At 39.8% G+C, this 144,179-nt stretch overlaps 4 protein-coding genes and 1 pseudogene across 4 annotated transcripts; 1 reads left to right on the top strand and 4 right to left on the bottom strand.

The window, feature by feature from the left end:
• The first annotated feature begins 47,779 nt into the window (after window positions 1–47,779).
• LOC133757666 (mitogen-activated protein kinase 6-like) lies at window positions 47,780–51,094 on the top strand (annotated as a pseudogene).
• Window positions 51,095–59,576: 8,482 nt separating this feature from the next.
• PMP2 (peripheral myelin protein 2) lies at window positions 59,577–63,739 on the bottom strand. Its single transcript, XM_062189527.1, has 4 exons — window positions 63,667–63,739; window positions 61,514–61,686; window positions 61,213–61,314; window positions 59,577–59,627 (listed from the first exon to the last, which is right to left on the bottom strand). The coding sequence occupies exons 1-4, from the start codon at window positions 63,737–63,739 to the stop codon at window positions 59,577–59,579; spliced, it is 399 nt and encodes a 132-aa protein (XP_062045511.1).
• A 7,657-nt stretch (window positions 63,740–71,396) lies between these two features.
• Window positions 71,397–75,722, bottom strand: FABP9 (fatty acid binding protein 9). Its single transcript, XM_062189526.1, has 4 exons — window positions 75,650–75,722; window positions 72,639–72,811; window positions 71,618–71,719; window positions 71,397–71,447 (listed from the first exon to the last, which is right to left on the bottom strand). Exons 1-4 carry the CDS (start codon window positions 75,720–75,722, stop codon window positions 71,397–71,399), a joined length of 399 nt encoding a protein of 132 aa, XP_062045510.1.
• A 5,931-nt stretch (window positions 75,723–81,653) lies between these two features.
• On the bottom strand, window positions 81,654–88,576 carry LOC133758690 (adenosine deaminase domain-containing protein 1-like). Its single transcript, XM_062189872.1, has 2 exons — window positions 88,564–88,576; window positions 81,654–82,279 (listed from the first exon to the last, which is right to left on the bottom strand). The coding sequence occupies exons 1-2, from the start codon at window positions 88,574–88,576 to the stop codon at window positions 81,654–81,656; spliced, it is 639 nt and encodes a 212-aa protein (XP_062045856.1).
• Window positions 88,577–96,818: 8,242 nt separating this feature from the next.
• FABP4 (fatty acid binding protein 4) lies at window positions 96,819–101,543 on the bottom strand. The gene is made up of 4 exons (XM_062189525.1): window positions 101,415–101,543; window positions 98,134–98,306; window positions 97,523–97,624; window positions 96,819–97,038 (listed from the first exon to the last, which is right to left on the bottom strand). Exons 1-4 carry the CDS (start codon window positions 101,485–101,487, stop codon window positions 96,988–96,990), a joined length of 399 nt encoding a protein of 132 aa, XP_062045509.1. The 5' UTR covers window positions 101,488–101,543; the 3' UTR covers window positions 96,819–96,987.
• Between the last annotated feature and the right edge of the window lie 42,636 nt (window positions 101,544–144,179).

The raw sequence follows: 144,179 nt of genomic DNA, 5'->3' as shown, positions 1-144,179 counted from the left end.
CGTGCAGTGGGTTAAACTGGCCTGCAGGACTGGCATCCCATATGGGCACCAATTCAAGTCCTGGCTGCTTGTTTCCTATGCAGCTCCTTGGGAACACAGCAGAGGATAGCCCAAGTGCTTAGGCCCCTGCACCCATGTGGAAGACAGGGATGAAGCTTCTGACTCCTTGGCTTTGGCCTTGCCCAGCCCTGGCTGTTATGGCCATTTGGGAAGTGAACCAATGGATGGACGAACCCTCTGTCTCTCCCTCCCTCTCTCTCTCTCTTTCTCTCTCTCTCTCTCTCTCTCATCTCTCCCAGCTTCTTCCTCCCTCTCTGTAACTCCTCCTTTCGAATAAATAAATAAATGTTAAAAAAAGGAAAAAGGCCTAGAGGCTTGATGGTACATTTCAGAACCGTAAGTGAATAGTGTATGCAGGGTTTAAGCTATTTGTGAAATTAGGCATGACAGAAAGAAGCTTAAAAAGCATTTATAGTCCCGGTCGGGACGCCAGATTCTGTCCCAGTTGCCCCTCTTCCAGGCCAGCTCTCTGCTGTGGCCCGGGAGTACAGTGGAGGATGGCCCAAGTGCTTGGGCCCTGCACCCCATGGGAGACCAGGAGAAGCACCTGGCTCCTGCCTTCAGATCAGCGCGGTACGCTGGCCACAGCGCGCCGGCTGCAGCGGCCATTGGAGGGTGAACCGATGGCAAAGGAAGACCTTTCTCTCTGTCTCTCTCTCTCTCACTGTCCACTCTGCCTGTCAAAAATTTTAAAAAAAATAAAATAAAATAAAAAAAATAAAGCATTGAAGAGTCTGAACTTTATCCAGGACTGGGGAGTCGTTTAGAATTTTTGCCATGGCATAATGACTTGAAGTGTATAAACTACCAACAAGCACCAACATGGAGCAAAGATACCCAGTTTGGCTGGTATGGTGCAGGAGGGCACCGAGGGAGAAGGTCTGAATGAAAGACAGCTGGCAGAGTAGGATGGGGGAGGTCCATGGTGGGCCCTGGGGTAGAGCTAGAGATAACAGGATTGAACCATTCACTGAAGGAAATGATTCAATGATTTCTCTCCAGTGTGATCATATCTAAGGAGACAGGAGACAGGAGAACAGGAACAGCTTCTAGGAAATGATGAATTCCGTTTAGAAGATTTGTATCAATCATTCCAGTCTTGATAGTGAACGGCAAACAGCTGGAATGTGGGCTTGGAGCTCAGAAGAAAGGTCAGCACACAGTCAAGAATAATTTTCTTTAGAAGTTGTGGTTTAAGTCTTGGATGAGTTCACCAACACAGAACATGCCATATATAAGAGCAAGAAGACTTATGACTGAATTATGGCAAATGTCTCTATTTAAGGGAGATTGGAGAAAGAGTGAAGAAGATACCATTAGGAAAATGGACAGTAGGCAGTAATAGAAGAAACCAAAAAAGGTCGTTTCGTAAAGGAGGGGAAATCAACAGTGTCAAATGCTGAAGAAGCATGCACATTTAGTGGGATGCCTTGTGTATTCACAAAGTCAAGGGCGGGTATTGTGGCACAGCAGGCTAAGCCAGTGCTTGCAATGTCTACATTCCGTATCTGAATACCTGTTTCAGTCCCAGCTGTTTCACTTCTGACCCAGCCCCCTGCTAATGCATCCTAGGAGGCAGTAGATGATGGCATAACGGCTTCTGCAGTGCCACCACTTGAAAGACCCAGATGGAGTTCCAGGCTTCAACCTAGTCCAGCCCTGGCTGTGTGGAAAAACGGGGACTCCCTAGTGCGTGTGTGTGTGTGTGTGTGTGTGTGACTCTATCTTTAAAGTGGATGGAAATGAATTTAAAATAAACATTTTTTACAAAAATAAAAATTGATTGAGGGTTTTGGAAAGTATAATTAACCAGTGACTGTGGAATTCAAATTACAGGGCCTTAAACAGCAACTATGCGGGAAGGAAGGAGGTAGAGAGCATTGTGGCTACTCCATGAAGATACTAGCAGTGAAGGCACAGGACAACCCACTGAGAGATGAAGGAGGCAGCAATAGCTGGACAGATTTTTATTAAGATCAGAGAGAAACGTAGTCCAGAAAAAGTGGTCATTGGAGAGAAAAGGTCTAAAGAGTCCAGAAAGAAAACACTATTCATGGAACAATCCAGAAGGAAAGAAGAAAGTGGAATTTATTGCTTGGGTTTTAAAATGATTACATTCATTTTCCACTGTGTCAGATGACAGAAGTTATGAGTTCTCCAAGGTCTAGAATCAGTAGAGCTCTCTAGAGAATCTTTGATTAAAGATATAAAATAATCATGCTTTTTAAGGATTTTTTTTTTCTCTAGGGCTGAGATTTCAGGATTGGTTGGAATACAATGTCAGTCTGAATTGATCTGAGAAGGTGGCAGCCAAGACTCTAATCTGTATGTTGGCAGAATGGGTTCCACTGTTCTAGCTGTTTCTCCTTGGCCAATAGCACAGGCACTCCATTTGTGGGACTAAAGAGAGTAATTATGTGTAATGCACTCCATTCAATTTGGATCTACTTTAGAAGAAAGATAATTCTTGTTTTAAGGTGGTTGTAAAATCTTTACTCCTGTGAAATAGACAGACTGTGGGCTGAGCGATTAAAAAATACTGAACACAAGTGCTGCTGACATGGCAACCTGGTAGCATGAATGAAAATTGAGACGGAAGGTTAACCGATAACTGGTAAATGCACCCAACCAGCAGGCAGGTGGTGTTGAAGCATAGGACCTTTTCCTTCCCACCATTTTTCCTAGGAAAAGAGGAAAATAGAAATTGATGACATTTGCATTGGATTAATGTGTTTGGTTGTAGAGAGCCTGTGAACTGAAGATGCTAATAGCTTTGGCAATAATCAGATTGGGTGTGAATGGTATTATTTGATCGGCTATCACATAATCTTCACAGAGGATTAAGCTTTGTTTTCAGAGCAACCGTTGATTTCTCACGATGTGGAGAGTATTTCATGTTGCCTCTCTAAATGGGGCTCTATAGAATCTAATGACTTTCAGCAATTAAAATACCTGATGGATATCAAAACTGTCAAGGCAGTAACTTGTACAAACAAAACCGAGGAGCCTGAGAAAGTACAAGTCTTTCCACTTCTAAGCCAAAGGGGGAGTTTTAGATTTATAAGAGCTAAACCCCCGGCTGTTTGAACAAGTTTGGTGTTGCCGAAGTTGCTAAGTGAAGAATCTTCAAAGGGAGAAGTAGAAGGAAAGAATAGTTTGCTAAGTCAGATATTTTGAATTTGTTTAAAATGAGGGTCGAGTATTTCTCAAGGAGTAAATAAATAGGTATTAAATCAGTACAGAATTCTTAGGAGTTCTTGAGTTTTCTGCAGTACATGACATACATTGCTGGCCTCTAGTTTCGTACTGTGTTGGACATGGCTTGTTAGCTATAGTGAGGTAGGCCACACTGTAAGGAAATTAGACCTTCATCTACAGAGGTAGGCAGAGATGCTCAGGAACGACCAAAGAGCTAAGCTGAAAGACAAAGCAGAGTGCTAAGGCAACAGAAGTCCCAGATATTTGAGAGCCATGTCCTTTTCATCTTTTTGTCCTGGTGATACTTCACAATCGCTAGTATGTGGAAGTCACTTACAAATTATTTGTTGGAGCCAACATTGTGGTGTCGCATGTTAGAGCCACAGCCTGTGATACACACATCCCATATGAGTGCTGCCTCCCCAGCTCCTCTACTCCTGATCGAGCTCCTTGCTTGTGGCTTGGGAAAAGCAGTGGAAGATGGTCCATCTGATGGCCACCTGAGGAGTGAACCAGTAGATAGAAGCTCGCTCTCTCTCTCTCTGTGTCTCTCCCTTGCTCTCTGTAACTTTGACCTCCAAATAAATCAATTAATCTTAAAAAACATTATTTGTTGACTAAATGAAGAACAGGTGATGAAGGATCCTATAGCACCAATGATGGGGATATCTAGAAATTCAGGCAATGGGCACCAGGGCAAAGTGTTTTAGGAGACAACGGGAGACAAGCCTAGCTAGAGGTTCAGGGTCAAGCATCTGTGGCCCAAGAGAACAGGAGTGGATTAGTTCTCGAGATGTTGATAATGAAAGAAAGGTGCCAAAGAAAAAATCAGGCTAGTGAATAAGACAGGTGCTTATTTGTCTGGTCTGCATGAATAAATCATTCATTCATTCAACAATTGATTATTGAATGCTTCCTCTGAGCTGGATACAATGAGAGACACCAAGAATAAAGCAAAAAAAAAGATAAAGATCCCTGTTCTCATATTATAGCCAGTTGTAAGAGGAGACAGCAGATAAAGAAAAAAAAAATAAGTAAAATACATAGTTTGCTGGATGGCACTGTACACTTTGAAGAAAATTAAGGCTAAGAAAGCATTGCAAGTAGTGGTGATTTTAAATCGGATAGTGAAGAACAGTTGAATAAAAACCAAAAGAACAAAAAAAAGTAGTGGAGTGATTCACACAGTTGTCTGGAGAGGAATGGCCCAGGGAAAGGGTGCAAATAAACAGCAAGTGCAAAGGTCCTGAGGCTCTGGGGCTGGAGTGATGAGAAGTTCTTTAGAAAGCAGAGGGCTTATGTGGCTTACAGGAAGCGATCAAAGAGGCAAGCAGTAGAAGATGAGATCAGAGAGGCAAGGAGAGGGGTAGATCATGTACAACTTTGTGGGTCGGGCTAGAGATATTGAAATCTCGCCTCTTTAAGATCAGAACTATTCCTCTAAGGTCAGGTGGACCTATTGGGATTAGTCCAATGAACAGCCTGGCTCTGAAGGCTGAGGAGGTTGGGGATTAGGTGGATCCTATCAGCTCATCCTCGGGGAAGCAAGAGGTATCATTAGGACCTTGTGCTTCTGGGGAATCTTTCCCAGTCTACCGTGTCCAGTCTCAAAGGAGCATATTTTGTGCCCTATTCCTATAGAAAACTGAAACTAAGCCATTAGCTTCTCTGGTTCAATAGCAACCAATGTATGTATAAATCATGATTAGGACAGGCTGAACAGTCCATAGTATCTAAGAGAACACAGTGATGAGAATGAGGGACACTGGAGATGGCATGCTGGAATCGGGTCTGGTTGCTTTAAGCTGCTTCACCACTGGCAGCTCCTTCCTCGTGTGAGCAAGGATGTCTAGACAAAGCTCTCATGTATTTCAAAACTTGTTTTATATCTTTAAAAATGTTTATATTTGAGGGGCAGAGAGACAGGGTGTTCCCATCCTCTGTTTCATTCTCTAAATACCTGCAACAGCCAGAGCCAGGAATGCAGTCTGGGTCTCCCACAGGGGTGGCAGGAACCCAGTAATTTGAGCCCACATGGCTACCTCCCAGGGTTTTCATTGGCCAGACACTGGAGTTAGGAGCCAGACTTGAGTCAAACCTGGGCACCAGTGGGGGAAGAGGGTATCTTAATCATTAGGCTAAATGCCTGTACCCAGCTCTAATTCCTATAGTTTCTCTTTCCTCTTTCTCTCTCTCTCTCCCTCTCTCTCTCTCTCTCTCTTTCTTCCCCTCCCCCCATCTTCTATCTTGGTATATGTAGTTGACTATATACATAGTTAACTGTTGTTATAAGTTTATAATGTAATTTAGCCTTCAGATAAAGATAATAAAAACAAAATGAAGTCCAAATTAAAGAAACCTAAGTGAATAAGGAATCTCAAACATTCTAATTCTGGGTCATCCACTCCTCTGCCTTATCCATTTACTAAATCAGTTGTAAGGCAACAGCTGATCCTTACAGAATTTCAGGAGAAAGGACAAAAGGAATTGGCAAAAAATGCAGCCCTGGTGCAGACATTTAGAGAGCAGCTATTCGAACAAAATTACTGGGCTGCTTCATTTCTAAATGTTTTCAAATGCTGACCAACTTCTCTTCCAGCAGGAATACATGCCTGGTTCTTCACCTATGTCAGTAGCAGCAAGGGAGTGGTTTAGATGGCATGTATTGTTTTTCCCATTTTTTTTTTTTTTTTTTTTTTGCTTCTGGAAAACAGGACCTCTTGGTTGGGGAATGACTCAGAACTCTCTAGGAATTAAGTTCTATTCTATTCCATATTCGTCATCAGCCAGGCCTAGGTTTCCATGGGTCTAAATTCAGTTGTTCAGCTGATGCTTAGCACAGCTAGTCTATCAAACAGGCCATTGTGGAGTCTAAATAGACACAAAAAGCTTTTTGATTTGGGCAGTTCTCATGAGAGCTCATTGAATTTATTGTGATATTTTTCTTTATACAGAAAAGAACCAGATTAGTGTCCGATAAAAGATCAGCACATTTATAAATGCTGACTGCTGAGTTGTGGGCAACATGTGATTGGGTACAGAATTCGTAATTATCTTGCTTTATTGTGTTTGCTGCAAGAACAGGGAAGGGTAATGAGGTTCTGATCTCTTCTGCTGGGGCCTGGAACAGCTCTCAGGCAGGTGGAGATGAGCCAGTCCCTGGGGCCCACGCCAGACCCACATGGGGCTGATTCCAGCAGTTGCTGAGAGACCACATGATAGGCGTCAGCACTAACTGTGGATTCAGAGCGGAAGGCGGAGGCTGGAGGACGCAGGTGTGCTGCTGGGTTAATCTGTGCTTGAGCTGACAGGTGCTCTTATTACCCCTGGGGCAAGGTATCAATATGGGGGTGGTGGTGAAGATGAAATCATAGCTGGAGAGAAAGAAGAGCAGTGGGCATTATTCATGAGACAACTAGTATTTCCCGAAATGGCCAGGTTGAAAATCAGGGGCACTTAAGCGATGATGAGACAAGATCTAGTCACTCAGAAGCAAGGGGTGGTTTGCTTCCCTGGAGGTGAATTGGGCCAGCCAGCTGTGTAAAGCAATATTGTTCGTTTGCTGTGGAAACAAAACAAGACGCATAGAGACACACTGAAGCACAATATATGTGCAGAAATGTGTGAACCGCATAAGTATATAGTGTTAGGAATATTTAAAAACCGAGTTACTCTTGTAACCAACACCCAGGCCAAGACAATACTATCCACCGGGACACTCACTTGGATGCTCTTCCAATCATTACAAGTCCCAAGGGAAACCACTATTCCAGCAACTAATAGTAGCTGTTAATTACGCTTGGGTGGGTATTTTATTGCCAGTGGTACCAAACATGCTTCGCAGTTTCACTCAACATTAGCTTGCTAGGAATCATCCATGGTGTTGCCTGTCATTTATTCACACTGCTATACGTAGTCATCAAATGAATATCCCACTTTTTATATCCATTTTTCTCTTTATGGACATTTGGACAGTTTTTAGTGCTTATTAATAGTGCTTCCATAAGCACTCTAGTACATTCTTTAGGTGAATATACTTATTCTTATGTTGGTTAAATATGTGGAACTAGAATCACTTTAATAAGGACTATGAGGCATCTTGAAAGAGTTAATGGAAAATTCACATTTTTCCATAAACTTTTTGAAGCCCTCTCATATATCCAGCTTGGTAGGTAGCACCAGTTTTCCAAAAATTTGTCAATTTTTGTGTGCCTCTACTTCTTGTAAAATGTTAGTGGCACAAAAATTTCCACTTAACTCTTGCCTGAAGTCCTTCCTTTATTTTTGTCTTAAAGTGTCTATGCTTCGGGTAACAAAAGGACTTTATGCCAAGTCCCAAGAAGTTAGAGCTATAGAAAAAGAAAATGAGAGGGGAGGATTGGAGAGTAGGCATGAACATTTGAAATATTTTCCAAGTGAGCTAACATTAGGATTCAGCTTGGCTTCCCTCTCCCGAGAGAAGCCACCATGCTGGAGTTGAGGTAGGGGGGACCTGGGCAACACTTTCCTTCTTGTTTTCTTCAATGTGACTTTTCTTATGGTTATAAAAAGAGAAGGCACAGTGGTCTCGCACCTTGCTCCCGTGGCTCATGTGAAGGTGAGTGGGTGTGTGTAGATCTATTCACACTGCTGTCTCTGGGGAGGTGTCGCCAGAGCAGCTTACTCAGCTACCACCTTGCTTCTGCCTCAACACCACCTTCTTTCATGAGAGCTCCTATAGCTTGTTTTCAAGTCTGACCATTCAGGTTTTTATGAAATTGGCCCTCACTAGACAGATAGCTTTTAGCAGGCCACTAATTTTTTTTTGTGGTTTTTAATTACTTGAAATCAAGAACACTGAATTTTGATGTCTAAATACAAAGGGTTCCCTTTTTATTATCTCTGTGGATACCGAGTACTGAAAAAGTCACTTACTGGAATTGCTTTACTTCTAGGAGTAAGGTTAGATTACAGACAACCCTAAAAGTCTCAATAACCAGTATGTTGTTATCCTGACTGTAGGATCAACTCAGTCACCTAAGTATTGCCTTGAGAGAACATGACAAGAGGGACAAACTCTGGGTGCTACGGATCCCATAGCAAATGTACTGAAAGCTCTGAGATCCCTCTTCTGTGACTTGGCTTTGCACGGGAAGTAGAGGGTGGGAGGTGCGAGGAAAGTAAGAACTAGGGTCAAACCTTAAGTAGGGCCCAAGAGTTAACTAAGGGCTGCTATTTGGATAGGGAACAAGAGCTAAAGAAACTTGGGGGCCCAGTCTTGTAAGACAGCCTCATGCAATTTAAAAAATTTAGTTGGGCTGAGTCCACGGTCCCTAGCCCCAGGCCCTAATCTGTGGAGTTCTTATATTTGGAGCTTCCACAGCCAGGCTGCTTCTGCCACCACTCCCCCAGCTGTCAGCAGGAACTGAAACTCCAGCCTCATGGAGAGGTCAGGAGTAGGATTTTAGGACCATGCCTTGGAACTCATAACTGGGCCTATTGCACAAAGACCTGGCATCTGATGAAGTCCAAAGATCCTTACCACGCTGTCAGTGCTCATAAACTGAGCCTGTAGACCTGCCCAGCACTAGGCAGACAACTGTGCTGTGGTGTGTCAGGCTCATTTTGGTGTGTGTCACTGCCAGACCTGGTTGGGCTTGAAGGACACCCTGGGGAAATTGTGGGTCCTAGGGACTGTGAGAGCCAGGTGTGACCAGCCGGGGACCAACTGGATGGCCAAAAGGCTGCCTTTGTCACCTTCCTCCCAACTTGAGCAGATAGCCAGGAATCAAAGAACTGTGTCTTGGAAATATTAATTAAAAACAAAATGTAAACAAATTGTGTGAGAATTTATTTTCTTCAAAAATATTATTTTTAAGCAAGGAGAGACTAGAAGAGGTGTAACTTAACTCAGAGTGTTGATATACTCTGGGTAGTCCTAATCAGTCTGACAATTTGGAACACAACAAAATTGCCCCATGTCACCACTTTTGTTCAACATGATACTGAAGTCCCCAGGCAGAACAATTAGAAAAGATAAAGAAATAAGGGCATCCAAACTGGAAAGGAGGAATTCAGTACATCACTCCTAGCTTTGGCCTGGCTCAACCCTGGCCGTGGCAGGCTTTGATAAATGAATCAACGGGTGGGAGCTTTGTTGTCTCTCCATCTCTCTGTCTCATAAATAAATGAATAGATAGACAAATAAATAAATGTAAATCTCAAAACAAAAATAACCTCTGGGTTTTTTTCTTAATTTTTAGACAATGGACATAATTCATACTTCTGCAGATAAACATTTCCTTGATGGTTGTTAAATTTAAATTAAGGGGATTTCAGAATAGATTGTGTAATGACTTCATGACAAGTTTGCACAGATATTTTTATGAGCAAGTTCTCTTAACCAGCTTTTTAAGTGAACATTCTACTCTTCCTCATAAATTTCAAGGCCTCAGGTGAAAGTATTTTGTGTTTTTAGTTAACTGTAACTCTGTTTATGTGAAATTTTCTTCTTTAACATGGTGAAACTCTACTTGAATCAATGGCAAAATATGCCCTTTTTAAGAATAGAATATTTATTTGAAAGAGTTAGAGAAAGAGAGAGAGAGAGCGAGAGAGAGAGAGAGAGCGCGCAAAAAAGATCTTCCATCTGCTGGTTCACTTCCCAGATGGCCACAGCCCTGAGTGAAGCCAAGAGCCAGGCATCTGAGTCTCAAGTATTGGGCCATTTTCTGCTTCTTTTCTCAGGCTAGGAGCAGGGAACTGGATCAGAAGTGGAGCATCCAGCACTCAAACTGGCCCTGATACAGGATGCTGATACCACAGGTGGCAGCTTTACCCACTATACCACAAAGCCAGCTCCTAAAGATCAGCCATGGAGCTCTCACTATGGACATGGGTGTAAGGAAAGAACCAGAGAAGAAATTCTTTGTTCTTTGTCATAAGGAGCTAGTTGGTGTATGTTTGTCATTGGAGCTCTAGTTTGAATGACAGAAACCCAATCTACACACAGGCAAGGAAGATAGAGAATTGATTGTTCAGCTCCCTACCAATATCTTTTCTGCTTGTTAACATTTCCATTCTCACTGGTCTTGCTGCTCATTTCCTGCACTCTTTGCTTGTGAGTTCTTTCTGGGCTTGTGTAGGAGAGAGTGGAAGTACTCTAGAATGAACCTTTAGGAAAGTTCATCAACCATTGACTGGAGTTACTGAACAAACATCCAAGCCCTCTCTTTTCTCAGGCATGTACCTACACTAAGTCCAGGAGTTCCCTAACAAGATCAAGCTCCACTCACCCAAAATGACATTTTGCTTGATATTGCACCCTTTATTAGATTTTGTTCTGTTCCTATCTCATTTTCTTATTCTCCTACTAGTATTTTCTGGCCTTAATTCTTAAATAAACTACTTGTACTATAAGTCTTGTATCAAGGACTACTTCTTGATGGGCTTAAAAGCAATTGTTTTTTCTAAGTGAGCAGTTTAAAGATAAATCTCAACTACTGCTAGATGTAATGGTTTAAATAACAGCACTGAAATGATGAAGAACCTTGTTTGGCTCTTCAGTCCTTTATCCTAGTTTCATTATCTTCCACCGGGTTCCATTAGAGGGGGAAGGTGGTTGACAATGACCTAGCTGTAGATCCTATTCTCCCAGAATACCAACATCAAAAGAACATTCTTCCCAAGTTTTTATGATTGAAAGAAGCTGACTCCATTGACCTTAATTAGTCCATGTCCACCATTAGTCCAATCACTGTGAGAAGTATGGACTACACTGGCTGGAATATACCTAGTCAAGTGTCTAATCCTGGGGCTGGGGTTAAGTCAGCTTCATTCATACCAAGTTCTCTGTAGATGAAGGAAGTGTGGATTTTCCAAGGAATAGTTATGTTATGTGCACAGAAAAAAAAAAGACAGAGGATTCTAGAAAGGTAAAAACTATAAAGAGGCAAGATATTTATGTAGAAAAAAGTACAAGGCAAGCGTAGGCATCAAATAGGTGTCGAGGGCATTTGTGATATAGGTAAGACTATCGCCCAGGATTTGAGAATGGTACAAGGCATAGGAAAAGGAGAGATTCAATTCTTGTGAATCCATCATTGAACTCCATCTGTGAATCATGACCAACGTTATTCTGAAACATGAGACTACCATCAGTAGAAGTGAGGCACAGAAAAACTCCACTGTGGTTGGCCAATGGCTTGCTGTAGTCTCGTATAAAGGTACCCAAAAATACATATTGCATTGGTCAGAGAAATCATCAAATAGCCTACTACATACTTTAATTATTATTTGATAATCAGTAAACTTATGTACTTACTTATTTGGTAAGAACCCATTGATCATAATTAATGCAGTATTTAGAATAATTTTTAAAGTAGCACTCATGTGATAGAGATAGCAAAATCTACAAGACACTTTGACCTACTTCTTACCTCTTGTCATATACTGCAAGATGATGGGACTGTGTCTTCTGTGTTTCGTTTGCTTGTTCTTCATCAGTCTATGCAATTTATATTTTATCTTTTTTGTTATCTTCTTGCATTATTACTGAGTACTGATTCCAATTGTTTACAACCCATATACACTCACTGTCATATGATTTATTGCTTGATGACTTTCCAAAGTTGAAGAAATAGCTGTCATTTGGCTATTGTTATGAGGTTTTTGAGAAAGGCATGAATAACACCAAAACACTAGCATCAAGAAGCTTTCCTATTAGGGAAAAAAGTAATTTAGACCAAATATTATAGATACCCAATGGTCTACCTAGATATAAAGGGAGAAATTAGGCAGCAAATTGGATAGAGAGCACTGTTCATAGTCTTCCTTAAGTACAATTCAGTGCCCTTTTATACATATAGATCCTCATTTTTAAAAGCATGAAATAGCTTTTAGGAGATAAAAATCTCCAGTTGCAATCCAGATAATTTGTCAATATTTCTATATAATTTCTCTGTGTACAGTGAAGACACAAAGAGTATTGAAAGAGGAAAGGATTTGGAATTGGCCAGATTTGATCCACATTCTGGCCTTGTCATGTATGAACTTAAGATCTGTAACATTTTTCAGGCCTCTGAGCCTCAGTCTCCTCTTCTTTTTGTTTTTAAGGATTTATTTATTTATTTGAAGGAAGAGTGACATACAGAGAGAGATCTTCCATCTGTTTTTTTCATTCCCCAAGTGGTTACAATAGCCAAGCTGGGCTTCGCTGAAGTCAGGATCCAGGAACTCCATCCAGGTATCTCAGATGGGTGGTAGTGACCCAAGTACTTGGGTCATCCTTCTGCCTTTCCAGGTACATTTACAGGGAGTTGGAACAGTAGTGGAGTAGCTGAGACACCAACTGGCACTCTGATAAGGGGTACTGGTATTATAAGCAGTGGCTTGACCCGCTGTGCCATAATGCCAGCCCATTTCCTTTTCTTTCCTGAGTTGCCATGATCATAAGAATGATTGGACAACATCTGTCTCACAAATCTGTGAAGATTGAAGAGATAATAAATTCATCTATGGGGGACTTAAAAAATTGTGGAAACATGGAAATAATAGAAAAACTCATTTTGTTGCAAAATAACTTTGAAATCTACATAAGTTTTCAATAATAAGCATTTTCCATGAAAATTTTGAGAGACTCTTTGGATGCATTTATTTAAAAATTTTTTCAACAAAATAAACATCTTTTTAAATTTCATTTTCTACTAATGTTTTGCAGTACCCTAGTACTAGCACTTGTGTTAGTGTACAAACATGTTTACAAATATTTTTAAATTTACTTATGAAGAGAGAGAGTGGGCTATCATTCACTGGTTCACTCCACAGGTGCTTGCAAAGAGTAGGGCTGTGTCAGGACCAAAGCCAGGGACTTCAAACTCAATCCAGGCCTCCCATGTGGGTAGCAGGAACCCAATTACTTGAGGTTTGCCTTGGCAGAAAGCTCAGGAGTCAGAGCTAGGAACTGAACCAAGAAACTCCATCTAGGATGCAGATGTCTTAACTGTTGTCTTTGCTGCTAGGCTGAATATCCACTCCTATAACTATAAATGAATAACTGAAGATGTTCTCAGTAGAATAGATTATAATGGTGGCATCATAAAGTGACAACTTTAAGGGGAGAATATTGGCTATAGGACAGTAACAGGTAAAGAATAGTAATTAAAGACACAATGTAAACAAATTGTGTGCATATTTATTTTCTTCAAGAATATTATTTTTAAGCGAGGAGAGACTAGAGAGGCGTAACTTAACTCAGAGTGTTGTTATATTCTCAATAGTCCTAATAATCTGACAATTCATTTTCTGTTTTGTTATAATTAAAAGAAGATAGAATGATTATTGTTCAAACAGGAATAAACATACAACCATGAAGAGAATTCTCTCCATATTTCTTTCTGGGAAAATCATATAACCCTTTGCTTCTCTGTCTCTCTTGGGCATAAGAAATATGTTTTGGGTGGCACTGGGCCATTTTGCTTTATTCCTTATAAGGAAGAAAGCTATAATGGAAATTTCCTCTAGAATTCTAGCTGTCCTTTTCATAGCTAAAACATATTTGTGGTTTATTTTTTCTCAAATATCTGTTACATAGCCTAGGCGAGTCCTTTGCCTTAAGAAGAGATTGACCCATCTAAATTCAGAGTAAATGAATTTAGCAAGAAAATAGAGGGAATTTTATAGGGATAAATAATATGATTCACAATGAAAAACATCTTTTTGTCTATAAACATAGCATCACATAAGTCATACAGTTAAAAACCATACTATACTACAAGGAAAAATAGACAGAAATACAGTAATAGTAGGTTGTTGCTGTGCATGATTGACAAATCATAAAACAATGAATAAGGTTATGGAAACCAAAGAGCCCATGAAACAATTATAAAGATTGTCAGCAATCTTAATACAAATAAAATCATGATAGATTCCTAAAGGCAGTAAGAACACAGACAACATACTCTGATGAGATTGCAATGAAACAAGAAATTGACCACAAAATGAAAATACCTGACAATAATCCTCATTGTCTAAACATTAATATAAAAGTCTCAGATCAAAGAGGAAATCAAATCTCATATTGATGAATCTTATCTACAAAGCATTATTAATAAAAGCCTGCAATATGAAGCTATAGGATTATTCAAAATATTTAGGGAAAATTATTGTCTTAAAAATTTAAGTTGACAAATAAGAATAAATGACAACGAAGTAATGAATGGCATAACCAATCTCAACAATATAAAGGAGTGAAACAAACTCAAGACAAACAGAAGGAAATGACTACTAATAAAGGAGCAATGAAAAGATTGAGGAAACAAATGAAAGCTATGGTTATTATAAATACAATCAATTATTAGCCAATAATTTCAAGGAACAATGATTAAAATGAAGAAAATAAGAAATGAAGATGGCAATACCACATACACAAAATAAATAAGTAGTTATTACCAGATCCTTTTGCTTCATTTTATGAAAATAAATTTAATAAACTGAATTAAATGGGTAAATAAAGTATAAGCCACTAAAAATGATCTCTCTAAAGAAACAGAAAGTCCAAAAGACTGGTTAGATAAAACAGAGAAACTTGTTCAAAATTATATTCTATTTTGTACACTTCCGACACACAAAATATTACTGAATCCAACACTTTAGAGAACACAAATCCCCAAAGATATGGAAACTGTTTTTGGAATATAGAAAAAGATGGGAAAGCTTCAGAATATTTATGTGGAGTCAGCATAATTATTTTAACATGACAAAGAATAATCTAAATAATATAATATAATTATATATCATAATTTATATTATATTATAATATATAATACAAATTATATATAATATAATAATGATTAAAGAAATATAAGTAGCATTTAGAAATCTTCCATAAATTTCACTATTAAAAAAAATCTGTCTTAACTAATTCTACTGGCAGGTTCTATCAACCATTTAAGAAACACTCATATGATTAAAAAAAAGCATTTGTAGAAAATAGAGGAAATGGGACTATTTCCTCCTTTACACAAAATCCTTAAGTAGCACAGGAGACAAGCATTATAAATCAGTCTCATTCATGAATTCAAATGTGTCATCCTAAATAGTTAGCAATCTAAATCCAGTAATGAAAGTGAACATTTATGTATACATGTATGTACTATGTAATAATGGCATTGTTATATGCACGTTTTTAAAGTATCATTGCCGTATTGGATTCATCCAAAAAGATGCAAAGCTGATTTAATACTATAAGTTGATTTAGTTCATACTTTATAGAAGATCACATCATTATATGCAAACAAAATTTGTTAAAATTTAATACTCAGTCATGAAATAAAACTCTCAGTAAACCAGGAAAGGGAAGAAAACTTTCTGACAAAATGCCCCCAGAAACACGTACAGGTGACACCCTAATTCATGGTGACATGTTGAAAACACTCTTTAAACTCAGGAATGAAGCAAGAATGCCCTCTGTCACCACCCTTTCACTGGTTGTCATAAGTAATACAGAATAAGAAAAAGAGCCAATTTGCAGATTAGAAAGGATAAGGTGTCAGTCTGATAGTCTCCAAGGTCCTGCACCGTCCCTGCCTTCATTTCTTCGTGTTCTGCCCAGCCTCGCTTCCTCTTGCTGTTCCTCCAAGAAACGAGTCAAGGTCTTGTGTTCCACAGCACACTGGGGGGACTGTAGTCCACAGCAATGTACTACTCGCTATGTAGAGCACTGGATGAGAGGGGCTGGTAGGCTCCAGACAGATAAAAGGAAATGGAAAGATTAGTCATCTGGCTTCGATCAGTTTACTGTGTGTGTATGTTTTGAGATATTGCACTGTATCTCATAAAAATGCACATTTAACGTGTGAATAAAAAATTAAATAAAATAATAATAACAAAGAGGAACAGCATTTGGCACAGTGTTAAGTTGCTACCTGGGATTCCCTCATCCTATATTGGAGTGCCTGGGTTCAAGTCTCATCTCTGTTCCTGATTCCAGCTTCCTACTACAGTGTACCCTGGGGGGTAGCAGATGATGGCTCAACGTGGGAGACCTGGATGGAGCTGCTGGCAAAGCCCTGGCTATTGTGGGCATCTAGGGAATGAATTAGCAGATGTGAAATCTCTGTGTCTCTGTCTCTCTTTGTCTTTCAAACAAAATAAATATCAGGAAAAAAAATTTAAAAGTGAACTCATCAAGCACCTACCTAGAGCCTCTGTGCTTGCTCTTCCTGCTGCCTGCAACTGTAACCTGAGGTTTCTTTCACCACGCACCCCTTCAGATCCTTGCGAAAATCTCTTTCTCCATGTGGTCTTTGACTGCCCTATTTAAAAAATCAATCATTCTCTCCTCCTCTGCTTTCTAACACTCATCTTTCCCTGTCCTGTTCTATTTTCTCCAAAGGATTTCTGGCCATCTAACATTCTGTATATTTACTTCAGAGGTGTATCTCTTCCTCTGAGAATATAAACTCCACTAGGGCAGGGCTGGCTTGCCCTTCCTCCCTTCCTTCCTCCCTCCTTCTCTCCTTCCCTTCTTCCCTCCCTCCCCCCTCCTCCTTCCCACACTCCTTCCTACACTCCCTCCCACACTCCCTCCCTCCTTCCTCCCTCCCTCCCTCCCTCCCTCCTTCCTCCCTCCCTCCCTTCCCTCCTTCCTCCCTCCCTTCCTTCCTCCCTCCCTCCCTTCTTCCCTCACTCCCTCCCTCTCTCCTCCCTCCCTTCCTTTCTCCCTCCCTCCCTTCCTTCTTTCTTTCCTTCCCTCCCTCCTCTTTCCCCATCCCCTCTCCTCATCTCTTCTCCTTTGCTTCCCAAATTCATTACTGAATTCCCTAGACCTTGATGGTACCTAGAACAGAGAAAGCATCTAATTAATGTTTATTAAATAAAGGAAGATCTATTTAGAAAATCCAAAAGATTCTAAGAATGAATAAGAGTTTTGAAAGATTTCTTTAAGTGAAATCTATATAGAATGTTATTTGACTTTATACCCCAAGTCAACTAGAAAAAAATTTGAAAAACATTTTTCTTACAAAAGAACAACAATTTAAAGTACTTAGGACTTTCAAGGTAAAAACCGTAGATTCTTTTAAAAGGTATAAAAGCAAACTGAAATAAGTGGATAAATACACCACATTCTTGGATAGAAATTAAACACAAAAATTTCACCTTTATTCAAATTGGCCTCCAGATTTGAAGCAATTCAATATAAGTTCCAACAGGGTTACTTTTGTGGAATGGATTTTTTAAGATTTAAAAGGGTAACCGAAATATTCCTAAAGAAGGAAAACAAGACTGAGAGATTTTCCTTATCAGAAATCACTATAAATTCATTGGAATTTAAAAATATGCTATTGACATAGGGATAGAGAAGTAGATAAATGGAACTGAGGACAGATCCCATACAAACCCACACATATATGAAATGTGGATTTACCACAGATCAGTGAGTCAAAATCATTTTATTTTGATGTAGTTGAATTTATTAGTATTTTCCTGGTAATGTTTGTGCTTCCTATGTCTTGATAAAGAAATCTCTTAAGATTCTTCAATAATCAAGGTATTCTCCTAAGTTATTTTCTTAAAGTTGTATAACTTTTCCTTATATTTATGTCTTCAATCCAGTTGAAACTCAAATTCCATGCAGAACATGAGGTGAGGTTCCATTTTGAGTTATTTATTTCCCCACAGGTGGAATCAATAGTTAAGGCCATCTTTGCCTCCCTCATTTGCAATGCTCATATTGTCATAAATCAGGTCTCTGCACATATGTGGGTCTGTTTCCTGTGCTTTCCATGCTGGCATATATAAATATGAAAAGATGTCCAACCTCGTTAGTCACAGAAAGGCAAATTAAAACGTTTCATAGGCATCAAGTTGGCAAAATGCTACTTTTTGGAGCCAGATAAAATCAGATATGAAACAGTAGAGACATTCATTTATCCCTCGTGAGAAGGCATGGTCATCATACCATTTTAGAAAAGCTTGGCATTACTTAGTAAATTTGAACTTCTCTGACCCAGCAATTCAATTCCTAGGCATATCCTCCAAAAGAACTCTGGCACAAGTCCACCAGGAAGGATACAGAAAAATAACAACGGTACAATCTGTAAACTAAAAACCTGAAGTAAGTTAACCATTTTCACCAATAGGCCAGGTAAATGATTTACGTCATGTTTCTATTCATACAATGGAATAGATAGGAATGAAACAGAATTACCTTCAGTTACACATATCAACAGAGGGAGATTTGAAAAATATACCACAGGGGCTGGTGTTGTGGCACTGCTTGCAATGGTACAAGCATTCCTTTTCAGAGTGCAGGTTAGTGTCCTGGCTGTTCTGTTTCCAATCCAGCTCCATGCTAATGTGCCTGGGAAAGCAATGGATGATGGCACAGGTGCTTGGATCCCTGGCACCTATGTAGGAGACCCCGATAGGTTTGAAGGTTCCTGGCTGTGGCTTGGCCCGTTCCTTGGTGGTGTGGCCATTTGGAGAGTGAGCCAGCAGATGGATAATTTCTCTTTCCTGGGTGTTCCCTCTCCCTCTCTGTCTCTATGCCTTGCAAATAAACAAATAAATCTTCAAAACTAAAATACCAGAAGTGAAAGAAAGTAGTCACAGAATAATACATGAAATATGAACATTAGTTGAGTGGGGACATACACAGAAATAGTAAATCTGTAAAGAAAAGCAGGGGAATGATTTATGTAAAAATTCAGAATTATGGTTACTTTTGAAGTGGGTTGAGATTAGAGTGCACTGCATTCTAGGGGTTGCTAAATGTATAGTGGGGACATTATAAAATTATTTTTAAGCTAAACCTATGAATATATGTCATCTTTCATAGCTATCTTTTATATAATAATATTTTTAAAGAAAATTACAATACACTAACTAAGAATCATTTTTAAAAGAGTTGTAGATGAAGATTAGAATAATTAAACAGTTACTAAAGAAGAAAATCCAGGTATACAGTAGGTGTGATAAGCCAGGAACCAGGCCAATAGGACTTGGCTGGCTTTGGGTCCGGGCCAGGACACTGAGAGACCAAGTGGACAAAACTCCTAGGACAAGAAACTGGACGGTGGCGACAAATGATGCCTTAGTAGTGCTAGTGATGCACTGACAAATTTGTGACCCAATTCATGTGTGTTTGTGGTCTTCATGAGGAGGAAAACTCGCACTTTCTGAGAGCATTGATTACTGAATACCACTCTATCCATCCCGCGTTCTCAGGATCATTTGCATTGATTGCAATTTTGATTGATTTCTTTATGAAAGCCATCTTTTAATTTTCCATAATATTTCTTCAAGTTATAACCTAAAGTTTGTTATTTTTAATATTTTCTAGAAATAGTCATATCAAGCTGTGAAGACTCTTGTTTGAACATATGAACGAAAGTTACATTCTCACTATTTCTTTTTTTTTTTAAAGATTTATTTGTTTACTTGAAAGGCAAAGTTACAGAGAGGTAGAGGCAGAGAGAGAGAGAGAGAGAGAGAGAGAGAGGTCTTCCATCTACTGGTTCACTCCCCAGATGGCTGCAACAGTTGAAGCTGCACTGATCCAAAGCCAGGAGCCAGAAGCCTCCTCCAGATCTCCCACATAGGTGCAGGGGCCCAAGGACCTGGGCCATCTTCTACTGCTTTCCTAGGCCATAGCAGAGAATTGGATCAGAAATGGAGCAGCTAGGACTCGAACCAGCACCTATATGGGATGCTGGCACTGGAGGCGTGGGGCTACAGCAAGCCCCTTCCTAGCAAGACGCCAGGAAAAAAGAGCAGGGCTGGGCATACTGTGCCCCAGGCTTTTAACCCACTCCAAAGGGGAGTGGTCAATTAACCTGATTGGCTGGTGGGCACCCCGGTACGGCCAGGTAGGGGAATGAAGCCACACAAGGGCATGGCAAAGGCATCAGGTAGGAGCATGAGGTCACACAGGGGCATGGTCTTCCAGTTCGGGCCATGTGCTCTAGGCTTCCTGGACTAGATGCTCTTCCACTTGGCTGGTTCCTGGTGCTCGGTATGAACCCCATTCGCTTCTCTCTCTTAAATAAAGCTCTTACTTTCCTATGCATCTTTCTTACTGAATAAAAGCTTAAAACGTACCATGCTGCCTCGTTTATCTGTGCCGGTATTTAGGATTATTCTCTAAATATTAGGCAAGAACCCTCTTGGGCTTATTAATATCGGGGATTTAGTAATAAGCCCGTGGTGAAATCATAAGGCACCCCAAATTCTGGTAGTACATGTGGCACCCCAGCTAGCATTTCTATGGAACTTTAAGGGGCCACATTTTAGTGTGAATTTTAGGGGGTCTTGTCTGATTTCAGTTTCTCTCCAAAGACAAGCAAAGTTATAGCTGTATTGAATTGAGTTTTTGAAAATAATTTTTGTGTTTCAACACCATAAATGAAGAAATATGTCTTTCAATGCTGTTACTACTCCATGTGTTCAACTTCTCCAGAGTTCTGCAGTCCAGCTCCCCAAGAAGGAGGAAGCAGAATGGTACATCTGTCCCTCCCTCTCCTGCTGTCCTGACACTAACTCAAAACACTCGAGTCCAGGTTGCAGATCTTACTTAACTTAACTTCCACCCATTCTCTGTGGAAATAGGCCAATTGGTTTAAACTCAATTTTTGAGCTATGAAAGTTCCAAAGATCCTGGAAATCACCCTGGCGGTTCATTCATCCTGGGCAACTGTTGCCCTCTCCATTTCATTCAGAAGCAGGACACAAATGCCCGGTATGCTCATGGCCAGCTCCTTAGACCTTTTTCTGAATTCACTCAGTCTTGGCCACTTAGTTTTCCTGGAACTCTTTTGGGATACAATGGGCAGAGTAAACAACAAGGAATGAAACCAAGCCCACATTCAGATTCTGAGAAAACCCCTCCCCTAGCAAGAAATCAAGCATGGGGGATGGGGAGGGGAGGAGAAAGAAAGGAGTAAACTCTTCAACCAGTTCTCTGTGATGCTGAAGGAAATGACTTCAGCTATTGGCAGAAATTGAGAAATCTTTATCACCTTGGGTCCACACGTAGATACTTCCTTCGCAGTGTAAGATTCAGGCCATGTCAGTCTGATTTATTTACCACGTCTCAAGAATCCATACTCAGCCAACTTGCAACTGGCCCAGTAACATAGACATCATTGCTCTCAGGGAAAAATCTGAAAGAGAAGCTTGAATTTGTGAAGTGAAAGAATCTGCTCTGAAAAATGACAGCTCATCACTGTCAAAAGGAAAAGTACAGCACATGTGAAGTTTTAATTGGCTTTATTTGAGAATCAAGCAACAAACTCATTCCATAATACAGACTGGGTGTTCTCATGAACCAAGCAGAGGAGATTGTTTTTAGATACTGAAAGGGTTGAGGAAAGTAGAAACAGAGAAAAAAAAAAAAAAAACAAGTTGCTTAAAGTTACTTTTATTTTAAAGGTCAAAGCAGTCCTACCATGCTAGAGTAAACCAGCGACTTGAAGGCAATTTCTCTCTGGAATCTTAGGAAGCTCAGGTAAACAACTTAGTTTCAGTTTGGAGACAAACTTGAGTTTGAGTGACTCCGTTTTGTTTGGTATGTTGGACCCTGTGCAAGGGATCAGTTCAAAGCAGTAATTTTTTTATACATTTTATTTAGCAGCATAAATTCCTTCATTTGCTGCTGAAAGCAGAAATAGGGATTTTAGTCTTTGGGGCTATTCAGAAATGCCCTGTGTCCATAACATTCAAGGAACAATCTGTTTGTAGCAGGAGGCACACGATGCTGAAACTGGAGCTGATTTTATCAGGCTCCAGTTTCCCTCCCTGAGTTTTCATTTTCTTTGTGTCTGCTGCAAAGATTATAAGTCAACCTCATCTAAAGATTAACTCATGAAATTCACAAGGCTTAGGCTTGTCCTGCAGGACTTCAATAACAAGGCTGAGAACTCAATGACTATCAATGATAGACTGTTTTTTGAGATCCTTTCTGGTAGGTGCTATCAATCGACCTATGGATTTCAGAAGGGCCAGAGCCCACTTCACCATCATAGTATTTTCAGAGCACCTTGACCTCCTAGTGTTGATCAATCCAAGGAGGACCATGAGCTTAGGGGACCAGAGACCCACACACAGGCAGACCTCAACTTCGTCAGATTCACCACCCTGAATCCCTGAGGGAGTTTGGGAATTGATGGATAGCTACCCGTACTCCTTGCTCTGTGCATTACAAAATACACTCCTGCTATCTTCCACCACCCCTTACCTAATTGAAAAGGAAGTGCCAGTGTTTGGCTTGTTGTGTATCAGGCAAGTGAACCCAGGGTTTTTGGTTCTATAGCAGTGCTGCTGGTAGAAATCACTCAAAAGAAACAGATGTCTGTCATAATACACTAGGAGTGCTATCACAAGTGATTATAACTGTGATGGAAAAATGTTAGCTAGACATGAAAAATAAATTTATTGAATTTTCAGGTCATATAATAAATCTGGAGAAGCCTAAGGAAAAACAGGCCATAGCAATGAAAAATTATAAAATTTATTCAGTTTATGAGAAGTAGGCTGTCAACTTCCCAGAAACAAAGCTTGGAATCTGAAAGCCAATGTTTTCATTTTCTTTAATTTTGGGGACTGTTGAAATCATCCAGTAAATCAGTTTTATTAACTTGTACTCTCTTTTAAATAATAAACAAAATTGTCAATTGATTTTAGATGAACAAAATCAATGGCATGGGGCCGACAGTGTGGATAAGCCAGTTAAGCTTTCACCTGCAACGCCAGCATCCCATATCGGAGCACCAGTTTGAATCCTGGCGGCTCTGCATCTGATTCAGATCCCTGTGAATGTGCCTGGGAAAGCAGAGGAGGATGGCCCAAGTACATGGCTGTGCCACCATGGGAAACCAGGATGAAGTTCTGGGCTCCTGGATTCAGCTCGGCCCAGCCCAAGCCATTGAGGCCATTTGGAGAGTGAACCAGTTAATGAAGACTTCTTTCTCTGTCTTACCTTTATCTCTGTCATTTTGTCTTTCAAATAAATAATCTTAAACAACAACAACAAAAAAACCCAATACCACTTTTGTTACCATATGCTAGTATATTCCAGATTATTATACAAAGATTCCTTTAAGTGCTTTTTTTAAAGATTTATTTATTTGAAAGTCAGTGTTATACAGAGAGTGAAAGAGAAGCAGACAGAGAGAGAGGTCTTCCATCCGATGGTTCACTCCCCAATTGGCAGCAACGGCAGGAGCTGCGCCGATCCAAAGCCAGGAGCCAGGTGCTTTCTCCCGGTCTCCCATACGGGTGCAGGGACCCAAGGACTTGGGACATATTGTACTGCTTTCCCAGGCCATAGCAGAGAGCTGGATTGGAATTGGAGCATCCGGGTCTCAAACCGGCACCCATATGGGATGCTGGCACTGCAGGTCAGGGTATTTACCCACTGCGTCATAGCGTCAGCCCCTAAAGTGTTTTTAATTCCCTTTTCATTTAGCTTTTCTTGAAAGTTTGTATTTGAAGTGATAGATAAGTAGGAGGCACTTAGGAAATATTGAGAGAGTTGCACTTATGATCTGTTCACATAAAATAATTCACAGAACTCTTAGTTTCTCTGGCTTAATTAGACATTGAGGCTAAAACATAGGGAGCAGTGAAAGAGGCTGGGTGTGCTTCGAAAAGAGAAAAGCGATGGTACTTGTGAGCAAATTCATGGATGGGTTATCAATTTTGAAGCTTATTTAAAACATAGAAAGTTGTGTTATTTAAGAACTCATAGGGTCTCCCACACAGTTATTCATAGTTCCTTCCCAAACTTCCCTTCTCCCTTCATAAATTATGCTGTGCACAGCCTTTAAAAATTTTTACTATTTTTAAACAATAACAAAACACTAGGGGTGTGTTTTGGTTCTGCAGCTGCAAGGGGAGTTATTGTTCTTGTCCACTTGAAGGGATGAGATTCTGAGAGTTCAACTGCAAAGAGGTTATTGACTTCTGGCAAGTGGCTTTGCAGAGACCTCTGGGGTTTGCGTGACACAGGACATGCATTTCCGAGCAAAGGGAAACAAGGCAAGATTTGGCTACCTCACCTTTTGAAAAATGGCCTGTAGAGGATACAGCGATGGGAGCTATCAGAATGACTGTGTATTGAGACAGCTATGAGCCATTCACTCAGCAGAGGAATGGAGGAGTCATCAGAGGAAATGATACTGTAAAGAAGGAGGAGGAGGATGGGGAGGAGGAGAAAAAGGAGGAGAAGGAGGAGACGGAATGCAAGTACAGCTGTTCTTATAAGAGTATTCAGGTGACTCTCCCACATCCTACTGGAACCACTGTTCCCTTCCTACACTGGTGTTGTGTTCACTCAGGGCCTGCACCCAGCACAGGGCTTGATAATGTCTTACTCTCTCCCAGAAAGGATCCTGTAACAATCTGGATTGAGAATCAAAGTGATCTTAGAGACCAGGTGCCTGTCTAACTTTGGGGATTTACTTTTGGTGAAGAAGAATTTGGGGGTGATGGAATTTCTGGCATCTTAAAATACAATTGTTAAATGAACAACAGGAGTCACTGTGCACTTACTCCCCATGTAGGACCTCTGGCCTTAATGTGTTGTACTATGAGAATTAATGATAAAACTAGTATTCAAACAGTACTTTATACTTTGTGTGTCTGTGTGGGTGCAATCTGTTGAAATCTTTACATAGTATATACCAAGTTGATCTTCTGTATATAAAGATAATTAAAAATAAATCTTAATCAAAATGGGATGGGAGAGGGAGTAGGAGATGGGATGGTTTGTGGGTGGGAGGGAGGTTATGGGGGAAAAACTGCTATAATCCAAAAGTTGTACTTTCGAAATTTACATTTATTAAATAAAATTTTCTAAGAAAGAAAAAAAAGAAATAAAAAAAATACATTTGGCAGCCCCACATGTGAAGTGATCTCTTGCTCCTGCCAAGTCCACCTGGAGGATCCCAGTTCAAAAGGGAAGGGATTTTTCTACTTCCAAGCCAATGCCAAGAATGAATATAAGATAGGTGGAAGAAGTGTAGAGTTTTTCATTTCCTACTAGTTTAAGACAATAGATGTGTTGCCTTCTCAAATACAGAGATGCTTTCAATTGTTGCACCTTATCAAGTATTTTTAGGATTTCTTTCATCTATGTCATTGCTCAAGGGTACTTTAAAAAGTGTGAAAAAATAACTTCAAAGATTAATTTATTTTGGTGCAAAAATTTTGAAATCTATGCAAAGTTTTTTCAGAATATGCATTTTCTATTACCTTTGTGAAAATAACTCTAATAAATAAATAAGTCTTAAAAAAAAAGAAAAAAGTAACTCATATGTTAATATATGCTCATACTACCATTCAGCACCTCCATGGAAACTCGTGCTTTAGTTCCATTTCAGATACCCATGTTGTGCCTAAGGAGAAACCATGTAAATGCTTCTACTCACTTGTTTTCTTTGTATTCTTTTTGTGTAACTAAACCACTTGAACAGAACATCAGGGTGGTGTCTGCACTGACAACATGCAGGAAGAAAGCTGTCATTTCTGGAATTTTTTCGTGACCTGGAGGAGTTGTTATAGAACCAAGCAATTGGCTCTTGGTCAATTTTTATCTGAACAGAACTGCAAGCTTGGCAGTGCTTTTTCAGGGGATAAAACAATTCTGTCAAATTTCTCTACTGTCCCATCCTAACAGCCTCCAGATGTATTTCACAAGAACAGATGTTGATGAGACATTTCCCCCTTTAAGACTGGAGTCATAGAGAATGCCCAAATTGACCCTCACTGAAGAGTAATGAGGAACCTCTGAAAATGGATGCTCCACCAAAGACAGGAACTCTGCAAAAACAGTTCTTGTAGTATGTTTGCCTTTTCTCTGAGAAACAGTTCATACTTTTCATTGGCTTCACAAATAAAAGCCTGACCCAAGAAATGCTAAATCACAGGAGACTTAAAGCTTTGAGAGAAGGACTGTGCTCTGAGGGAAAAGGACTCCAAAGGTGCAATTGATTGATGATGAACCATTTGACCATTTGGTAATGTCATCTGGTGCGACACCACATAAAACAGACACAAGATGTACAATGATAATTGGCTTGATTCATTTGGCGAATATGCACACTCACTTAGCTTCCACTTGGTACACAGAAATCCACATAGATGGAATTTGTCCTATTTCAGGCATTAAGGGGAATGGAAACTGACCTGATACCTTTCTGAAGCTTACTTCCCAGCCAGAGTTAGGGGTATTCTCAAAGATGGCGGGGCATGAGTGGTATAACCTAAGGGAAGGCCTCTTGATAGAGTTTAAATTTCCACCCTTCCTTTATGTTAGCTTGAGTGGTTGCTTTTCTAACACCTAACACTAAAATGTGAATGAGTCAGAGACATTCTTAGATCTTTAACTCCTACCAGGCTTCTTTATTTATGCTAGTTCTGATGGCTAAAAGAGAGCTGGTATGATTTTAATGAAGGAGGAAAGGAGGACACTGGCTAAATCCTAAACACACATTTAGCTATATATCTTATCATACTCCCATTTTTCCCCTGGTGGGATAGCATTTAATATTTCAATATAGCAACATTTCATGATTGTTTTACCCTTTAGCAGATGTGAAATGGGAAATTAATGTGAAGAGAGGTATGAAACCACTTATTGTTTATATTGGTAAAACCTCTTAGCAGAAAACATCAGTGGTTTATTATTTTCATTTAAAGGATTTTTAAAAAACTGGAGACTGAACAACTATTTATCAGACAACTAATTTATCAGAATTAAATATTTCCTTTTTTTATTTAGTGAATATAAATTTCCAAAGTACAGTTTATGGATTACAGTGGCTCCCCCTGCCCCATAATTTCCCTCCCACTCGCAGCCCCCCATCTCCCGCTCCCTCTTCCATTCCATTCACATCAAGATTCATTTGCAGGCCGGCGCCGTGGCTCAACAGGCTAATCCTCTGCCTTGCGGTGCCGGCACACCGGGTTCTAGTCCCGGTTGGGGCGCCGGATTCTGTCCTGGCTGCCCCTCTTCCAGGCCAGCTCTCTGCTATGGCCCGGGAAGGCAGTGGAGGATGGCCCAAGTGCTTGGGCCCTGAACCCACATGGGAGACCAAGAGAAGCACCTGGCTCCTGCCTTTGGATCAGCGTGATGCGCTGGCCGCAGTGCGCCAGCCGCAACTGTCATTGGGGGGGTGAACCAACGGCAAAAAAGGAAGACCTTTCTCTCTGTCTCTCTCTCTCACTATCCACTCTGCCTGTCAAAAAAAAAAAAAAAAAAAGATTCATTTTTCAATTATCTTTATATACAGAAGATCGATTTAGTATATATTAAATAAAGATTTCAGAATTATATATTTCGAATACATTATTCTATATATGGAAAATTAAATGCATATTATGTGCATTTCATGAATATTAGAACTTCACTTTAAAATCATGTAAAAAAAAATCTTATCCAGGAAAATCAGCTTAACATATTGGATTTTGTTGACTAATTTGATAAAGAAGCTAAAGGAATCAAAAACAACATCTGAAATGCATTTGTAGAATAATGGTATTGCTTTTGCTTCCTCCTACCTTATTGAGGAATAACTGACAAATAAAAGTTGCCAATTATTTAAGACATACAACATAATATTTTGATACACTTAAACATTATGAAAACACACATAGTCTATCTGCATTCTTTTGTGGCTCACTGAGCTCCTTTAATAAGAATATTTTGAATTATTTGTCAGGCATGGTCATTTACTAGTTCTTTGTTTTGTTCCTCTAATAGTGACATGTTTCCCTATTTATTCATGAGCCTTGTGGTGTTGCATTGGTATCCACACATTTGAGGATGTATGTAGTTACCTATTCCAGTCTTTACAGACCAGCTTTGATAGGGAAAACTTTGATAGGGAAATCCACCCACAGAATCTGGGTGGTCCAGCTTCCAGAGTCCATGTGTAGGCTAGCTTCAGACATTTTCAGACTGGCTAGCCTAGTGCCTGAGTCAATGACTCAGTGAACCCACTTCCAAGTTTCACAAGGGGCCTGCCTTCTGCCAGGGGTCGTGAGGGGAGACCTCAGGCCAACAAAGAGCAACCTGAAGCCTAAGTGCATGAAGGCTGTTGTTGTGTTGAGCTGGACCTGGAGCCTGGGACCCCAGGAGCAAGCTTGGCACCAAAATTCACAGGGGTGGGCCTGGTGCTGGGTGATGTGGTAAAGCTGATTACTTACTTTGCTCTCCTCCTATGTGGAAGGTATTTCTTTCTGTACTGTGCCTTGCAGACTTTGAGAAAGGGTGGCCATGTGTTAGATGAAACTTTCCTTCCTATACTCTTCAATATATGTTTTCATATTTCTGTGTTCCATCCAGGTGCTGTAATCTCTCACCTCCATTCCTTGGCTCCTATGTAGCTCTTTTCATGTGGATAGTTATTCAGATTGATGTCTCCCTGAGAAGATGGGTATTGGCATCTACTCTTTCAACTGACTACCTAATTGATGTTACACCATTTCCGATCCAATAATCAATGGCATATTATTGCAAACAATAGTTTCTTATAAGTATTTATTTATCAGAAGACTTGATTTTGTACCAACTCTTCTTATGAAAAACTTATAAAAGTTAGCTGTTAATCCTTTTAACAGATAATCCAAACTATTAATTCTTAGATAAAAGTGCTTACTCAGCAACTATTGCATGTGAGGGTGCAAACCAGGGTTAACTTGTGCCAGGCCATAGCTGCTGATTTTTCCCAAGATAATGACACTGTACGAATCATTTTTCTATCAAAGAAATCCATACTTCAGCCTACTGAGAGCTAAGAAACAAATTACAACCAATATCGTCACTGAGTTTGGCTCTTAGGTCTACCCGCAGGGTGGGTAGAGTGAAGTCATTGAAACAAATGCTAAATAAGTAAGATATTATTAAAGAAGAGGGATTGCCTAGCTGAAGCAACATCAAGATAAAGGAAAAAACTGAAAGAGGGGAAACACGCATGGCCCTCTCATGTAGTGAGAGGCAGCAGGAGTTTGAAAGTTCTCGTAAGCTTTGTCAGATCTGGGTCAGAACAAAGACAAATGTCCTACAAACTTGTGTCTTGAAAGTACATGAATAAAAAGTGATTTTTATGCAGTGGTTTAAATTGTCCAGAGTACTTTCCAGCAAGTATATTTAATGCTCAACAACAAATCTAAGGACCTTTCAGGACTGGGTCTGTATTTTTTTGACTTTTCTACCCCTGTGGTTTTTGCTGTGCCTAGAATGTAATAGATACACAGTAAAATGTTAATCAATGAATTAAATAAATTAATATGAGTTAGTCAAAACCACTAGTGTATAGAGAAACTTGAGTTCAGTCTTGGTCTTCTGTTTCCAAATCCCTTTTTCCTTTTATCAGTTTAGCTTTAATCTTTGCTGTGGAGAAAAAGCCAAATCTTTGGGGTATATCTTTTCCTTTCTTTCCTGATTTCAAAACAAAGGCTTGAGAGTTCTGAAGTACTTATATTTTATTATATTACTTTTAAACAGTGAAGCTAGCTGTTTTAAAATTAGGTGCTGGATGGGGCTGGTGTTGTGGCATAGTGGGTTAAGCCGCTACCTACCATATGGGTGTTAGTTTGACTCCTGGCTGCTCCACTTCTGATCCAGCTCCTTGTTAATGCTAAAAATCTAAGTGCTTGGGTCCCTGACACCCATGTGGGAAACGCAGATGAAGCTCCTGACTCCTGGCTTCAGCCTGGCCCAGCTCTGATCATTGCAGCCAGTTGGGGAGTGATCCAGCAGATGGAGGATCTCTCTCCCTCTCCCTCTGTCTCTGTAATTCTGCCTTTGAAATAACTAAAATAACTCTTAAAATAAAATTAGGTGTTGGCAAATTTTTTTCTATAAAGGAGCATGTAGTAGATATTTAGGGATTTTAGGCTATAAGTCTCTGTTGCAACTCCTGAACTGTACCATTTTAGTGCAAAAGCAATCATAGAAAACATGTAAACAAATGGGCGTGCCTGTGTTCCAGTAAAACTCTGTGAGTACTACTATTCTAATTTCAACTAATTTTCTTGTGCTACAAAATATTATTCTTTTAATTTTGTAAAACCACTTAAAAGGATAAAAGCAATTTTCAGCTCATAGACCCAACAAAATCAGGCAGATGGTTAGGTTTGGTTTACAAATCTTAGTTTGTCAATTCCTTGTTTAAATATTGAAATAATAAAAATGAGAACTCAACTTCCCTGTATGGCTAGTTGAGCAAAATCAGCAAGTCATTCTAGTGATGAATTCTGGTTGTCAGATAAAGGATATTTATTTGAGTTTTCTCAATGGCTTCTTTTTATTTTACTTTTTAAAATAATTCTTTAAGATTTACTTATTTATTTGAAAGTCAAAGTTACACAGAGAGGAAGAGACAGAGAGAGAAAGGGAGAAAGAAATTTTCCATTCACTGTCTCACTCCTTAAATGGCTGCAACAGCTGGAGCTGGGCCCATCTGAAGCCAGGAGCCAGGAGCTTCTTCCTGGTTTCCCATGTAGGTGCAGGGGTCCAAGGACGCGGGCCATCTTCTGCTGCTTTTCCAGGCGCATTAGCAGAGTGCTGGGTTGGAAGTGGAGCAGACAGGACTCAAACCGGCACCCATATGGGATGCTGGCACTGCAGGCTGCACCACAGTGCAGGCCCCACAGTGGCTTCTTTTTAAAGCTGCCCAAAGGGGAGCAAGTGGTAAGTGGACAAAACTGTTGGTGGTAGGGCATTATGTCATTTTGGGAAAACTGAGTGAGAAATATGGACAGAGAAATCATAGAGAAGAGAAGGAATTTCCCAAAGCACCTTTCTGTCTTTCTACAATTTGGTAATTTGAAGTCAGTTCAGAATCCTGTCCATGTTGAATCTCTCCAGGACTTCAGGAAAGGAAATGCTAAGACTAACAAAAAGAAAGACTTCCTAACTGCAAATACAAAGCATGCTATTTATTTTAAAACAAGATGACTTTTGTTTGAGAACCGGCATTTCGAGGCTGGTGCATTGATAATCAACCACCAGAACATCTCTCAAATACTTACATAAGACAGAGGCATCAAGCCTGGTTTCCACAGAGAAATGGAAAATAAATTCAGAGAGGGAAAAAAACCAGAAGTGCTGCTGGTGGGAAGGAGGAGTGATGAAAGAAGACATATCCAAAGGTAAAGCAACACTGAGGTGGCGCTCGGCTGATGCAGACAGGAGCTGGCTGTCTCTGTGTGTATTTGTCCACTTCCTGTGGCTTTAGCAACCTACCTGAGGCTGGGTGATACATAAAGAAAAGCAGTTCATTTAGCTCCCAGTTCTGGAGGGTCAAGAGCACGGCTTCTGCTTTTCTCTGCTGAAAGCTTTATGGCAGGTGGCATCCAATGGGGAAGCATGAGTAAGAGAGATAGCATAGTGAGATACAAGGCTGGGGATCAGAGAGGGGTCAGTCTTGCTCTTTCCATAACAACCCACTCTCTCTCGAGTAATCTGGGTTCCCATGAGAACTGCGTTAACCACCTGAGGGCAGTGCTCTCAATGACCTAATTACCCTCCACTAGACCCTACCCCTTAAAGGTTCCATTACAGTGGGGACCAGGCTTCCAACACATGAAACACGAACCCTTGGGGGCAAATGACACCAAACCATAACCCTGAATTCAGCTCTGTGTTGCATGAGTACTGTTACAAGTGGTTATTATAATGTCAAATTTCAGCGAGAGCATGACTTTAAAATAATCTCTCATGTTTCATGAGAAATTGCACGAAAAAATGCAATGTTGGGAAAATAATGCCTTCTCTGATTTTATTCACTCACAGCTTTCTTGCGATCAGAGAGGAAATGATGAGCTAGTGAAGGTGTTGAAGTCACAATCAGTTCTTCCGTGGAGCTCCTTTTTTTGGTCATGAATGTAAAATGTGTTCCTGGTGGCACTAGTTTCTCTCATTTTGGACAGGGAAAGAGAAATCTGCAAAACGAAAACTGAACTTCCCACTTAGTTTCTGATAATTTTCCTGATTCTGGTAGGAATGTGTGCTTGGTTTACCTAACTGGCCATTCTGTGGCGGAGCAGATGAAGACTTCGTCTACACATGGAATGAGAGGCTCATGTTGCTGTGAGGACTTTGCTAAACATTCTCATGGGAAACATACATTTTATGTGAAAACCAGTAGACATCTCCTCAAAACACTCCTTTCATCTCATGGGGGAAAAATGCCTTCATTTCAATCCACCATTCTGGGTGGACCAAATGGTAGCAAAGATTCTTTCTCATTTGACCCCACGTTTTTTTCATGATTTTCCCCAGCAGGAGGTAATACAAAGAAGCATGAAGAGACACACAAGTTCTTTGGAAAGACGCCACAGCATCTGAGATGCAAGTATAAGGTTTACATGCTATATTTGAAAGTTTTTTAATTTCTTGTATACAACATTTCCACCCTTGAGTGTTGACTTGGGGAGTCACAGAAACATTTCAGCTGTCTCCTTTGCTGTTTTTGGGTGCTCGTTTCAGAGTAATTCTTGAGTGTATGTTCCCACTGTGTATAGTAGTTTTTGTTTCATTTTCCTTCTCCTTGAACTGGAACATTAGCCTATAACCTCCTGTCCTTGTCTTCCTGGGCAAGTCCTGCTTCTTTTCAGGAAAGTCTTTATGGGCCAAAGGACATTTCCTCCATTTATGCACAAATTATGACAGAAGTTAAAGGAATAAGATCTCCCTATTTGGAGCGTGTCATGTTTGATGACTAAAAAGATACACATTGGGTCATGGTAAAATATATGACTGGTTTGTGTCAGCTCTACCTTAAATAACTTTGAAACATTGGGAAATCCATCAAATGTCTTTCAACTTTTTCATTTGTAAAATGAGGCTAACTGAACCACATTTCAGTCAGTATAGGTTTTGCTGTGTTGTCACAACACACACACACATACTCAAAATTTCAGTTGTATAAAAAACAAAGGTTTCCATATGTCCATCATGGATTGGAAGATCTCTGACACTGATAATTATTTTGGGCCTCAGACTCAGTACCTGATGAAATGTATTCCAAAGCAATTAACACATCATCCTAGTACACAGTTTCTTTTTTTAAAAAGGAAAAAGATTATTTTTTTTATTTGAAAAGCAGAGTTGGGGGGGGTTGAGAGAGATAAAGATCTTTCATCGTCTGGTTTATTCCCCAAATGGCCACAATGTTATAAGCTGAGCGAATCCGAAACCAGGAGCCAGGAGCATCTTCTGGGTCTCCCAAGGGGATATAGGGGCCCAAGCACTTGGATCATCTTCCACTGCTTTTCCAGGCACATTAGCAGGAAGCTGGATCAGCAATGGAGCAGCCAAGACTTGAACCAGTGCCCATATGGAATGAGGGCACCGCAAGCTGTGGCTTTATTTTTTTTTTTAAAGATTTATTTATTTGTTTGAAAGTCAGAGTTACACAGAGAGAGGAGAGGCAGAGAGAGAGAGAGGTCTTCCATTTTCCATTTGATGGTTCACCACCCAATTGGCCACAATTGCCGGAGCTGCGCCAATCTGAAGCCAGGAGTTTCTTCTGGGTCTCTCACATGAGTGTAGGGGCCCAAGGACTTGCACCATCTTCTACTGCTTTCTAGGCCATAGCAGAGAGCTGGATCGGAAGTGGAGCAGCCGCGTCTCAAACCGGCGCCCATACGGGATGCCAGCACTTCAGGCCAGAGCATTAACCCGCTGCGCCACAGTGCCAGCCCCAGGCAGTGGCTTTACCCGCTATGCCACAGTACCAGTCCCAAGTACACAATTTCAAGTGTCTTCTCCAAACTTAAGTTCATTGAGTGTAATGTACACAGGTTCATAAAACAGCTCATGTAAAATATGTATTATTAAAAATATTATATAGGAATTTCAAATTCTTTGCACCATTATAAACTTATCTTTTAGTTTCATTCATCCATAGCTTATTTTGAGGTACCCTTGTATGCTTCCAGTTATTTCAGCTAAGGACTTTCTACATGTTCTGCCATTGAAAACTACAGGCTGCCATCCTTTATACCTTCAAGGAACAGTTTCATCAGCAGCCACTGCACTACTTGGTCCCTGAGCCAATGCCACACACTTTAGTTTGGTGCAGCACATACTAATTTTTTTATCCACCAACTCAGTGTGGGTTATGCTGTGATGGCAACTATGTCCATAAAAGTTAAGGACTTAAAAGTATAAAACATATTTCTCATCAAAGACACTTTTCATTCAGTGTGGAGTAGGTATTTACTCATTTCAATCTTGCAAGGACCCAAACTCTAAGAAGTGTCACCCCATGCCAAACCTTGCTGGTTGCCATATCCAAGAGTCAAGAGAACAGCAGGGTTCTCACAGCAGCAATTAAATACAAGCCTAGGAACATATGTCCCTTCTACACAGAACTCCATGGTAAGAAAAAGTCACAAATCCCCTTACTCAATAGACTTGGTGCCTACAGAGATGTGGAGTCTTCAAAAACTTTATGAAAAACCACTGATGACTGTCACAAGTTAGATAAACTGTCCCTTACAGCCATAAAATTGCTCAATGACATTATTCTTACTGCAGTCTGAAGAGATCATTGGGTGACAACTCTGGGCCACAGAAAGATAATCATTATGCAGGCATAGGACAGTTCAATCTTTAAAGAAACGTCTCCGGGTCTGGAAGGACTGCATATTTCAGGGCCTATGAGTGAATCACTGTAACTCCAGTAGCAAGTACATTAGCTCTGTTTGCATTCACTCACACCTCCTTTTTTTGTGCTATGATTTCTAGGGGACAAATGTAGTCATTTCCAGCAAAGCCTGAAGTCAGGGTTGGGGAAGGACACAGCACTCCGAGCTGGTTCCTGTCCAGTGTATTGGCCAGCAGTGCCGGCAGAGGATTTGTCAGCAGCCAATTTTCCACTTCCTTCCATTTCCCAGCAGTTCTGAGAGAGTTGCTGAGGCAGCAGTCACAAACAGAGCATCCTTGTTTGGTGATGGTGGATGGTGTTTAGGCACAGTGGTTGATATTCAACAGGAGACCACTGTAGCTCATTTGCCTGAATGTTACTAAGCTACATATTCATGCAAAAGATGGCTAGTACATAGGCACCCAGGAAAACTCTTCAATTCTGTCATTTCTCTGTCTTAGCCTCACAGGAAATGGGAGAACATAAATGTCACACTGAAGTTAATGTGCACATGGTTACAGTTCCAGCGACTTGACTAGGTAAACAAGCAAACAGAACATTCCATGATAGGCATGAGGCCAAGAAGTTAAGACACCACTTGGGATGCCTGAATCCCATAACCAAATACCCTGGGTTCCAGCTTCCTGCTAATGTGTACTCTGGGTGGTGGTGTGGGGAGGGGGGTGCAACAGCTGGTATCTCAAGTAGTTGAATCCCTATCATCCACCTGGAAAACTGGGTTGAGTTCCAGCCTCCTGGTCTTGGCATTTGTCTGGTCCTGTTTGTTGCAGGCATCTGGGAAGTGAACTAAGAGATGGGAGATCTCTGTCTGTCTCTCTCCATCTCTCTACATTTGCAAATAAATAAGTAATTTTTAAAAACAATTTTCCCATCATGTGGCCCACAGCCTGCAGGCAGTAACATGGGTAATCACTTTGTAAAGGTCAAAGCACAGGCTAAGAGTCGGGGTGAAGAGTGACTGACTGGGCTTTGATAGAAGAGCGTGTGATGTCCCTGTGACTATTAGCCGTGAAATTTAACAAGTTCCTGACTTAAGATTGTATCTTGTGGAAATTTAGTCTTATAGACTAGAAGTTCTAGAATAATTTTTGGTAGCCTATCTCTCGGGTCTTTCAACTGTAGGACCGTGGGTAATTATTAATCTCTACTCTACTTTCCTCACAAGTAGCTATGTTACTCTATGCAAAGCCCTAAGGCCATGGTAAACCCATAAACCATGCTCTTCAGCAGTTCAGAAATCATTAGCTTCTGGGAATATGGTAAAAACCACCACAATATTTCATCAAACTTGTGAATAGAAGCGAGATCCTCTAAGTGCTTTATCAAAGAGTTCTCCGAATAGAGAAAATACAGATGTTTACCCCTCTTCTTCCAGGACTTTCTGCAAAGGTTTTGGTTCAAAAATCTTGATAGGTCCCTGTATTTGAAACTCAAAAAAAGAATCTGTTCACTAAGACACGAGTTCAGATTTCTCTGTATCCCAATGTATTCTCAAACATGAAAGTTGTGTTTCAAATATGTCTCAAACTATCCTTCGCATCCCTCTTTGAGAGGACAGAACTTTCTGTTAACTAAAGAGTTGCCTTCAACATCAATGCAACTTTTCATAATGAAGCATGATCTGACTTAGAACATTATCTTAGACTGTTTCTGGCGCTTACAGGGTCACTCCGTGACTATGTTAGAGATAGCGCTCATTCCAAAGTGTAATGAGTTTTCATATATCCTGGAAATGACCACAGAATTCCAAAGAGAAGACAAGACTAGAAAGAAGAGCAATTAGAACTTGAGACCAAGTAAATTGTTTTAGTCAGAATTTTGGGAAAGATGTATGAGTCATCTATGTAGTCATATTATGTAGGAAGTAGATTTGGGAACTGTAAAAACAGGAGGAAAAACATGATAGAGGCTCACTTTACTCTTTTTTTTTAAGAAATATTTTATTTAATTGAAAGGCAGAGTTCCAGAGTGGTGGAGACAGAGAGAGAGAGAGGTCCTCCATCTGCTGGTTCACTCCCCAGAAGACCACAACATACGGAACTGAGCCGATCAGAAGCCAGGAGCCTGAGCTTCTTTCAGGTCCCCAACAAGGGTGCAGGGCCCCACGGATCCAGGCCATCTTTTGCTATTTTCCTAGGCACATTAGCAGGGAGCTGGATCAGAAGTGGAGCAGCCAAAACTGGAACCGGTGCCCATATGGGATACTGGCACTGCAGGCTTTACCCGCTATGCCACCGCTCCTGCCCCCACTTCATTCTTGTGTTCAAGTCTAAATTATAGAGTAGTCTCCTTCCATCAAGTCAGCAGCACACCAGCCCCTTTATCTCCCAGCTCCTCTGTCCCTTATCTCTGTGTCACAAAGCAGCTCACCACCAAGTCCACATTCCCAGACAGCAATTATTAAAGTGTAGGGACAAAACATACTGGAACATGATTAATTTTGAGCTTATTTAGGAAATCCAGGATGTCGCCAGATTTTAATTGAGTTTTCCTAAGATCTCTCTTAAACTGTGGACACATTGTCTCTCTTGCATTTAGCTGGGGATGTGGTTACTTTATTGTTGGAAGAATTACCCATCCCTACTGCTGCTGGATTTAAAACAGGATTGTTTTCTCCATCTCTTGTATAGGGCTCTCCTCCAACTCTGGTCCCCAGGGAGTGGTGCACGTCTATATCTGGAAATCCCATCTTGCTCAGTGCATTGCTGTGGTGTCAGCCCTTCCGTGTTTTCAATGCATCCCCTTACTAACAGAACAGATGCTCTCAATGCAGCTTGGAATACTCATCACGCCTTTTGTATGCTGATCCTGTCTTCAAACCTTGAGGAAAGCATTTTGAAAATTACATCAAGAGGGTCTGCATCTCCGAACATACTCAGAAACTCCCCAAATTGCCAGATCACCTTTCACTTGGAAACTTTGGAGAGAAAAAAACTTATAGAGATTTGATGATGAACTTTGTTCATTTTTATTTTATTTTTTTCAGAGAGTCTAACTCTTTGGTTCTTCAATGATGACCTGCCAAAGCTTGCATATAGTTTGGAAATGGAATCCCTGAGTGCAGAGACTATGCCCCGTGCAGAAGCATTTGATGTTTTCACCGGTGTGGTAAACAGCTCCCTAGGTGGTGGAATGTAAGATCAGTGACAAGGCCTGGCCACGGTCTGGGCAGACAAATGTCTCAGGAAAATGTGCCTATGTTTTCCTAATAAGGAAATCTCAAAAAGTGAAGCTGAAAGTTGTCTGTTGTGGAAGAGTAACAAATAAGCTTTGGAGAAAATCAGATAAATGCAAAAATCATCATAAAGCAAATATGACTTTTGCCTAGAGGGAGATGCGGCCGGAGCATGGTGGTTGTATCACAGCTGATGGACTGAGGTACAGGTGTCAGAAGTTTCCCACAGCCATTATGCTGGGCCGTGGCTTGATGCCTCGCCACCCACCTGGTTCCTCACTAAACTTGGAGCCAGTAAACGGATTGTATGTGTGTGATTTATGGCATATTGTTTAATCCCAGCAATTATAATATCCTAGTCTATAAAATAAGAATTGTAATATATACCTACCTCTCAAGGATGCTGTGAGCAGCAAGTTGATATGATTATGAAAGTATTTTGTAAAGTGTGTAGTGTTAAACAAATGTTGGTTGTTACTTATTTGTGTTAACAGAGTACATTCTAAAAAAATAAAACCTCATGGAAAATAGAATTAAAACAAGTTTATTTTAGTGCAAAAAATCTGAAATCCATGCATGATTTTTTTCCTGATACCCATTTTTCATGAACATCTTGAAGACTTTTATCATTTTGACTTAAAGCATGAAGACTGATTCTAGATTGTGAGTTTCTTGGATGATAGTGGAGATGTAAAAACAAAACTACTAAAAAGAATCAGTGGTCCAAGCTTCTATAATTGTTGACTGGACAAAATATATCTCTAAGAGGATATTCTATATACTTTGATTGTATATGAATAATTTTGGAGGATTTTTGTTAAAATGAAAATTCTAATTTAGTAGATGTGGGAGGGCACTGAGACTCTGCATTGCTGAAAGTTGCCAGGTCATGTTCACTGCTGGTACACAGATTCCACACTGAGTTGCAATAGATGAAAGAGAAGAAGGTAAAGGGAAAAGACAACAGGGGTGGAAAGTGATGAAGAAGGAGATTTCCTGACCACTATCCCTGACCCTAGGACAACAGTAACTTGTAAAGATCTTCCCACCATTAATGTATCTGGGCAGTGTGTTGTTCTTAACTGAGCATCTTTGCTGGGTATTAAATACAGTGCAAGAGACATTTTGAAGAAAATTGTGAGCTACCTTGAAGCAAAGTAGCCCTGCCTCCATGTAGGAAGCTAGGGAAATAGAGTTTGTAAAAGAAGCAGTCTATATTCTGCCAACTGGGAAGTGATCCAGCAGTGATAAAATCATTAGCTTCTGTGACCTTAGCTGTATTTAAAGTTTATTCCCTTGGGACCCTTAGTATACCATGTCTTGATTGGACATTGTGAACTAACATCCTTGTCATTCACATTTAGAACCAAATGACTTCCTTCTGGCATTTTCACAGAGATTTGGTAGTTTGCCATGATATTATGCATTGTTCAGAATAATTTTCCATGTAACTGAGGTCAATTTTCCTAATTTATAGCTATTTGTACAAGCTGACTCTCAGTGGGAGTGGAGAAGTCAGCAGAAAATAACTTTATAATAAACTATTCCAAACATAGAGCAGGTGGTGAAATTCTTAAAATGCTGTTGTAACTCTATATAGGTACACAGGCTCATGACACATAATACCTCTTGCTATTATGTGCACAACTGTTAATGCATTTGTGTGTGTGTGTGTGTGTGTGTAAGAGAGAGACAGAGAGGTGTTAGCCAAGACAAATAACCACCCTTGAAAATGTGCTGTGATTTGTAACAAAGTTAAGCCGGTACAAAGTTCATGGAGGCACTGTTCTCTAAGATTTGCTGCATACCAAGTCACTCCACTTGTATTACCAGAGTCTTGATTAAAATGATCCATAGGGATATAGATTTAGATATAGTGAAATATCTAATTACTACATTGACTGATGGAAATCTTTAGCTCAATATTTTCAGCTAAAGTAGGAAAATAAAAAAAGAAATCACTTTTTTTGAGGGAATCCACAACTTCATAAAATAAACTCTATCTTGGTCTATTTTTTGTTTATTATAGAGTTTTAAAATCATTACTATAGAGCATATAAGACAAAGGAAATGATCATTTGGTTCAATCAGTGCTTACCCACATCCTTTCGAAGGAATTCCTGAAGCACTCAGCTGAGCGTGACTGACAGGCAGCTCAATGTCCATTGGTAGTTGTTGCTGGCATGCAAATCTGTGTCACCTTCTACGTCAGTCTTCACTGCCTGCAATGATCCCTTCCATGTCGAGGACTTTTAAAAAATTGTCACAAATTCTTAGTTTCTTAGTTTGTTTTTTAAAATTTTTATTTATTTATATTTTAAATTTTTATTTAAGGTATGCAAATTTCATATATTCAGTTTTAGGAGCATAGTGATGCTTCCCACCCTACCCTCTCTCCTGGCCATGCTCCCTGGCTTCTTCCTCCTCTCTGTCCTATTCTCGCTCTTAATTTTTACAAAGATCTATTTTCAGCTTACTTTGTACTCATAAGATTAACCTTACACTAAGTAACGAGTTCAACAATAACAACAACAACAAATAGTAGTAATAATAATAATAATAATAATAATAATAATAATGTTCCTCAACAGTAGAGACAAGGGCTGTAAACAATCATCGAATCCCAAAATCAAAAGGCTAGGGCTAAGCCTTCACAGAGTACATTTCTCTGGCTTCAGCTACATCTGTTCTTGACTGTGCAGAACTCCTGAGGGTGTCCTATGCTCCAAAACACTCTGCGGAATGTCTGTCCACAACAGTTCACCAGCTGGGAACGGCCACTCCCTTGCACTGCTGTATCTGACCCCAGGTGCCAGTGACTTTGACACACTCTGCTTGCGGTAGAAGGAGCCACTTGCAAATTGACTACAAAGTTTAAAGGCCTCTTTTAGTCCACTATAACATAAGCATTTCTGGATACATCTTTCCCTTGACCCATGTAAAAATTGTTGCTTTCAAGAAGAGCCAGTTCACTTTGACCAATTGTTTCTTCTAAAGGTCATTTGGTAAATGGTTGGTATTGGTGAATATTTTTGTGTGATTTGTGTCACATAAGCATATTAGACAGCAAAAAGCTTTTTTTTCTAAAAATAAATGTATAAAAGTATCTTTCTGACATGTAATTAATATTTATTTGGGGAAAATTTTAAATATAAAAAATTATTTTTCAGTGATGTTCCAAAACCCTGTCATCTAGAGACAATTGTAGTTAGCATTCTTTTTTTGTGGCCACTCTCTTAAGATAATTGCTTTTCACATTTCTTGTGTAAGTTATTCAGTCTTTTGCTGTGTAATCATCTTTTCCCTCTTCCATATAATGGAAGTAAAAATAGTAGCTATCATCTAGGATTGTTTAGAGTTTTAGGTAAATTAATACATAAAAATGTATAACAGTGACTGCTAATACTTAGTTAATCAGAATTTATTAATATTAGAATCCCTGCATGTACCTGTTTATAACTACTGGGCATATTATTTCCAAAAAATGGAATAAAACTACATGCTACTTTGTAGCTTTTCTTCACTGAGCCAGAAATTGAAGTCATCTTTCTATGTTAGTAAATATAAGGTTATATCATTATTTTAACTTGCTATATAATATTCTATTAATGCACATTTCTCTAAGCTCCTAAAAGTGCATTCACTGGTTAAACAGTTCAACATATTTAAAAGTAAGTGTCTTTAATAGCTCAGTTTAGGAATGACCTAAAAAATAATATTCAGTAATCATATTTGATGGCAGTTAAGAAGATCTGGCATTTGGCTGTATCTGTAAACAGTTAGGAGCATCAGTTTTGAGGGACCTTACCTGATTGAAGCTCAAGATCCACCACTTACTGCTGTGTGACCTTGAACAAGTTCTTCATCACTCTTGACTGAATGCCCCTATCTATAAAATAGGAAGTTTTCTAAAGGACTTACTTGATAGGTTATTATGATAATTAAATAAAATTATGGAAACAATGTGCCAGGAGTGGTGCCTAGCTCATAGAAAAAGCTCAATAAATGTTCTTCAAGGGTTTTCTTACATAGGCAAAGTTAAATAGAAAACAATTGTCTACTGAAATTGATCTTACGTAACTTAGGAAAAGTGATAAAAATCTTCACACTTTTGTCCTATGAACTATTTGGAATCATGTCAGTCCACTTGAAACTGTTTTTTTCCATCTCCTTTGGACCATACGTGCTGATAGAGAGCTCACTGGAGGAAGTGCTGTGACTGACTGGCAGTGGAAGACCACATTCTCTGAGCTCAGCAGGGTCAAGAGCGGCTGTCTCCATTGCTGTGGAATTTGTCAAGCTGTTTGCACTCAAATTGCTGTGAATGCTAAGGAACTAACAGAAACCTTTCCTTTGCTTCATCCATGTTTGATATTAATGCACACAAGAAAATAATATTTTGAAAACACTGAAATGTACTCACTGAGACAACTTATTTCATATAGAAATTGATTTCTTTCATTTCCAAAACTTTTCCTATCATGGTTCCAAAGAAGGTACTTATGATAAGGTACAGATGTACATAGGTGTTCATTAAGTTCTTTTTAAAATCTTAAAATACAACTTGATATTTTATTCAGATTTTTTTTAGACTCTCAGTTAATGTCTTTCATTAATTTAGAAAAGAAAAAGCAGAATTGGAGCTTTGTACTTAGGTGGCTTGGTATGAAATTGTGTAATAACAAGATCCATTCTGAGTGTTCTAAGTGTTTCTGTTTACCAACAGATAAACTGATATCTTTTTTTTTTTTTTGATAGGCAGAGTTAGACAGTGAGAGAGAGAGAGACAGAAAGAAAGGTCTTCCTTCCATTGGCTCACCCCCCAAATGGCCGCTATGGCCAGCATGCTGCGCCGATTCAAAGCCAGGAGCCAGGTGCTTCCTCCTGGTCTCCCATGTGGGTGCAGGGCCCAAGGAATTGGTCCATGCTCCACTGCCCTCCCGGGCCACAGCAGACAGCTGGATTGGAAGAGGAGCAACCAGAACAAAACTGGCACCCCAACCGGGACTAGAACCTGGAATGCTGGCGCCGCAGGCAGAGGATTAGCCTAGTGAGCCACAGCGCAGGCCCCAACAGATATCTTACTTTAACTTAGGAAGATTTTCCTTAAGTATTTCTACAGCTCTGATCTTGCCATACCTGGTCATGATTGGCAATTGGATGACCAGAGCAGCAGGCCAGACTTAATGGTGAGTCCCTGGGGCAGTGAGTTGGCAACCGCAGGGCAGGTCATTTGCATGGCACATAAGGCACAGCCTAGCCAGACAGTCGTTGCCAGGGTTTATGTAGCTGATGCGGTGCTGTGGCTGCAGAGGCAGTAGAGTTATCCGTGTTGCTGCCTCTAAGGAGCCTTCTTTCACCCTTCAAGTAGAATTCTTTTTTTTTTTTTTTTCAATTGTAAAAAATTTGCATTGCATTTATTTAACTGGGTGCGAAAGGGATAATTAGAATTTGGCTCAAATTCATGGTTGATTTTTTTTTCCCTCTTTCCCGCTCCCTCTCCCCTTCCATTCACATCAAGATTCATTTTCAATTCTCTTTATATACAGAAGATCAGTTCAGTATATATTAAGCAAAGATTTCAACAGTTTGCCCCCACATAGCAACACAAAGTGAAAAATACTGTTGGAGTACTAGTTATAGCATTAAATAACAGTGTACAGCACATTAAAGACAGAGATCCTACATGATATTTTTTAAAAATTAATCTTCTATGCAATTTCCAATTTAACACCAGGTTTTTTTTTTTTCATTTTCAATTATCTTTATATGCAGAAGATCAATTCAGTATATACTAAGTAAAGATTTCATCAGTTTGCACCCACACAGAAACACAAAGTGTAAAAATACTGTTTTAGTACTAGTTATAGCATCACTTCACATTAGACAACACATTAAGGACAGATCCCACATAAGATGTAAGTACACAGTGACTCCTGTTGTTGACTTAACAATTTGACACTCTTGTTTATGGCGTCAGTAATCTCCCTAGGCTCTAGTAATGAGTTGCCAAGGCTATGGAAGGCTTTAGGGTTCGCTGACTTCGATCTTATTCTGATAGGGTCATAGTCAAAGTGGAAGTTCTCTCCTCCCTTCAGAGAAAGGTACCTCCTTCTTTGATGGCCCCGTTCTTTCCACTGGGAACTCACTCACAGAGATCTTTCATTTAGGTCGTCTTCTTTTTTTTTTTTTTTTCTTTTCCAGGGTGTCTTGGCTTTCCATGCCTACTATACTCTCATGGGCTCTTCAGCCAGATCCGAATGCCTTAAGGGCTGATTCTGAGGCCAGAGTGCTATTTAGGACATCTGCCATTCTATGAGTCTGCTGTGTATCCCGCTTCCCATGTTGGATCCTTCTCTCCCTTTTTGATTCTATCAGTTAGTATTAGCAGACACTAGTCTTGTTTGTGTGATACTTTATCAAGTAGAATTCTTAATGAAGGAGAGCAGAGGGAAGGATAGACCCAGGACCACATCACGTCTGTCCCTGATCATACCGTGTGCCTTCCTTAAGCCCCACCTCAGAGAATGATATGAACCCCGTTATAATTTCTCTTTTGTTCTCAACCTCCTACAGCATGGTTCCTGTTTCCCACCTCTCTTCCTGTCCCCAGTTTGAAGGCAGGCTTTTTCTCCATCTTTCTTTCTCAGCAGTATTTGTCGAAGAATGACTCTGCCCATTGAATCGAGGCTGTGTGTTTCCAAGCAGGGCACTTGTTTAAGGTGGTGCCCAACATGTTGTTGTTAACAATTACTGTGTAGAAATAACATGCTCTTGCTCCATTCATTGGGAAAGAGAAAGTGGGGTGGGGAGCACTACTTGGTATTCCTTTGTGGTAATACCAATTCCTTGGTATTACATTCTGGAGTAAATGCCAAGAATAGTGGTTGCTTTAATTTAATATTTGATGGTATTGTTTTCTTCCTGCATTCTCCAAGGAGGAGAGTGTCCTGTGAGGTTAGAATTATGTTCCTTTCTGTTCACTCGCTTCTTGGTCAGCTTTTCTTCACTATAGCCAAAATACCTGAGAGAAGCTACCTACGAAGGGGAAAGGCTTATTTCAGCTCATGGTTTTAGAGGTTCACAGCCCAAGATTGGCCCAAGATTCTGGGGTCTGATGAGGGTGGAGGCTGGCAGTGGCAGAGTGTGTGTGGAGGAAGGATCACACAGCAAGCCAGGAACCCAAGAGACAGGGAGCAAGCTTGTCATCTACCCTCTGTGTGGGCTCTTCTTACAATGCCATCAAGATTCCATCAGAGGCTCCACCCTAACCACCTAATCCAATGCAATCACTGTCTGAGGCCCCACCTTCAGATACTTTATTGCATTAAGCTTCATTCTTAATCTATTAACATAAAACTCTGGAAATCAAGTCTTAAACACCAGGGCCTTTAGGGAACAATAACCAAACCATAACAAGTTGGGAGTTATTTCAATGTCTACTTGGGAGTTATTTCAAATACCTTCTCTCTGTTTCTCACCAACTGATGACCAAATTGTTTTGACAGAAAGCAGACAAAGTTGCTTTAATGGAGTCATATATTGACTGTAGAATGGTCTAACAATGATCTCAGACGTTCACCAGCTGAATCAGCAGCGTGGATGTAAATCAATGGGAAGGCTTTGCAGGTCTCTTTTGAACCCCACAAGGATTCTGGATTCCATGAGCTATGAAGGCAGTTCATAAAAACACAGAGAACTGAGAGAAGTTTCCTTCTGTGCTTTTCTGATCATTCCCTGTGTCCTTCCCACCCAAATGCTTTTGCCCTCACATTAATATTTCAAAAATCTAAAAGCAACATGAATTATATGCAAGATAATTACAGAGTATGTGGTAGGAAATGGTCTCAGAACTGACCCAGTCTATGCTTCTTACCAGAACAGAAAGAAATCTTATCATATCACTAATTCATGGACTCAATCTCTTGTCTTTCATGATTTTTAAGTATGAAAATCCTCTCTAGGCTTTCCTGTAGAACCACTTCAGGTGTAATCTCACAGTTATGCATGCAATTTATCAGGAAAACGATGCAGCAGACAGATTTCCTGTTTATTAGTTTCGCGTACACCTCTAACCATTGCAAAGGGAAAGAAAGGAAAGCTACACGTGACAGCACATTGTAATGGGATTTGATTGTTCTATGTGGTCTGTGAAATTCCAAGGAAAAGAAATACTTTGAGATACTTGTCCATCAAACTTGGTGTAGATGGGACCTTCTAGGTGCAGGATACAGTGGTTGGAAGTGAAGAGGTGCTCATTTGTGCTTAATTTGTTTTAAAAGATTTATTTATTTGAAAGTGAGAGTCACACACACACACACAGAGAGAGAGAGAGAGAGAGAGAGAGAAAGAGAGGGGTCTTCCATCCGCTGGTTCACTCCCCAATTGGCCGCAATGGCCGGAGCTGCGCTGATCCAAAGCCAGGAGCCAGGAGCTTCTTCCGGATCTCCCACACAGGTGTAGGGCCCAAGGATCTGGGCCATCTTCTACTGCTTTCCCAGGCCTCAGCAGACAGCTGGATCAGAAGTGGAGCAGCTGGAACTGGAAGTGGTGCCCATACGGGATGGCAGTGCTGCAGGCGGCGGCTTTAGCCAATACACCACAGCGCCAGCCCCATTCATGCTTAATTTATCCAGCAAATATTTCAAAAGTCCTTTCTATAAATCAAACACATAGGCTGTAAATTTTAAAATTAAAAAAAATTAAATTTATTCAATGTAGCTTTCAGCCTGGAATTAGAGCTACAATTCAACCATTAAGTTGCAGGGGTAGCACAGGGGAAAGCGTTAGTGAATACGCCCCCTCAAGGCATGTCAGAGAAATCAATGTGAAAGCCTTATCCCTTGGAGGATGATGAGGAATCTATTGGCTGGAGAACAGGGAGGAGTGTGGAAGGGAAAAATATAGAATTCATATCTCTGTGCCCATGGAACTTCCGTAATGCGGGAAAGTACGCAGCTATTAAGGCTGAGAAGCTCACAACCATAAGCTTATTTCTGTAGTAAGTGGCTAATGATATTAGACATAACAATATAAAATCTAGACTGATTAGGATTTAGAGTCATTGAAATCAGCTCAGAGCCTCTGTCCATGCCTTTTTAAGGTGGAGAAATCGAGGCTGTGCACTGGTGAATGACCCACACTAGGGTGGCCTGGGGTTGAGAGGACCAGTGGCCCAGCCCATGACTCCAGGTGCTGAACAGTGCTCTATTTAACAGTATCTTGTAACTCTGTCCCCCACTAGTAGTGGAATGAATCAAGACTGCATAACTTATTTGACTTCATTTAATCTATTTTCCAGATCTGGGCATTCAGAAAAGGCCCTGTATACTTCTACAGTCATTATTTGGAGCACTCTTATACCAAAACAAGTGAAACAAACAGGAGGCCCCAAAACAAAAACAAACAAAAAACAAAATAAAACAAATCTAGATGCTAAATATAAGGATTCATACTTACCTATGTCTAGAAACATAGCCATAATAATAGCAACAATATTTTATGTGTGAAAAATACTTTTCACTTTACAAAGTGCTGTCATATGCAACGTATCTTTTTTATTTCCTCTATACAACATTGTGTGGAACAGCTTATAAGAAAATTGGAAATTCCGCTCTCTCGCGGGTCGGGGTTACATGGCGGCGACTGCGGCAAAGCGAGAGCCTCCTGAGATGCCGCTGCTGCCAGCACAGCCGGAGACCTGAGCCGACCCTGGGGGCTGTCCGCGAGCCCCGCACTCCCTCGATGAGTCGGAGAAGTCCCGTTGTATCGGAGTAAGATGGACGGTAGTTTTGATTGTGATTGTGGTGAGCTGGAGCCACCTGATCACTAACAAAAGACATCTGTTAACCAACAGCCACGAGGGCTTCCTGTTGAAATATATAGCAACAAAGGAAGAAAAGAAGCAAAACGGAAATAGTGCTTACCAGCACCTTAGAATGATGCTGCTCAGGACCAGTCCAACACTGAATGTATCTGCACTGTGAGGAGAATGTTCATAGAAGCCTGTTGTGTGCATATTTATTCACATTTTTGTTAAATGTTAAATCGTTTAGCACAGTAAATCTGAGTGCATAGTATGTCATTTCATTCCGTTTGAGTTTCTTGAGTGTTTTCTTTAGATGTCTGCAGATTTGCTGCCCCTTTCTTGAACTATGAGTACTGCAATCTTTTTAATTCTCAGTATGAGTAGAGTTTTTTGAGCTTTAAATCTAAGGGGAACTCAACAGGCCCGGTTGCCATATGCAATGAACACCAAGAAACCATCTTGCTATGGAAGCATAATTATTTTTCTTCTCCCTTTTTGAAAGATCTTTCCTTTTGATGCCAGTTTTCTTCCTTGTTACACAAGTTCAACAATTTGAAAGGAAAAGGCAATAGTAAGGGTTTCAAAATGGCAGAGAAATTTGAAAGTCTTATGAACATCCATGGTTTTGATCTGGGCTCTAGGTATACGGACTTAAAACCATTGGGTTGTGGAGGCAACGGCTTGGTTTTTTCTGCTGTAGACAATGACTGTGACAAGAGAGTAGCCATCAAGAAAATTGTCCTTACTGATCCCCAGAGTGTTAAACATGCTCTACGTGAAGTCAAAATTATTAGAAGACTTGACCATGATAACATTGTGAAAGTGTTTGAAATTCTTGGTCCCAGTGGAAGCCAGTTAACAGACGATGTGGGCTCTCTTACGGAACTGAACAGTGTTTACATTGTTCAGGAGTACATGGAGACAGACTTGGCCAATGTGCTGGAGCAGGGCCCTTTACTGGAAGAGCATGCCAGGCTTTTCATGTATCAGCTGCTACGTGGGCTCAAGTATATTCATTCTGCAAATGTACTGCACAGAGATCTCAAACCAGCTAATCTTTTCACTAATACTGAAGACTTGGTGCTGAAGATAGGTGACTTTGGTCTTGCACGGATCATGGATCCTCATTATTCCCATAAGGGTCATCTTTCTGAAGGATTGGTTACTAAATGGTACAGATCTCCACGTCTTTTACTTTCTCCTAATAGTTATACTAAAGCCATTGACATGTGGGCTGCAGGCTGCATCTTTGCTGAAATGCTGACTGGGAAAACCCTCTTTGCAGGTGCACATGAACTTGAACAGATGCAACTGATTTTGGAATCTATTCCTGTTGTACATGAGGAAGATCGTCAGGAGCTTCTCGGCGTAATTCCAGTTTACATTAGAAATGACATGACTGAGCCACACAAACCTTTAACTCAGCTGCTTCCGGGAATTAGTCGAGAAGCACTGGATTTCCTGGAACAAATTCTGACATTGAGCCCCATGGACCGGCTGACTGCAGAAGAAGCGCTCTCCCATCCTTACATGAGCATCTATTCGTTTCCAATGGATGAGCCAATTTCAAGTCATCCTTTTCATATTGAAGACGAAGTTGATGACATTTTGCTTATGGATAAGACTCATAGTCACATTTATAACTGGGAAAGGTACCATGATTGTCAGTTTTCAGAGCATGATTGGCCTATGCGTAACAACTTTGATATTGATGAAGTTCAGCTTGACCCGAAGGCTCTGTCTGATGTCATGGACGAAGAAGTACAAGTTGACCCGCAAAAATATTTGGATGGAGATCAGGAAAAGTATCTGGAGGATCCAGCTTTCGATACCAATTACTCTACTGAGCCTTGTTGGCAGTACCCAGATCATCATGAAAACAAATATTGTGACCTGGAGTGTAGCCATACTTGTAACTAAAAAACGAGGTCATCATCATATTTAGATAACTTAGTTTGGAGGGAGAGTGAAGTTAATCATTACCATGAACCCAAACTTATTATAGATCTTTCCAATTGGAAAGAGCAGAGCAAAGAAAAATCTGACAAGAAAGGCAAGTCAAAATGGGAAAGGAATGGATTAGTGAAAGCCCAGATAGCTCTAGAAGAAGCGTCACAGCAACTGGCTGAAAAGGAAAGGGAAAAGAATCAGGGATTTGATTTTGACTCCTTCATTGCAGGAACTATTCAGCTTAGTTCACAACACGAGCCTACTGCTGTTGTTGATAAATTAAACGACTTGAATAGCTCAGTGTCCCAACTAGAATTGAAAAGTTTGATCTCAAAGTCAGTAAGCCAAGAAAAACAGGAAAAGGGAATGGCAAATTTGGCTCAGCTCGAAGCCTTGTACCAGTCTTCGTGGGACAGCCAGTTTGTGAGTGGCGGGGAGGACTGTTTTCTCATCAATCAGTTTTGTTGTGAGGTGAGGAAGGATGAACAAGTTGAGAAGGAGAACACTTACACCAGTTACTTGGATAAGTTCTTTAGCAGGAAGGAAGATACTGAAATGCTAGAAACTGAGCCAGCAGAGGAGGGGAAGCTTGGGGAGAGAGCAAGTGAGGAAGGATTTCTGAGCAACAGTGGTGAGCTCCTGTTTAACAAACAGCTTGAATCCATAGGCATCCCACAGTTTCACAGCCCGGTTGGGTCACCACTAAAGTCCATACAGGCCACATTGACCCCTTCTGCCATGAAATCTTCCCCTCAGATTCCTCATAAAACCTACAGCAGCATTCTGAAACATCTCAACTAAAACACTCAGCAGACATATCTCTGTATTCTTCATGAAATGTGTTTTGTCTTTTTTTATTACTAGTGTTTAAGTCATTTTTTTACTTGAGTCAGATGGTGTCATTTAGTAAGGATTTTTATTAGTTCTTGGTTTTTAAAATCCAGACTTTTTTTCTACATGTGAGATAGCTTTCATTTTAACTGGCATGTCGTTTGCACACAAAATAAAGAATAGAGCAAAATAATGCAATGCAGGAGGAGACAAAAGAAATGCACTAAGACAAGTAAAAAACATTCTCATAGAACAATGATCTGTTTTACAGGAAACAAATCTTGCCTTGAAATTTACACAGTGAGACTGTACATAATTGCATGAAAATATCTATTTTTTTCCTAAAACATTTTTCATTCATGAGTATTTTCAAGTTTTTCATACTGTACACATTTCTTAAACACATGATACCAGCAGCAAAATGAATGCCGAATTTGGTACACATGTGTTATCTACCTCAAGGTAACAAGAGTATGTGGCAAAGCATACACCCCTCCCCCTAGTGCTTCACAGTCTGCACTTCTGTTTAGCCAGCGTTAGTGTAGTCAGCTTTTCTAGTGAGACTCATTCACCGTTCCGTAACGTTCTGGGATTCATTCAAGTGTTAATACATCACATCTTATTTATTTTAGCAAATCATATTTCTGTATTTAATTATAAAAGTTAACAGTTTTAAAAAATTTATTTGCAAATCCACTTTTTCCATTGGCACTATGGTTTGTTGCCTACCTAGGTGAATACATGTCAGCTTGGCCTATGGCTGTCCACGTACTTAATTTACTTAACTGTTCGTTTTAATTAAAGTGCTCACTGTGTATAGGAATTTGTATTTTGGAGGTGCTTGATCTATCTACAAAGAAAAATTAGGAATTACTTTATTATAAAATGCTCCTAGAAGTCTTAATTGTGTTTATTTTTAAAAAAGAAACTGTAATGTTAGACTTGTGTGCATGGAAGTAATTAAGGTACATCATTATTGTAGTTTAAAAGTTGTACATGGTAAGACATTTTGTTTTTACTGTGTGTTTTTACTGAATGATTTATTCCCCATCCAAGGCAAGCATGAATAAAATTAGGTTAAATGTAGCATGTAGCATCCCAGTCTCTTAGAATTTGTTTCATCTATTTTATTTTATTGAATACTGTCTGTATCTTTGGTTTTCCTGTTTGAAGAAAAAGGACAAATAAAACATGGCCAGCAAAAAAAAAAAAAAAAGAAAGAAAGAAAAAAAAAGAAAATTGGAAATTCCAAGTTAGACTTTGTGACTTAATGCCACGCAAGTAATAAGTGACAAAGCCAGGACTCAAATCTGTGTTTTCTCACTGCACCTGGGGAATTGTTGCTGGAATACTCCTGTTGCCTCTCTAAGGTATGAACTGAACATTAGATGCCTTGCACCTTCCTGTCTCCAGCTAGTGTTTACTGAATTCTTTCCTGGGAGATTTCATTGACATAAAGCAGTCTCAGTAGCTGTGGTCCTACCTTCAACAGTGCACAATCTTGCTGAGGGAAACAGGGCTGAAACGAGTGAAATGGGGCATCCACAAGAGAGCTTTAAACAAAAATCTACATTGTTCCAGCTTTGAGGACAATAAAGTATTCTCTAGATTCCAAGTCACATTAGGAAATAAAAATCTAGTGATGATTTCTTTGGAAACTCTGAAACTGAAATTCATCACCAATATACACTACATTATTTAATTTATCTAATGCAATTTCCATGCACCAATGATGCATTAATTACCTAAAAAAGTATAATTATCAAAGATAAAGAATAACATATAATTATATTATGCCAAATGCCACTTTGTGTAAAAAAACATCCATTTTAAATTCCAACAAGAGAATGGTATTATTTGGTTTTCTTAATGGATATGAAACAGCCTTGTGACATAGCTAGTTTTCAATATGCTTTCACAATGCAGGCATTAAATCTTTGGTACTACTAGGATAGTCATTCTAGTCTCCCAAACCAATGAAAATTGCTGCATTTTTAAAGGCAAATACAAAGATCCCCCATCCTCTGGTTCACTTTCCAAATGCTTGCAAAAGCTAGGACCAAGCAGGTGAAAGCCAAGAGCATGGAATTTAATCTGAGCCTCCCATGCAAGTAACACAGCCCCAACTACTTGAGCAATCACCAGCTGCCTCTGAGAGTGGGCATTGGCAGGAAGCTGGAATTGGGAGTGGAACTGAGACCCAAACCCAGGTACTCTGATACGGCATTCAGGCCTCCCAAGGGTTGTCTTCCTACATGGATTTTTTTTTTTAAATAAGAAGTAATACATGGAAATGCTATTTCAAGAACTAGTTCTATACTACATTTTTCTTTTTATGGCAATTTGACCTTACTTTTGAAGTTCTGCTGAGAAATGAATAATTATTTGCAAATGTTTAGCGTTATTTTATAGCTTTTCTTTCCCTGTTGGTGCACATTTGCTGTTTTAAAGCCTTCACTTTCCCATATGCTTTGTTATGAATAATAGCAATCGTGTTGTCTCCAGTGGAAATAACAAAGAGCTAAGCAGTTGGCTCCCCAACAAAGAACTTGATAATACTGAATTGCTTTTAAGGTAGTGCTTTTATTACTGCCTACTCCTACTTAATTTCACATTGGAAACCCTTGCTACTCCTGACTTTGGTGACCTTTCACTACACTGAATTGATAGCAGCCTGATAGTAGACTATATTAAATTTCTCACTTTGGAAGACTTTGGCATAATGGTAGTTAAACTGGCCAGATTTTAAAATCACCTGAGGAATTAAACAAACAACAACAACAACAACAACAACAACAAACAGTGTTAAAAATGTAACAGGGAAGCCATCAGGCTGAGATAGCTCTGGTGTTCTGGGTTCCTCCAAAGCAAACTAAAATATAACTCAATGTAAACTGTAAAATTTGAACTTAACCCATGCAGAAATAACCAATTAATGTTAACTAGTGAATTCACAAAACCACCAAATGACTTATTTTTTTAAATTTATTTGGCAGATAGAGTTAGACAGTGAGAGACAGAGAGACAGAGAAAAAGGTCTTCCTTCCGTTGGCTCACCCCACCCCACCCCAAATGGCCACTATGGCAGGAGCTACGCTGATCCAAAGCCAGGAGCCAGGTGCTTCCTCCTGGTCTCCCATGCGAGTGCAGGTGCCGATCCCCCAACTGACTTCTAACTAGAGACTTTCCAGACAGAAACTTCCTCTGACTAAAGATTTAATCAGAAACTGCCAAATAACATCTAAGTAGGGACTTATATAAATAGTGTTCCTAGTAAATTCAGTCACTTGGTGTACAAACCTCTTAAAACACCAACACCTCTAAGACCTTCCCTTTATTTTGAAGTGTAAAAGAATGACCCATTTGAACATCACATACATTATCAGATAAGTAATAATGACAGAAGCTACTTCTACAATACTTACCCTGTGCCAAGAACTGCTCTAATCACTTTACATATTAACATATTCCTTATAACTCAGTGAGATATGTTGTGTTATTATCCCTATTTTAATGGACAAAAGAGTTGTGGGCAAGAAAGGTTAAGTGACTTGCCAAATGACACACAGTCAGTAACTAGAATTTCAACTGGGCAGTCTATGCTCTGAACCACCTTATTATTTAAAAAAGAACTAGACAAGCAAAATTATGCTTTGAGGTAATTTTTTTAATATTCTAAAATGCCCAGGCTATAGTCTGAACGTGTTTGCCCCTCTGAAACTCATATGTTGAAATCCTAGCCCTCAAGGTGATGGCATGCGGGGTGGCGAGGTCATCATTAGTAAGCCCTCAAGAGTGGTTGGGACACCTGCTGAATGGGAGTAGTAGAACCCTTATAAAAAGGGCCCAGAGGCCGGCGCCGTGGCTTAACAGGCTAATCCTCCACCTTGCGGCGCCGGCACACCAGGTTCTAGTCCCAGTTGGGGCGCCAGATTCTATCCCGGTTGCCCCTCTTTCAGGCCAGCTCTCTGCTGTGGCGCGGGAAGGCAGTGGAGGATGGCCCAAGTGCTTGGGCCCTGCACCCACATGGGAGACCAGGAGAAGCGCCTGGCTCCTGGCTTCGGATCAGCACGATACGCCGGCCGCAGCGGCCATTGGAGGGTGAACCAACGGCAAAAAGGAAGACCTTTCTCTTTGTCTCTCTCTCACTATCCACTCTGCCTGTCAAAAAAAAAGGGGGGGGGGGCAGAGAAGCTTGTGTATCCCTTCCCACCATGCAAACCAGGAAAGAGACCCTCATCAGATACCAATTCTGTCAGCACCTGCCCAGCCTGTGGGAAGGATGAGAAATTGATTTCTGTTGTTTATAAGTCCATCCGTTTTATGGTGTTATAGCAGCCGGAATGGACTAAGACACAAAGTCTTTGGTGTGGTTTTTTTCTTTTTAAACCCTCTCTTCTAGTAGATTGAAAACCTTTTGAAATCTAGCAGCAGGTACCATCTGCTGAAATGATTATACTATTTTGCTCATATCAGCATAATCCCACTTTTCCTGTTGTGAAAGTAAAAAGTACGCATGATCCTTTATATAATAGAGCAATTCTGTTTATTGAAGAATACAGTTTATGGCAGTAATATTACCACCAACCTGTAAAAATAGCAACACTTTTTAAAAATTCTCCTTTTTTAATGGATTTATCTGGAAGGAGACAAAAAAACAAAACAAAACAATGCCAAAAACCACATGTTAGTGCTGCTGCCCAGGCTCTTATTGAAAGAAAATCAAGAAGCAGAAAAAGGCTTGCCAAGCTCTGTGCTTTTTTTTCCCCAAGGAATATGACTTTATTTTCTAAAATTCAACTTCACAACTCTCATAAGCTCCACTTCCCACAAACTCTTAATCACAGTCAATTTAGAATTCTCTCCGTCGCTCTTAAAGCTGAATCAAAATCCTGAGAGCTTATGCAAAACCAGGTTGAGGGGTCCATTAGTTTCAGGTCATCTCTCTGAGGAGGTCACTGTCCCAATTAATCCCAAATCGTGAATTCACACTAGGTGTGTAGCTGTATCTTGTTCCAGCATACCTGGTCTAATAGCCTGCATGCTATTTCTAGGCCACGCTCTGGACACAGAATAACTCAAGAGCTTTTGCCTGACTTCTGAACTAGATACTTGGTGATTATTGATTCACTTCTTTCCACCTGGTCTATTTGGAACATGAGGAACTCAGCAACTGAAGAAGAACCTATGTGGACTGCATGCAAGGGAGGCAACAAGGCTCTTGCAGATTGGGCAAAATCTCGTTCAATTTGTGTGCTCCTAGACCCAGCATCATTATCTCTCAGGTGGTTGGTCCCTCATAAGGAAGCTGAGCTCTTGTTGTGGTTCTCCAAGAGGTATGTGTCCATTGCAGGCTTTACTGAGTGGGTTTTGGATGTTGGCAGCCTAAGACCCAGTGGAAACCATTGGTTCAGGTTCTGGTGAAGAAGTTCTTGCTAGCAGAGACCTGAGGTGGCACAGAGCATCACATGGCAAGAAGGAACAGGATTTATATTTTTAAAATCTTGTCTGAAAATAAATTCCAAATTATAGAAAAATTGTAAGAATAATGCTAGTTCAATTGGGACCAGCACTGTGGCATATCAATTTAAGCTGCCACCTGCAACACCGGCATCCTATATGAGGCCTGATTCAAATCTGATTGCTTCACTTCCAATCCAGCTCCCTGCAAATGCACCTGGGAAAGCAGCAGAAGCTGAACCAAGTCCCTGAGCCCCTGCACCCATATGAGAGACTAGAATGAAATTCCTGGCTCCTGGCTAATGGCTTCAGCATGCCCAGCCCCAGCCATTGTGGCCATTTGGGGCATGAACCAGCAGATGAAGATCTTTTGTCTCTCTCTTTGTCTCTCCGTGTTTATTTCTGTAACTCTCCTTTTCAGCTAATAAATAAGTATTTGTTTAAAAAGAAAAAATACCTTTTATTCAGATTCCTGTCAAATTTAACTCCATTTATCAGCTCTTCTTTCTATATCCATGTATTTTTTCTGAAAGTTTTGAGAGTAAGTTGCATATATTGTTTCCCATCACCCCAAAATACTTCAGTGTGTATTTCCCAAGAATAATGTTACTCTTTTATTTGATCTCAGTGTACTTTTAATCTGATTTGCCATTTGAATGATACTATCTTTTGGAGCATTTATTTTATCTGCAGTACAAGATCCAGTCAAGGATCATTCACCGCATTGAATTGTCATTTATTTTTAGTATCATTTAATCTGGAACATTTCCACAGTGTTTCTTTGTCTTCTATGACATTTTCAAAAAATTTAGGCAATACTTCCTCCTTTTAAAAAAAGTAGGACATTCCTCACTTAGAATTTGTCTGATGTTTCCTGATGATTAAATTCAGGTATGGCTTCCAGGCCAGACTCCTACATAAGTGCTATTGCTTCCTTCGCAGGCTATCACATTTGAAGGCACATGTTGCTCATCCGCCCTTTGTTGGTGAGGTTAATTTTGATAATCAAGTCAAAGGTTGTCCAATTTTTCCACTGTCCAGCTCCTATTTTGCCCTTGTAACTAATAAACAATTTGTGATGAGATGCATTCAGGCAAAATTAATGCCTTGCTCCTAATTCAAATGCCCCCTCCGTCAGTTTTAGCACCCATTGACATTGCTTGACTGAGCCAATATTTGCTCTAATGGTTGGAAAATTATGTTTTTATGATTCCAGAACTCATTCTGCATTTACCAGTTGGTACATTGAATTCTGTGGTAAAGAAGACACATTTTCATATTTCTATCTATTATTCGTATGAATTCATGGGTTTCTATTTTTTCCTGGTCATTTATAGCTTATTATTTTTCTCACTAATTATGCACTCAAACTGCCCCAGATTTGCCAGTGGAAGCCCCTTCATATTTTGATGGCATGCCTGAATTTTTTTTATTATCTCTTTATTTTCCAGTGAAATGTTTCAGGCTCTTCTTAAACCTGCCCTGCTCTTGCTTTGGATTCAGCAGTTTCTCCAAGGCTCTCATTCTTTTTAATGGGAAATGATATTAGACACCACATCTGAGTGCCAGATATTATCATTCCTTCTGAGGTGTCTTTGCTTCTAAGTTCTTTTGGCACATAAAGGTAGAAAATGTATACTTATACACATATATGTATACATACACATAAATGCATGAATACCTTACACACATGCATATATATATGCAAACTGTGCTTGAAATTATACATACGTATGAACACATTTGCATAGCTTACAAAGCATGAATTTGTATTGATTCTATTCCATCCCTACATGTTTCTTTCATGCTTGACCTTAATCTGTATTTGTAAGTCCCTTCTTTTATGTAAATACCATGATTCCCATCAACATCAACATAGTTTCTCAATTATATAATACATCTGAAGTAGTTCTGTTACTTCAGATGTATTATATAATTGAGAAACTATGTTGATTTGAACATGGTGGCCTCCCATTCCTGCCTGTGAAAAATTATTGGACCCAGTAAATCGATGACTAGTTGTGTGCCCAAAAGAAAGGAACTCATGCATCCACAGAAAGTCTTAGACAAGAATGTTGGTAGCAATTTTATTCATAGTAGCCAAAACTAAAAACAACTAAATTGTTTTAACAGAAGAATGTATACATATTTTGTGATATATCCTTACAATGGAATGCTACTTCACAATAAAATGGAATACACTACCACTATATGGCACAATGTGGATGAAACTCAAAAACATTTTATTGAATTTAAAAAGGAAAACAGAAGAAAGTACACAATGTATAGTCCCATTTATATATGGACAAGCAAATTAATCTGAAGTGAGAGGAACTAAATCACTACTATACTTGGATTTAGTGAGAGTGGCCCTGGGCAGGACATTGGGCAAGGGCATGAGAAAAGTTTCTAGGATTAAGGAAATGTTTTGTATGTTGATTGGCTGTGAGTTATATGGTGCATGCATTCATCACAAGCAATTCAACTCTACCCTTAATATCTACATTTCACCATCTATACATTGTCCCTCAATTTAAAGAATCAGTTGGAGTTGAGGCTGCCCCTTTCAGATGAGACTAGAAATTCTCTATTGATTTTTATTCATTTGAAAGGAAAAGCAATAGAGAGAGAGGGAGGGTGGGAGAGGGAAAGAGAGAGACAGGAAAAAGAAATAAAGGGAGGAAGAAAAGAAGGGAAGGAGGGAGGAGGGTGAGAGAGACAGTAGGGGCAAAAGAGGGAGAGAGAGAGAGAGAAACAGCCACCCACTGATTCACTCTCCAAATGCTTGCCACAGCTGGGGCTGAGAGAGGCTAAAACCATGAGTCCAGAACTCAATCTGGGACTCCCGTGTGCTTTCCAGGGACCAAGTATTGAGCCAACACCTGCTGCCTCCCAGGATATGCATTAGTAGAAAGCAAGCATGGGAAGCAGAGTGGGAACTCAAACTCAGTTATGCTGATATGCAATGCAGGCATACCCAGAGGGTCTTAACCATGTTCCCACAATGCCTGCAGTGAACTCCTCAACTCAAGGCAGAAATTGCCTCACTTCTGATCCTCCTTCCTCTTAACTTTCCTGGTCCCTGAATCTATTTGAGTTTGTTATTCCAATCAATATGTTTATTTCCTTTTAACAATCTACTATTACTTTTTTATTATCATTTATAATATACAGCATAGGTTATAATTTGGCAGTTAATTAAATGACATCATCAATTATTTAAGTTGCTTTAATACAGTAATTATGTGCATATACATGGAGAATGTTTAAATAATACTGAACTTTGGGTTAATTCTCAGTTTTGGCCTTTGCCTATCTGACCCTTTGAAACAAAAGCAAAACCAAACAAATGAGCACAATGCAGTATACTCAGGTCTTGTCAATTGACTACCAACATTAAATGATGAAATATCACTTCAGCGAGGAAACAAATTACTCAGACCTTCTCATAGATTCTGGTGCAGACCACGCCCTTCATCTTACATTCCTTAAAAAGGAGGAAAGAGATTAATTGACTACCAAAAATTCAAATTGGAGAACAATACATTTATAATAAAATGGAATACATTTGTAAGTTAAATTTGGAGGTAATAGAATATCAATAGATAATCCAGAATTATGACCATTAAAATAAAAGCAGTTTTAAAGTTAATCTATGCTTTTTAAGAAGCAGGAATTTTTCCTAAAGTGGGAAGTTTTATACATTGAAATCTACTAGAAGTATAGTTTTCAAAGCCATCTGCACATGTGCATCACCCAGGGAACATTCCAATGTACTAATGCCTTTTCCCTTGTCCCCCGAGAATTTGCGTTCAGGGGATCTGTGTCCCCATACTGGAGTGCCCTCTCCATGTAGATCTATTGTGCAACAGGGATTTAGAATCACTGTACTAAAGAAAGAAGCATTCAAACCCTTACATAATCTATTTATGTGCAACACATGTATTTATTTGTAAGCACAGAGCCTTAATTTTTGAAAACCATTAGAGGCCATCTCATACAACCTTTGGCATGCTTCGTATCAGTTGACTAGAAGAGCTTTCCAAAAAGCTCAGCTTGCGTTATTGGCATGGTTTATTCTAAGTTACTGCGAATTCTTGAAGGAAAAAAACCCTTATTTCTGTAAATTTTCTACAATTGAGCCTTATGAGGCATATATTACTTTTAAAAATTAGACTTGCCGGGGCCGGCACAATGGGTTAATGCCCTGACCTGCAGTGCCAGCATCCCACATGGGCGCCAGTTCGAGACCCAGCTGCTCCACTTCCAATTCAGCTCTCTGCTGTGGCCCGAGAAAGCAGTAAAAGATGGCCCAAGTGCTTGGGTCCCTGCACCTAAGTGGGAGACCTGGAAGAAGTTCCTGGCTCCTGGTTTCGGATCAGTGCAGCTCCTGCCATTGCGGCCAATTGGGAAGTGAACCATTGGATGGAAGACCTCTCTCTCTCTGTAACTCTTTCAAATAAATAAGTAAATCTTTTTTAAAAATTAGATTTGCGCGCTGGCACACCGGGTTCTAGTCCCGGTCGGGGCACCGATCCTGTCCCGGTTGCCCCTCTTCCAGGCCAGCTCTCTGCTGTGGCCAGGGAGTGCAGTGGAGGATGGCCCAAGTCCTTGGGCCCTGCACCCCATGGGAGACCAGGAGAAGCACCTGGCTCCTGCCATTGGATCGGCGCGGTGTGCCGGCCGCAGCGCGCCTACCGCGGCGGCCATTGGAGGGTGAACCAACGGCAAAAGGACCTTTCTCTCTGTCTCTCTCTCACTGTCCACTCTGCCTGTTTAAAAAAAAAAAATTAGATTTGCCTTTTCCTTTGTGAGTCAAAACTAATAAGATTTTTTTTTATTCACTGTTTAACTTCATTATCATTTTTATGTACTGTTATGTCTAAAATCTTGTGCCAGTACTTGAAGATGAGTCTTTTATGGTTTAAATGTGATTCATGCATTAACTCTGACTTTCTTGTTAGCTGTTTTACCCATTTGTATTCCAAAAAAACAAAGCATATTTTGAAAACAATATAACCAGCTTGCTTATGTAATATTATTTCTGTCTTCAGAAGTAGAAATATTCTTACCACAACCATTTTCCCATCCACCAACTTCCTCTTTATGGTTGTCTCTTTGCCATCCCATTTCTGTACCTGATTCAATGCGCCTCTCTCCAGGGTTATGATACTCTGCAAAGACAAGTTCATGTCATTGACTTCCCTGGACATCGGTTAATTAAAGTAGTTCATTCAGTGTTTTTATCATAGGGGTCTCAGAAGGCACATTCATTTTCAGCAGAATGGAGCCCATGATTTTAAACACCAGCAGGAATAAACCTCTCTGAAGCAGCTGATGGGACCAACTTGAAAGAGAAACATTAAGGATCACCTTGGTTTTCCTATTGTCAGCTGTGGTTTCTTCAAATTCCTGGCCTAGCTTGAAGGAGATCTCAGTATTTTTGAAGGTACTTTCAGTTCGTATAGTGATGATATCCCCTTTCTTGCTGATGATCACATTGGGTTTGGCCAAATTTCCCAGTTTTCTGGTGGCTAACCCCACACCTGAAAATGAAGTAGCGTTAGATTGCGTTGCTCAAGATAATGTCCCCAAGGAGCCTGGAGGTCACAGGTGTGTAGCTGGCAGGTAGTGTCATCTACTACTAACGCCTCCTCTCATGATGGTTCACTACCTGGTGGAATGCATGTCCGGAACTCAAATATTTTAGGTTTTATCATTACAAAATGATGTCTTCAGATTTTACAGAGCACAAATATGCAGCTGAAAAGATGAAAGCTGTCCACTTACACCATGTCCAATCTTACTCCCATTGAAAATCATTAATATATCATTATCTGAATTATATAGATACTATAGTTTGTACTACAAATATTATTAATTAATGTATTTTAAATGAAACTGGAATATACATGCTGTTCCATTATATTTTTCCTTTGTTAATATATTATGGTAATAGAGCATAATTCGCTTCATTTCCTTGGCAGAATCTCAACTCTGAAATTTTGTGGCTCCTAAATTTAGCTATTAAGAAAAAACTATCCACCTACTTTCAAGATCTGTACCATTTCAAATGATTGCAAGTAAACAAAGTGATTTTTAAAGCTCTTCTGTGTTTGAAAAACAAAATAAAACTAGACCTTTAGGTTATATTGCTATCATCAAGACTATTGATATTACTGCTATCACCAAGACTGTAGAAATACGTGGAAGAGGAAAAATGTCAAATAAGAAATACACGAAAGAAAAACTTGTCTCCTAAGGCCCCTATGGGAAGTCCAAATGTTTTGATTTACTTTTCCCTCTTTTAAAAAAAATCCCTTTGGTATCTAAATTTATATCTATATTAAACAAGAAGTGAAGAGTTACATCTAATAAACTGTGAACTGTATACTTTTCTACTAATTCTGATTGCTTTCTATTACATGATTTAGGACATTTTTCAAACTGAATCATAGTCTCTGCGGTAGAGCTGAGTCTACATTCACCAGTCTGCAAGGTGCTCTTTCTCACTCTGTGATTTGAAAACAATGAGAGAGTCCCTGTCCAAGACTCTCATATTTTGCCTCTTCTTCATCTGCACAGTAAAGTCCACAGGTCTAACCAATCGCACGGTATAGATTTATCTCATGACATTCCCATAGTTTTCCAGGCAACAATAGCATGATTTTGCTCATTTTAGCTAACACTAGAAAGTTTTATACAAGCGTTCTCGACAGATAGGCAAACCTGCAGGCACTGTGACAAGCAGGGCAGCCTGTGGTTCCTGGCATCACTCTCCAGTATACAAATGTTTCTTGGAAAATTTCCAAGAGAAATAGATGTTAAGAGCACCTATTGTGCTCATACTTTTGTATCATTCTCTAGAAAGACTAGGAAATAGAGTTTTAACTAATGACCAGGTTTTCCATCCCCATTTGCTGCTCTAACTTCCAGGAAGTTCTCTGATGGTTGAGTAACTGAATTTCAATCCACTGCTACAATCCCAGTTGCTTTTCTCTTACTCACATCCCTAGTCTCTGAACATCCTAACTTAGGAAAATTTTTTGCTTTTCAAAATCCTTGTATCTACGACTGTGTAATAGTGGACATCCTAGATGCAGAGAGAGTAAATTTTATTTTGGCTAAACATCATCATTTTAAATTGGGATTTTCTAGTGCCTTCAATATACTCAACTTCTTCTTTGAGATGCACTTGAATTGCTCTAAAACCAGGCTTCAGGAAGGCCAGAGGATGGGTTGACTAGCCTTCTATGGCTTCTTCTGGGCCTGCAACTAAAGCCCTATTGGTACAAAATTGTCTTTGAAATCAGTGGAGTTATCATTTAAATTATATTAAAAATTGCCACAAACAAAAATATAATACATTATCCAAATGATGGAGAAGAAGATTAACCCCAGAAAAGGATTATAGCTCAACCTATGCAAACTCCCCCAGAGGCCTGGAAAAGGTGTTAGAGGGAAGTGTCCCATAGCTTTCTTTAAAAAGGATCCTCTCAGCCAGAACAAGAAAGAGCACTTCTTACCCAGAGCTTTCATGTAATCATCAAAATTCTCGCTGGAGACAAGCTTCCACGTGCCTAGAAATTTGTTGCTCATCGTGACGGACAGGAGTGAGCTCCACACAGTTCTAGGTGGGGTCCAGGAGACTCCAATGAGATGCTGAGGCCTCGGAAGATTCTTTTCAAAGATGTCCGGAGCATGTGACTCTTACAGAGACCCAATGGGGAAAGGCAGTGTCAGGACTGGGCAGTGAATGGCTTTTCAATCGCTAGCTGCCCATCCATCAGGATAAAAGAAAACCCCACATAATGTTGCCTTTTGTCTCCAAAAAATGTTTATAAAGATGAATGAGAGGTCTATGTGAAACTTCACAAAAACATTTGGCCAATCTTAGATTTAGAAAAATGTTTAGGTATTTAATGCCTTGGAATATTCTGTGGACTATATGATTGTGAGTGAATGTGTGTGTGTGTGTGCATTGAAGCATCTTGGTCATTCTCAATCCTGAGTCTGCACAATTAAGAATTCTTACTGAAAGGGAAGAAAGAGGGGGAAGTGCCCATGAGTATTGTAATAACAGTCTCAAATATGTTGTGGGAGAGAAATGCAGGGAGCAGTGTGAGGAAGTATTCATAGGTAAAGGAGGCTTGGCATAGTTCACATATCCCAGGCAGGGAGAGTAGGCAGACAATGAGATCAGTCTGTTATAGTAGAGTACAGAAATGGTATTCATGTGATAGGACAAGAAGCAACACTATAGCAGCCTCTTTGACCACAGCAAAGATTTTCATCTAAAAAAATCTTTAACTCTGAACTAAGCAGGTTCTTAGTTACTATGGCAACTTTGAGTTTAAGCCATTTAAAAATAAATCCACAGGTCTCTAAAGAAAGGATTTTCTATTAAAAAATAATACTAATGGATATGGGAAGCTCACTACAGGTTAGTCATCAGACTAAGTGCTTAATACAGATTATCTCATGTAATCCTCTCAACAACTCTACAAGTTGTTACTGTTAACATACCAGTTTTAGCAGAGAGGAAAACTAGCTGGGGAAGTTAGGTCATTTGCACCCAAAACTTGAGTAAGGAGGAGCAGGACTGGAATCCAGCACTGTCCCCCAGTGCCTAGGCCCTAGACCACCATCTCACCCTGCTCTTTCTATATTACATATGCACAGCAGCCATGGCCAAAGGGGAGGCAATGCTGATGTCATCATGGTTAAAATTAGTACTCATTGTCTTCTTAAAAATCTTCAGAGATTAAAATCAAGAGATCTAGGCTGTGGTGGCACACCAAAGCCCCTGAATGTGACCAAGGGAGCAAAGGCAAATCCACTTTGAGCATAAGTGTCACTCTTGGAAATGTCTAATTGTTGCCATTCCTTTTCCTAGTAAGTTTTTCTGGTTGTAATACAGCTGATATTACCAGGTTTTATACACCCAAAATATTTCTGTCACCCACTGAAATCTTGATTCCATGTGAGTAGAGACAACATGTGATTTTGCTCATGTGCTATCCCAAGGTATAACACCATGTGTGCACATAGTAGCTAATGAACAAACATTTGTTGACTGAACAAGGAAAGAAAATTCAAAAATTTCTACTTTTATTGTTTTTTTTCACAATCATAAAAATACGATAAATTCATCAAAAATGCGTGCTTATGATCACTAATAGTATCTTGCTAATATTCTCTTTTCCATCTCCCTCTCCTGCCTCCTCTTCCCTCCTGCTAGAGGAAGAAAATAGCAAAGGCTGTGGAGTCATCCTGAAGTATGGAAATGGGTTGTAGCACCTAGTCCTTCATTTACTCAGTAGTAAAAGCAGGGGATTCTTTCGTGTTTAGGATGACACGATCTTGTTGTGACACCAAGAAAGTGCAAGTGAGCTGAGTCCAAGATTCAGAGTGCATGCATGCCTCCAGGGCACCGCCTGCCCCTCCCAGACAGCACTGGAGGCCTGATATCCATATTCTCCCTTTCATGTTTCAGATAAGCATTTCTTCTCTAAGTTTAACAATGCATAGATTAAAATTGCTTTCTTAAGGCTAGTCATTCCTTGTAACTTTCTCTCTACCAATGGACCTTTGGTCTTCTGGTTACTATGGTGACAGTTGCTTTTATGCTGCCCCAGAGGCAGTTAATAGCTTCTCTTTTGTTAAAAGACAGTAAGGAGCAAGAATAAGTAGCTTTGTGACTCCTCCAAACAATGCAATTAGCTTTGTTTTCTGCTAGAATCTGAGCCACACAGGTTCTTTTCCAAAGGCTAGTCTCAGATTTCACATCATTATTTCTAATTGAACACCTGAGAACTGATGTTATCGATTGTGGAGGGAATCAAAGACAGGATTTCTCCTTTCCACTTTTCTTTTCTTGCCAATATGGCGTATACTGAGTTGTCCATAGTTTTCCCACTCTATTTGCATGTCCCCTTGTACTGAAAGCAATATTAACACTTACAAATACTTTCAAGTAGGTTGTACTTTTAGGCAGTAGCACAAAGAGTTTTTTAAGGATTCAGGCAACTGCTCCCTCATCTCTGAGGGCAGAAAGGAATCCCTTTAAGATAATTCACTTGCAAAATGTGGTGAAAAATATGTGTGTCTAGTAGATTTCGTAAGAAACAAATATAAACTCAAAAATTCAAGAGATTTTCTAGTCAAGTGTTATCCTGGTAGCCTGATTTGCTTCCAATCTGCTTTGTTTCCTTGATTGGGTCTTATCATTTTTTCCAACAATTCAGAGAAAATGTAATTTGCACACAATTTTTTTTTTTAAGATTTTATTTATTTATTTGAGAGGTAGAGTTACAGGCAGAGAGAGGGAGAGACAGAGAGAAAGGTCTTCTATCTGCTGGTTCACTCCCCGGATGGCCACAATGGCTGGGGCTGGGCCAGGCCAGAGTTGGGAGCCAAGAGCTTCTTTCAGGTCTCCCATGTGGGTGCAGGGTCTCAAGCACTTGGGTCATTTCCTACTGCTTTCCCAGGCCATAGCAGAGAGCTAGATCAGAAGTGGAGTGGCTGGGACACAAACTGGTACCCATATGGGATGCTGGCTCCTCAGACACAGGCTTAGCCTACTACATCACAGTGCCAGCCCTTACACATGAATTTTTTTATGGATATTTCAGACTGAGTAAACTTAGATCAGAGAATCAACTAGATTCATTTTTAAACTACATTTTCTTTTATTAATGCCAACACAACTGTAATATCTCTAAAACCTCATTTTGCAGTTAAATTCTAGCCTATAACATTCCCATGACTATCCTGCAAAAATGAAATATCTTAAATTTCACATTGTTGCAGAATAACAACAGTTATTGCAATAAACTCCAGAGTCAGTGACTTCACCCCGAAGTTTCTATTTTGCTCAATGTCTGGTTTGGAATAAACTCTCCTGGTCTTTGACTAGCTTTTTTCCATGAGGTGACCCACTGGCCTTGGAACCATTCATCTGGCGTCCCCAGCATCCCTTGTGGCTCAGGAAGGCAAGGGTTGCTTCTTACCAGTCCTGACTCAGAAAGGGCCTGTAACTCTTCCACTAATGCAAAATGTTGTCATGAGGCCCCTGGAGACAGGGGAGGGGACAGCAGAGCACAGTGATTGCCTTGCAGACTCTTCCCAGCCACCACACTATACGGAAGGGCACCCTTGGTTTCCAGCGAGAAATCAAGTGTGTGTCGTAGCGGCACTCAAACTGTGGTCCACAGAGTCCTGACCATATTTTTTAATGTGAAATAGTAGAATGTGTAGTGTGGATTTGCAGTAAGCTCTCACCTACCTTTATCCTTTCCTGAATCGATGTCACTTGGATTGCATTTTTTGAAAAAGATATATTTGTTTATTCGAAAGGCAGAGTTACAGAGAGGAAGAGAGAGAAGGGTCTTCGATCCACTAGTTCACTCCCCTGATGGCCACAACAGCCAGAGCTGCACCAATCCAAAGCCAGGAGCCAGGAGCTTCTTCTTCTGGGTCTCCCACATGGGTGCAGGAGCCCAAGGAATTGGGCCATCATTCACTGCTTTCCCAGGTGCATTAGCGGGGAGCCTGATGGGAAGAGGAGTAGCCAGGACACAAACCGGCACCCATATGGGATGCTAGCACTGCATGCAGCTCCAGCCCCTGGATTGCATTTTTATCATCTATAAAATATTGATGAACTATTTTAAAATTTAATTTTATTTATTTGAAAGGTAGAGAGGGATGGTTCTCTTTTTATGACTAGTGAAGGAAAGTGTGTCTGTTTATTTATTGTATTTTGTGCAAAAACTTTGAAAATTAAATATTAGAATGCTCAAAATAAATTGCTTTTGTCAGTGATTTACTAAGTAGTACTGGGTAGCATAAAAGAAATCTAGTGAGATTATAAAGCATTATAATGCAGCAGGCTAAGCTTCCCCTTGCAAGTCTGACATCCTATGTGAGCACCAGTTCAAGTCCCAGCTGCTCCACTTCCTATCCAACTCCCTGCTAATGTGCTTGGGAAAGCAGCAGAGGATGGCCCAAGTCCTTGGGCCCCTGCACCCATGTGGGAGATCTGAATGGAGTTTTCTTGGCTTTGGCCTGCCACAGCCCCAACCTTTGTGGCCATTTGGGGAGTGGACTAGAGGACAGAAGGTATCTTTCTCTATATATATCTCTGCCTTTCTCTTATAACTTTGTCTTTCAAATATATAAATGAATTTTTTTTAAAAAAGAAACCTAGTGAATTATTTTTGTATAATAGTATTAGTGATAGTGTTAATATGATGGATCTTTGGATAATTCATACTTTTCTGCAAACTTTAGCATGGATTTGAAATGTAATGATTTACTATTCAGGCTAAGCTATTCATAAATAAAATATGTATTCTGTGTGGCTTATACAAACTACTCTAACTTCTTTCATTTCAAATCTTGTTGGAATGTGATAATGACTTTTTGTTGATCAGCTCATTGTAATGAAAAGTTGTATTATTATCCTTCTTTTATAAACCCAATACCCAACTGATGATTGGGTAAAGAAAATGCAGTATATATGCACTATGGAACACTGTCTTTTGCAACAGAATGAATGCTACTGGAAACCGTATGCATCGTGAAATAATCCAGTCCCAAAAAGACAAATATCGTGTTTTCTCTGATATGTAGGAGTTAACATAGAATACAGGAAAATGCGCAGGAATGAAACAGACATCCTATGATCTGATTGTTGTTTTTAGTCCTGTTTGTACTTCTATGGAACTGTGATCTTTCTACTTTTTATTTGTTGAATATTGTGGTTAGTTGTGCATGAAGCCTGTGATTATAGAGTGGATTAAAATTATGATTTTGCAAAAATTAAAGAAAGAAAAATAAGGGAAGGAAGGAGCAGAGTTGAGGGAGGCAGAGAGCGAGGGAAGTATGGTTATCTTCTCAGAATTGTACCCATGAAATAAATGAAGTCTGTTCTCTTTATACTAATATAAAATCATAAAAAATTAAGAACCTATACACTAAAAAATGCAATGTAACAAATAGGACATGGAATGATCTACCTAGATATAGATGATGATTTTTGAAGGCAAATCAGATATATCAAGAAGCCAATTATGTGAAAGTTCTCAGTAAAGACTGATAATTCTAAATAAAATTTTAAGTTTTTAAAAAACTTTTTGATATATCTGATGAAGAATAAAAAACTTTTTGAAATAGAGCTTCAAAATGCCTCTAATAAAACATCACAGATCAGCTGTGAATGCCATGCCAAACTCACTGCTGTTTCCCAACACCTACGACAGCACAGGCCACACGGTGATCACTGAGGAAGAGCCTGTTAAAGGAGCATGTGGATGCCTGCCCTCTGCAGGACTGGGACATTTGGTGCTGCCCGCTAAAACACTCAACATCAGGGTTTTGTTTCTCAGTCAGGGTTATCGTACTTTGGGCTATAACATTTATGAAGATAGAAATATTCTGCAATCTGAGAATTGTATTGGTCTTTTTGTTATCGTACATCTGAAAAGCCAAAGCTTTAAATGAAGAGACCTAGTGTCCTTTAGAGTAATTTCTTCTCCCTAATGGTTGTGAATGCCTGTTACGAGGTGGTCCTGAAGCAGCTGTCATCTCCAGCTCCCTTGCAGAAAGTGATGAAGGAGGTGCCAGCTCCACTTGGCTCCCCCAGGCACCACCTTCCCACCTCTGGAGGCGAACATGATTGGTTACCTTGCAGGTACACTTGAATCCTTCAGGGAGGAAGAGGACAAGTCATATGGGCATATGGCAGCTAGGGGTCAGCAGCACCAGGCCCATCACTTCCAGTACACAGCTGAACACTCAGAGCTCTTTAGGGCTTAATATGATGGCCATACTTCCTTTCTTTGACCTGGGAGTCAGCTCCTACCCTGACCCTGTGCTTTGGTGTATTTGTTCATTATCCTTCAATTTCACCCCTCCTAATGCCTATGACAGTCCCAGTTTATACCTTCTTTCCAGACATAATTCTTAATAGTGCTTCTCTTCATGTTTAACTTCTCACTCACTTTAGATAACACAGTACGTGGATATTTTACTCCAGTGCACATCAAACATGGCTCTCGGGACTCATGCAATAAAATGAAGCAAAGGCTGTATGTGTGCATTAGTGTTACGTTCATCTAGTATTATTATGAAGATATCTTAGACATAAGGGCAATTACAGTTTCTTAGGATGAAATATTATTATTAAAACAAGGATTTTTTTTAAAAGATTTATTTAATTATCTGAAAGAGTTACACAGAGAGAGGAGAGGCAGAGAGGTCTTCCATCCGATGGTTCACTCCCCAGTTGGCCACAATGGCTGAAGCTGCGCCGATCTGAAGCCAGGAGCCAGGAGCTTATTCCAGGTCTCCCACGCGTGTGCAGGGGCCCAAGGACTTGGGCCATCCTCCACTGCCCTCTCAGGCCATTGCAGCTGGGACCGGAACCAGCACCCATATGGGATGCTGGTGCTTCAGGCCAGGGCATTAACCCGCTGCGCCACAGCGCCAGCCCCACACAACTGCATTTTCTTCTAAGTTCTGAGAGCACCTATTTCTAGCAACACTATTTGGTGAAACAATTGCAATTACATTCTTCTAGGCATTTTGAAATTCAGTACTGCACTTAAAAAACATCATTCTGCAAAGGCCATGTTGCACACAATGGTGACAGATGTTGTGGCTTGCTTATTTTGAATGGATTTATGGAGAAGTGAGATAATGACTGTTCCAAATGTTTTTCCTATAACAACTCGATCACAATGTATAGTGTCTAGATTCTATTTTGTTCTCTATCTGTATATCATCTATCAACATTTAATCTAACTGCATTAAGCACAGCCAGACGTCTATAAAAATAAAAATCAGCAATGTTGGTTTTTGGCATCTCTACTGCCTAAAATAAGCTTAAGTGAACAATATATCCTTTGAGGTCACATGAATTTCCACATGGCTTTGATAGGATGCCTTAACTTAAATGGGGTGGGTCCATCAATAGAAATTGAAGGCCTGTGCAAGTCAGGCAGGCAGAGGGGAAGGGGGCACCTTGATGCTGTTACTTACAATCAACATAGGAAGTCACTTCTTGCCTCTCCAATTGACCAGACTATCCTTAACCACATTACCAAACAACTCCAAAAGCGTACTTAATTTGATGCTTTTATTGAGTAAATTTAGATGCAGAATTTTTTTGAATCGCTGGCCTTCAGGCAAAGATTCTTCAAGTACCAGCCTCCTGTTAGTGAACAACTTTTCATTGATGCGGATCACTTCTTCACACCTTTTCGTAGATTCTAGTGCTGACAATATTATTCATGGTACATTCCTAAAAGCGAAGAGGGATCTATCAGAGTTGGTAAATGACATGCTTTAATTTGCTCTGTCCCTTTGTCTCTGGGCCAAACCCTGAATTTACACTACAAGGTCAATTGAGGAGTTTAAAAGGCATGCAAACCAATAGGATCACACAAAAGTTTCAATTTAGAGAGAACTCACCACTACCATTTTTCCATCTACAATTTTTCTTTTGATTGTTGTTTCTTTGTCAAGCCATTTTTGGACCTGAATCATTGAGCCACTGTCCAATGTTACTGTGCTCTAGAGATGCAGAAAGGAATTAGTTAGAAGCAGTAATTCATCACATTCTAGCCTACACAAGACTTTTTAATTTATGTTTTGAAATTTCTTTCTTCAACATCTTCATCTCCGTTCTTGGCTACCTTCAACTAGAATTCTTCAGAGACTACTCAACGAATGCTTCTCCTGGGCAAATGACACCTCAGCTCTCTGTGCATAGCTGTGCCATTCCATATGACCTTTTAGGTAATGACAAAGGGTGCTATGGTGTGGGTGTTGAACATCCCTGAAAAACCCATGTATTAAAGGCTTGGTCCTCAGGGTGGTGCTGGTGGGAGCTGGTGGAGCCTTTAAGAGGTGGGGCCTAAAGGGAGGCTCTTGGGTTAATGGGGGACTGCCCTTGGAAGGTAGTTTATGACCTTTTGGGTTCTCGGGAGAGGACTGTTTTAAGAGCCTGAGTTGGGCCCCATCTGCTCTCTTTCTGTGTGAGACATGTGACCTTCCGCTCCTCTGTGTGTGCTCCAGCCGTGATGTGCCACCAACTACAGAGACCAAACCAAAGGGCCCACCCAATTTTGGCCTTGAACATCCACAACTGTGAGTTAACTAAACCTTCTCACTTTATGAAGTGAGCTGCCTCAGGTATTTTGCTGTGGTGATGCAAAGCTAACACAATAGGAGATCAGAAAAAAAGTGAAAACAATTTGTGTTTTGGTAGTGCTATAGTTAACCATCAGAGTAATTAGCTAAAGAACTCACTTTAGAGTTAGGCAGGTACTAACAAAACAGGCCCAAACTCACTAAATATACTTGTAAGTCAAATTACACCGAATAAATCATGCCTAACCTCCTTGTATTTTCTTTCCTCCTTCCTCTCTCCCTCTCTCTTTTCCCTGCTTTTCTTTCTGCAGATTGTTGGCCACCACAGTTTAGTTCTGACCTTCACTTTCCGGTTGTCTGCTGTAGTTTCATCAAATTCTTCCCCCAGCTTGAAGGAGATCTCGGTATTCCTGAAAGGACTCTCTGTTCTGATGTTCACTGTTTCCCCATTGACACTAATACTGACGCTTGGCTTCACTAACCCTGCCGCGTTCCGGGCGGCAGAACTCACTCCTGGAAGAGGGAGAAAGCAACACACCTTATTAAGACATTTGGTCAGCAGTGTTTCCATTTTTGGAAGAATTTTCCAAGAATGCATAGATTTCTGCATTGAAGTGCTGAGTATTATACAGTAGTTTCTTTGATACTTGTATATATGGATTGAACCAGATCCTCTCAATCTTAAGGTGTATGTAGTCATTTTATTTGACATTTTGAAAAGCTAAATTTAGGGGCTGGCACTGTGGTGCATTGGGGTTAATGCCCTGGCCTGAAGCGCTGGCATCCCATATGGGCGCCAGTTCTAGTCCCAGCTGTTCCTCTTCCGATCCAGCTCTCTGCTATGGCCTGGGGAAGCAGTAGAAGATGGCCCAACTCCTTGGGACTCTGCACCCACATGGGAGACCCAGAGGAAGCTCCTGGCTCCTGGCTTCAGATTGACGCAGCTCCGGCCGTGATGGCCAACTGGGGAGTGAACCAGCAGAATGAAAGACCTCTCCCTCTCTCTGTGTGTAATTCTGACTTTCAAATAAATAAATAACTTTTTTAAAAAAAAAAAAAGCTACGTTCGCTTTCTGAGACAATTGGGCTTTCTCTAAAATGTTCATTTGTGTGGTATAAATTTTAGGTGATCAGAAGCTTGTATTTGCTTCATGACATTTTCCAACAGTGCAGGAGGGGCTTGTCTTAGAGCCTAGCCCTGCTGTTCAAGTTGGGGATTTTCCAGTGTCAAACTTGGGTGCTGCAGTAGGTGTAAGAGTTGACTCCTTTTCTTTCTGTCTTGATGTCAAATTCTATTTCACATTCAGACCATGGAACCAGTGCCAGGCATCCTGGTGCAGAGAAGCAGAGACAAACCCACAAAGCTCTAAGACAAGCAAGGTGGGTGAAACCTGGGCTCTAACTTTGCCACTTCCTAGCTTATGCAGATACTTACTTTTTTATAGATTTATTTGCTTATTTGAAAGGCAGGGCAACAGAAAGATGGAAAGACAGAGAGAGAGATTTTCCATCTGATGATTCACTCCTCAAATGGCTCTAGGGGTTCCATGTGGGTCTCCCACATGAATGACAGGGGCTCAAGTACTTGAGTCATCTTCCACTGCTTTTCAGGAACATTAGTAGGAAGCTAGATTGGAAACAGAGTATCGTGGACTTGAACAAGCCCTCAAACTTGGGATGTCAGCTTGCAAGGAGAAGCGTAACCTGATGTACTATAAGGCTGGCCCTCTTCTCCAACCTTTAAAATATGGATAATTAATTAGTACTTACCTGACAGATGTGCTAGAAAATTACTTGGAAGGACTTAGCGTGGTACTGACACATAGTAAGTGCTCAGCTATTAGTACTGACACATAGTAAGTGCTCAGTTGTGTCCTGCCGAACCCTAGCTTTCAATGAACACAGGAGCTATTCTGACTCTCAGCCCCAAATTTCTTATATGCCCTCAAATTTTAGTTAAAATCATGGAGTGCATGCACCTCTGAAGTGACAGGGAAACCTGTTTACTCCCTGGGAAACTTAATCCTGTGTGAAAAAGAGACAAATGTTACATTTGGAATCATACTGACTTCTTATCAGAGGAATAGGCATTGTTGCTTCATTGGCTAGAATGAACAAACACACTAATAGTTATAAGCATCCATTGATCATTTCATGCAAGTTAAAAAAAAAAGTAGAGAAAATACTTCATTTTACATACTTGTATAATTTATTATTCCATGAGATATTTCTCTTAATTAAATATGAAAAATATAAAATAATTGTCAATCTTCTAGCATTACTAAAAAAAAGTTTAGCTATCATATTCCCCATCATATTTGATGTTCACTATGCTACTTGAATTATAATTAAAAGATAAGTAGGGTTTATACTTCTTTGTCCAATGGTGAGATATTTGGTAAAAAAAAATTGTTCAATTTCTCCCAACAAAATTCAGAATTCCTCAAATAGTGTTTTTAAATGTTTCCCACATGTATAAAAACTCTAAATGCTAACCAATGAGAAATTTGGTTTGTTGTTACTGCTCTTAAAGTTATAACTTAAAGCAAGCCTTGAAACAAATGTAATTGACAAATTTATTTATGCATGGTGATTACTGTATATACATTTGATTTTGGAAAAAGCTATTTAATTAAATGACAAAACCAAACAGAAACTCTATGTAGATGTTAGGATGAAGTATTTTCAGGAAAGAATAAATGGGTTCCAGTTATATCTAGAGAGAGGTATTAGTAAGCCTAGTATTTTTTTTTTAACTTTTATTTAATGAATATAAATTTCCAGTGTACAGCTTATGGATTACAATGGCTTCCCCCTCCCATAACTTCCCTAGTATTTTAAAAGGAGACAATTGGGACCAGTGTTGTGGCTTAGTGGGTTAAGTTGTATCCTGCAATGCAGGCATCCTATATGGGCCCTGGTTCGAGTCCCAACTGTTCTACTTCTGATCCAGCCCCCTGCTAATGTGCTTGGGAATTCAGTGGAGGACAGCCCAAGTGCTTGGGCCCCTGCATCCACATGGAAGACCCAGAAGAAGCTCCTGGCCTGTGGCTCTGGCCTGGCCCAGCCCCAACTGTTGCTGCCATTTGGGGAGTGACCCAGAGGATGGAAGATCTCTCCCTCTCTCTGTCTCTGTAACTCTGCCTTCCAAATAGATGAAATCAATCTTTAAAAAAATCAAGCAATTATTACTATTAATAGGGAAAATGAAAAGTAGATACATAAACTATGTTCATCTCATGTGAATTTGCCCAAGTTTTAGAAAAGAAAATTGTAAGAAAAGTTATCATAAAATGCCAACCCAGTCACATCACCAAATACTTTCCCAAATCTTACAATAGTATTTCTCACCCAGTTCTTTCATGTAATCCTCAAAGTTTTCACTGGAGACCAGCTTCCAGGTTCCCAAGAAAGGCTCAACCATCATGGAAATCTTGTTGAGAAAAGACACTCCCAACTGAAAGCCAAAGAAATGTGGGCAGTACAGTGTTCTCAGGACCTTAATTTAAAGAGCATCATTGTCACATGACCTCTTGGAAATGACCAATGGGGCAGCAGCAGGACTGAAGATTTCAGGCACCAGCATTTGACGCATTTTATTTATCTCCAAATGAAGAGACTGAAAAATTGATATGTAAAGTTGAATTCAGGTCAACAATGATAGCTTCTGGCAAAGAGATTTATATCCAAGAGTCACCTAATGAACATTACTTGTGGAATGGAGACAATTTTCAATTAGAGATTAGCCTTTAAGAATAATGAGTGCTATCACTTCTCAGCCTTTGGGCTAAGATCAAGTGAATAATGAATGCTGAGTCATCCATGAAGGAGTATCTCAACAAATGTCTGATGAATACCTACAGGGGCATTTTCTCACCCAAGCCAGGGACATCCTTGATTGGTCCACCTCAGTTATCTTTTTTTGTTTTCTTGGATAAGGCACAGTGCCAGAACATACTCTTCATTAAAATAATGCCTTCCCTTCCCTTCCTTCCAGGGTTGATGGGTTGATATCAAAGTTAATGTAACTGAAATGCCTACATTTGCTTCGAGTAAAGTGTAGGGTATTATTAATATTATCATTGTTGTTAATCAAGTGTAATTGAGGACTAGGAAGAAAAGTTACAATTATCATTGAAGAGTGGCTTGTGATTTAAGCCTTAGAAGGAGGTGGAGCCTGGAAACTTTATTTTAACAGACCTGCAAAGTGATAATTGACAGTAAAAGGAACAATTTGAAATTCTGAGGGTCAATTTTGAGAAGTTTTAGGGAGGAAAATTGTGTTTGACATCTTCATTCTTTTTATTATTATTATTATTAGACAGTGAGAGAGAGAGACAGAGAAAAAGGTCTTCCTTCCGTTTGTTCACTCCCCAAATGACCGCCATGGCTGGCGCTGCACCGATCCAAAGCCAGGAGCCAGGTGCCTCTTACTGGTCTCCCATGTGAGTGCAGGGGTCCAAGCACTTGGGCCATCTTCCACTGCCCTCCCGGGCCACAGCAGAGAGCTGGACTAGAAGAGGAGCAACCGGGACTAGAACCCTGCACCCATATGGGATGCCGGAGCCGCAGGCAGAGGATTAACCAAGTGAGCCATGGCGCTGGCCCGACATCTGCATTCTAAAAGGAAGACAGAGGTAGAAAATAATTTAAATTCTGCGTGCAATTAAATTTGAAACCATCTTCTGCAACCCAGGTAAGGGAAGTGATCTCTGTAGGTTCTGGATCCTTAAGAAGAATTAAATTTGTGAACTGGGGTTCACGTCACAGTTTTCAACTCCAGCTGTTTTTTGAAGAAGCTGGAAATTTAAAGTGTCAACCACCATAAGATTATTCATACTTTAATCTGTTTTGTATGAAATATTCCTTCAACTCAGAGAAATACTTAGTCAATCCATCTCTTTATAGGCAGAACAAGTAGCAGTTAATGTTTTGACACTACACAGAAATAACTTAAATGAGGTAAATAATTTCTTTTGATGAAAACATATAACAAACAAATTTGTAATTGCCTATCTTTATAGGTGTAACAATTATTGAAATATCTTGAGAGCAAAACAGAGGGGGCAAAAGCCCTAGAGTTGATTCCAGGAATCTGAGACCCATGCTCAAAGTGGATTAGCAGTTCAAGATACACTTAAAGGTGGTGCGCAAACAGGAAGTAACTAGAACTTGCTTTACTGGTTCTAGATATGCACATGCTTGCTCTGCTCAAAAGATAAGAGCCTACAAGGCTAAGTATGTTGGCCTTTGTGACAAAGGTCTCCCATTTACTTACCACCAATGTTGTGCTGATTCTCTTGCCATTGATTTGATACATATTCATACCATGGTCTGTTTTTGAATTCAGTTGGGCCATGAGACAAGAAGGAAAGTCAAATTTCTAGCTTCCATAAAATTACCCATCTCCAGAAGAGAGCCAGCGGGAGAAACAGCCTCTTTTCTTCCTCTGCAGAATTTATCAACTTATATGATAACTGTAACTGCTGTAGTCATTGTTTACCAACTCAAAGATGGAGTTAAGACTGAAGATGGCAGTGCAGAAAGGTGGAAGGAATAGAAGTCCACTTTATTTCTAAAGTTCATGTTCTTTAAATTCATAGATTCCATCATTACTTAAACAATTTTGTATCTGAGTTTTCTTTATTTGCAGATGAAGCCTTCAAAATTCAAATGTCGAAGTAAGCATTTGGTACAGTGGCTGAGATGCCAGTTGGGATGCTCACATCTCCTATTGCAGAGCCTGGGTTCAAGTCCTGGCTCCATTCCCAGCCCCAGCTTCCTGCTAAGGTGGACACTGAGCAGTAGCAGTAATGTCTCATGTAGCTGGGTCCTTGCCACCTACATGGAAGACCTGGATATTTTTCCCCAGTTCCCAGGCATTTCAGAAGCAAACTAGCAAATGGGAATTCTGTCTATCTCTCTGGTTTTATGCCTCTCAAATAAAATAAAATAATATAATATAATAAAATATTGATATGCCTTTTACATAACTTCCCCAAATGTTTAATTTGAATCTTTACAGCAACCAATGGCATGTCATTTGCCACTGTTCTTGTGCACAGCATCTACCTATTTTCCCACTCCAACCCTAACATGTCCTCTCTATGATACGGGCTCCGAGTAGGGATCTCTATTATATGACACAATTTTTTTTCACAGAGGTGCATTACAGAGCTTATCTCATGGTATTGTAACTACTTACCTTCCATGTTTCTCCTGAGCTATTCTATGAGTACATCAAGAAAGGAAAATATTTCTCACTCACCACTGCATCTCTAAGATAGTGCCTGGCATACTGTGAATATTTGGTAAATGTTGTATAGATGAGTGACAAAAGAAATAAATAGCATTTATTTCTTTGTAACTGGTAGTTTCATTTGTAGTTTTTATCTAATAGTGACTAAAAGCAGAGCTGTAATAGCTTATCCGCTCTTGAACTGCTCCTATGACACACCTTTCATTCTGGTCCTTATCAGATGGTAGAGAGATTCTCACTCTCCCTTCATCTTTCTCAGTATCTCACAATTACTATACAAATCTTCTTTCTCAACCAAGAAAGTCCTCTGCTATTCCCACTGCTACAGCTCTGAGCCTTAGAGACCTTTCTAAATTATAAACCAGTAAAAACCATTTCTTCAAATAAAAAAAGGAAAAATTACAATGTTCCTAAATTTTAACTATAATACAGTCTTTTGTTATAGAATAATTAAATGTATTATTTTCATAACAGGTCCAATGCTTATTTCTTTGTTTTCATTTTTATATGCTTCTCCAACATCTTGTTTTCTATATTAACTTTTTTTTTAAAGATTTATTTATTTATTTGAAAGTCAGAGTTACACAGAGAGAGGAGAGACAGAGAGAGAGGTCTTCCATCCGCTGTTTCACTCCCCAGATGGCTGCAACGTCCAGAGCTGCAATTATCCGAAGTCAGGAGCCAGGAGCTTCTTCCAGGTCTCCCACGTGGGTGCAGGGACTTGGGCCATCTTCTACTGCTATCCCAGGCCATAGCTGAGAGCTGGATCGGAAGTGGAGCATCAGGGACTAGAACTGGCACTCATATGGGATGCCGGCGCTTCAGGCCAGGGTGTTAACCTGCTGCGCCACAGTGCTGGCCCCTCTATCCCCTCTATATTAACTTCTTTCTTGATTTTTATCTATCAGATAATTTTTTTTCTATCAGATAATTTTTAATAATTTTTAATATGAGATGCTACCTTCTCTCCTGATGACTGATATTTGTAAAGTTAAATATGTACCCAAAGCTATATAAGTATAAATATGTACCCAAAGCTATATAAGTATTAAGAAATATGTCTAGCAATTTATTGCTGGGCATAGACTACTTTGGAGTCACACTAGATTTTGTAAAGCATCTTGACTCTTTATTTCCACATGCTGTGATAGCTCATTCATATGACATTCCTTCCTATATTAATTATTCAATTAATTGTCTATTTTTATAGGTGTTGTACTTAATATTTGTAAATTTTCTTTTTTTAATTAAAATAGAGTTTATTAGCTTTTCTTTTAATATAAACACAAGAAAAATCACGTGAGTTGTAGCATTCTTTTCAAAATAAAATCGCAATCAACACTTGAATCTCCAAGCTCTGAACTCCATAAACGATGTTTTTTCTTTGAGGTGGTAGATTGTAATATTTATATACCATTATTTATGTCTGTCCTTTAAAAATGATGGAACCTGTAACACTCAATATCATGTAAAGTGTTGCTATATTTAGAGAAAATATTCCTGGCCCAGAAATGCTTTGTTTACAGGTCAGATTCCTGGGATTATACTTGAGAATAGGAGAAACAGATTTCATATAGTTGAGAACACACATTTTTTTCCCCAATATTTCAAATCTAGGGTGGTACTGCTACCAATCCCCTAACATTATCTATTCCTTGTCCTTTAAAGCCTGGAAGGTTCCTAAGATTTACATAAGTTTCTGCTTAAACAGCAGGACTTTAAATGGGACGCTTCCAGCCAGGTGAACATGTGGGATTAAACAACCGTTTTGTATCACCTACAGCTATTTAGGGTCCAGTTCTTTGTTGTCGATCACATGTGCATTAACACTGCTCTTCATAATCTTCCTTTAAATATTTGTAAATTTTCAAAGTGTATTTTTAATGTAGGGGAATGAAAATGATTGTTATACATTTTTCTTTTTAAGATGATTTTATCTTATTCGGTACAGAAAATAATTAACTTGAATTTTGATTTGGTTAATAAATGGCCTGAACAGGAGATTTGGAGTTGAAATAATCAGGCCTCCATTTGCTAATATTTCTACACTATAATATTTCTACACTGGAGAAATTAGTTTTAATTTCATGAGATTATTTGATAAGTGTAAATGTTATATTTTTTTATTTTTTTATTTTTTATTTTATAGTTCACATGGAGTGGGCATGAAACTCAAAAGTTTATTAGATGAAAGCTAAGAGGGACAAACTCTGGGAATCAATAATGTTTAATGTATCTATGATTGAAAAGAAATAGAGTGAAGATAAAGTACAACAAAAACTCACAATTTCACTAAAGTTATATATATATGTAGATACATATATCAACTCAAGAGTAGCTAAACTTTCACTTTTCATCTAATCACTGCAACAGTCTTCTACTTATATATATAAATTGGAAACCCTTAATATAAATTATAATGGATTAGATCACATTTGGTATAGATAGCTTATATAGCACACTTGAAAATGAACAATTTTAAAGCATATAAGGTAATCCTCTATTAATTGGAATAATTTATCAAACTATTTCCTAACATTCTTAACATTTTTCTGCATTTATATGTGCAGTTTGCATTCATAAACTCCTGTGACATAAGAGATGGTGTCTTACTTTTTAAAACACTATCACCTAGAACAGTGACTGAAAAATGTTAGGCACTCTAATGCTTATTTAATTATTTTAAAAAGGATTAATTTTATTTATGACTTCCAATTCAAAGAAAAAACAACCTTGAGGTACCATGATGGTCACTATCACAGCTATATGGATAGCACTGAATCAAAAACTTAAAAGAAAATGAATTCCATTTTAAACTACAAAAAGGGTAGGGATTTTATAATATTTGTGATAGGAAAATGTCTACTTATTGAATCAGGCAATTATTTTTCAAAAAAATTCAAAGTAAAAAAATCCTAATGTTTCAAAGTAAATTGGCATGACTATTACAAATCCGCACTAATTCACAAATTTTCAACAGTTGCTATTATAAGACTCTGATTTTGAAAGCTGAAAACCTTCAATATTTTAACATTTTTACTAGTCAACACACACCAAAAAATAAAAGATTTTTATTATGACAAGGGAATGCTTAATTCACATACTAAATTGCTCTATACAGGGAGATTTTACAATCCAGGAGCCATAGCCATGTTGCTGTAAGTAGGATTTCAACAAAGTTTTAGCTTCTTGATAGGATGCAGACATATGCTTAGCTTCATGATAGGTAGTAGCTTCAAGTAAATCTTCCTTTTTAGCTTCTTTGGCAAGCAGATTAAATCGACTTAACATTGCAGCCTTACAAAGGCGACTCGCCATTGACACACCACTTTTAAAGGGGGAGCTTTCTGTAATCTTCCCACTTAGGCCATCCACGATCTCCAGAGAAATGTCCCCTTGTGCCCAATTCAGACTCAGGAATTTATAATCCAAGTTCATTTGAAGTGGATACGCAGAAGGTACTAAGCTAATGTGAGGTCTGTTGACCAAGTAAAACATTGGAAGTTTTGAAGTAAGTGCATCATCAACACGCTGCTTTATAGCAATTTCTAAGCCTCTAGTATTACTGCAATTCCCATCACCAACAAGTATACTGCTGATATAAACTGGCTGTATAAAGTGACTCAGCAATGCTCCCTGTACACCAAGCACTTCCCATCTTGTCAATTTGTCACTTGAGGACATACTGCTTACTCTGTTAACAACATCTGTAGGACAGTAAACTATTTTTATTTTTAATTTATTTATTTTTCCCCAAAGAAATCTTTTGTTTAAGGAATACAAACTTCATGCATTTCATAAGTGCACTTTAGGAATATAGTGATTCTTCCCCCATACCAACCCTCCCAGCATTTCTCCTCCTCCCTCTCCCATTCTCAGTCACATTCTCCACAAAGATGCATTTTCAATTAACTTTATATACAGAAGATCAACTCTATACTAAGTAAAGAGTTCAACAATTTGCACAAAAAAAGAAAAACTGTTCCTCAACAGTCGAGAAAAGGTTTGTTCAAAGTCATTACATCTTGAAGGTTATTTCACTTTTTTTTTTAGAAACTTAATAAACTTTAAAGCAGCACCCAAGAATGATACATCCTCTGCAAGCACTTAGACATAACTATAACTTATGAAACATAAGAATATCCTCCACTTAATACATTAAAAGAAAGTACACCCTTGATAAAGAGTTTTATCATTAAGGAAGAACCTTGAGAGTCCTCCAAGATGGTGGAATAGGGAGGGAGTGCACTGATAGTCTGGGAAAAGATAGTTTAATAAAAGTGGAGATACTGTAGTTTCAGGGAAGAGTTAGGGAAAAAACTGCAGAGGAAACTCTTCCGGAACTAGTGGGACACAGTGTACCTACATGGAGGGCACAGGTGCCCACAGCTTGGGACCCCAGCCACCGAGTCTATGCACCAGCGCTGGAAAGGGAGGTGAGGTGAAACCTCAGTAGCCTGAGTACTGGCGGGAAAGCAGCAGGAAGAGCCTAGAGGGAACGAGGCTTGAAGCCCCATGGGGGAAAGTTTACCAGGCTAACTAGAGGAAAGAAAATAAATAAATAAAAGGGACTGGTATGGACACGATTCTCTCACTCCACTTACCTTACAAAGGCGAGCAAGACAAAGAGCAGGCACCATTTTGGACATATGTAACAGCTGCGCAACCTCAGGGCTGCGCCCGACCTCAGCCAAACAGAAAAACCTGACTCTGGTGGGGAGAAATAATGGGAGGTTAAGATGTAGTGAATGAGTGGAGCTTATGAACTGGGACTGTGAAAAAAAACTGAGGGTGTGTGAGAGAACTCATGAGTACCTAAGATGTGAGTACTCAGTGGGAGACGCCATAAACTCGGTAATTTTGGCAACCTGGTAGGAGATTGTAGGGGAATCTGAGCTTACACTGAGGACTGCACAGATCCTTTGTGTGGTCCTTGGGACAGAGTACACGAATATTATACACACAGGGGCTAACACTCACTGATTGCCTTCAAGGAGAATAGCTCAGCTGAGTGGAATTACTTCCCTTCTGAATAAAAAGAGAGAGAGAGAGAGAGAGAGAGAGAGAGAGAGAGAGAGAGAGAGAGAGATTTACCACACCAACCTGGGTGTGTCACCATTGGCACACCCTTAACACTGAAGAACTAAACAGAACTCTCTGGCCACACCCATCACAAGCCTCTAAAGATCCACCAAAAGCAGACAGTCCACTTAATCTAGAGTCCTAGTATAACGAGAAAAGCCACCACAGTGAGGAAAAAAAAGAAGAAACCAAAGAATATCTCCACAATGCCAAGCAACAAATGCAGAAACCGAGGAAACAAGAACAAAGAAGACATTATGACACCCCCAAATGAACATGGCACTCCAGTTCAACATTATGAAGATGATGAGATAGAAGAAATGCAAGATATGGATTTCAAAAAATTTATGATAAGAATATTTAAAAGCTTTCAAAAACAAATTCTTGAACTACAGAAATCCTTACTGGACAAGAAAGAAAATCTCTCTCGTGAAAATGAAATCTTAAGGAGGAATCAAAATGAAATGAAGAATCTATTAGAACATGAAATTGTGATATTGAAGAGAAATCAAAATGAAATGAAGAATTCAATAGATCAAATGATAAAAGCATTTGAGAGCCTTAAAAACAGAATGGGCGAAGCAAAAGAGAGAATATCGGACTTAGAAGACAGAGGACAGGGAAGGAAACAGTCAAACCAAAGAAAAGAAGAGGAAATTAGAAATCTAAAAAATATTATCGGGAATCTACAGGATATGATTAAAAAACCCAACATTTGGGTTCTAGGAGTTCCTGAAGGCATGGAGAGGGAGAAAGGATTAGAAGGCCTTTTTAGTGAGATACTAGCAGAAAATTTCTAGGGTTTGGAGAAGGATAGAGACATCCAATTATAGGAAGCTCATAGAACCCCTAATAAACATGACCAAAAGAGATCCTCACCATGACACGTTATAATCAAACTCACCACAGTGAAACATAAAGAAAAGTTTTCTAAAATGTGCAAGAGAGAAACTTCAGATTACTCTCAGAGGATCTCCAATTAGACTCACAGCAGACTTCTCATCAGAAACCCTTCAGGCTAGGAGGGAATGACGAGATATAGCCCATGAACTAAGAGAGAAAAACTGCCAGCCCAAAATATTATATCCTGCAAAGCTCTCATTTGTGAATGAAGGTGAAATAAAGACCTTTAATAGCAAACAGAAATTGAAAGAATTTGTCCCCAATTATCCAGCCCTGCAAAAGATGCTTAAAGATGTGTTACACACAGAAACACAGAAACACGGTCATCAATATGAAAGAAGGTAAAAGAAGAAAACCTCCCAAAGATCACAGGAAGTTCAAAACATATATTAGAAATATCTTTGGGAAAATGGCAGGGCAAAGGTACTACTTATCAATAGTCACATTGAATGTTAATGGCCTGAACTGTCCAGTTAAAAGACACAGATTGACTGAATGGGTTAAGGAACAAAATCCATCTATTTGCTGCTTACAAAAAACACATCTTTCCAACAAAGATGCATGCAGACTGAAAGTGAAAGATTGGAAAAAGATATTCCATGCCACCAGAAACCAAAAAAGAGCTGGCATAGCCATCTTAATATCAGACAAAATAAACTTTAACACAAAAACTGTTAAGAGAGACAAACAGGGGCACTATATAATGATTAAGGGATCAATTCAACAGGAAGATGTAACTATTATAAATGTATATGCACCTAATTAGAGGGCACCGGTTTATTTAAAAGATATGTTAAGGGACTTAAAGGGAGACTTAGACTCCAATACAAGAGTATTGGGGGACTTCAATACTTCACTTTCAGAAATAGACAGATCAACCAGACAGAAGATCAACAAGGAAACAGCAGATTTAATCGACATTATAGCCCAAATGGATCTAACAGATATCTACAGAACTTTTAATCCTTCACTTAAAGATTCCTGGAAATATGCAACATACCTAAATTGAACCAGGAAGACATAGAAAACCTAAACGGACCCATAACTGACACAGAAATTGAATCACTAATAAAGTCACTCCCAACAAAGAAAAGTCCAGCACCAGAAGGCTTCATTGCTGAATTCTACCAGACATTTAAAAAAGAACTAACTCCAATTCTATTCAAACTATTCAGAACAATTGAAAGAGAGGGAATCCTCCCAAGTTCTTTCTAATCCCTAAGCCTGAAAAAGATGCAGCATTGAAAGAAAATTACAGACCAATATCCCTGATGAACATAGACACAAAAATCCTCAATAAAATTCTGGCCAATAGAATGCAACAACACATCAGAAAGATCATCCACCCAGACCAAGTGGGATTTATCCCTGGTATGCAGGGATGGTTCAATGTTCACAAATCAATCAATGTAATACATCACATTAACAAATTTGAGAAGAAAAACTGTATGATTATCTCAATAGAGGCAGAGAAAGCATTTGATAAAATACAACACCCTTTCATGATGAAAACCCTAAGCAAATTGGGTATAGAAGGAACATTCCTCAATACAATCAAAGCAATTTATTACAAACCCATGGCCAATGTCCTACTGAATGGGGAAAAGTTGGAAGCATTTCCACTGAGATCTGGTACCAGACAGGGGTGCCCACTCTCACCACTGCTATTCAATATAGTTCTGGAAGTTTTAGCCAGAGCCACTAGGCAAGAAAAAGAAATTAAAGGGATACAAATTGGGAAGGAAGAAGTCAAACTATCCCTCTTTGCAGATGATATGATTCTTTATTTAGGGGATCCAAAGAACTCTATTAAGAGACTATTGGAAGTCGTAGAAGAGTTTGGCAAAGTAGCAGGATATAAAATCAAGGCACAAAAATCAACAGCCTTTGTATACACAAGCAATACCATGGCTGAGAAAGGACTTCTAAGATCAATCCCATTCACAGTAGCTACAAAAACAGTTAAGTATCTTGGAATAAACTTAACCAAGGACATTGATGATCTCTATGATGAGAATTACAAAATCTTAAAGAAAGAAATAGAACAGGATACCAAAAAATGGAAAAATCTTCCATGCTCATGGATTGGAAGAATTAATATCATCAAAATGTCCATTCTCCCAAAAGCAATTTATACATTCATTGTGATACCAATAAAAATACCAAAGACATTCTTCTCAGATCTGGAAAAAATGTTGCTGAAATTCATATGGAAACACAAGAGACCTTGAATAGCCAAAGCAATCTTGTACAACAAAAACAAAGCTGGAGGCATCACAATACCAGATCTCAGGACATACTACAGGGCAGTTGTAATCAAAGCAGCATACTACTGGTACAGAAACAGATGGATAGACCAATGGAACAGAATAGAAACACCAGAAATTAATCCAAACATCTACAGCCAACTTATATTTGATCAAGGATCTAAAACCAATTCCTGGAGCAAGAACAGTCTATTCAATAAATGGTGCTGGGAAATCTGTATTTCCAAATGCAGAAGCATGAAGGAAGACCCCTACCTCACAGCTTACACAAAAATCCACTCAACATGGATTAAAGACCTAAATCTACGACCCGATACCATCAAATTATTAGAGAACATTGGAGAAACCTTGCAAGATATAGGCACAGCCAAAGACTTCTTGGAAAAGACCCCGTAGGCACAGGCAGTTAAAGCCAAAATTAACTATTGGAATTGTATCAAATTGAGAAGTTTCTGTACTTCAAAAGAAACAGTCAGGAAAGTACCAATTTCATCTCACTAGTCCAAGTGATCAGTTTCAGTTCACAATTGATCATAATGAAAGGATTAAGAGTCAAAGGGATCACATAAACAAGACTAGTGTCTGCTAATACTAACTGAAAGAATTAAAAAGGAGAGAACGATCCAACATGGGAAGCGGGATACACAGCAGACTCATAGAATGGCAGATGTCCTAAACAGCACTCTGGCCTCAGAATCAGCCCTTAAGGCATTCGGATCTGGCTCAAGAGCCCATGAGAGTATTTTAGGTATGGAAAGCCAAGATACCATGGAAAAGAAAAAAAAAAACAACCCTAAATGAAAGATCTCTGCTAGTGAGATCCCAGTGGAAAGAATGGGCCATCAAAGAAGGAGGTACCTTTCTCTGAAGGGAGGAGAGAACTTCCACTTTGACTATGACCTTGTCTAAATAAGATCAGAGTTAGTGAACTCAAAAGTCTTCCATAGCCTTGGCAACTCATGACAAGAGCCTAGGGTGATTACTGACACCATAAACAAGAGTGTCAATTGTTAAGTCAACAACAGGAGTCACTGTGCACTTACTCCCATGTAGGATCTCTGTCCTTAATGTGTTGTACTATGTAAATTAATGCTATAGCTAGTCCCCAAACAGTATTTTACACTTTGTGTTTCTGTGTGTGTGCAAACTGTTGAAATATTTACTTAATATATACTAAACTGATCTTCTGTATATAAAGAGAATTGAAAATGAATCTTGATGTGAATGGAAGGGGAGAGGGAGCAGGAGATGGGAGGGTTTCAGGTGGGAGGGAAGTTATGTGGGGAAAAAAGCCACTGTAATCCAATAGCTGTACTTTGGAAATATATATTTATTAAATAAAAGTTTAAAAAAAGGAAGAACCTAAGAAATCAAGCAATGGAGTTGGACACTTAAGCATAGCTAAAACTTATAAGACAGAAGAATATCCTCCACTTAATACACTAAAATGAAATAAATCTTTGAGAATAAGTTTTACTTTTAACTGTCATAACTCTTTGAGGATGGAGGCCCTGCATGGGAAGTTAGTGCACAGTGATTCCTGTTGTTAATTTAACAGTTAACACTCTTAGGTGTGACACCAGTGATCACCCAAGGCTCTTGACATGAGCTGTCTAGGCTATGGAAGCTTTTTGAATCCACAAACTGCTTTTGTATTTAGACAAAGCCATAAACAAAGTGGAAGTTCTCTCCTCCCTTTAGAGAAAACTACATCTTTCTTTGATGACCATTTCTTTCTATGGGGTCTCACCTACTGAGGTCCTCCATGTAGGGCATTTTTTGCCACAGTGTCTTGGCTTTCCATGCCTGAAATGCTCTCATGGACTTTTCAGCCAGACCAGAATGCATTAATGTCTGATTCTGAGGTCAGAGTGCTACTTAAAGAGATTGTCAGTCTGTGAGTCAGCTGTGTGGACTGCTTGCCATGTTGGAACATTCACTCCTTTTTAATTTCATCTATTATTATTACCAGACACTTAATCCTATCTATATGATCACTTCAACACTTAATCCTACTATATGACCACTTTAACACTTAATCCCATCCGTATGATCACTTTAACATTTAAGATGGCAATTTTACCACCCAGCTTAAAGGGATTTGGGGTCCCATGGCAAGTTTTTTTTTTTTTTGACAGGCAGAGTGGACAGTGAGAGAGAGAGAGACAGAGAGAGAGAGAGAGACAGAGAGAAAGGTCTTCCTTTACCATTGGTTCACCCCCCATGGCTGCTGCGCCCAGCGTGCTGTGGTTGGCACACCGCACTGATCCGAAGGCAGGAGCCAGGTGCTTCTCCTGGTCTCCCATGCGGGTGTAGGGCCCAAGCACTTGGGCCATCCTCCACTGCACTCCTGGCCACAGCAGAGAGCTGGCCTGGAAGAGGAACAACCGGGACAGAATCTGGTGCCCCAACTGGAACTAGAACTCGGTGTGTCAGCGCTGCAGGCAGGTGGAGGGTTAGCCTATTGAGCTGCAGTGCCGGCCCCATGGCAAATTTTTAAACTGTACCATTAGAAGTAAGTTCATAAGAATGTATGCAGAGCCGGCGCTGCGGCTCAATAGGCTAATCCTCCACTTTGTGGTGCAGGAACACCAGGTTCTAGTCCCGGTCGGGGTGCCGGATTCTGTCCCGGTTGCCCCTCTTACAGGCCAGCTCTCTGCTGTGGCCCGGGAGAGCAGTGGAGGATGGCTTAAGTGGTTGGGCCCTGCACCCGCATGGGAGACCAGGAGAAGCACCTGGCTCCTGCCTTCGGATCAGCGCGGTGCACAGGTCGCCGTGCACCAGCCGCAGCGGCCACTGGAGGGTGAACCAAAGGAAAAGGAAGACCTTTATATCTGTCTCTCTCTCTCACTATCCACTCTGCCTGTCAAAAAAAAAGAATGTATGCAGAACTATACAGCTTTACAGTTACAAACATCATATACTTCATAATTATAATTTTAGGAGCATGGTGATTCTTCCCACCTTGCTCACCCTCCCACTCATGCTCCCACCCCTCTTCCTCCTCCCTCTCTTATTCCCACTCTTATTTTTTACTGAGCTCTATTTTCAATTGAGGTTATACACATATGTTTAACTCTGTGTTAAGTGAAGAGTTCACCAACTAGTATGAAACAAAAAGAAAAAACAACTTGTTTCTCAACAGTCAAGAAAAGGTTGTAGAAATCCTTGCTCCTCAAAGTGTCAATTTCACTTCTACAGATTGCCTATTTGTTATAACAGGTCAGGGAAAACATGGTATTTGTTCCTTTGGGACTGGCTTATTTCACTAAGTAAAATGGTTTCTAGTTGCATCCATTTTGTTGCAAATGACAGGACTTCATTTTTTTTTCCCACTGTGTAGTGTTCCATGGTGTACATATTCCATAATTTATCCATTCTTCAGTTCACGGGCATTTGGGTTGATGCCATGTCTTAGCTATTGTGAATTGGGCTGCAATAAACATAGGAGTGCAGATAACTATCTCATATGCTAATTTCTTTTGGTTTGGGTAAATTCCCAGGAGTGGGGTGGCTAGGTCATATGATAGGTCTATATTCAGATTTCTGAGGTATCTCTATACTGCTTCCATAGTGGCTGTTCCAGTTCACATTCTCACAAACAGTGGATTAGGGTGCCTTTTTCCCCACATCCTCGCCAGCATCTGTTATTGGTAGATTTCTGTATGAAAGCCATTCTAACTGGGGTGAGGTGAAACCTCATTGTGGTTTTGATTTGCATTTCCCTGATTGCTAGTGATCCTGAGCATTTTTTCATGTGTCTGATGGCCATTTGGATTTCCTCTTTTGAAAAGTGTCTCTTTAAGTGATTTGTCTATTTCTTTACTGAGTTCTTTGTTCTGTAGTTGTTGAGTTTCCTGATCTCTTTATATATTCTGGTTATTAATCCTTTATCAGTTGTATAGTTTGCACATAATCTCTCCCATTCTGTCAGTTGCCTCTTTGCTGACTGTTTCTTTTGTAGTACAGAAGCTTCTCAGTTTGATGTATTTCCACTTGTGAATTTTTCTTTGGTTGCTTGTGCCTCTGGGATATTTTCCAATAAGTCTTTGTCTATGCCAATGTCTTGCAAGGCTTCCCCAATGTTCTCTAATAATTTGATGGTATTGGGTCATAGACTTAGGTCTTTAATCTATTTTGAGTGGATATTTCTGTAAGGTGTAAGGTAGGGGTCTTGCTTCATGCTTCTGCATGTGGAAATCCAGTTTTCCCAGCACTGTTTGTTGAAGAGATTGTCCTTACTCCAGGAATTGGTTTTAGCTCCTTCATCAAATATAAGTTGGTTGTAGATGCTTGAATTGATTTCTGGCATTTCTATTCTGTTCCATTGGTCTAACCATCTGTTTTTGCACTGTTTTGATTTTAACTGCCCTGTAGTACACCTTGAAATCTGGTTGCCTCCAGCTTTGTTTTTGTTGTATAAGATTGCTTTAGCTATTCAGGGCCTCCTGTGTTTCCAAATGAATTTTAGCATCATGTTTTTCGTATCAGAGAAGAATATCCTTGGTATTTTGATTGATATCACACAGAATCTAAATTGCTTTTGGAAGTATAGACATTTTAATCATATTGATCCTTCCAAACTGTGAACATGGAAGATTTTTCCATTTTTTGTATATTCTTCTATTTCTTCCTTTATAATTCTCATCATAGAGATCTTTGACATTCTTGGTTAAATTTATTCCAATGTATTTGATTTTTTTCATCATTGTGAATGAGTTTAATCTTTCTCAGCTGTGGCATTGTCTGTGTATACAAAGGCTATTGTTTTTGTGTATTGATTCTATATCCTGAAACATTACCAAACTCTTCTATGAGTTCCAATTATCTCTTAGTGGAGTCTTTGGATCCCTCTATATATAGAGTCATGTCATCTGCAAATAGGGATAGTTTGACTTTCTCCTTCCCAATTTGTATCCCTTTGCTTTCTTTTTCTTGCCTAATGGCTCTGGCTAAAACTTTCAGTACTATATTGAATAGCAATGGTGAGAGTGGGCATCCTCATCTGGTTCTGGATGTCAATGGAATGCTTCCAACTTTTCCCCATTCAATAGAGCATTGGCCATGGGTTTGTCACAAATTGCCTTGATTATGTTGAGGAATGTTCCTTCTATACCCAATTTGCTTAGAGTTTTCATCATAAAAGGATGTGGTATTTTATCAAATGCTTTCTCTGCATCTATTGAGATAATCATATGGGTTTTGTTCTTCAGTTTGTTTATGTGTTGTATCACATTGATTGATTCACGAATGTTGAACCATCCCTGCAAACCAGGGATAAATCCCACTTAGTTGGATGAATGGTTTTTCTGATGTGTTGATGGATTTGTTTAGCTAATATTTTGTTGAGAATTTTTGCATCTATGTTCATCAGGGAAATTGGTCCATAGTTTTCTTTCTCTGTTGCATCTTTTTCAGTTTTAGGAATTAAGGTGATGCTGGCTTTACAGAAAGAATTTGGGAGGATTCCCTCCCTTTTGATTACTTTGAATAGTTTGAAAAGAATTGGAGTTAGTTCTTCATTAAATGCCTGGTAGAATTCAGCAGTGAAGCCTTCTGGTCCTGCACTTTTTTTTATTGGAAGGGTCTTTATTACTGATTCAATTTCCATCTTTGTTATGGGTCTGTTTAGATTTTCTTTGTCTTCATGGCTCAATTTAAGTAGGTTGTATGTATCCAGGAATCTATCTATCCATTTCTTTTAGGTTTCCCATATTTGGCATACAGCTCTTTGTAGTAATTTATCGTGTATTCTTTTGTATTTTCTTTTGTTTCAATTTTGTTAATTTCTTCTCTAATTTTAATTATTTCCTTTCTCCTACTTGTCTTGAGTTTGGTTTGTTATTGTTTTTCTAGATCCTTGAGATGTATTGATAGCTCATTTATTTGGTGCCTTTTTAATTTCTTGATGTAGCACCAGTTGCTATAAACTTTCCTCTTAACGCTGCTTTTGGTGTATACCATGTTTTGATATATTGTATTGTGATCTTCATTTGTTTCCAGAAATTTTTTTATTTCTCTTTTGATTTCTTAAGTTTTGAGTCTTGATTCATTGCCTTTATAGCATAAATTTTACTTAAAATAATCATGTCATGTTAACACTGAACAAATAATTGTTTTAATAAGAATATGGAAACTTCCAGTTTATTTCTTCTACAGTGGAAACAAACCTGACTCTTTATCTATCATTTATTGATTAACAAATATGCAAACAGTAATTCCTTTCTGAACACTTAAGTATAAAACTTTATTAACCTGTAAAAAAATTTTTTTAAACAGAATTGTCCCTGCACAGGCATTCCAAGCATCATGCCAGCAGAGCAGCAGTGAATTTTCTTTCATGTTTCTTTCTTTATTTGTTTGTTTGTTTTGAAAGTCAGAGTTACAGGGAGAGAGGTAGAGACACACAGAAAGAGACCTTCTATCCACTGGTTCACTCTCCAGATGGCTCCAATGGCCAGCACTAGGCCAGGCTGAAGCTAGGAGTAGGGGTTTCTTCCAGGTCTCCCATGTAGGTAGCAGGGACTCAAACACTTGGGCCATCCTCTATTGCTTTTCCAGGCTCATTAGCAGGATTGGAAGTGGAGCATCTAGAACTTGAACCATTGCCCACATGGGATGTTGGTGTTGTAGGTGGTAGCTTTACCTATTAAACCACAATCTATAAATAATTTGCCATTAAATTTATTTCTTGGCAATTGATACATTCTCTTGCTTCATCTCTATTTTTGTTTGCAGATTTTCTTGGTTTGTTAGTTAGATTTGATTTTGAAATCATTTCAAAGCTGCAAAAAATTTCAAGAATAACACAAAAAACTCCCATATATCTTAGACCCCATTTTCTAATCATGATTTTTCCCCACTTATGCCCTCTCTGTCTCTTTATCTCTCTGAGAGAAACATTTTTGCCTGAACTGTTTGAGAGTTGAGAAATGTTTCCCATTCTTCTCCAAACTAAATCTTGTCCTGTATTGCTAGAGTATACCCATGAGAATCAGTAAACACTGATAAAAATATGGCCATCTAATCCACAAACCTACCAATTATGCCCCAATTTTTTCTTATTCGCAGAAAAAAAAAAAAACACCTCAATCTTGTCTCTTCCTTTTTCCTTTCTGATTCAGGATCCTGTCCATGATCATGTGTTGCATTCAGCCAACATGTCTCTTAGTTACCATCAGTTGACAGTAGACATTTAGTCTTTCCTTGTCTTTCATGTCTTGTTTAAGACACTGCATGAAAATCACTATTGTAAGTAAGAGAGTAGGTTATCTGCTCAAAATTGATGAGCAATTTTCATACAACTGAAGTCAGTAATGCTTCAGATTTTGAAATGATATTTCTAAGCCATAAATTATAGCCCAGTGATGGTAGTGGTGGGAATTGAGGGTGAGAAGGGGTACACTGGCCAATCATTTTCTTTGATCCTCAGTGTTTCCAAAAGAGGAGGGACTCCTTGGATTATTAATATCTGCCTTAAGATCTAGGTAGATTCTATGTCCACAGCTTGTCTTCTGCTTTAACCTGTTTCTCTTCCTTTCATGGTCAAGTCTCTTCTATGCCTCTGTATAGGTGTTTCTAGAAGCAATATCAAGCAATGGAAGATTATATGGACTTCAAAGAGATAAATTGGAGAATTGTTACATGAAGCTATTTCTTGGATATGTCTTCGACCTTATTTGCTTTTGAAGGTACAAATTTTTAGTATCTGGCTCCCAGAAGAGAAAAATGGAATGGGGAAGGCAAAGACATAGTCCTTTAAATACCTTGGAGATGCAAAACTGAGGGGTGTGTGCATGTGTGTGTGTCTGTGTTTTTGTGTAACAATAGCTGCTGGCCTCTGTGACTACACCTCTATGATCAGAAACTGCAATAATTAATTAAAACACTGATTTGCAATATTTGGAAAGTAGGTTCTTTCTTGCCTGTTTTGACTCCTGCAAGGTGTGTGCAAGCTGCTCCAGAAAAGATAGTCTCTCCTGAGTTTCAAAACAGTAGCATCAGACAGATTCTGCACCAAGTGAGAAGACATATTCCCAGTGCTTCTACTCTACCATCTTCCCAGAGCCTTTTTGAAATTGGTATCATCACATTTAATGAATTAAGTTACTGCTTGGATATTGATGGTCTCTAGATCTATATTCCAACAAGATAGCTGTCACAAATTTTGATTTGTATATTTATTTTCTATTTTGTTCTATGATCTTAAATACCGAGCTGCAATTTCCTCATCTATTCAGAATACCAAATCCTCTTCATCAGGTTATTCTGACAAATGACAGAAAACACGCATTATCAGACACTATGGTTAGTGATTAATAAATATTTGTTTACAAAGAATTATTCTAATAAATTTTTACAAGTCTTCTGTGTAGGTTCCCCAAACCTCTAGTGAGCCTGAAGTGAGAAGCCTATGCTCTGTTTTTGTGAAGAAAATAAATTCTTATGATCAGAAACCTAGTCTACTTCTTTTAACCTCCCCATGACATTGTATTACACATAGGAAAGGTGCTCAGAAAACTATTATCTTGAGACTTATTCTTTTAACCTTTTATTTATTTGAAAGGTAGAGAGAGCAACAGAGAAAGAGGAAGGGGAGAAAGGAAGAGAGAGAGAGAGAGAGAGAAAGAGAGAGAGAGAGAGAACCTTCCATTTTCATGTTCACTCCTCAAATGCTTCCAACAACCAGGACTGGGACAGGCAAAAGTCAGGAACCAGGAACTTCATCTAGCTCTCCTATGTCTCCCACTGAAACCATCCTCTGCTCTAATCTGCCAGGTGTTGGCTTAATCCACTGCAACACAATGCTACCCCAGGACTGATTTTTAAAGGAAGCATTGCAAAAAGAATTATATCAAAGGCAACACATGCTATATCAGATCTTGTCTTACTATAAAATGTAAGCATGTGATTTAAAATTTCAGTCCCAATAATCTTCATAGCTTCCACAAGAGGTCCAAGAAATATGCACACACACACACACATGCGCTCACACGTACTTCCTGGGAAATCTCATTCTCATTTTTGTGTGTCTTATATATTGTAATTCTATGGAGATTTTATATGAATAAAAGTCCCACAGGTAGGAAAAATAAGTTTATAAACAACTCCAATAACATTTAAATCTTTATTCATGAGCAAGACAGTCATCATTTTTCTGGAATGAATTCTGCAGAGATTCCAGAACTAGCCTGGTGCTATCGTTTGGATATTGTTTGTTCCCCCAAAGGTTCGTATATTGGAAGCTTGGTCCTGAGTGTGGCAGTGTTAGGATGGTGGAAGCTTTAAGAGGTAGAACCTAGGAAGATAATGAGGTCATCAAATGTGCTTCCTTCAGAAGGCATTTGGGGACTCTAGTTAGTGCTCATGAGAGTGGCTTGTTGTAAAAGATGAAGACTGACTCTGTGCTACAATCTGGCTTCCTGTCTCATCATGGGCTTGTTTCCTCTCGCGTGCACTCCTACATGATGCATACAACATGAGGTCCTCACTATGGGCCAACTGGATGGGATCCCCCAGTATTGGACTTCCTGCCTCCAAAACTGTGAGCTAAATAAATCTGTGGTGCTTTATTATAGTAATGGGAAACTAAGACACTTGGTTTACCAATAAACTTTCAGACTATAAATTGTAGACTGGAGATTTCTATAACATGTGTTGTATGTACTGCTATCTTCCAACGTTCTAGGACAGGACAGGGTGGATATGAAATGTGGGCCAGCTAGATGTGGACAATTTGACTATGTTTATAATTACCTTAAGGTCTCTTAGAGATAGTTACTTAATTGTAGATACATTAAAGAAGGATCTAAAATTTAATCATGGTGCATACTTCTTATCTCCTACCTAGGGAATTTCATGGATAGTAATTTTTTTTACTTTGCATTATTATGAAAAATCTTATTCTTATGTCAGAAACAAAGCAATCATGGGAGTTTTCTATTTCCTTCACCCAATCATTGTAGGTACAAAATTATCCAGTATAATGAATTATTACATCACCTTCTAAATCTAAAAATTTTTATTTAATCAACACAACCACAGGCAAAAAAATCAGCTTGGGGGAAAATTAGTTCCTTGATAATTAGCAAAAAATAACAATATCTGTTTAAACAATACTTCCAACAGAATGTCGTAGAATTCAATGCAAACTTCAGTCCAGCTCAGTGTCCCCGGGTTTATGCTCTTTCATAAATTCTGGTGGAAGTGACTCCTTTCATGACGCATTCCTAGACATACACAAAAATTCCTGGTCAGTCACCCTGAGTTTAATAATGTTGGAAATGAGCAATGTTCATTCAAGGACATAGATAGATGGATGAAGAACACAGATGGATAAATAGACAGAAAGATTAGATAGATTCTTTTTTAAAATGTTTGGGAGATACAAAGACCAGGAAGATACAATTTTCCCCCTCAAGAAGTCATACAATCTGAATGGTGAGTGAGGAACATAAGCAGACATATGCACTGCAGTAAGCGCATTACTGAAGACAAGTTCAGGGTGCCTAGGAAGGAGCCAGGAATGTCCCCTGGGAGACAGCATTCCTGGGCTGAGTTTGACACCATAGGAGGTGCAATTGCCAGACTGGAACCATAACCCCAATAAAATCACCCTCTTGTGCTGTACAAGCAGGTCTTCTTAAATGGAATAATAATTACGATGATGACCTAACAGGAAGATTCGGGATTAAGCAGTTAGGAGATGCTCACCACCACCAGCTTATCATCCTCCCGTTTTCTCTTTATGGTGGTTGATTTTCCATCCCACTTCTGCACCTGGACCAGGGCACCACCATCTAGGGTTATGATGCTCTGTAAACAAAATACAAACTGATTACCAAGTGCTTGTGAAGGCAGAAGACAAAATGTAAAATATGGCAGCATGGGTTAAAGGAAGATTTTGATTTCATTACTAGTTCTAAATGAGAAGAGTATATTGCAACAAGAAAAAAATGTCTCTGAAAAACCAGCATATGACTTACATATACATTATCACTAGCCTTGTGAACACAACTGCAAAGGAAAACAGGTAATAAATTTACACTGTAATGGTAAAATTATTGGTGACTGAGACAAACATTCTTTCATTATTTTTAATTCACATGCTCTATTAACTGACATAAATTATGTTAAGCTTTTTTTAAAAAATGTAAGGGCAGTTGCATAAAAAGGGGAAAATTCATGAATTATATCTCAAATGCAATAGTGTTCAGATGTAGTAGTTCAGAGATCTTTGGCCTAACATTTTTCCCTCTCGTTATTATAAAATGGTTTCTTGCAGGAGCAGCAGTTTAGACATCAAGCAGTTCCTTATTCCTCACCTTGACTTTCCTGTCATCTGCGGTGACTTCATCAAATTCCTGGCCCAGTTTGAAGGAAATCTCGGTGTTTTTAAAGGTGCTCTCTGATTTAATGGTGATCACATCCCCATTCACACTGATGATCATGTTGGGTTTGGCCATGCCAGCCACTTTCCTGGTGGCAAAGCCCACTCCTACAGGAAGGAAAAAAATGACATCAGGGTCACATTTCTCTCCCTCTTCATCTATGTCAAAGAACTGTAGCGTGCCTTTGTGTGTGTGCATGCATGTGTGTGTACATGTGTGTGTGTATGTGTGTAAAAGAGGAAAAAGACACAGGTGAGTTTCCTAAAGGCCTCATTAAAACAGCTTCTGGAGGTAAAAACATCGAGCTAATACTTAAAAAAAAACATCTGAGCCACAAGAGATGTGTGTCTCTGCTCTAAACTTTCCTTTCTCTGTTCTGCATACAACTCCTCAGGAGGCCTATTGTTAATTTGCGGCAAGAATATGTACACAGATTAAATCTCCAGGCCTATATGTATTTTTTAAAGGTGAGCGCTATCATTTTTTTTTATTCATGAAAGTTTGAGGCAATTTGACCATTCCTTCTTACATCTAAAAATTTTATGTAAAAATTCACAAAGAATTTTCAACAGAACATTTGGGCTAATACAGAGTTGTTCGGCTAAAAGATAATCTGTCATGAGTGTACAAAAACCACGTTTCATGGCATTGCTGCCAAGGATAGTTTGCTGGGCTTCTTTCTAAATTGCTCCACTATGGAATGAAGGTTTTGATTAATCTTTCTAAAAGCAAAATATTTCCTATAGTAACGCCATTTTAGGTTGGTGATACCATTCCCAATAACTTATAGGAACTATTAAAGCAAGACTAGGCATCATGAAAACTTCAAAATTTAAGAAATAACTATTTTTCAGCCCTTGTATCAACTGTTGAGGGACAGTTACTTTTTTTCTCCATACTATCTGTTGAACTCTTTACTTAGTATAGGAGTAATCTTATGTATATAAAGTTAATTGAAAATAGATCTTTGTAAAAAAAATAGGAATGGGAGTAGGAGAGGGAGAATGAAGAAAGGTGGGAGTGAGGACAGGAGAGAATGTAGGGTGGGAAGAATCACTATGTTCCTAAGTTTGCATGAAGTTTGTATACTTTAAAAGATTTCTTGGTAATAAATAAATAACTATAAAAGTTAAAAAAGATAAATTATTTTTTATTTAACAGTAGTTTAGAAACTGATTATTTGATTTCTAATCACCCAAGCTGCCAATTCCTCTTTAAAAAAAAGGAATATATTTTCCTGTGCAAGGTATGAGATGAACAATTTACAACCTGATATAAACAATGGGAACTTGCTGACCTTGCATGTTATACAGAATTTATGACAATTGTCGATGTGTTGACTTTCTGACACGTGCACATAAATCCAAACCATATTTTTGACTAAAGGTAACAAACAATTAGAAACAGGGACAAAATGGAGAGAAATATGGTGCAAAATAAGTAATACTGACGCTTCCATTTAAGGAGCTGGAGAGTGATCCAGGTGGGAAGACAGGTTGCTTCAACAAGCCCCAGCTCTGATGCAAAACACATTAAATCCATGGAGTGAGTCAGCGTAGAGAGGGATACAGCATCCAGTGTGACGCTCCAATGGCTGACCTTAGGGAAAACCACATTCTCTCCTTGCTGACTGCTGCAGGCAATGCCTGCTCTCTCAGCCTCAGCTGGAGCAGCTAACTTCATTCTGGAAGTATCTTATTATCTTTAACTATCATCAATCCTTTATGATTTAAAAATGTAGTGTTATAAAAATTTAAATGTAACTATACCAGCGCTGCGGCTCAATAGGCTAATCCTCCGCCTGCGACGCCGGCACACCGGGTTCTAGTCCCGGTCGGGGCGCCGGATTCTGTCCCAGTTGCCCCTCTTCCAGGCCAGCTCTCTGCTGTGGCCCAGGAAGGCAGTGGAGGATGGCCCAAGTGCTTGGGCCCAGCACCCACATGGGAGACCAGGAGAAGCATCTGGCTCCTGGCTTCGGATCAGCGTGATGCACCGGCCGCAGCGCGCCAGCCGTGGCGGCCATTCGAGGGTGAACCAACGGCAAAAGGAAGACCTTTCTGTCTGTCTCTCTCTCTTTCACTGTCCACTCTGCTTGTCAAAAAATAAAATAACATAAAAAATTTTTTAAAAATTTAAATGTAACTATCAAAAGTGTAGACTGTTTTAAAAAGTAACTACATGGTCCCAAATCCTGACTTTTCCATATTATGTGTATTGATTAGTTTATTGAATCACTGATAACTAGCGTTCTAGAAAGTTAGGTCTTTCTTATGCTGAAGTCCCTGATTTCTCTCTCATCTGTAAACAGGAAAAATACTAGCTTATATATAATGTCAGGGATGGTTTAAGTCTTTTGAGTTATAGGGATTAAATCTTAACCCCTAATAAAGATGTTATTAAAATTCCTTCCTTGTTTGATAACCCTGAATTTGACTGTATCATGCACAAGGGTAGGGGAAGAATGTTTTTTAAAGCAGAAGCTGCCTGAGTAAAAAATTGTCTCCCTAGTTTACCTCCGTTTCTTTACCTCCTGAATGGATAGATGTGCAATGAAATGTTGGCAAGGTTAATAGTCTGAAAACTTGAAGGGCTCTGTTATCAAAGAGAAGGACTGCTATGTATGTAATATTCTCCTTTTGAATTACCAATAATTCAATGGCATCCCATACCATTTGTATGCAAAGTTTTAAGGCCCTATGAGAAGCACCCTGCTAATCATAAAACAACCACAAATCTTAATACATTGACATTGAGACAATAATTTGCTAATGCACATTTACTAAAAAAAAAATGCAAAGAAGGGAAATATGCCTTCATTGTCAAATGGAAATTATTATATGCTAGGAAAGAAATATGTTTTTCTTTCCAAGTTATTGCAAATTCTATATGCAAAAGCGGATTTAAAAGCAGGCAAAGAGTCAAGTAAGCTAAAGACATGCACATTGTGAAATTAGAGTAAAATCTTTGCATTTCTGTAGATCATAAGAATTTCATTTATATCCATTTTTTTTCCCACAGAGTTTCACCTTCAGGAAGCATTAGCTGTAGCTTTTGTTCAACACATCTCCAGAGAAAGATTCTCACCTGTTTCTTACATAACTTTTGTATAGAAAACAGCATCTCTGGCCAATGCTTCCAGAGTGCAAAACACGATAAACCACTTCCCCCCAGAGAAAATGTTATCAATCCAGTCATCCCTCAATGCATTCTCTTACCCACTTCTTTCATGTAATCGTCAAAGTTCTCACTGGAGACAAGTTTCCAGGTACCTACAAAAGCATCACACATTTTGAACTTTCTAGGTTTATTCCTCCAGGTGAGAGAGAAGTGTAGCTTTCAGCAAGGTGCTGTGGCCCTCCAATGTTCAGACAACTTCTTTTTAAAGATGTTCAGAACATGTGATCTCCCGAACAGCCAATTGGGAACGATATCAGATCATTTCCTCCTTTACCAGCCTCTGCATTTTTTCTTCTGAGTCATGTTTTTTATAGGAATTTCTCAACTTTGGTTCTCCCTGGCAAGCGGTCATTGGACTTAGAGTACAAATTATTTTTAACCATGAGCAGAATATTTTACATGCTGTTTCGACTATTTAATGTTTAATGCACTGAACTTCCCCCTATTATTTCCATACATATTTATCCCCGGGCAGAGGGGGACAATTACCTTGGGATGAACTTTGACATCCTTTCCTTGTTTTTTTGTTAATATTGCTATTATGAGGTTCTTTCAAATTAAGGAACCTAAGAATTATGTTGGAGGTTCTTAAAGCATTGCAAAGTCTCTTTGGGACAGGACTATCTCAAGAATTACTTAACAATTAGAGCAAAGTAAATACTGGCATTTTAAACTACCCCATGTCTCTAATTTCAAACCTTTCTATGAATAAAAGAGTATATCAGTTCATTCACTGGGAACCTGGACTGTAGATTTATTTAAATGATAATTTAACCTCACTCTGTCTATCCCTTAAATGACGATGTGGTATTGATTTCCACAGATATCTTAAAACATGGGCTCTCTCTCTCTTCCCCTCTCTCTGTGTAACTCTGACTTTCAAATCAATCTTTAAAAGATTTTGTGCTCCTGAGTTAGGCCCAACCCTGACTGTCACAGGCATTTGGGGAGTAAATGATCAGATATAAAGTATCTCTGTCTGTCTTTTTCAAATAAATGAAAATTAATTAATTATTTTTTAAAAATGATGTAGCTGAGATTTTTCTAGAAATGAACACTGACTCCTGTGATGATTTTATATAAACAAACATAGTACTAGACTCTGGTGAAGAGTCTTGTAACTTAAATAGCAACAAGAGAATTAAGATATAGAAGAAGTAAAGAATTAGATGTAAGAGAGTAGTTGAGTATATACACAGAAATTTCATGTTATCACTTGAGAGAAACAAAATAGGTTTGGCAAACTGTCTTACTTGAAGAGACATTATCCTCAAATCAGCTAAATTTATGTTCCAATCACATAGGCCACCCTATAGAGTAAGTCATTTAAGTTATGTTCATGTAAGATAAGAATGCTTTCTTGACAATAAACTGTCCAGAAATTTAATGAGAGGCCTGTACCTCACGCCCTGTGTTTTAAACAGGAATATAAGCAACCGCTTAGTTCCTTCAGATGTTATTTTTGCTCTAGTCCCTCATCTTACTCTCTCAAACTTAATCTAGCTAATAAAATGAAATCTTGGATAATATAGAATTCTCCTTAAATTATGACCACCTTTCACCACAATATTGATGGGCTGCTATATTCTGCACTTTATCGCAGAGATATTAAACTTCTTAATGCCTACTTAATATTGCAAGGTATTAAAGTTCTTAATACCTTGTTTATTCACCAAATGTATGGATTAAGTATTAGGAAAAGGAATGAGATAAATGTTTACATGACTTAATTGTGCAGCATGCTTATGTGCATTTTATACGAGCTTAGATTTTTAATGTCTATTGATTTTATTTATTTGAAAGGGAGACAAAGATATTTTTAAAAAATATTTAGTTAATTTTTTTGAAAGGCAGAGTTGCAGAAGAGAGGGAGAGGTAATGAGAGGGGGGGAGAGAGATCTTCCATCCAGTGGATCACTCCCCAGTGGCTGAAACGTCCAGGGCTAAGCCAGGTCAAAGTCAGGAGCCAGGAGCTTCATCTGGGTCTCTCACGTGGGTGCACGGGTCCAAGCACTTAGGACATCCTCTGCTGCTTTCCCGGGAGCATTAGGCAGGGAGCTGGGCTGGAAATAGAGCAGCTGGCATAGCAGGTGGCAGCTCAACTCCTTATGCCACAATGCCAGCCCCCAAAGATCTTTAATTCGTTGGTTCATCCCCTAAATGCCTCCTGGGACTAGGCCAGAAGCCAGAAACTCAATCTAGGTCTCCCACGTGGACAACAAGGACCTAACTACCTGAGCCATCACCTGCTGTCTCCCAGGATGTCATTATCAGGAAGCTGGATTCAGGAGCATAATGGCGATTCAAATTTATGCACTCTGACATGGCATGAAGGCATCTCGAGAGATGTGCTCATCTCTGCAACAAACGCTTGCCTTATTGTGTATGTGTTTTAAACCAAGGACACCGCAAGTGCCTGTCTGAGTTCTAGAAAGATGAATACAGTGATCTTAGGAAAAGTGGACCCAAGATAATAGACTGAGCAACGTAAATCTGCTTACAAAGCAAGAGTAAAGATGTTATAAGGGGAAGGCAGGTTGGAGCATGGTGGCAGGGACAGGGGGTATCACCATGTATGTTCCTGAATCTGTATACATGAAACTTGCATACTTAAAATAATTTTTAAAAAGCAAGGTTATAAGGGACTAAACAAGGGCAATGATGATGACACACTGGAAAAGCAGTGGAAGAAATTGAGGAACAATATAGAAGGGTTATAGGAAGCTCCTTTCCATCTGGAGGGGCCTATACCTAGAGCAAGCTACAGAGGTAAAAGTTTGTCTTTGATTGTGAGCAGAATTTCCACAAGCATGCCTGTGCTTTTATTCACAAATACTCATATACAACATGGCAATGCACACAGCAGGTTCGAAATTTTCTCCAGAGTTGTGGGGAAGGGGCCTTTAGTGGCCAGAGTCACTTTGCTTTGGGGACATGCATATCCTCAACACTCGAAGCTGATGATAGGCGGGCATTTGCGGGCTCAGGCCATTAGTTCTGCACTTTGCTCTCCTATGGACAGCATCCATGGAATGCGTCCCTCTGACCTTTGTCTGTGTTTATTTCTTTTGAAGGAAATGAGGGTACTTTTTTTTTTTTCCTGACAGTTTTCATTGAAAAGGAAACATAACCACTTGCCAGGTGATAAGGAGAGGAGACTAAGCCAGGACTAGAGGGAGTGTTTGCACAGTGTGTATTTAGGAGGTGAAGATGGGCTTCATGCCCAGGCTCTCCTTTTATTTAAACGAAATTCCCTTCTTAATGCATAAACATAACCTATGTCTCGGGGGCTTTTTTTTTAGAGGCTTAAGATGAAACCTTGACAGGAAGTTGAGGCATAATTTATTTGGCTCTCTATCTCCTCACAAATTAGTGGGCACACTTAATGAGAGCATTGTTTTACATCCCCAACCTAGGTTAAAGAGGCAGAGGCAGAGGTTAGCCTCTGTGTAAGTGTAGGTATCATTTACAGCACGTATGTTCACAATGACTGATCATCCATCCGCTCTTGACTCTTGACTTCAAAATGGTGAGTTTTGGAAAGAGTGAGTCAGCCATTGGCCGTTCAATTAAAAGGGTGGTAGCTAATTACAGACTGTGCTGTGTTTTGAAGTGGTTGTGTAACTTTCTCACTTGCTCTGTAACTCATAAAAGGGACTCTTTGGACATGGTATAGTGGGTGCAGTTGGGAAGCAATAAATGAGCTGGCAAAGCATTTTCCAAATGTAAGACATGCTCTACTCTGTGTTTCTCTAACAAGGCAGTCGTCATTCTGAACTGACTGTAGGCCAAAGTGAAAAAGTTGAGTAGGAATAATATAAAAGAATATAAAGACAAACCAGTTGTGGTATCAGAAGATATCACCAAAAAAGTGTCCAGAGAGAGATAGAAGCACACACACACACACACGTCAAGTTCCCTCTCTTCTTTGTGATTTCATAGCATTAAGCTGTTCCCCTTCTAATTCCTGGCTTTGAGTTCTTGGAGAGTAAAAGCCCTGTGCCTAATTCTTCCTTTTGTATCCTGAATTAGCATTATGTATGACACATTGTAGTTCTACATAGTTCATCATTGAGTTAGGAGAAAATCAGATAGATCATAGGAAGGTATAAATGGCAGATGGTATCACAGTATTTCTAGAAGTACTCGCATTTGAAAAGAAGATCCTAGAGTATGGCTACTCTGTAGTATGGCTCTACAGAGTACTACTCTGTAGTATGGCTCAGGGGTTAAGATGCTTTGCTTGGGGCACCTGCATCCCTAGCAGTGTCTGGTTTGTGTCCTGGCTCCAGCTCTACTTCCCATCCAGCTTTCTGCTATTGTAAACTCTGGCTGGCAGCAGGGGGTGATGGATCAAATACTTTGGTTCGTGCCACCCATGTGGGAGACCTGAATTGAATTTTCAACTCCTGGTCTTGGTCTGGGCTGGTCATTCCCTTGGTCAATGGATAGAAGATCCTCTCTCTTTCTCTCCCTCTCTCTTTCTCTCTCTCCCATTCAAGTAAAGTGATAATAAAGAAATAAAGAGATAATATTTTTGTTGTTTTTTAAAAGCTCATATTTGCTTTATTCAGTACTTTTACATAAACCAAATATTTTCTTAAAGTATTTACAAATATGAAAAATACTTAAGCTGATATCTTTTTTAAAAAACTTTTATTTAATGAATATAAATTTCCAAAGTACAGTTTATGGATTACAATGGCTTCCCCCTTCCATAACTTCCCTCCCACCCGCAACCCTCCCCTTTCTCGATCCTTCTCCCCTTCCATTCACATCGAGATTCATTTTCATTTCTCTTATATACAGAAGATCAGTTTAGTATATATTAAGTAAAGATTTTGACAGTTTGCACCCACATAGCAACACAAAGTGAAAAATACTGTTTGGGTACTAGTTATAGCATTAAATCACAATGTACATTAAGGACCGAGATCCTACATGAGGAGTAAGTGCACAGTGACTCCTGTTGTTGACTTAAGAATTTGACACTCTTGTTTATGGCCTCAGTAATCTCCCTAGGCTCCAGTCATGAGTTGCCAAGGCTATGGAAGCCTTTTGAGTCACCTACTCTTAAAGAGATAATATTTTAAAAATATTGAAGGAAGATCCTGACACCCCCTGCCCTGCCCGCCCTGCCCCTGCTGCCAAAACCATTTGTGGGGGCCAGCTCCGTGGCGCAGTAGGTTAATCCTCCGCTTGCGGTGCCAATTCTAGTCCCAGCTGCTCCTCTTCCAATTCATCTCTCTGCTATGGCCTGGGAAAGCAGTAGAAGATGGCCCAAGTGCTTGGGCCCCTGAACCCACATGGGAGACTTGGAAGAAGCTCCTGGTTTTTGGCTTCGGATCAGCACAACTCCGGCCGTTGCGGCCATCTGGGGAGTGAACCAACAGAAGGAAGACCTCTCTCTCTGTCTCTCCCTCTCATTGTCTGTAACTCTACCTCTCAAATAAATAAATAAAATAAAATATTTTTAAAAAGTTTGTGGCAGAATCAAGGGAACAAGGGAAACACTGTAAGTGTGGGGTGGAAGAACCAGTGTGCTCCTCTGCTGTTGTAGTAAAGGGCAAACTGCTACTTGTGTTTGTTTGAATCTTTCCAACCCATAAGAAATAAAGACTGTCCCTCTCTCTCTCTCTGCCTCTCCTTATTTTTCTGTGTAACTCTTACTTTCAATAAATAAATAAATCTTAAAAAAAAAAGAAAGAGGAAAAGGGGGCTGGTGCTGTGGCATAGCGGGTAGAGCTGCCACCTGCAGTGCTGGCATCCCATATGGGCGCCAGTTCTAGTCCCAGCTGCTCCACTTCCTATCCAGCTCTCTGCTATGGCCTGGGAAAACAATAGAAGATGGTCTAAGAGCTTGAGCCCCGGTACTTGAGACCCGGAAGAAGCTCCTGGCTCCTGAATTCAGATCGGCACAGCTCCGGCCATTGCGGCCAATTGGGGAGTGAACCAGCAGACAGAAGACCTCTCTCTCTCTCTCTGCCTCTCTTTCTCTCTGTGTAACTCTGACTTTCAAATAAATAAATAAATCTTAAAAAGAAGAAGAAGAAGAAGAAGAAGAAATAGAGACTGTCTCTTCCTAATGTCTTTCCATAACCTCACCTTTATCAATGCCAGACTCCTGGCATTGTATATGCTTTATAAATTGCTCACAAATAGAGCTAAATGGAATGAAGACAGTCAGCCATATACTCATTAAAGGCCATATAAAGCCCAGTCACCGTGCTTGATATTCTGATGCAAGAATGAATAAAATAAGTGGAGGAAGGTACACAAAGACCAATACAGCCTCATAAGAATTGTAAGAACCGCTAGGCACTATGGGATGCCTCATGGAACCTTAACCAGGGTAGCTGGAGATGGATGAAGACTTCCCAAAGGGCTAACATCCAAAATAAGACCAAAGGATAGCTTAGAATATGCTGGGCAAAGGAGGGTGTGAGAGACACAGTTTTAGCCAGAGAGAACAGATCAGATTCCTAGAGGGAGCCTAGAAACATAATGGAACCTCTACCCTGTGGAAAATGGAAAGGTGTTCAGAGGGGCTATAGTGAGAGAATGAGTGCACCATAGAGAGTTAGAAAGTGAGGAGAGCAGGGTTAAACGTTCTGAACTTAGCTTAAAACCAGTATGGAATAACTGAGGAATTCTAGTATGGAAGTAAAATGTTCAGATTTATGTTTTTCCAAGATTATTCTAGATAATGAGTGGGAAATGGATTGGGGTGGGAGTTGAGGATGGTATAGAGATTTGATAATAAAATTTGCTAATAAATATCAACACTTGGAAATCACCACTGAACACTTTAACATATGTTTTCCAGACTTTTTGGATATGTACCTATAGTGTGTTTAATGGTATGATATCCCACACTATTTAGGAGTTGATTTTTTCACTTAATGGAATATTAAATATTGAGCACTAGTCTAAGTGCTGGAGTTACAGTCCTGCCTTCTGAATATCATTCTGTGTCAATAAATATACTGATACTATATTACTTTTAGTGACTCCAGAGTATTCTACTGTACAGATATGCCATAATATCATCAACATTCTACTACAAAACATCTTGGTTGTTTTGGATTTTTTTATGAGGATAGATAATATTGCAATAGACTCTCATGATATCAATATCAAAAAGTTACTTGCAATTATTTCCTCAGGCTACATTTTTGGAAACAGAAATGTTGGATCAAATGAATAGATATTTTAAGGCTTTAAAATTGCACTGCCCAATTTCTCCCAAAATGTACCAGTTGACAATCTTATTTCATAAAGACATATGATCTAAACAAATATTCACACATTTTAGAATTCAAAAAACTTCAGAATTTTATAGTTGCAACATTTTTTTAAAAAGATATATTTGAGAGAGAGAGAAAGAGAGAGAGAGAGAGGGAGATCCTTCCATCCATTAGTTCACTCCTCAAATGTCCACAACAGACAGGGCCAGGCCAAAACCAGGAGCCAAGAATTCCATCAGGATCTTCCATTTAAGTGGTAAGGACTCAAGTACTTGAGCCATAGTCTGCTGCCTCCCAGGAACATTATCAGGAGACTGATCAGAATCAGGGTAGCTGGAATTTGAACCAAGAACTACGATACGGGATGTGGGAGTCCCAAGAGGCAACAACTCACTGCACCAAAATGTCTGTCCCAGGTAAAGTGTTTTGTACATATACAGTGAGGCTAGTCTAAAATTTTTAATGAGAAGATGAGCCTAAGCTTAGATGATCAGTAGTGACTGAGCCACAACCAGTACCCAGGTTTTCTGAGTCCATTACTCTCCCATTAATCTATATTCCTCCTTCTAGAATGCCTAGAACCTTCTAATTAATAAGCAAAGCAGTTTTTAATCATGTCATAAGCTTTCCAAGGGTGTGACATGTAACTGGATTTACTGAACACGAGAGTTCTGTTCATCTCCAGAGTCACAATTCTGCCATGACTCCACAGCACCCTGCACACCACAATCCTATGTGGTTCTGTTTCTGGTCTCCACACTGTGAGCTTCTTGAAGGAGGAACTATGCATCCACTGTGTTTCTGACAAACAGGAGGCACAATTTCTGGTTCACAGTAGCTGCTCAGGAAGTGATTTTTGAGAGACAAAAAGGAGGAAGAGGACAGGGTAGAGGAGGAATAGAAAAAGGAAAAGGAGCCAAAACGAGATCCAGGTGCTAGAATGGAAGCACTGTCGTTGACACTAGCTGTGATTCAAGGCTGGTCAAGAGACAGACCAAGAGCAGCTCATCCAGGGATGATGTGGAGCTTACTTCTGGAGAGGCACTTGTGCTGTGACACTTCCACCAGTGAACTCTGATCGAGTGAGAAAGCGCAAATGTCAGGCATCTGGGAACTGTATTTGCCATCTGGGTGTTAACTTCCCTCTTGACGAAAATCCTCTGTTACTGGGTGAAATGTGCATTCCTGCACTTCTTGTGTGACTTGCCAAGACTCCATATATAGATTTTATTATTCTTCCTGCAAGCTCCTTAGTGGGGAGTCTATGCCCTAAAGATATTGTCATTCCTTACAGTTTTATTTTGTATTAAAATTTTTATCCGGTGGACACTAATATGCCTGTGTCGTTTTTGTGGTTGCCTTATAAACCATGTTATATGACAGGATTCTTGACCGCCAACATTAGACACGTGGAAATTCTATTTCCATTGTTCATCAACTTGTGACCTTTGCCAGGCTATGTAATTTCTATGACACTTAGCTTTTTCATCTGTAAAATTAGAGAATTATATTTTATGGTTACTATTTAAATCAGTAATATTAAATGTCAAGTATTTTGCATTTTGCCTAGCATATACCTCACTTGATATGTGCAGCTAATACTATTAGTAGTAGCCATATAATGTAGTCTCAGAAGAGTCTCACTGAGGATGTGAGTCTTGTGCTGGGAAGTTTAGAAAGTTTTCTCTGGTGCAGAATAGCCTTACTCAGAGTCATCTCTGGTCTGAGAACGCTTGAAAAGCTGAGCTTTCTTCAGCAATGATTCTGGAGTAAACGTTTACTCTTGAGACCAATCTCAACTACAGGAATTCATAAAGTTCAAAATGAATTTTCTTGATGATCATGAGTCAGAACAAGATTTTTTTTTCTTGACACAATACAATATTAATATTCTTATCTTCATCCTCTTATGGTGGAAAATTTTCTTTTCCAAATGAGAATTTTTAAAAATATGTATTTATTTGATGGGGAGAGAGACACAGAAAAAAGAAAAAGAGACAGGAAGAGGTCTTCTATCTGCTCATTCACTTCCCAAGTACCTGTGGCAGTCAGGCCTGGGCCAGGCTGAAGCCAGGAGCCCAGAACTCAATCCATGTTTCCCATGTGGTTGGCAGGGAGCCAAATACCTGAATCACCTGCTGCCTCTTACTGTGCACATCAGCAGGAAGCTGGAATCAAAAGAAGAGCCAAGGCTCAAACCCAGGCACCCAACATGGGATGCAAGTGTCCCAAGCAGCATCCAAACTACTAGAAAACATTTTCTGTGTTTTAAAAAGTGAGCATATACTTGATACGAAAACTCAAGCTATGTAGATATAGAAGAGAAATAAATTGTTCCACACTGTAGTAGTCCTAACTTTCGATAATTCCAAGAATATTCCTTCAGTTTTTTTCTACACATATGTAAATATAACCATGGAATACGAACATAATTTTTTAAATCTTTGGCTGCTATATCAGTATTATATACATAGATACTCTTCCAAAATCTTCATCTTCATTTAGTAATGCACTGTGATCCTCTTTTCATATCAGTAAACATGAACATGTCTCTTTTTATGAAGTTGCTGCCAAGTATTCCATTTATATATGTGCCACATTTTAATCAATTCTTTCACTTTTCACTGTTAAAAAGATTAGCAAACATCTTCGCACATCTTTATCTTTGTCTAGTTGTGTAAATGTAATCAGTGCTTAGAAACAGAATTAACAGGCCGGCGCCGTGGCTCAACAGGCTAATCCTCCGCCTTGCGGCGCCGGCACACCGGGTTCTAGTCCCGGTCGGGGCACCGATCCTGTCCCGGTTGCCCCTCTTCCAGGCCAGCTCTCTGCTGTGGCCAGGGAGTGCAGTGGAGGATGGCCCAAGTCCTTGGGCCCTGCACCCCATGGGAGACCAGGAGAAGCACCTGGCTCCTGCCATCGGATCAGCGCGGTGCGCCGGCCGCAGCGCGCCTACCGCGGCGGCCATTGGAGGGTGAACCAACGGCAAAAGGAAGACCTTTCTCTCTGTCTCTCTCTCACTGTCCACTCTGTCTGTCAAAAAAAAAAAAAAAAAAGAAACAGAATTAACAGGTCATTTGAGAGACATCCTTAAATGCTGATTTACATCACTGATTTCCCTCCAAGGAGTTCATGCTCTTAAAACTCCCAGAAATAGTACACAAGATGATCTATTTCTTTTCAAAGGGACTGACTTGTAATGGGCTTGTTTTCAATGGGATTGATCATTTGAAATAGTCAACATGTATACAAAGAAAGTACTAGCTGGACAACACAAACCGAATGGTCAAGGGCCAGAAGCCTACACGTGGTGTCATTCATAGTAGTCAAGAGTCACTCAACACATATTTGGTGATCCACTGAGTATCTGGCTCCCAAGCCAAAATCATCAAGGGCCCCACTTGGAAAAGGTAAAAGAATTGAATAAGGAGTAGATTAACATACACAACAATTAGTATTCATGGTTGTTAAGAAAACGTGGGTGAGTGAAGAGTTGCAAGCAACTTCTCTTGAGAAGACTTGGAACAGATGGTTGGACCTTTTCAAAGTCCAGTTGGAGAAAGGTGGGATAGACAACCTTTAGCTGTGAATCTACTTCTGCTTTCCATACAGTGAGGCATGGAAACTGTGGTGATTAAACTTGGGTCACAGCTAGCTACTCTCTCAAGACCAATCAAGATATTATGAAGCATGGTTTTTCCTCTTATGCCTTCTGAGTGATTGAGAATTTGCAGTTTCAGTTCCCAAGGGAGATGATTTTCTTCATTAGTAAGTATAGGAGACAACTTTGAAATATTACTTTTTTCGGAGACTAAAATATTTCTCTGAGGCAAACGCTGTGGCATAGCTGGTTAAGCTCCACTACCTCTCAACTTCCATTCCAGCTCCTGCTAATGCACCTGGGGAAGCAGCAGAAGATGCTTCCAGATATTTGGGCCCCTGCACCCATTTGGGAGACCTGGATGAAGCTCCTGGCTCCTGGCTTTGGATCGGCACAGCTTCAGCCATTGTAGCCAATTGGGGAGTGAACCAGTGAATGGAAGATCTCTCTCTCTCTCTCTCTCTCTCTCTCTCTCTCTCTAACTCTGCCTTTCAAATAAATAAAATTTTACTTTAAAAAAGGCTTTTGGGGGCCAGCGCTTTGGCATAGCGGGTAAAACCGCTGGCTATGGTGCCGGCATCCCATATGGGTGCCAGTTCAAGTCCTGGCTGCTCCACTTCTGATCCAACTCTATGCTGTGGCCTAGGAAAGCAGTAGAAGATAGTCCAAATCCTTGGTCTCCTGCACCCGCATGGGAGACCTGGAGGAAGCTCCTGGGCTTCAGATCGGCACAGCTTCGGCCATTGTGGCCAATTGGGTAATGAACCAGCAGATGGAAGATCTCCCTCTCTCTCTCTCTGTCTCTGCCTCTCCTCTCTCTCTCTCTGTAACTCTGCCTTTCAAATAAATAAATCTTTTTTAAAAAGGCTTCTGATTATAATTCTCTTAAAATGCCTATTACCATTAAATATATAAATATCAGAGTGTTTTGCATGTATAAAGACTGTGCTGCATGATTGAATTTATCAGGTACCCTAATAAAATTAAGTGTAAATTTGTAATTGATATATGATACATTAAAAGTACATTTAAATAATATAGGAGTTCCTTTAACATGGAAAACATGGAAATAGACATAAGGGAAAAACCCAGCATAAACTTTGATTTAATATTCAGGAAAGTGCAGATTGTGTCTCCTAACTTTATAATTTCAATGCCAAAGAGTATACCACTGGGACCATTTGCCTGTTTCATAACCCTCTCATGGTGTGCACACCATGAAGCTGCCTCCTGATCGCTGGTATTGCATGGAACAAGGAATTCCACCAACAATAATTTGTTTTGCCTACATAAAGACATATTGTCATTTTTTCAAAGATATTTCAAAGACTACAAATGCTGAGAAGTTTCTTGAACCATTCTTATTAAAATGTTTTTCAAAATCAGAACTTCTTAAGTGCCAACATGATATACCACAAGTGAAAAATTCCAAATCTGACCTCAGGTGAGGTTAAAACACAGATGCACTCAAAATATTGTATAAAATTACCTTCAGGCTGTGAGTATAAGTTATACCTGCATATGCAATATAAACAAATTTTATGTTGATATTTGGTTCCCACCATCTAAGATATCTGATTATGCATATCAATTTATGTAAATATCCCCAATCCAAAATCTGAAACAATTCTAATCCAAAGTATTTTATACAAAGAATTCTCAATTGGTAGTGTTAAGTTTTGGTAAGAAAAATTTGCTGTATCAACAGTTTCATCAAATATAAAGTCAACCCCTGGACTAGTTCCAATTAACCATTGTATATGTGTGAAGAATTGTTTATTATTTTAACATGAACCTGTGATGCCAGCATCCTTTAAGGGTACCGTTCATATCCTGGCTACTCCATTTCTAATCCAGCACTCTGCCAATCACCTGGGAAAAGCAATAGAAGATGGCCCATGTGTTTGGGTCCCTGCTGATTATGTGGGAGACCTGGATGGAGCTACTTAGCTTCATTGTGGTTATCTGGGGATTGAACCAGCAAATGGAAGATCTTTCTCAGTGTGTCTATCCCTCTCTCTGTGTGTGTAACTCTTTCAAAATAAATGAATGAATCTTTTTGTTAAAGATTTATTTATTTATTTGAAAGTCAGAGTTACACACAGAGAGAGGAGAGGCAGAGAGAGAGAGAGAGAGAGAGAGAGACAGAGAGAGAGAGAGAGAGAGAGAAGAGAGAGAGAGAGAGAGAGTCTTCCATCCTCTGGTTCACTCCCCAATTGGTCGTAACGGCTGGAGCTGCACTGATCTGAAACCAGGAGCCAGGAGCTTATTCCGGGTCTTCCACATGGTGCAGGGGCCCAAGGACTTGGGCCATCTTCTACTGCTTTCCCAGGCAATAGCAGAGAGCAGGATCAGAAGTGGAGTGGCCAGGTCTCGAACTGGCACCCATATGGGATGCCAGCACTTCAGGCCAGGTCGTTAACCCATTGTGCCACAGTGCCAGTCAAATAAATGAATCTTTAAAACAGTTTTAGGTAGGTTTTAATTTCATCTGCACATTGAAACCTGTGTTTTCAGACAATCACTAAAGTTTAACTCTATTTTTCATAGTGTGGTTGCTCTGAGATATTCCTGGGAATACATTACTTCGAATTTTCTTATTTATTTCTTAAATTCTCAAAGAAAGGAACTCTGATGTAGAGAAAATACATAATGTGAAGTGCTTTTTTGTTTTACTTCGCCACAATATGTCTGAGTTTTATAAAATATGTTTGCTTTCCTTTCCTGATGTAGCCAAAGGAAAGAATCTGCATCCTTTGAATAATAATATTAGCGAGCCAGGCTGTGCGCATTCCCAGTGAGTCCAAAGTGGAACTTCCCTTCACCCAGGTTCCTCCGGGTTCTGCCAGCTGATAGCCTCAGAACTTGGAAGCAGTTACTCCTGCTCGTGCTCTTTCCCCTAGTTGTCTTGCCAAACTCTGCAAATGTGATTCTTGCTTTCTCACAAATCAGACCAGGGGACATTGTCCTCACTCCTTTCCAAATGGCTTTTTTTTTTTTTCTTTGCTCCTCGCCCTTTGACATACTTCTGAGTTCCTCTGAACTATGGACCATTTTGAATCAAGTCAATGAGACACTCTTGGTTTCATATCCACGTTTTTTACTCAAGTAGGGTACATGTATTGTCTTTGTCAAAACTAACATTTATCACAGAATAGTAGTCCAGAGCACAACAGATATTTTACAGCTTTAAATTATCTGAAATATAAAGCCTTAATGAACTGCTGCTTTAAAAACTGTATTATTTCTTTTGTTTGATACTTGCCTAATAACATGCTTTGGAAATTCAAATGAAGAAAGCATATGGAAGAAGTCAGATGATAATTTGATGCATTGTGAATAGGCTCTACATTTTGATGTTTTTAACTTAATTTGTCCTAAATAGTCCTTTTTTTTCATAGGGTATAGGTTGCATTGCTGTTTAAAAGCTGTTTGGCCGGTGCCATGGCTCACTTGGTTAATCCTCCACCTGTGGCGCCGACATCCCATATAGGTGCCGGGTTCTAGTTCCAGTTGCTCCTCTTCCAGTCCAGCTCTCTGCTGTGGCCCGGGAAGGCAGTGGAGGATGGCCCAAGTGCTTGGGCCCCTATACCACATGGGAGACCAGGAGGAAGCACCTGGCTCCTGGCTTCGGATCATAGTGGCCATTTGAGGGGTGAACCAACAGAAGGAAGACCTTTCTCTCTGTCTCTCTCTCACTATCTAACTCTATCTGTTCTGGGGCCAGCACTGTGGCTTAGTGGGTAAAGCCGCCGCCTGTAGTACTGGCATCCTATATGGGTACCAGTTTGAGTCCCAGCTGCTCCACTTCCAATCCAGCTCTCTGCCATAGCCTGGGAAAGCAGTGGAAGATGCACCCATGTAGGAGACCCAGAAGAAGCTCCTGGGTCCTAGTTTTGGCCTGACCTAACCCTGGCCATTGCGGTCATTTGGGAAGTGAACCAGTGGAAGGAAGACCTGTCTCTATCTATCTATCTATCTATCTATCTATCTATCTCTATCTCTGCCTCTGCGTCTCTGTAACTCTGCCTCTCAAATAAATAAATAAATCTTTTTTTTTAAAAAAAAGCTTATTGTTCTTTCTTATTCTCCTAGTTTCCTTTAATTACTTTCATCATGCAATAGCACCAATAAAATAATTAGAAAAATCACATATCATGCTGCTGTCAACAAATATTTACTGTGTGTCTACTGAATGCACAGTGCTTGCTCTCCAATGAGACGGACCTGTCTTCTCACACTTAATGGCTGTTTTCTATAGGAAGATCCTAGTTCTTAAGGTATTAAAGGGATTCAGTAAGGTAACTAGTATAAAGCATAGAAATTTGTAGCTGTAATTAACTAGTATAGACTAGCTACTACAGTTGTTTTTAATACTGTTGGTGGTGATGGTAATAATATGAAAATGTGGTGGCAGTGTACTGTGAAGAAAAGATATCAGAGTAACTAAATGCAATGCATGGAAAAGGTGTTCTGGAACAGGTATTACAAGATGCAGTGAGGATAATAAAATCTGCATGGAGACATCAGAGAAGCTTTCACAGGATGAATCACGATTTAACCGAAGGTTGAAAGTTGAAGAGTCCATGGGGAGGATGTGATAGGCAGAGGTGTTTGTTCTGCAACTGTGTGTGGAAGCTGCTCACTCCTGAATCCCAGTGGAAAAGGAAGCTGGAAACGTCCAAGGGGCTGCATGACAAACAGCCCGAGATCCTTTGTAGAGGAGTCTGGATTTGGCAGGTGCAATTTCTGGTGAATGCTTCAAGATTGTTAATTCATGGAGACACAAAAATCACCTTTTATAAAAATAATTCTGGTAGAGATATAGAAGTCGGAGCTGGAATCAAATTGGGCAAAAGATGGTTAGCAAGCCAGGGAAACAGTGAGGATAAGAAGGCCTTGCAGGAGCTGTTACAGTAGACTAGGAGGGAGGGCAGGAGTGGCTGGCTGGTTCTGTGCCTTTAACAGCAGTGTGCACCAGGAAGCCCAGTCCTGGCCCTGACAGCCACCTTCTGTCCCCCTTCATGGCATAGGTGTGTCTGGATGCAGGCATGGGCACTGTTGGAGGTCTTCTACAACTGCTAGCCTTGCGAATGTAACCTGTTCTTTCCCTCTGCGGCCCCCTTTTGCCAAACTCTGAATGGAGCAGTATTTCCTAAAGTGAAACACACCAGCCACTTGTTCACTTGTTTTAGAAGCATCTTGAGAGCTTCTTAAAAATGCTATTTCTAGGGGCAAGTGTTATGGTACAGTGGGTTAAGCAGCCACCTATAATGCTGCTGTCCTGTATAGGCGCTGATTGGAGTCCCAGCTGCTGGACTTCTGATCCATCTCTCTGTAATGCACCTGGGGAAGACAGAAGAGATGACCCAAGTGCTTGGGCCCCTGCACCCATGTGGGAGACCAGGATGGAGTCCCTCGCTCCTGGCTTCTGCCTGGCCAAACCCTGGCCACTGTGGCCATTTGGAGAGTGAACCAGTGTATGGAAGATTCTCTCTCTCTCTCTCCCTCTCTCTCTCTCTCTTTCACTCTTTCTCTCTGTAGCTATTTTCAAATAAGTAAATAAGTCTTTTTTAAAATGTTTATTTCTATACCCCATGGCACAATCAGAATCTCTTGAAATTGGACACAAAATCTGTACTTTTAGCAATCTTCCTAGGCTACTGGAGACAAGCAGCGCTTTATACTACACTGATCATCTGACTGATTCAGGAACTTTTTTAAGAATAGCCTTTGAGGCCCCATCCCTGCAGAGAGCTGAGGCCCAGGCTCCAGCAGGGAACCCTGACACAGAGCGAGCTCCCCCAGGGGAGGGACACTTTGTCAGATTTGGAAACCATTGCCCAATATTGTCTTCCTGGTAAATTGCCCTTCTGTGGCTTGAATAAATGAAATAATTAGTCCACAAATCTTTCCTAGTGTAATTACAACGGGTTGGCTGAGTTGCAATTTTATTGACTTACGGCAGATGGATTTTGAAAAACAAGGAGGCTGAGATGAGAGGAGAAGATCCGTCTTGCAACTATCGCTATTAAGACAAGGCCTGGAGAAGGCACAGCCACAGATGACCACAGCACTTATTAACCCCTGCATTACAAGGTGTGCACGGTGCAGAAAACTGCCTGACGTAGGATGAATCACCTTTGATCTAATCACTTGCATCAGAGCCCTTTCCCAGCTTCTCTCTCATTGGCCTCAGAAACCCAGGGGCACTCCCTTTGACCATGCAATGCCTGTGTTTCCAGTTCAGAAAGCAACAATCATCATTATTCCTCTTGGTCACCTACTAGGGTGTTTGAGGTTTATTGGGGCTGAAAAAGAACCTAACCAATCATGGACATGCTTGTGTGGTAGGGTTAAGTAGAAGGGCCGGCGCTGTGGTGTAGTGGGTAAAGCTGTAGCCTGCAGTATCAGTATCCCATATGGGAGCTGGTTTGAGTCCCAGCTGAACCACTTCCAATCCAGCTCTCTGCTATGGCCTGGGAGAGCAGTAGAGGATGGCCCAAGTCCTTGGGCCCCTGAACCCACATGGGAGACCCAGAGGAGGCTTCTGGCTCCTGGCTTCGGATTGGCACAGCTACGGCCCCTGCGGCAATCTAGGAAGTGAACCAGTGAATGGAAGACCTCTCTCTCTCTCTCTCTCTATTTCTGCCTCTCTGTAACTCTGACTTCCAAATAAATAAATAAAATCTTCAAAAAAAAGGTTAGAGTAGAGGGAGATTTTGAGATGAGGCTGCCTATGCTGGTTTGGGTTCCAGCTGCTTTGCTTCCAATCCAGCTTCCTGCTATTGTATCAGGAAAAGCGGCAGAAGATGGCCCAAGATGGCTCCTGCCACCCAAGTCAGAGACACACATGGAGTTCCTGGCTCCTGGCTTCAGTCTGACCCAGCCCTGGCTGTTATACCCATTTGGGTTGCTCAGTGGTTGGAAAATGTCTCTCTATATCTGTCTCTACTTTTCTCCCTTTCTCTCTCTCTCTCACTCTTGCTCTCACTTGCTCTCTTTCTCTCCCCTGACTCTCTGAGTTTCAAATAAGTAAGTCTTTTTTAAAAAAATAAATTTATCAATTTCTGGGCCATAGTTTCCAAATCTAGCTCCACATTTACAACTCAGACAACACCAAAAAACCAGCAACAACAACAACAACAAAAACACACAGATTCCCAAGACTTCCCCTACCATATTGGAATTGAATGCTTGTGAAAGAGATAGTTTATGGAACTTAAAATGAGATTTAAGAGTTGCAGTTGGGGCCAGCATTGTGGCATAGCAGGTTAAGCCTCCACCTGTGACACCAACATCCCATCTGGGCACCAATTTGAGCAAGTCCTGGCTGCTTCACTTCTGATCCAGCTCCCTTCTAACAGCCTGGGAAAAGCAGTAGAAGATAGTTCAAGTGCTTGGGTCCCTGCACCTATGTGCGAGACCCAAAAGAAACTCTGAGCTCCTAGCTTCGTCCTGGTCCAGCTGTGGCTGTTGCGGCCATTTGTGGAGTGAACCAACAGAAGGAAAAACTCTCTCTCTCTCTCTCTCTCTCTCTCTCTCTCTCTCTCTCTGTGTGTGTGTGTGTGTATTTCTTCCCCTCTTTATAACTCTGCCTTTCAAATAAATAAAAAATAAAAAATTTTAAAAAGAAGTTGAAGTGGAAAATCTACAGAAACAAAATATTTTTTAAACTTTTATTTAGTAAATATAATTTCCAAAGTACAGTTTATGGATTACAATAGTTTTTCCCCCCATAACTTCCCTCCCACCCGCACCCCTCCCATCTCCCACTCCCTCTCCCATTTCATTCACATCACGATTCATTTTCAACTATCTTTATATACAGAAGATCGATTTAGTATATATTAAGTAAAGATTTCATCAGTTTGCACCCACACAGAAACACAAAATGTAAAATACTGTTTGAGTACTAGTTATAGCATTACTTCACATTGGACAACACATTAAGGACAAAGATCCCACATGAGGAGTAAGTACACAGTGACTCCTGTTGTTGACTTAACAATTTGACACTCTTGTTTATGGCGTCAGTAATCTCCCTAGGCTCTAGTCATGAGTTGCCAAGGCTATGGAAGCCTCTTGAGTTCGCTGACTTTGATCTTATTTAGACAAGGTCATAGTCACAGTGGAAGTTCTCTCCTCCCTTCAGAGAAAGGTACCTCCATCTTTAATGGCCCGTTCTCAGAAACAAAATATTATGCCACTAATTATTACCTACAGCAAATCTGGCTCACTTTTTAATTTTCCTGATTTAGTGAATTCTCCATGATTGTGTATATTAAAACTTTTTGCTCCAAAAGAAACTGTCAGTTGTACTAGAGGGATATTTTGTTTTTTCTTTTTTTAAGATTTATCTTAATTGTTTGAAAACAAGAGTTACAGAGAAAGAGAGAGAGACAGAGATCTTCTGCCCACTGGTTCACACCCCAGACGACTGCAACAGCCAGGGCTGGGCCAGACTGAAGCCAGGAGCTTTATCTGGGACTCCCAGGTAGGTACAGGGCCCAAGCACTTGAGCCATCTTCCACTGCTTTCCAAGGCACATCAGCAGGGAAACAGATTGGAAGTGGAGCAGTGGGGACTCGAATCTTCTCCATATATGGGATGCTGGCATCACAGGCAGTGACTTCATGCGCTATGCCAGAATGCCAGCCCCCTTGCTGGTTTCTAAGGGGAAATGATGAAAGGACAGTCTTGGAAAAAATTTTAAAGGAATAATGATATCAGCTTTAAAATTTTTGCTTTCATTTACCATGGTTGGACAAGTAGAAAGGTTTCTAAGAGACTTTCTAAGAACTTGCAAGTACAGAAGAGATGAACCACTTTGAAGGGTAAAATGTCAGCTTTTCTGAAGTCATGTGATTCACACAGCCGTAGAAAGAGAGTAGCAGGGCAGGCACTATGGTATAGTGCATAAAGCCGCTGCCGGCAGTTCGGACATCCCATATGGGCACAGGTTCGAGTCCCAGCTGCTCCACTTCTAATCCAGCTCTCTGCTATGGCCTGGGAAAGCAGAAGATGGCCCAAGTCCTTGGGCCCCTGCACCCATGTGGGACACCGGGAAGAAGCTCCTGGCTCCTGGCTTCCGATCGGCACAGCTCTTGCTGTTGTGGCCAACTGAGGAGTGAACCAGCAGATGGAAGATCTCTCTCTCTCTCTCTCTCTCTCTCTCTCTCTCTGCCTCTCTCTGTCTCTCCTTCTCTCTCTGTGTAACTCTGACTTTCAAATGAATAACTTTTTTTTAAAAAAAGGAAAGAGAGTAACACAACAATACACATGAATTCTCCTTTGTATTTCCAAGGAAAAGAAGAGGAGAATTAACTTTGAAACATAAAATTACCAGTAAGTGCTCATTCATTAGGTTGGGAAATTCCAAAAAGTTCTTCAAAAGAAAAATTCCCTTTTCAACCTACAATTATTTAGGCCAAAATGATTAAGGAAGAACCAACTCCATCCAGGAGGTCATGAAAATCTTCAGTGAGAAAATGTCAGTAAGTGTGGAAGGAAGAATCAGCGTTTGCCGGGTTCAGGAGGAGGGCGGGGCCTGCTAGGGAACAAGAGGAGAGAAGGGCAGGAGAGGGAGGAGTGGGCCCATGTTCCAGACATAAGAAAAAGCCACCTGCTTTCGTGCTCAAAGCGTGTGAAAGAGTGGAGATCCACGCTGAGATGTCCGTGTGAGGACCTGTGTTCCAAGGGGCTGCCTCCGGAGCTGTTAGAGGAATTTGTCAGCGACAGCAATGCCATCATTTCTTTCTTGGAGGGGAGTTTGTTTCCAGTGCAGGTTAAAGTTTTAATAGTGATTGTAGCCCCCAGAGTGGCTTACTTTAAGGAGTGACTGGAAATTGTGACTGGGAGACCACACTGGAAAGCTATTGCAACTGTGTAGAAGTGAAGAGCTGGTGAGTGAGAGTGCGGATGACGAAGGGGTCAGAAGTTAAAACAATGTGACTGCAACAGCCTAGAGGCCTCTGGACTCCCAGTCCGTAGTTTTACTGTACTGTGTTGTCTTTACCGCTATACCAAAGTTTACTGGTTTTTGCTTTTTTTTAAGAACATGTGTCCTTTTATCTCTCACTCCGACACAACTGATCAGTCTCCTTTCCCTGTCCTTCTCTGTAATACCATTGCACTCTGAATTGCATTGTTCATAAACTTGTTTTAGATGGGATTCGCCCGCCTGCTTTGACTATAGCTTGAATATGGGCTGCCTGTCTCCCTGCTCAAGATCCTCTAAAAATTCATTGAGACATTCGAGCCAAACATATATTCTTCACACCCACCACCTTGACTTCTGCCCAGTGAGATAAACCACAAAACACAGAAAATTCAAAAAGACCTTGATCCAAAATAAGAGATAGCAGGCCGGCGCCGCGGCTCACTAGGCTAATCCTCCACCTGCGGCGCCAGCACACGGGGTTCTAGTCCCGGTCGGGGTGCCGGATTCTGTCCCGGTGCCCCTCTTCCAGACCAGCTCTCTGCTGTGGCCTGGGAGTGCAGTGGAGAATGGCCCAAGTGCTTGGGCCCTGCACCCCACGGGAGACCAGGATAAGCACCTGGCTCCTGCCATCGGATCAGTGCGGTACGCTGGACGCAGTGTGCCAGCCGCAGCGGCCATTGGAGGGTGAACCAACAGCAAAAGGAAGACCTTTCTGTCTCTCTCTCTCTCTATCCACTCTGCCTGTCAAAAAAAATTAAAAATAAATAAATAAATAAATAAAAAATAAGAGATAGCAGGAACTCTGGTTTCTTCCCCTGACCCCCTAGTGAGATCTTTTAAAAACTTTCTAAAATCTAGTACTTCCCAAGAAGAACACACACAAGTCCCCAAACCTCTTCAGCCTACAGAGTAAAAGGGAAGGGAAGAAGGATCAAGAAGAAAAAAAAATCGTGCTTCCTTTCAACCCTCACATGAATTCTTCCATTTCTTGGCCTTAGAGGAAGAGATAGTCAAATGATTGCTTTCTGGTAGCCCTACTTGTGATCAGTGTTAGAAACCAAAGCGTGAGGGCCAGGAGGGAGATGGAAAGTGGACTTTTTTTCTTTCTTGAGATACATGCTGGGAATCCTTGTTTCCTGAAATTGCTACAGTAGCTTACTTATTATAGTACACATGTAATTTTTATTAAAGAAAGTATATTGACTTGACCCCTTATGACAATATTTTAAAAGCAAAAAAAAAAAGGTGAAATTAACTTCAAGATGCAATGACTTTGAATAGCTCTTGTCTCAACTGTTGAGGAACAGTTTTTTCTTTCCACACAATTTGTCAAACTCTTTACTTAGTATCAAGTTAATCTTCTGTGTATAGTTAATTCAAAATAAAGAAGTCTTTAAAATAAGACTGGGAATAGGAGTGGGAGGAGGAAGAGGGGTGGGAGTGTGGGTGGGAATGTGGGTACTGTGGGAAGAATCACTATGTTCCTAAAGTTGTATTTATGAAATGCATGAAGTTTGTATTCCTTAAAAAAAGAAGGTTTCTTTGGAAATAAAAGCTTGTGCTAATCATAGTTTTAGAGAACATCTGTACTACCCTTTTTTGCTGTTTCCAAAATCCTGTAAAACTGGTGAAGGTGTTGCTTCCCACCATTTAATGTAAAAGGTAACTTAGAGTATTTAACCAAGCATCCACAGTCAACGAGTGGCAAATCCAGGACTCAAACCCAGGGTTTCAACTCAGTGTTTTATGAACTTCAATGTCCCAGGTCTTCCATGGGACTATTATTACGAGTGAGCAGCCTGGATGCAGATATATATAGATCTTCTCAAATTCCTTGGCAATAATGAAAGGCCTCCATGTTTTGGCTATGAAGGAAGTGTTGAAAACGAGGAAGATGGATAAAGAATACCAGCAATGGGACCTAACCAAATATTCGTCATCTACCCAGAGTTGAAGAAAATGTGTCAAGAGTATTTTCAATGTGACTCTGGTACAGTGTGTTCCTGGATGAACAAAGCACCATCTCCCAAAGGAGATTCCCACATTTGGGAACCATATGAGGGTCTTGTAAAAGAACAGATTTCCCAGACCCCACCCCCTCCACCCACTGAGACACACTCCCTAGGGATTAAGCCCAGAAAAACTTTTGTTTAAAAATCTCTTCAGGTGATTTGTACGTGGCATACTTTGACAAATCCCTAGGCTGAGGACTTACTCACCTCACTTAACCTCTCCAGATATTTTTGACTCTGTTATTTTATCTGCAAAATGAAATAATAAGACCTTACCTCCGGAGGGCCAGGAGGCTATATCTGATTACCTCTTCCTGCACCTCATGGTGCTGAATTCTGCCATTCAATTAATTCGTCTTCTCATCAATCTGTACTGATGAGTCGCTCCTGCTGCCCTGTGTTTATACCATCTCCCCACCCCCATTTCCTTCCCCCAGATTCCCATCTAAAATTCCTTCCCTTGTTTAGGACCCAACTTCTCTATGAAACTATTCTCGAATGCGTGCATCCTGAGCCTACCTCCCCTCACTTCTCTGAACTCTTGAAGCATCTGAGGCCCCAGAAACTACTTGACCCGAGGCAGCTGTTGCTGTGCAGAGACAATGCTTTTAACATTTATATTATGACCCCCATCTTGAAAGCAGGAGCTGTTCTTGCTGATGACCATGATGTTGACCAATACCACATAAACTATCCTGTTCAAAGTAGCTTTGTGGTTATTTGTTTCTAAATAGTTTATTTGACAGAGAAAGAGCAAACTGTTTCACTCCCCAAAGGCTCCCAGTGGCTCCCAGCTGGGGCTAAAGCTGAGAGCCAGAAACTCAATCCAAGTCTCTAACATGGGTGGCAAGTATCTAACTATTAGAGTCCTCAGTGCTGCCTCTTGAGGTCTGCATTAGCAGGAAGTTAAGAGGCAGAGGCAGACGTGGGACAGAGGACTTAGGTTTGGGACACAGGCATCCTAACAACTAGGCCAAACACCGTGAGCGGTGGAGTGTGCATCATGCAGGTCTCCTCTGAAAAGCCTGCTGTGTACAGACCTCAAACTTCGTTTCTCATAGGTTTAAACTCATAAGAATTTGGCTTTCATTAGCTAAATTACCTCTCCTGTGTCTATGTCTCTATTCAATTCAGAAAGAACAGAAAGTATTCCCCAAAGAAATTTTAATTGAGACACAAAAAACTTAAAATAATCCGTCTGTCACTTGCGAAGGAAATATGCTTGAAAGATAGCGTTGAACATGAAAAGATGTTGGATATCAGAAAATCAGATTTTGGTATGCTCTGAATATGTACAAGAATGCAATATGTTGTAGTTTTGACATGGATGTATGCAATAACCAACCCCACTCCCAGAGTAACAGCTCTACTTAAATCCAAGCAAAATCACCTTTCTTTTAAATTCTGCTAAAGTATAATGAGAGCCCCTGTTCAAAAATTTCCTTGATGAAGGATTACAATAACCAGTTATCCCCCAGTTTTAACAGAATGGCTTCAAAAACATGCTTGCTTAATTATTATCTAATAGCCACAATTAATGTCTGTTTAAAAAAAAAAAAACTCTATGCCTGTATTCTTATTTGAAATTCAAACTCTTGAAACTTGCGGCATTTGGGTTTGGAACAGTAAGGAGAATGTTAATCTCCTAAATAAGCAGCTATATGGAGAAATTCACTAGAGAATTAGAGCGATGTCAAGAGGCACCTGGATTGGATGGCCAGTGAGTAAGCCCTGGTGTCTCTCTGGGAGCTGTCTGTGTGGTTAAGGGAAGCAAATGTGTCAGGCAGAAAGAATCTCATAAATCCTCCTCACTATAATTGCTTTTCAGAGGTCACCTTTACCTTAACTTTGCACTTTCCCATAATTGCTCAAGTGGCTGGCTATTAATGAGACTTGGAGCTACAAATTATTATTATATGCGCTCTTAATCAGTGTTCTTGACCATTTAACTGACCTTGTTTGAATGTTCTAGAGTAGGCTCTGTAGGAAAGGAAAGCAGGAAAGGGTGGGGACCGGGGAACAAATAACATGAAAAGTATTTTATTGGCCATGATTTAGCAAATAACTAGAAAACAATCAAAAGGCTGCATCCGGCAGCATTGTTCTTTGAGGGAGTTGACTAGAATTCACCGTGGTAAAAGTATGGAAGCAAAGTTTTAGTAATGGCTGAATCCATCAAATAATAGCAGCTATATTCAAAGTTAATGGATCAGTGCAGGGCAGCATCTTGACTTTCAATAGGTCCTCTCACTTTCTCATAGATTTCTCCTTCCATGATAATAGCAACATTAAAATTTTTTGATAATTTAAATTTTTTTTGCTGTTTTAGGCAAAATAGAATAAATTTTTATAGATCCTAAAATGTTAACTTTTCTGATGTGAGAATAAAAGCATTGCTTAACCGTAAAATTTTATTTTCTTTGGATTAAAAAAAATACAGGATTTTCATAGGTTCCTAAATGTATTGTGGGCCCTGTGCATTGCTTCACCCTAACTAATAGATAAATTAACCGTGTGTCAATGAAGCAGAGACCATAATTGGTTTGCGGTGAAACAGATCCTTTCCATTCTGAATCTTTGTTAAATTTCACTTAGTAACAAAACTTCCTTCATGCTGGATAATCAGTGGTGCAGTTCAAATCAAGAGAGGGTGAGGCAGCATCTTCTCTATAAACCTGCTTTTCTGTCAGAAAGCAGCCTTCTAACTGGTGGGAGACCTCAGGTCCATTTTTACTGATCAGTAAGTAAAGGCCTGGACTGAAAAATCACACTTACTGCACAAGACTAAGGCTGGTTTACAATGCCCTTTGTCCCAATTAGCTTATATGGTGTTCATTGATGTTCAACCAACAGCTCTATTTCTTAAAGGTCTTACAGATCTGTTAAAATGTGTATGGATCAGGATTAATTAATTAGATTTAGTGATTATAGAAGAATTGATGATGATGATAATACAATGACCATGAAAATGACTACAATAATTGTGATGTTTCCTTATACATGTTTATTCATTCAAGAAAGAAATGTAAGTATGCAAATTTTTGTTCATTTTCCCCATAAATCAATATTCTTACCTCTACTTGTTTTTTAACAATGTTATTCCTATCCTCAAAGGAAAGAAAAATAATAAAAATGATTTTTGAATTTTCAAAATACTTTGCATTGATTTAATGGCAACAATATTGACCTCAGAATTAAATTAAAATGGCAAGAAGAGGAAGTAGCATTGTGGCAAAGTGGGCTAAGCAAATGCTTGTGATGCTACCAACCAATATGGCTCGGCTTCAGATTCAGCTCCCTGCTAATGTGCCTGGGAAAGCAGCGGAAGATGTCATTCAAGTGGGGTACCAGGATGGGGTTTTAGGACTTCGTTTCTGCCTGAACTGGTTCCAGTCATTGTGGCCATTTAGGGGCATGAAGCAATGGATGGAAGATCTCTGTAATGTGCTCTCTCTCTGTCTGCCAAAAACATAAATTAATAAAAATCATGTAAAGAGAATTTCAGAAACTGAGATGTCTTCTCCAGAATAAAGAAATTGAGAAGTATCGGATAATTTCAATGCCTCTTCTAAGGCTAAAATTGTGTGAATGTAACAAAAGTCATATTATCTCTAATTAATAAAATTTTAACAATGTGCTTATGCATATAAGTCTGATTTCTAAAATTCCAATCCATGCCCTCAACCACTTCAGATGTTCTGCTTTTCAACAGGCATCCTGGTGTTGGGTAACACCAATCTAATTAACAGAAAATTTATAAATGTTTCCATTTTGCAGGAATTCTAGACTGTTCCCTAATTAACAAAGATCTTATTGAATGAATTAACCACTTTAAGAGGTCAGGAGGAAAGCAAAGTACCTAACTATAGAAATATTGCAAAATGGCATGAATAAAGAGAAATCATAAAGGCACAGTACATGGGCAAAGGTCTGCTCTTAGGAAATAGGGTGTAAGTGCTCATGCAATCACATATCAAAAGAGTTGGAAATAAGAAATTTTCTTAAAAATTATTAAAATGTTTTCTATTTCAAAATTATGTGGTTAAGACTAATTTTGAGAGGCCAGTACTGTGGCATAGTGAGTAAAGCTGCCACCTGCCATGCTGGCATCCTATATAGGTGCTGATTCAAATACTGACCATTCCAGTTCTGACCCAGATCCCTGCTAATGTGCCTGGGAGACCAGCAGAGGATGGCCCAAATGTTTGCATCCCTGTATCCATGTGGGAGACCTGAAAGAAGCTCTTGGCCACTGGTTTTAGCCTGGCCCAGTCCTGGCTGTTACAACCATTGGGGTGTGAGCCAGCAAATGGAAGCATTCTCTCTCACTCTCTCACTCTCTCACGCTCTCTCTCTGTTATGCTCTCTCTCTCTCTCTCATTCCTCTCTCCCTGTAACTCTGTTTCAAATAAATAAGTAAATATTTTAAAAAAAAGATAGGGAGAGAGCTTACTGCTCTAGTATAGGAGGAGATAGTTAAAAAAAAAATAGTGGAGAGAGTGCAATCTGAGGGAAGAGCTAGGGAGAAAACTGCAGAGGAAACTCCATGCAAATTAGAGAGACTCTGTGGATCTCTGTGGAGGGTGTGGATGCTCACAGCTCAGGACCCCAGTATCCAATAACCTGAGCACCAGCTTTGGAGAGTGAGGTGAGACCAGACTGCAACAGCCCAAGCCACTGGCGATAAAGCTGAGAGAAGAGCTTGGCATGAGTCTGGCTTGGAGCCCAGTGGGGGACAGTGTTCTTGCCAATCTAGAAGGAAAAAAGAAGATGGGGACATGTTTCTCTTTCCAGCACCGGCATCCAGTAACAAGCTGAAAGAGGGTGGGTAGCATTTTGGACATACATAATAGCTGTGCCAGCTTGTGTCCCTGTACCCAGCAACCAGCTGAGAGGAGACACCTGAGTCTGGCTGGGAGAATTGGCAGGGGGCTGGGTGCTTGTGACTGTGGGGGCTTTGTTGCTGGGACTGTGAAAACAGTGGCTTTGTGGAAGGGTGAAGGATGTGGCTGTCTCTGGGCAGTTACTGAGGGCAACTCCACACACCAGCAGCCCCCTAATTGGCTGGTGAGGGTCATTGCTGCAAGATTCAGGTTCACACTGAGGACTACACAGATCCTTTGTGTGGTTCTGTGGCAGCATGGATGACTATTGCACCCACTGGGGCTAGCGCCTGGGCATTGGTTTCCTTGGAGAAGAGGTGAGCATGAGAATATGCCAACAGAGCTGATCAAACCCTCTCATCTGATAAAAAAAAAAGGGGGTGGGGGTGGGGAGAGAAATTTACCATGCCCAACTTAGATGTCATGTTGGACACTCCCCTTACCCTGGAGTATTGAATAGAGATCCCTGGCAATACCCAGCACATGCATCTGGGTATTTGCTGAAAGAGTAGACAGACCACTAAGCCATAGGGTGTGGCCCAAAGATAAAAGCCATCACAGGGAAAAAAACAAAACCAGCAGGTATCTCCACAAATGCCTAAAAATAAACACAGAAATTCAAGAAACAAGAATCAGGAAGACAACATGGCACCCCCAAAGGAACACAACAATACTTCAATACTAGAATGTGAAAATGAAAAGACTGAAGAAATGCTGGAAATGGAATTCAAAAAATTGACTGTAGGATTACTTAGAAGTAATCAGAAGCAAATCCAAAAATTAAAGAAATCCATATATGACATGAATGAAATTTTTTCCCATGCAATTGAGATTTTAAAGAGAAATAAAAGTGAAATATTAGAAATGAAGAATTCGGGGCTGGCACTGTGGCACAGTCGGTTAAAGCCCTTGGCCTGAAGTGCCAGCATCCCATATGGGTGCCAGTTCTGGTCCTGGCTGCTCCTCTTCCAATCCAGCTCTCTGCTATGGCCTGAGAAAGCAGTGGAGCATGGCCCAGGTCCATGGGCCCCTGCACTCATGTGGGAGACCTGGAAGAAGCTCCTGACTCTTGACTTCGGATTGGTGCAGCTCTGGCCATTGCAGCCATCTGGGGAGTGAAACAGTGGATGGAAGACCTCTCTCTCTCTGCCTCTGCCTCTCTCTGTGACTCTGTCTTTCAAATAAATAAAATAAATCTTTAAAATAAAAGAAATGAAGAATTCAATATATCTAATTAAAACTGCAATGGAAAGTCTTGACAACAGTCTCAATGAGGTTGAAGAAAGAATATCTGAGTTAGAATTTATATAGTATATCTGAGTTAAAATTTCTCTGGAAATTTTACAGTCAGACCAGAAAAAGAAGAAGAAGAGGAGGGGGAGGAGGAGGAAGAGGTAGGAGGAGGAGTAGGAAAAGAAGAAATTAGAAAACTAAAAACCAGTGTTGGAGATTTATAGGATACTACCAAATGATTCAACATATGGGTCTCAGAAGTTCCTGAAGGCATGGAAAGAGAGAATGGATTAGAAAGCATTTTTAGTGAAATAATTACAAAAGCTTCTCTAATTTGGAGAAAGAAAGAGACATACAAGTACAGGAAGAACATAGGACTCCTAATAGACATGACCAGAAAAGGTTTTCAGCATGACGCATTGTAGTGAAACTCTCCACAGTAAAACATAAAGAAAAGACTCTAAAATGTGCATGACAGAAATGACAGAATATTTTCAGAGGATCTCCAATGAGACTCACAGCTGACTTCTCATCAGAAACCCTATAGGCTAGGAGAGAATGGCAAAATATAGTCTAAGTCTTAAGAGGAAAAAACTGCCAACCCAGAATTCTGTAGCCTGCAAAGCTCTCATTTATGAACGGAGGTGAAATAAAGACCTTCCATAACAAACAGAAATTGAAAGAATTAGCCACCACTCATCCAGCCTTACAGAAGATGTTTAAGGATGTGCTGCACACAGAAACACAGAAACAATCACACTATGAAAGAAGGTGAAAAAATCTCACAGTAAAATACAAAGGAAAAAAAATCAGTAAAATACAAAGGAAATCCAAAGTAAATGGGAATGTTTTTGAAAAAACGGCAGAGCCAAGTTGTTGCTTATCAATAGTCACCTTAATTGTAAATGGCCTCAACACTCCAGTTAAATGATACAGACTGGATGAATGGGTTAAAAAAACAAGACCCATCTATTTGCTGTCTATAAGAAACACATCTCACCAACAAAAATACACACAGACTGAAAGTGAAAGGATGGAAAAAGATATTCCATGCTAACAGAAACCAAAAAGTAGCTGGTATAGTCATCCTACTATCAGACAAAATAGACTTTAACACAAAAACTGTTAAAAGAGACAAAGAAGGGAACTCTGTAATGATTAAGGGATCAATTCAACATGAAGATGTGAATATTATAAATGTATATGCATCTAATTACAGGGCACCTGGTTATTTAAAAGAAATGCTAATGGATCTAAAGAGAGACACAGACTACAATACAATAGTAATGGGAGACTTCAATACCCTAATTTCAGCAATGGACCCATCAAGCAGACAGAAAGTCAGCAAGGAAACAAGAGTTAAATGACACTATAGACCAAATGGACCCAACAGATATCTACAGAATTTTTCACCCTACAGTAGCAGAATACACATTCTCATCAGTGCATAGAACTTTCTCTAGGACAGACCACAAAAAATTCAAAAAAATTGAAATTACATCATGTATCTTCTCTGACCACACTGGAATGAAGCTGGAAATCAACAACTCAAGGATCTCTAGAACATATGCAAACACATGGAGACTGATCATCATATTCCTGAATGAACAGTGGGTCATAGAAGAAATCATAGAAGAAATTAAAAAAAACAAAAAAATTTCTGGAAATGAATGAAGATGACAATACAACGTATAAAATCTTGTTGCATACAGCAAAATCCATATTATCAGAAATGGTTATAGCATCAAGAAATTGAAAAGGCACCAAGTAAATGAGATATCAATGCATTTCAAGGACCTAGAAAAACAACAGGAAATGAAACCAAAAATTAGTAAGAGAAAAGAAATAAATAAATTAGAGAAGAAAGAAACAAAATCCAAACCAATAAAACAATACAAAAGATCAGAAAAACAGATTTTTAAGAAAAAATAAACAAATTTGACACACCATTGACCTGACTAACCCAAAACAATAAAATTAGAGATGAAAAATGAAATGTAACAACAGATACCACATAAATAAATTGTATTGTAGAAATTACTACAAAGAGATGTACATCAACAAATCAGGAAAACTAGAAGAAATGGATTGATTACTGGACATGCACAACCTACCTAAATTTAGCCATGAAGACATAAAATACCTAAACAGATCAATAGCCAGCAAAGAAATTAAATCAGTAATATTGATTCCAATATTGGACAGGACTGATTGCTTCACTGTTGAATTCTAATAGACATTTAAAGAAGAACTAACTCCAATTCTTCTCAAGCTTTTTAAAACAATTGAAAGGGAGGGAACCCTCCCAAATTCTTTCTATGAAGCCAGCATCTCCTTAATTCCTAAATCTGAAAAAGATGCAACAGAGAAAGAGAACTATAGAAAAATTCCCCTGATGAATAGCTACAAAAATCCTCAACAATATACTAGCTAATCAAATCCAACAACACATCAAGAAGACCATTCACCCGGACAAAGTGGGATTTATCCCTGTTATGCATGGATGGTTCAACATTCACAAATCAATCAATGGGTATAGAAGGAACATCCTGGCTGGCACCATGGCTCAATAGGCTAATCCTCCATCTGCGGCGCCGGCACACCAGGTTCTAGTCCCGGTTGGGGTGCCGGATTCTGTCCCGGTTGCTCCTCTTCCAGGCCAGCTCTCTGCTGTGGCCTGGGAGTGCAGTGGAGGATGGCCCAAGTGCTTGGGCCCTGCCCCCGCAAGGGAGACCAGGAGAAGACCTGGCTCCTGCCTTTGGATCAGTGCGGTGCGTTGGCTGCAGTGCGCCGGCCGCGGTGGCCATTGAAGGGTGAACCAATGGCAAAAGGAAGACCTTTCTGTCTGTCTCTCTCTCTTACTGTCCACTATGCCTGTCAAAAAAAAAAAACCCGAAGGAACATCCTTCAACACAATCATAGCAATTTATGACAAACCTACAGCCAGAATCCTATTGAATGGGGGTAAGTTGGAAGCATTCCCACTAAAATCTCAAACCAGGCAAGGATGCCCACTCTCAATATTTCTATTAAATATAGTCCTGGAAGTTTTAGCCAAAGCCATTAGGCAAGAAAAAGAAATCAAAGGGGTATAAATTGGGAAGGAGGAATTCAACTATCTCTATTTGCATGTCATATGATTCTATATATACAGGATCCAAAAGACTCCAGTAAGAGACTATTGGAACTCCTACAAGAGTTCAGTAAAGTCACAGGATATAGAATTAACACACAAAAATCAATAGCTTTTGTATACACAGAAAAATGCTATGGCTAAAAAAGAACTAATAAGATCAATTCCATTTACAACAGCTACAAAAAAAATTAAATACCTTGGAATAAATTTAACCAAGGATGTCAAAGATCTCTACGATGAGAATTACAAAACATTAAAGAAAGAAGTGGAATAAGGCACACAAAGAAAAGGAAAAATCTTCCATGTTCATGGGTTGGAAGAATCATTATCATCAAAATGTCCATACTACCGAAAGCAATTTACAGATTCAGTGTGATACCAATCAAAATACCAAGGACATTCTTCTCAGATCTAGAAAAAAAATGATAGTGAAATTTGTGTGGAAACACAGGAGATCCCAAATATCTAAAGCAATTTTTCCAACAAAAACAAAGCCAAAGACATCACAATACCAGATTTCAAGACATACTTACAGGGAAGGTATAATCAAAACAGCCTGGTACTGGTACAAAAATAGATGGATAGACCAATCAAACAGAATAGAAATTCCAGAATCAACTCAGGCATCTACAACCAACTTTTGTTTGACAATGGAGCTGAAATCAATCCCTAGAGCAAGGACTGTCTCTTCAACAGATGATGCTGAGAAAACTGGATTTCCACATGAAGAGAAGTATGAAGCAAGACAGCTACCTTACACCTTACAGAAAAATCCACTCAAAATGGATCAAAGACCTAAATCTATGACCTGATACCATCAAATTGTTACAGAACATTGAAGGAACCCTGAAAGACATTGGCATAGGTAAAGACTTCTCAGAAAGCACCCCAGATGCACAAAGCCAAAATTGACAAATGGGATTACATCAAATTGAGAAACATCTGCACTGCAAAAGAACCACTCAGCAAAGTGAAGTCAACTGATAGAATTTATTTGCAAAGAACTAATTGTTTGCAAACTATGCAATTGGTAAAAGATTAGTAACAAGGATCTATAAAGAGCTCGCTAAGCTCAACAACAACAAAACAAAAAATCCAGTTTAAGAATGGGCAAAAGACTTCAACAGGGATTTTCAAAAGAGGAAATCCAAATGGCCAATGAACACATGAAAAAATGTACAGGATCATTAGCCATCAGGGAAATGCAAGTCAAAACCACAGTGTGGTTTCACCTCACCCTCGTTAGAATGGTTCCCATACAAAAATCAACAAATAAATTCTGGTGACAACGTGTGGAAAAAGATACCCTAATCCACTGTTGGTGGGTATGTAAACTGGTACAGCCACTGTGGAAGACAGTATGGAGATACCTCAGAAATCTGAATATAGACCTACCATTATGACCCGCCATCCCACTTCTGGGAATTTATCCAAATAAAATGAAAGCAGCATAGGAAAGAGTTATTTGTCTCCACATGTTTATTGCAGCTCAAGTCGCAATAGCTAAAATATGGAATCAATCCAAATGTCTGTCAACTGAATTCTGGTTAAAGAAACCATGGGATATGTATACCATGGAATAACTCACAGCAGTTAAAAATAAAAAAAATAGTCCTGTCATTTGCAACAAAGTGGATGCAACTGGAAAACATTTTACTTATTGAAATAAGCCAGTCCCCGCCACAGCTAACTTGGCTAATCCTCTGCCTGCAGGGCCGGCACCCCGGGTTCTAGTCCCTGTTGGGGCACCGGATACTAGTCCCAGTTGCTCTTCTTCCAGTCCAGCTCTCTGCTGTGGCCTGGGAAGGCAGTGGAGGATGGCCCAGGTCCTTGGGCCCTGCACCCGCATGGGAGACTAGGAGGAAGCACCTGGTCCTGGCTTCGGATCGGCTCAGTGCACTGGCCATAGCAGCCCTTTGGGGAGTGAACCAACGGAAAAAGGAAGACCTTTCTCTCTCTCTCTCTCTCTCTCTCTCTCTCTCTCTCTCTCTCTCTCTCTCTTTCTCTCCGTCTAACTCTGCCTGTCGAAATAAATAAATAAATAAAATAAAAAATAAAAAGAAATAAGACAGTCCCAAAAGGACAAATATCATGTTCTCCCTGATCTGTGGTAAATAATAAAGTACCTAAAAGGTAATCTGTAGAAGTGAAATCAAATAAAAGATTCTTGGCTTTTCAAGCCATGAAAAGACAGAAAAGAAGCCTGTGTATGTATTACTAAATGAAAGAAGTCAATCTGAGACTTGATAGTATATGATTGCAACTATCTACTCTTCGAGAACAGATGAAAAAGATCAGTGGTTTCCAGGAGTTGGAGGAATGTGGGGATGAATCGACGGTACCGAGAGTTGTCAGGGCTGTGAAACTATTCTATGTGACACTATAACAGTAGATACTTGGCATTATCAATTTCTCCAAATCCATAGATCGTAAACACCAAGAGTGAACTCTCACATGAATTACAGACTGGATGATAATGATGTGTCAATGTAGGTTCATCAGTTGTATGCTGCTCTGGAATAATAAGCTAAGTTGTGCAGAGGTAGGGGCAGAGGATAAATGGGTACATTTTCAGCTTAATTTTGTTGTGAACATAAAATTGCTCTAAAAATAAAATCTATTTTAAAAATAAAAGCTTTCTTTAGAACATTTACTACATCGCTTCTCGGTCTTTTGGCTAAGATCAAGTGTAGAATATTTACTACCATCTAGTCAAGGTGTTCCATTAATACACTGATCACAGATGCTAGTGGCAGATATCATCATTGCTTCTAATGGGCAAAAATACTGGCGTGTGGGCTGACCAACTGGCACTCCCACACATTGAAGGTTGCTTGAAAGACCTTGTAGCCAGGATGGTCATTACCAGTGGAAATGTGTCCTCCTGAGTTCCACACTTCCATTGCCAGAGGGGATTCTGTATAATGTTCTTATTTCAGAGCCCATCAGCATCCTTAGGGGCATTGTCACAAGATGCTTCCCCTGTGACTCTCTCCAGGACAAACAAAGCTTCTTGTTATGAAGGGAAAATCCTTCCTGCACGTTTTGCTTTTATTCCTCTGATACAGTAGACATCTGTATTCCATACAGGTAATTTTAATGTTCTTTTTAGCATTTCGTTTGTGTATTCCTGTATTTGACTCGCATATTTCATGAATCTAAATCATGTGTTCCCCGGATTTGAATATCAGCTAAACAGAAAGTATAAAAACAATCTATTTGAATCTGGGGCTGGGGGGGGGAACCCTGAGGAAGTAATTAAAGAAACATTTTTTTTTTTCATTAGAAGAAGTATATTATCAGTGTTCACAGAGTTGACAAATGTGGCATGTGGACCTCCCTGTCTTTACATGGATCTGAGAATAGCTAACCATGATTTCACTACCTTTGTTTTAAGAAAGACATTTTGCTTCATATAGTTTCATCTCTATGTCTAATAAGATCAGTATCTATAAGGGCACTTCAAAAAGTTCATGGAAATGGAATTCAAAGATGTTTATTTTGGTGGAAAATATTTTTTTTCTTCTCTTTTTTTTTAATTTTTTTTTTTTAAATTTTTGACAGGCAGAGTGGACAGTGAGAGAGAGACAGAAAGAAAGGTCTTCCTTTTGCCGTTGGTTCACCCTCCAATGGCCGCCGCGGTAGTGCGCTGCGGCCGGCGCACCGCGCTGATCCGATGGCAGGAGCCAGGTGCTTCTCCTGGTCTCCCCTGGGGTGCAGAGCCCAAACACTTGGGCCATCCTCCACTGCACTCCCTGGCCACAGCAGAGAGCTGGCCTGGAAGAGGGGCAACCGGGACAGGATCGGTGCCCCGACCTGGACTAGGTGGAAAATATTTTGAAATCCATGCATACTCACTTAAGTTTTCATGGAATTAATAAACAAAAAATAAAAAAATTACATAGCCTAAATATGTGTAGTATGTTATTTATAACTCAATAAAGCTTTTGTTTACAAAATATACTAGAAAATTTAAAATTGGAATTGGGAAAATATTGTATAGTAAATATCTAGTAAAAACAGTACACAATGAAACTAAAAATTTACCATTAAAGATACCAAATTCTGCATGATGTATTTTTCTATAATAAATTATGAACTTGGTAGACAGAGCTCTTGAGGCAGTGTATGTAATAAATAAAGATAATAATCCTAAAAGATTTAGAAGTCAGAAAGATGAAAAGATTTTGTTTTTTCTTAAAAAAAAGACACATCATAAAAAAAATGACCCAATATCAAGGCTTTATTAAAGAAAAAAATTACCTTTTATACTGTACATAGCACCACCTTGAGGAAAACAATAGGAAATACTATTCTGTGTTTAATAGAACACTACCAGTTCATTGGCTTATTCATTAAGTATTTACTTAAGACTTCTAGGCATACCAAGCACAATTTAGTTTGCTTAGAACGCATCAAAGAACAAAAATAAAACCAAAAATAAATCTCTTCCTTCTAGGACCTTATTTATCAAGATGGATAGTTTTGTTTTTAAGTAATTTATAGTTATATGCAAATTCATTTTTTTTCTTTTCTTTCTTTTTTTTTTTTTTTTTTGGACAGGCAGAGTGGACAGTGAGAGAGAGAGACAGAGAGAAAGGTCTTCCTTTGCCGTTGGTTCTTAAAAAAATATAGTAAGAAAGTAAAGGAAGTCTTGTATAAAAAAAGACCAAAAAAATCCAGTTGTGAGGACGGCGCCGCGGCTCACTAAGCTAATCCTCTGCCTTGAGGCGCCGGCACACCGGGTTCTAGTTCCGGTCAGGGCACCGGATTCTGTCCCGGTTGCCCCTCTTCCAGGCCAGCTCTCTGCTATGGCCCGGGAGTGCAGTGGAGGATGGCTCAAGTGCTTGGGCCCTGCACCCCATGGGAGACCAGGATAGGCACCTGGCTCCTGGCTTTGGATCAGCATGATGCGCCGGCCGCGGCAGCCATTGGAGGGTGAACCAACAGCAAAGGAAGACCTTTCTGTCTGTCTCTCTCTCTCACTGTCCACTCTGCCTGTCAAAAAAAAAAAAAAAAATCCAGTTGTGAAGTGTCTTATTAACTGGGTTTTCACAAAAGTTATGGCTTATTTGTACCACTCCATAGTCAATTCTAAGACTGTTCAATAAACAGGAGTCAGCATCACGGCACAATGGGTAAAGCCACTGCCTGTGCTAGCATCCCATATGGATGCCAATTTGAGTTCCAGCAGCTCCGCTTCCAATCCAGCTCCATGCTCATGGCCTGAAAAAGTAGTGGAAGATAGCTCAAGTGCTTGGACCCCTGATATCCATGTGGGAGACCGAAATAAAACACCTGCCTCCTGGCTTCTGGCTTCAGCCTGGCCCAGTCCTGGTCATTGTAGCCTCTTGGGGAGTGAACCAGCAGATGTATCTCACTCTGTGTCTCTTTCTCTCTGGAACTCTGACTTTTAAAGAAATAAATAAACCTTTAAAAATGCGGTGGGTTCTATGGTATATGTTCTTATTGCATTTTCAAGAATGAGGCAGGTGCACATTCCTCTATCTGTCAGAAGTGTAGTCTTCTGAAAGGTCGTAGCACTTCATCCAGGAGTATATTTACTTTTGAGTGATAGAGCTCTCTTTAGCCATAACTATTTCTTTGTCTTCATTTCTTTTTGTGCTGCAGGTAGAATATATTCTATTTCTATGCCTTCAGGTTCACTAACTTTTTCTTTTGTCATTTCTAACCTGTTCTTAATCCCAGCCAGTAATGTTCATTTAAGATACTGTATTTTTTAAATTCTACAAATTTCATCTTCTATTAATCTTATTATTCTCAGGTTCATGAAATCTTGAGCATTTGAAGTTTTTTTTATGTTTTAAAGTCTTTGATAATTCCATCATCTCTCATCTATGAGTCTGTTTCTATTAACAGTTTATTTTCCCTGCTATTTTTCAAGTTATAATATTTTTAAAGATTTTTTTATTTATTAATTTGAGAGGTAGAGTTACACAGTGAGAAGCAGAGACAGAGAGAAAGGTCTTCCTTCTGTTGGTTCACTCCCCAAATGGCCACAACGGCCGGCGCTGCTGCACTGACCCAAAACCAGGAGCCAGGTTCTTCTTCCTGGTCTCCCACTTGGGTGCAGGGGCCCAAGCACTTGGGTCATCCTCTACTGCTTTCCCAGGCCACAGCAGAGAGCTGGATTGGAAGAGGAGCAGCCAGGACTAAAACCGGCGCCGCGGGCAGAGGATTAACCTACTGCACCAAGGTGCCAGATCCTTGTATAATAATTTTTAAAAAAGATTTATTTACTTATTTGAAAGGCAGAGAGAAGAAGGGAGAGACAGAGAGTGATCTTCTATCCTCTTGTTCCTCCACAAATGGGTGCAATGGCTAGGGTGGATCTAGGCCAAAGCAAGGAGCTTAGAATTCCATGAGAATGGCGGGGGCCCAACTACTTGGGCCATCTTCTGCTGCTTTCCCAGACTCATTAGCAGGTAGCTGGATAGGAAGCAGAGCCATGGGCTCAGAACCAGCACTCTGATATGGGATGCCAGCATTGCAAGAGGCAGCTTAACCTGCTGTGTCACAACGCTGGCCTGTGTATAGTAACTTTTGATTGAGTATATTGATTTTATGAATGTAGTATTATTGTGTGCCTGAGGTTTTTTGTCTTCTTTTAAAAGAGTGTTGGTCTTTTTCCTTACATAAACTTGTTACTTCCAAATTAGCTGTTCCCTCTGCTGCTTTGTTAAGGTGGGTATAGAGAAGCTTACGTCAAGGGGCCGTTTAAACCTGGTACCATGACAAGACCCCTCTGGAGTCTCTTCTGAATGCTCTAGTTGAATGCCAAGGATCTCCATTCTTTGACTGGCCTTAGTTTAAATGGCCCTGTGTGAGCTTGGATAACTGCTTAGTTGACAACCCTCTGGTGTTTCTTTTTTTTTTTTTTTTTTTCCTTTGCATCATTTAAGCTTCATTCTATGCATGTGCAGCCAAGGAATTTTTTAAAGAATAAACAAAATTTTCAATACAGATTTTTGGGAGTTTTTTGTTTTGTTTTTTGGTTTTGTTTTTGTTTTTTTGTTTGTTTTTTTTTTTGGTTTTTTTTTTTTTTTTTTGGTTTTTTTGTAGACCCTCTCGAGACCTCTGACCCACGTCTTCCAGCTGCTCTCAAATCCCTGGGCCTTCACATATCTTTTGCTAACTCATGAGGCTACTGTGCTGTTATTTTTTTTTAAAGCTTTATTTGTTTATTTAGAAGTCAGAGTTACATAGAGAGGGAAGGAAAGGCAGAGGAAGAGAGAGAGAGAGAGGTCTTCCATCCATTGGTTCACTCCCCAATCAGGCGCAACAGCAGGAGCTGCACCAATCCGAAGCCAGGAACCAGGAGCTTCTTCCGGGTCTCCCACATGGGTACAGGGGCCCAAGGACTTGGACCATCTTCCACTGCCTTCCCAGGCCACAGCGGAGAGCTGGATCAGATGTGGAGCAGCTGGGACTGGAACCAGCACCCATGTGGGATTACAATATTTCAGGCAGTGGCTTTACCCGCTACAACACAGTGCCGGCCCCATACTGAGCTGTTCTTATGATTCCACTTTCTACATGTCCCTGGGAAGAAAGCTGGAGTGATGTTGGGGACTGATCTCAAATGTTACCCTTACCTAAGGCATCAAGGTCTGCATTTTCTGTTCTCCAAAATCTGAAAATGGTTACTGCCTGTATTTTGTTCAGCATTCTAGCCGTGGATGCTCATTCTAATCCTTGTGGTGACATCATGACTAGAAGCCAAGTCTGAAACTCTTTGTGGTCACCTCTGTGCATACAGTATGACATGAATAGTAGCTCATTTCAATCATTACAATATTTGTCTTTAGAAAAATGTATGTACAGTCTTAATGGATGGAGATGAAGGGCGGCATACCATACCACTTTGCCTTTGCTAGTCCTTAGAAATGGGGATGGAGGTAGACTGTGGGAGTAGGAACTAGAGAACACACGTCAACACCTATAACTTGCCAACTCTCCCTTCTTTTAAGAACCATGCATCAGAGAAATTTTAATATAAAAAAATTGTTGACACTTGCAATGGAGAACTAAGTTACTTGGAGGTACCAGGAAGAGAGAAACAGCAGGCCTGAACTACTATCCCTAAGATTGCAGGAGCAGAGGGAAGGGGTATAGTTTTGCAAGTGTGGAAGCTTCAAGGAGCGATCCCAGGAAGCTAAGCCTTCTGAGGAGGAAGGGTGCTGCCGAGCTGGTGTGATGCTCCTGAGGGCATGTGAACGGCCTGGGGCGGTGGTTGGTTCCAGCTCCTTTGTTTTCCTTCTCTCAAGGATCAGTGTTCTCTTCCTCTGATGCCTTGGGCCTTGAAAAACCACTGTTCCCCTGAATTTGTCATCTGTTGTTGTTTCAGCTGGAAGGATAAATCTGGTCTCTGTTACTGCATCTTGGCCAGAACAGGAAGTCACTAATTCTCTCTAAATAAATAAATAAAGTGGCCATTTTTTAAAGAATCAGTTTATTAATTCTGTCTTGCTCTGTTTAATTTTTTAGTTTTTTTTTTTTTATAAAAGCTGGCAACTGTTTTGGCATAGTTTAGATACAATGTGAATGATGACATGTATCTTTCTGAAATCAAAGATCAATAAACTTTTAATCACCCTTAAATCTCTACTGCTTTCATATCCAACTCACAAAAATAAATTGTTAGCTGTAACTTGCAAATATCTCCAAACACCTACAACTTCTTGTATCTCCACTGCTACCTCCATTGGAAGAAACCATCATCACATGCCTAGAATATGCTTTGACTTCCTAATTAACATCCTTCTTCTGATTTCCTGAAATCAACAACCATGATCCTGTTAAAATGTGTATCAAATCATGCCACACCTCTCTTTGTACCCTGTAAAGACTCCCTTTTTTTGCTTAGACTAAAAATCACAATATTTACAGTGGTTAAGATGGCCAACAATAATCTCTCTTTCCCAAACCTCTATCCCATTAGCCCTTACCACTCTCCCTTTGCTCAGTCTCCTTGCTTTCCCTTGATCAAAATATGCACCTGCCAGGAATGCATTTCCCTGAGTTATGTGCCTGGGTCATTCCTTCACTGCCCATATATGTACTCAAATGCCATATTTTCTGTTTCAAGGAGGATGACCCCAGCAATATTTAACTTTATGATTTATTTTTAAGTTATTGAAAGGCAGAGACTGAAAGAGACACACACACAACAGAGACATACACACATGCAGGACAGAGAGATCATCCATTTGCTGGTTTACTCCCCAGATGCAGTCAGTAGTGGACCAGGCTAAAACCAGGAGCTTGGAACTTAATCCAGATCTCCCATGTGGGTGAGAGGTATTCAACTGCTTGAGCCGTTACCTTCCATGGTGTGTATTAGCAGGAAGCTGGAATCAGAAGCTGAGTCAGGACTAGAACCCAGGTACTCCTATATGTGTTTCAGGTATCTCAAGTGATGTCCTATCTGTGGTGCAAGCACCTACCTTGCACATTTATTTATGAGGCCAAAAGCAGTAGGTTTCAGTCACTGTGATTGATTTCAGTTCAGTTTTCTGTCAGAACCAATGTCAGGCACCCCCCTCGGAGACACCAACACCAACCAACAGGAGCTCCACTCTCAGACAACGGGTTCAAACCCCACCAGGTCCTTCCTCTGATCTCCTGAATTCTCAGTGTGGGAGCAATGCCTCCTCCTTTGAGGCCAGCTCTGCAGTGCCACTTCCAAAAATTTCAAGGTTTTTTATAATCCCAAACACTTCATAATTTCCAAACTCTTGCATGATAGCTTGATAGCTGCTTCTTGTCATCACTAGTGTTCTATACCAGTTAGCAAATCTTGAAATACCCTTTGTTAAATTTGTTAAAATTACTAGTGTGGTTGTTATGGATTGACTAAAGAAGGATTTGTATATGTATGAGGCTGGTGCTGTGGCATAGTAGGCTAAGCCTCTAACCTAAGGAGGTTAAACTAAGGGAATGGGCAAAAACACTTGCTCAATTCAATTTCACGGATAAATTCATTTATCAAAGAGTCTTAATTTTATATTCTGGCTTGTACAGCCAACAATTTACTCTGAAAATTTATCTCTAGTAATTCTTTTACTAAGTTTACTGAAACTTGGGCTCAACAATGGGCTGATATTTAACAAGATTGAGATGCTAGAATGTCCTGGCTTAGTAGAGAGAAAGGAATCCAAAATCTTAAGGAAATTGGAATGTTGGGATAATTTGTCACATACTAAATCTTAAAGTCATTGCCTTCATTCAGTTATGAGAAATAAATGAGTAACAGAAGCCGGCATGTTCTTTTTTTTTTTAACTTTTATTTAATGAATATAAATTTCCAGTGTACAGCTTATGGATTACAATGGCTTCCCCCTCCCATAACTTCCCTCCCACCCACAACCCTCCCCTCTCCCGCTCCCTCTCCCCTTCCATTTGCATCAAGATTCATTTTCAATTCTCTTTATATACAGAAGATCAATTTAGTATAAAGATTTCAACAGTTTGCACCCACATAGAAACACAAAGTGAAACATACTGTTGGAGTACTAGTTATAGCATTAAATCAAAATGTACAGCACATTAAGGACAGAGATTCCCACATCAGGAGCAAGCGCACAGTGGCTCCTGTTGTTGACCCAACAAATTGACACTCTAGTTTATGGCGCCAGTAACCATCCTAGGCTGTCATCATGCGTTGCCAAGGCTATGGAAGCCTTCCAAGTTCCCCGACTCTGATCATATTTAGACAAGGTCATAAA

The sequence above is a fragment of the Lepus europaeus genome, chromosome 4 (assembly GCF_033115175.1).
Source record: "Lepus europaeus isolate LE1 chromosome 4, mLepTim1.pri, whole genome shotgun sequence".
In the NCBI taxonomy this organism is placed as follows: domain Eukaryota; kingdom Metazoa; phylum Chordata; class Mammalia; order Lagomorpha; family Leporidae; genus Lepus; species Lepus europaeus.
Note: the sequence above shows the minus strand (reverse complement) of the source record. Positions and strands in the feature narration are given on the sequence as shown.

Coding starts and splice junctions, on each gene's coding strand:
- FABP4 (XM_062189525.1), bottom strand. CDS start 101,487: ATGTGTGATGCTTTTGTAGGTACCTGGAAACTTGTCTCCAGTGAGAAC. Junction 98,307..101,414: donor CGATTACATGAAAGAAGTGG/GTAAGAGAATGC, acceptor TCCTTCCTGTAG/GAGTGGGCTTTGCCACCAGG. Junction 97,625..98,133: donor CAGATGACAGGAAAGTCAAG/GTGAGGAATAAG, acceptor TTTTGTTTACAG/AGCATCATAACCCTAGATGG.
- PMP2 (XM_062189527.1), bottom strand. CDS start 63,739: ATGAGCAACAAATTTCTAGGCACGTGGAAGCTTGTCTCCAGCGAGAAT. Junction 61,315..61,513: donor CTGACAATAGGAAAACCAAG/GTGATCCTTAAT, acceptor TTGTCTTTGCAG/AGTATCATAACCCTGGAGAG. Junction 59,628..61,212: donor TGGATGGGAAAATGGTTGTG/GTAAGAATATTT, acceptor CTCCTTTTTAAG/GAATGTAAGATGAAGGGCGT.
- FABP9 (XM_062189526.1), bottom strand. CDS start 75,722: ATGGTTGAGCCTTTCTTGGGAACCTGGAAGCTGGTCTCCAGTGAAAAC. Junction 72,812..75,649: donor GGATTACATGAAAGAACTGG/GTGAGAAATACT, acceptor TCCCTCTTCCAG/GAGTGAGTTCTGCCGCCCGG. Junction 71,448..71,617: donor TAGATGGAAAAATGGTAGTG/GTGAGTTCTCTC, acceptor CTTCGCTTTTAG/GAATGTACCATGAATAATAT.